Below are 144,179 nucleotides of genomic sequence, written 5' to 3'. Positions count from 1 at the left end.
CACCCATAACCAGGGCCAGTATACCCATCACAGGGTCTCCATACCTATCACCAGGGTCAGAGTACGTATCACCAGAGTCTGTGTGCCCATCACCAGAGTCTGTACAACCATAACCAGGGCCAGTATACCCATCACCAGGGTCTTCATACCTATCACCAGGGTCACAGTACGTATCACCAGAGTCTGTGTGCCCATCACCAGGGTCTGTATACCCATAACAGGGCCAGTATACCCATCACCAGGGTCTCCATACCTATCACCAGGGTCAGAGTACGTATCACCAGAGTCTGTGTGCCCATCACCAGAGTCTGTACACCCATAACCAGGGTCAGTATACCCATCACCAGGGTCTCCATACCTATCACCAGGGTCAGAGTACGTGTCACCAGAGTTTGTGTGCCCATCACCAGGGTCTGGATACCCATAACCAGGGTAAGTATACCCATCACCAGGGTCTCCATACCTATCACCAGGGTCAGATAACGTATCACCAGAGTCTGTGTGCCCATCACCAGAGTCTGTACACCAATAACCAGGGTCAGTATACCCATCACCAGGGTCTCCATACCTATCACCAGGGTCAGAGTATGTATCACCAGAGTCTGTGTGCCTATCACCAGGGTCTGTACACCCATGACCAGGGTCAGTATACCCATCACCAGGGTCTCCAGGGTCAGAGTACGTATCACCAGAGTCTGTGTGTCAGTCACCAGAGTCTGTACACCCATAACCAGGGTCAGTATACCCATCACCAGGGTCTCCATACGTATCACCAGGGTCAGAGTACGTGTCACCAGAGTCTGTGTGCCCATCACCAGAGTCTGTACACCCATAACCAGTGTCAGTATACCCATCACCAAGGTCATCATACCAATCACCAGGGTCAGAGTACGTATCACCAGAGTCTGTGTGCCCATCACCAGAGTCTGTACACCCATAACCAGGGCCAGTATGCCCATCACCAGGGTCTAAATACTTATCACCAGGAATAGTTTACGAATCAATAGGGTCTGTGTGCCCATCATTAGGGTCAGTATATCTATCACAACAGTCAGTGCACTTATCATCAGGGTTTGTACATCCATTACTTTGATCAGTAGACTTTCACCAGGATAACTGTACCTATTACCTATCACCAGAGTTAGTTTACCTAACGGCCGTGTCAGTGTACGCATCCGTGGTTCTGAGGGCCCATCTCCAAGGTCAGTATACCTATCACAAGAGTCAGTACATTTATCACCAGTATATCTATCACATTCTCTATCACCAGGGTCAGTATACCTATCGACAGAGTCAGTGTACGTATCACAAGGGTCTGTAGCAAATCACAGGGGTCAGTATGTATCCATCACCAGAGTCGGTATACACAAACGTGTAGATATTCTAAGGGTCAGCATACGTAACACCAGAATCTCAAAATCTATAACCAGGGTAAGTATAACCATCACCTGAGACAGTATACCTATCACATGGGTCATGAGTGTACGTATCACCAAGGTGTGTGTAATCTTCACCAGGATCAGTATACCTATCACCAGGGTCACTCTACTTATCAACATGGTCAGTATTACCTGACTCAGGTAATGGATATACAAACCCTAATGATAAGTGCACTGACTGTTGTGTTAGGTATACTGACCCTGGTGATGGGCACACAGACCCTATTGATGCGTACACTATCCTGGTGAAAAGTATTAAGACCCTGGTGATGGGTATACTGACCTTTGTTATGAATATACAGACCATGATGATGGGCACACAGAACCTAGTACTACGAACACTGACCCTACTAAAAGGAATAATGACCCAGGTGATATGTTTACAGTTCTGGTGATACGTACTCTGACTCTGGTGATAGGCATTATGACCCTGGTGATAGGTATTGAGACCCTGGTGATGGGTATACTGACTTTGGCTACGGATGTACAGACCCTGGTCATGAGCACACAGACTCTGGTGATACGTACTCTGACCCTGGTGATAGGTATTGAGACCCTGGTGATGGGTATGCTGACCCTGGTTATGGGTGTACATACCCTGGTGATGGGTATACTGACCCTGGTTATGGGTGTACATACCCTGGTGATGGGTATACTGACCCTGGTTATGGGTGTACAGACTCTGGTGATACGCACTCTGATCCTGGTGATAGATATGAAGACCCTGGTGATGGGTATACTGACCCTGGTTATGGGTATACTGACCCTGGTGATGGGTGTACAGACCCCGTTGTTGGGCACACAAACTCTAGTGATGGATATAATGACCCCGGGGATAGGTATGGAGACCCTGGTGATGGGTATACTGACCCTAGTAATTGGCGAACAGACCCTGGTGATGGGCACACAGACTCTGGTGATACGCACTCTGACCCTGGTGATAGGTATGGAGACCCCCGTGATGGGTATACTAACCCTGGTTATGGGTGTACAGACCCTGGTGATGGGCACACAGACTCTGGTGATACGTACTCTGACCCTGGTGATAGGTATGGAGACCCTGGTGATGGGTATACTGACCCTGGTTATTGGCGTACAGACCCTGGTGATGGGCACACAGACTCTGGTGATACGCACTCTGACCCTGGTGATAGGTATGGAGACCCTGGTGATGGGTATACTAACCCTGGTTATGGGTGTACAGACCCTGGTGATGGGCACACAGACTCTGGTGATACGCACGCTGACCCTGGTGATAGGTATGGAGACCCTGGTGATGGGTATACTGACCCTGGTTATGGGTGTACAGACTCTGGTGATGGGCACACAGATTCTGGTGATACGTACTCTGACCCTGGTGATAGGTATTGAGACCTTGGTGATGGGTATACTGACTTTGGCTACGGATGTACAGACCCTGGTGATGAGCACACAGACTCTGGTGATACGTACTCTGACCCTGGTGATAGGTATGGAGACCCTGGTGATGGGTATACTGACCCTGGTTATGGGTGTACATACCCTGGTGATGGGTATACTGACCCTGGTTATGGGACTCGGGTGATACGCACTCTGAACCTGGTGATAGATATGAAGACCTTGGTGATGGGTAAACTGACCCTGGTTATGGGTGTACAGACCCGGGTGATTGGTATACTGACCCTGGTGATGGGTGTACAGACCCCGTTGTTGGGCACACAAACACTAGTGATGGATATAATGACCCTGGTGATAGGTATGGAGACCCTGGTGATGGGTATACTGGCCCTGGTTATTGGTGTACAGACCCTGGTGATAGGCACAGAGACTCTGGTGATACGTACTCTGTCCCTGGTGATAGGTATGGAGACCCTGGTGATGGGTATACCGACCCTGGTTATGGGCGTACAGACCCTGGTGATGGGCACACAGACTCTGGTGATACGTACACTGACCCTGGTGATAGCTATGGAGACCCTGATGATGGGTATACTAACCATGGTCATGAGTGTACAGACTCTGGTGACTGACACACAGACTCTGGTGATACGTACATTGACCCTGGAGACCCTGGTGATGGGTATACTGACCCTGGTCATGGGTGTACAGACCCTGGTGATAGGCACACAGATTCTGGTGAGACGTACTCTGTCCCTGGTGATAGGTATGGAGACCCTGGTGATGGGTATACAGGCCCTGGTTATGGGTGTACAGACCCTGGTGATGGGCACAGAGACTCTGGTGATACGTACTCTGACCCTGGTGATAGGTATGAAGACCCTGGTGATGGGTATACTGGCCCTGGTTATGGGTGTACATACCCTGGTGATGGGCACGCTGATTCTGGTGATACGTTATCTGACCCTGGTGATAGGTATGGAGACCCTGGTGATGGGTATACTGGCCCTGATTACGGGTGTACAGACTCTGGTGATGGGCACACAGACTCTGGTGATACGTACTCTGCCCCTGGTGATAGGTATGGAGACCCTGGTGATGGGCATACTGGCCCTGATTATGACTATACAGACCCTGGTGATGGGCACACAAACTCTGGTGATACGTACTCTGACCCTGGTGATAGGTATGGACACCCTGGTGATGGGTATACTGACCCTGGTTATGGGTGTACAGACTCTGGTGATGGGCACACAGACTCTGGTGATACGTACTCTTACCCTGGTGATAGGTATGGAGACCCTGGTGATGGGTATACTGACCCTGGTTATTGGTGTACAGACTCTGGTGATGGGTACACAGATTCATGTGAGACGTACTCTGACCCTGGTGATAGGTATGGAGACCCTGGTGATGGGTATACTGGCCCTGGTTATGGGTGTACAGACTCTGGTGATGGGCACACAAACTCTGGTGATACGTACTCTGACCCTGGTGATAGGTATGGAGACCCTGGTGATGGGTATACTGGCCCTGGTTATGGGTAAACAGACAATGGTGATGGGCACACAAACTCTGGGGATACGTACTCTGACCCTGGTGATAGGTATGAAGACCCTGGTGATGGGTATACTGACCCTGGTTATGGGTGTACAGACTCTGGTGATGGGCACACAGACTCTGGTGATACGTACTCTGACCCTGGTGATAGGTATGGAGACCCTGGTGATGGGTATACTGACCCTGGTTATTGGTGTACAGACTCTGGTGATGGGTACACAGATTCTGGTGAGACGTACTCTGACCCTGGTGATAGGTATGGAGACCCTGGTGATGGGTATACTGGCCCTGGTTATGGGTGTACAGACTCTGGTGATGGGCACACAGATCCTGGTGATACGTTATCTGACCCTGGTGATAGGTATGGAGACCCTGGTGATGGGTATACTGGCCCTGGTTATAGGTAAACAGACAATGGTGATGGGCACACAAACTCTGGTGACACGTACTCTGACCCTGGTGATAGGTATGAAGACCCTGGTGATGGGTATACTGACCCTGGTTATGGGTGTACAGACTCTGGTGATGGGCACACAGACTCTGGTGATACGTACTCTGACCCTGGTGATAGGTATGGAGACTCTGGTGATGGGTATACTGACCCTGGTTATTGGTGTACAGACTCTGGTGATGGGTACACAGATTCTGGTGAGACGTACTCTGACCCTGGTGATAGGTATGGAGACCCTGGTGATGGGTATACTGGCCCTGGTTATGGGTGTACAGACTCTGGTGATGGGCACACAGATCCTGGTGATACGTTATCTGACCCTGGTGATAGGTATGGAGACCCTGGTGATGGGTATACTGGCCCTGGTTATAGGTAAACAGACAATGGTGATGGGCACACAAACTCTGGGGATACGTACTCTGACCCTGGTGATAGGTATGAAGACCCTGGTGATGGGTATACTGACCCTGGTTATGGGTGTACAGACTCTGGTGATGGGCACACAGACTCTGGTGATACGTACTCTGACCCTGGAGACCATGGTGATGGGTATACTGACCCTGGTTATGTGTATACAGACCCTGGTGATAGGTCATGGGTAGATCTACAAGGGGTCAGTGACCTGTTCATCCCAAATCCCCCCCCCCCCCAACAAAATAGGTCCTGAGGAAAAAAAAGGAAAATAGATTTCTCCTTTTTTCCCCTCCTAGTCTTGGATTTTTTTATTTATTTTGGACTCAGGTGTTTGTAGAACCTGGTGAAAGGAACAATGCACGAGATAATATTGGTTTACATAAAGTCTTTATACTAGCATACATGTATGTAATGAAACCATGATATTTTGTTCAGGCACCTAGCATCGTAGCAAAGTGGGTTGAGGGCAGACTCATCCAATCTTGCCTTGAAAAAAACCCCAACTCAAAAATACTTTTTAAATAATTGAAAATCCTAATCCGTGGGGGTAGGGGGCTAAGTGTACCTTTAACTTCAATTTCACAGTTTATTTCCTCTCTTTCATTTCAAATTTTACATGGTCCCAAGAACATTGGGGGGGGGGGGTGCAACTGTATGTTAATTTACTTTTTTATAAGTAAATTCAAGAAAAATATTTGCTGCGAGAAAACGTGTGCTGGAGGGGGCAGTCCCGTCCCCCTGTCCCTGCCCCCATTCCAACCCCCCCCCCCCCCCTCCGATGCTAAGTGCCTGTTGTTTTCCTGTAACATTGATTTTGATTGTTCTCTCAATTATTTATTTAATTTTTTTGGTGTAAAATCTAAGTACATAACATATTTATCACTTCTGATCATATTTTTCATATAAAAATCGCATTTTTAAATTGCACATATATCAGTTCGAAGTTCCTCCAAATAGCTTTCGAATTTCCTCCCAATCGTTTACCGATCCCGATGGAAAGTTGGTTCACGCATGCGCACATCCTGGTTATAGTGCCTGGTTATAGGATATAAAAAGTACCCTATTCTATACCTCCAGGGCTGGAAGAATTTTTTTTTGGCCTTAGTACCCCTGATTCAACTTTCATTTTTCACTGATTTTCTTATATATACGTGTTACCATTAATCCTCGCTTCGCGAGGCGGGCTTCGCCCGCCTCTCGCTGCGCTCGGTATTATGACATTCTGTCTCATTGTACACGGCTACATAGTTAAGATTGCAGGTAAACGTGTATTTAACACTTAAATTCGAATTTTCTCCGATTAACCACATCAGCATATTATTTATTGGATCGGCAATGAGTATGATGGAATTCGAAGACAGTGAAGGTTTCCACCATCTTATCTCAGAGGAGAACATGCTTATGACACCACCCAGGGAATCAGACTCGGGTAAGTGTTGATAATTACTGTAATCAATGGCGCTAATTTGGTAAATGACGAGCGATATATATTTCTATATTTCTACCCTCTATACTGTAAAATCAGCAATAATAGAGGGTAGACATAAATAAATAGATATTGTTCATCATTTACAACATTAGCTGGGAAGCACCTGTGATCGTAATGTAAATGTACACATGTAAGAAAGGAGGGCTGAACAGAGAATTGAAACCAGGACCCCGCATCTCTAGTCTGAAACTCTACCACAGAGCTACCCAGGCTGATATCCTCAGACCATTTTGCCCAAACAAATTACAGTCAACTTGTTACCAAAGTGACTCGTACCCAAACAGACTCCTAATCAAATAGTCCAGTCATACGTACCCAAAACTCTGTGGTCCACGCGTACCAAAACAATTAATTACGACATGACTAGTCGACTTGAACCCACAGAAATTTTATAAGTGTGACATTACATTTGTTAAATACACAATGCACAAGGATAGATGAAAACCAATTGCAATAGGTCACTCAAGTGACTCGATCAGATGACCTAAAAAAAACCAGGAGTTCTATTTTCTTATTATAATAATATCTTTTTATTGTTTGTGGGTACAAGTCGACTAGTAAAGTCATAATCAAATGTTTGGGTACGAGTGGACCATAGAGTTTTGGGTATGACCAGACTGTTTGATTACAAGTCTGTTTTGGTACGACTTCACTTGATTCCGATGCTACAATAAGATTGCGTGTACAGCTGGTGTGGACATTAACATATTTAGATACCACTTTGTACCACCAGGATTTCAGTACTTTCAGTCATGCGACATTCCTTATGGATATCATGTTCATTTTCAATCCAAGCAGTGGCATGTACTCCAAACATATATATACATCCCCCAACTCCCTGGTACACCATTACACATGCAGTTCCAGACAGCACCACTTAATTATTTATTTGGGCAGGGTGACTGGGTCCATAATGACTTGTATCAATGTCACTTTGTTCCACTTGAATTTCAGTTCTATGATCTATCAGCCACGTGCTCTGAATTACTCTCCACATCTCCAACTCCAAGGAATGTCCATAATGTACCATTACCCTCCATCCAAGAACCACTTCTATACATAGGCTGGGTCCATGATCATTAATCGAATTCTTTAAATACAGTACATTCATCCTTCGTGTCATAATCTTTTTTCTCAAAAGCACAGCACAGCTGTACATATATTCTGTTCAAGTTTATCCCTGACCTTTGGCTTTATTGTGCACTGCAGGCTATAAGTTTCTTGCAATATGCCATTAGCATTTGCACAGAGTTGGGTTTTAGGATTGATTCTTGAGGAATTGAGTGAAATGGCAGATTGGTGCATATCATATATAATATGATATACAATATATGTAAATATTGACCTGGGTAGGTAAATATACATGTATGTGACTGTCTGGACTTGCTGGAATCTGACATTTGACAGGAGTGTGTGGGTTCATGGTGATATTCTTTGTGCAGCCACATTGTTTTTCAAATAAGTTATAAACACCATGGAGTAAGTAAAATTTCAATCATCATTCAAGCTTTCCCCCACTCTATTCAAAGTACATTTATTGATATATATGTCAGAAGGTCCATATTCCCTATCTCAATTTACTCTCAACATCCCCCTTCCATGAATTAAACAGTCCAAAATTTTAAAGACCTTTGTTCTAAAAATTTTCATTTTTTTGGTTATATTTTATTTGCAATGAATTATATTAGCATTTTATATCAGAAATTATAAATCTGCCATAAATATTGAGAAAAGAAGCTTTTTGATCAGTAGTTGGTAGTCACATTTGTATATTTTTTTTCTTCAGATGTGCTTATGGACATTGAATTTTCAGAGCCTTATGAATGTTCTACTTGTAAAAATAACACGGCTGAAATGAGGAGGTGGGTTGTTTAGATCTTTCATATATGCATCATTAACAAAGTACACAGTATCGCATAGCCCCCTAAGTCCGTCACTACCCTAACTCCGTCACTTTCGGGAAACTCCTCGCTGTTTGAAATCAAGTACGATTATGAAGTCATTTTTTACATGTCAAAAATCTTTAATCAAATGTCAACAATTTGCAACGGTTAAATATAAGAATGTGTCAAAAAATAACAGAATTAAAGCTTGTTCATTTTATGCACCATTGATTGTGTGAAATCAGCTAAAACTTTTTCACGGGTGCACTAAAATATCGATATTTCTGACATACGGGCCCATTCGATCATTTGCGGTGGTCATCCGTTTTTAGAAATGTCAAGATGAAACATTTCACATGTAATACATTTTTGATTAAGGTAATTAACACATTTTTTTCAGTCCACAATAGCGTTTATGCACTACTCTTGATGACAAGGTCAAATCGCTCATGCCGTAACTTTTGCCTTATACAGGGTATAGATATATCCTGTATATCGCTATTTAGAATATGCTACATTTCTAAAAATGCAATAAATAAATAATATAATAAGTAATATATTAATTAATGATATAAAATATTTGAAATAAGTAAGGACATAAATCAGACGGCATCCATACATTCTGAAAAGGCCATTGTGATTGTTGTTACATGGACCCATTTTTAGCTCACCTGAGCCAAAGGCTCAAGTGAGCTTTTCTGATCACAATTTGTCCGTTGTCTGTCGTTGTCGTCGTCGTTGTCGTTAACTTTTCACATTTTCATCTCCTTCTCAAGAACCACTGGACAGATTTCAACCAAATTTGGCACAAAGCACCACTAGGTGAAGGGGATTCAAGTTTGTTCAAATGAAGGGCCACGCCCTCTTTAAAGGGGAGATAATTGAGAATTATTGAAAATTTGTTGGTATTTTCAAAAATCTTTTTCTCAAAAACTATTTGGCCTGAAAAGCTAAAACTTGTGTGGAGGCATCCTCAGGTAGTGTAGATTTAAGTTTGTTCAAATCATGGTCCCCGGGGGTAGGGTGGGGCCACAATAGGGGGATGAATTTTTACATAGGAATATATAGAGAAAACCTTTAAAAATCTTCTTCTCAAAAACTATTGGGCCAGGAAAGCTCAAATTAAAATGGAAGCATCCACAGGTAGTGTAGATTCAAGTTTGTTCAAATCATGGTCCCTGGGGGTAGGGTGGGGCCACAATTGGGGGATAAAGTTTTACATAGGAATATATAGAGAAAATCTTTAAAAATCTTCTTCTCAAAAACTATTGGGCCAGGAAAGCTCAAATTAAAATGGAAGCATCCACAGGTAGTGTAGATTCAAGTTTGTTCAAATCATGGTCCCTGGGGGTAGGGTGGGGCCACAATTGGGGGATAAAGTTTTACATAGGAATATATAGAGAAAATCTTTAAAAATCTTCTTTTCAAAAACTATTGGGCCACAAAAGCTCAAATTAAAATGGGAGCATCCACAGGTAGTGTAGATTCAAGTTCGTTCAAATCATGGTCCCTGGGGTTAGGGTGGGGCCACAATAGGGGGATGAATTTTTACATAGGAATATATAGAGAAAATCTTTAAAAATCTTCTTCTCAAAAACTATTAGGCCAGGAAAGCTCAAATTTGAGTGGAAGCATCCTCAGATAGTGTAGATTCAAGTTTGTTCAAATCATGGTCCCCGGGGGTAGGGTGGGGCCACAATAGGGGGATGAATTTTTACATAGGAATATATAGAGAAAATCTTTAAAAATCTTCTTCTTAAAAACAATTAGGCCAGAAAAGATCAAATTAAAATGGAAGCATCCTCAGGTAGTGTAGATTCAAGTTTGTTCAAATCATGATCCCTGGGGGTAGGGCGGGGCCACAATGGGGGGATCAATTTTTACATAGGAATATATATCAAAAATCTCTTAATCAAAAACTATTAGGCCAGAAAGCTCAAATTTAAATGTAAGCATCCTCAGGTAGTGTAGATTCAAGTTTGTTCAAATCATGATCCCTGGGGGTAGGGTGGGGCCACAATTGGGGGATAAAGTTTTACATAGGAATATAAAGAGAAAATCTTTAAAAATCTTCTTTTTAAAGACCTTTTGGCCAGAAAAGCTTTAACTTGTGTAGAGGCATCCTCGGGTAGTGTAAATTCAAAATCACAGTCCCTAGTGGTAGGGCGGGGCCGTGATGGCGGTTTGAATTTTTACATATACATGTATAGAGAAAATCTTTAAAAATATTCTGGGAAAGTTTTTCGGTCCAAAACTCAGTACTTAGTGTGAAAGCACAGGTTATGCAGATATAAGTTTGATGAAACCATGATACCCTAAAGAAAAGTGGGGCAACAAAATGGGGGGGGGGTATATAGGAAAAGAGAAAAATCATCTTACAGGTACAACAACAAAAGGGGCTTGGTATTTACCAAAAGAAAGAGGTGGATAAAAATTGGCAGATTTTCAATTTTTTTTAGCAAGATCTACTGTACTTAGTTGTCAAGATATTTTGATACTGTAATGCTAATTTGATCAGAATTAAGGCAAATCTTGCTCAGGTGAGCGATGTGGCCTCTGGGCCTCTTGTTTATTCTGGCGATCATTTCATTTCGATGAAATTCCATACAATTAAATTGTATGCACCATTTTTACTTATTATAACTTGGACTAGATACTAATGGAGTTTTAACTAAATTGTTAATGTGTCTTCATTCCCTGCCATATCATAGAGCATGTGGGTGACGGAGTTAGGTTCATAAACTATGATAGCACGCGTGATAAACGTCGTATTCAGAGGGCTTATTTGAATAAAAATAAAAATATTTTTGTTAATAATTTTATAAATTATATTGTTTCAGATTATATTTAGTGATTGCAAATGATAAAAACCACAAAAAATAATTTACAGAGAAACGCGGGAGGTTTTCTGCTTATGGTGACGGAGTTTGGGTACTCGGGGGTATATGTATAAAATACTGTACACATGGTTATTTTCGGCCTCATTTGCAAACAGTTTCGCCCAGTCTTGAATTCGCCCAGACACAGTTGTATTAAAAGAGATACAAGGGCGAAAAGGGCAAAAATAAAACGGGGTCAAATATTTCCCTGTAACATGAAAATTAATACTTGATTAATTGTTCGTGACTGATGTGACTTAATTTCGTTTACTAATTTTTTTCCATGTTTTTAATTCTTTAAACCTAAGAAAAAATACAAATTTCAGATACTTGAAGAGTGTAACCAGCGAGAGTTTTCCACAGATTCCACACACCGTCGAGTTGTTTGACCAGGTGTTCATTAAGGGTCACTTAAAGCAAATGAACAGGATAAATGCTTTTATGATGATGAGGTAAAAAGTTAACTTGTACCACATAATCTCCATTCTATTTAATGAATAGGCAGTAGTGATCTATCTTCAAGTATGACCGTTGGTTATTAAAATGGTGGGATTTGTGTTATTTAGTAAATAACAACAAGATAACATACACATGTTGTTTTCTTTCAGACAATGGATGAATGTCATTAGGAGTGCTGATAATACGAGTTGTACGTATTCTTTTGTATTTAATATGAACACAATTATTTTGTAACTACAGTTTCATTTAAAATTTTACTCTTATTCTTTATGATATCAAAGAAAAATTAACCATACTTTCATTATGTGGTGTTTTTTCACGATGATAAATTTTTTGCTATTTTCACAACCAATTTTATTGGTGACTACAATTAATATACAAAATTTGTAGATGTAAAAAAAATGCTTCCACAAAACCAGTATTTTTTTCAGTGATCACTCTGAGGTTTTAAATAGTTTAATTTTTTTTAGATGGAAAGAGCAAGCTTGAATTCCGTCAGGACATTGTGAAATTTTTGGAGATTATCAAATACATCATTGTAAGGTACATGTAACGCTGCATTTGTTTTATAACAGACAAGGAACTGTGATTTCATCAATATTCGTTGAATACCAATGTTTGTGGATTTTGTTGTTAAGTCTATCCACGAAATTAAATGTTCGTTGAAGTGCAGTTTCTACTACCATCTTGTATTGAATAGGGTCATTGGCCACGAATTTACGTATCCTTGAAACTGCGATTTTCATTTATACAGGAAAATTGATACCCTTGAATATTAATGAAACCACAGTATCATTCACTTTATAGATAAAATGAAATAGTTAGAAGATATTTTGTTTCTGTGGTTTCAGTGATGGTGCAGATGGAGAGACCTGTGAAGACCTAATGAACGAAGTGTATGGTGTCCTTCTCTACACCGATAGGTTATCAGACCTGGACCGAGACATAGTATGTCAAAGACATAAACCATCCTTCAATTTTTAAAGACAAGATACAGGGTTTTAAATGAGTAAATGCTAAGTACCCCTGCAAAGGTTAAAGTATATTTAAAGCTTGAATAATTTGAGATTGACAAAGAGTACTCTTTTGGGGGAAAAATTGTTAATGCATTCCTAACACCTTATTGACCTTAATATGGCTGGTCCATGATAGCTAGATGGCACATATAACCTTTTCATAGCTTAGTCTGCATTATTGATGATTTTATTTTCAGTCTGATCCTGAAGAATACGAGAGTTGTTGTTTTCATAGTCGACTAGATATTTATGTTGGCATTCTTAAAATTCTGCATGCTGTAGAGGTCAAATCAATAGGTAGGTAGAATACAGATAAACACTGAACATTGGTATCAAAATGTACAAGACTCACGTACAGTGAGACTAAAATAGTGTTGATTTTTATTGTTGCCTTATAGAAAATAAGCAAATCAGGGATTGTTCTTTATGATAGAGCATTTTTTCTTTTCTTATACATTTGTAATGCACTATATTTCATCAGTTTTCATTAATTAATGTATGTAACAGCATTCAGTGTTTTTGAATGATGAACCATTATATACTGGTGAAGTATGTATGAACAAATTTGAGAAATTCTTTTTGTGCACAGATTCCCCAGAGAGCAGCTTCCAGAGGAAATGTGTTCCACAGAACCAGTACAGGGACCCTGGATCAAGTTTCCTGTCCATGGTGCAATTGATGGTTTGGGAGCTGGTGACACTGGCCAAGAAGATGTATACTCTGGTAAACAGCTTCATCTCTGATACCATGATAGACACATTTATTCATGGCTCTACAAATACAAATTGTTTTGCGTTTAGAACTTTCGTGAACATTTAATTTCATAGATTTAATCTACAGTAAAATCTTCTAAAGTTGGTGCTCAATGAATATTTAATAACGAAATCACAGTTATATCTCCTAGAGATAAATTAAAAATCAATTCCATATCATTACAACCATAACCTTGGTTGTTTGGTGAAAAATGAAGATACTGATATTAGATAAACTGATATTTTTGATTTAGTGGATAGTTAAATTACTTTGTATAACATGCAAAACTTTCCACCATCCTCACCCTGAAAAAATTAAAAAGGAAAGAAAATGTACATTGAAAGTGATTGCATTGTCACAAACTATCCTAAGATTGTTGACTTCTTGATAGGCTTCTCTTCAAGATCTGCCGACCAAGTCTCCGTTCCCCTGTCCCTGTGTTTTAGAGGTGTGGAAACATGTCAAAATGTTGGTGGATCACGCCCATCAGAGGAACCGCGGGGAAGAGGTCAGTCTACACAGGCTGCACTCAAGACTGTAGCAGCTACGTACAGTAGCACTTCATAACTGCTATTCTTGAACAATTATGCTAGTTTTGTAGCAATAACAAGCATTTATTCATACAGTGTGTTAAATAAGAATAACATGGAGATATCTAACATTGCATCTAGGGTAGGTGCTAAACCTTTTAGTCTGCAGGTTGTAGTTTGACACTTGTTAAAGAAAAACTAAGAAATTTTTATGAAAAAATTCACAATTTGTAGTTTGAACACAAATTACTTGTTTGGTTTAAAATAATAAATGGCAATCTGTGTTTAATATGTACATGTATTTTATTACTATAGTTAAAGTATGTAATATATTGTTTCAGTTGTTCTACGTGCTTCTTTTTGACATTATCAAAAGGCTTCTTCAAGAACCAGACCCTAAAGATGGTAAGACATTAAAATAATATTTAAGAAAACAAGTAATGCATAATTACTGACTACATACTTTCCTCGTTTATTCAATACACACCGAACCCGAAAACGAACCCAAACATTAAAAAATTGGAATATAAAAAATTAATTTTCTCCAAAATATGTCAACCAGACGCTAAAAAAGTGAAAACTTGATCTGTAGTTTGACATTTTGAAGCTGTTTAGCAAATTTCATATTATTCCTCAAACGCATAAAGAAAAAAAGTGTGGAAAACTGAGGTGGGACAGACAGACGGACGGACGCAGAGGAAAGCGATAGTCCCCTCCGGTGAAACTGGTAGGGGACTAAAAATAGTTAAAGGGTGATAAATCGAATACATGTTTGATCAAATATAAGCTTGAACTCCTCAAAATATTTGAGAACAACCATAGAGGCTGATAGAGTACACATTTTCTATTTTTCCAGAGGAGATTGACTCTGATGTTTTTGAGTGCCCGCCTGGGGATCTCTTTGGAGAAGACAATGCAGAATTCTGTCTGTGGATTCTTGTTCACATCTCAAAAATGGCAACAGCTCACAACACACAGCAGGTTTTTTGTTTCGAAAAAATATTATATTGAAAATAAAAATAATGAAAAACAGATGTTTATTTGTTTTGCTTGTATTACTTTTAATCTATATGGTAAGTTTTTTAGGACTGGGTAACTGTGAAAAGTATTTGTGAAGAGGAGACTCTCGTGAACCTTGCATAAAATTTCTTGCATGCCAATAAAAAGTTGGTTTACAATATATGATTAAAGATGTTAAAACTTGTTTAGGATCTTTGTAATACATATGTGTATTAATTTTCTTTTTCAGAATTTTGGTCAAAAAGTTGTGGAGATAATATCATCTGTACTTAAATCATGTTTGTCAAAAGTAAGTTTCCTTCTTAAAAAAAAAACAAACTAGATAAATAAACAAAGATACAAGACCTGCTTTGGATTTTGGATTTATGTATGGCTTGTACAATGTATTATTAAATGGGTTTCATGGCTCTCTATTTCAGGAGAGTATTACAGAGGCCCAGCTTCGTTTTTTGGTCAGTATGTGTCATGATCTGCCCACAGATACAAGGGCAGGAATCCTGATTCTTCTGTGGGAGTTCTTCTACAAGAAGATGGTGGGTACATCATTGTTAAACATATAAACTTGTGTGATGAGAAATTAAAAAATTCACTATGTGTGAAATTATTGAAATGAAAAATGATTTGTAAATGTTGGTACATGTAAACCTTGCATTAAGAAAAACAATGTGTGACTATAAAGTAGAGGTTGTCTTTCTTATTAAGCTTTATGTTTTGTATTTTAGAACAGCAGTTTTTCTTTGAATACCAAGAGTATTGAATCAGTCCGAAGACTTTGGTATGTTTAAATTACATATCTACATGAGCATGAATGTTATGAATTTTTTAAGGCTCCATTATTTCATATGTTGCTCTATTTGACTTCATTTTTCAGATGAATGGATACTTATATTCTCTATGTGAAAAATAGATTTCAATCTTGCAACTACTTGTGCACTCTTATGCAAGATATTATAATTTATTATGATTTGTATTGTATAGATCTTTTGATTTGTCAAGATCCACTTAAATATTATTCAATAATTTTGATGGATCAGATGCTTAGCTGAACATATCTTCATTTAGAGCTAAATTCATCCTTGATGGTCGTTTTTAATTGTTTTGTGAAAATATGTTTTCTACTCCTGTTTTAATGAACTTGTTTACTGTATATCATATCTATAACTGGTAGGTACAGTTATATTTGGATTTTCTCTCTTTTCCCAACAGTAAAAGTGCAGGCCAACAGATAGAACTGTGTTGCAGAATCAGCAATGGTGAAAGGTGAGTATGATTACCCCATCTTATCACCTGATTTCTTTTACATCACACAGTAATTATCCCCTAGTTTTTCACAGTCATACTGAAAGCAGATTCTATATTCATTACTTGTTATCGTATTTGTCGTGAATTATGTGTCCTAGATGATCCTTTAATTTTCAAGGCTTTCATTTTGCAGATTCATTAATGAATGTGAAAAATTTTTAGTGAAGCAAGATTTTTTTTCATCAGACTTTTATAGCAAATGTGTCCATGTTTTTTTTTTCATTTTTTTTAACAGTTGAAATTGTAAAGACATCTCAATCAAAGAACATGAGTTTCTATTAAAGTTGTTGTAATTTCAGAGGATGTAGAGTTACTATTCTTTTCATACCAATATGAGCATTTCCATTCATACAGCCTTTGCATGTTTTTGAAATTTAGAATGTGATAAATACTTTGATAAGAGTTAGTGAAAAAAGATAGTGAGAAATAAAACCTAGAATATAAATAAATTCAAAGCAGACAAAAACATAGGAGAAAAGACCCAAAGCAAATATCCCTCCGTTATGTACTGTAGATTTCTTTTTTAATTACGTGAATTAATATCCACCTAAAATCATGAGGAGTAACCCAGCCAAATTTCAAAATCTTGCTTTTTTCAGACACCAGTATATGATTAATATACTAAAAAAATTGGTGCAATCTAATATTCTTGCCATTTAATACAAAACAGTTGAATTTTACTCACATAAAACAAAAATTTTACAATATATCATCAAAAATTCACAGGAGTTGTATACGTGTGGTTTCTTTTGTTTCGTTTCAGTAAGGTGGACGACAATAGTTACATCAGGTTTCTTTGTATTCTTTGTCAAACTCTGCAGGAGAAAGGGAGTCTGTCATCAGAATGGAAACAGATGAAGGGAAGGTACTGAATATAAGACGTTTATGCATAAATTTAGTTATACGTGTGTACTTGCTTTAGAGAATAATTAGATGGAAATGACCAGTTATGGTTACGAATTAAGCCTACCAGGTCCATGCACATGTACATTACCAATAAAGCTGCTTTGTAATTGGTTGAGTTTATAACAGAAAGGCAGCCTGTTGAACTTGTTTTGAGTTTTTTAATGTCAGCCACGTTAGATGGGGGGGGGGGGTATACTTACAATGTAGATTAATATGATGTGGGCTTAATTTATTTGTGAAATTGAAAAGAATTGAATTTTATTGATTAGTAGTTTTGAAGACTTTGGACACTTTACTATCAAGTAGTCAAGAACACAGTGCCTTTATGTTAAGACCTATGTACTGGTATTTGACTTTGTTTTTTTCTTTTTCTCAGGATATTTTCAAAATTCCATGTCCGTCGTATGCAAGAACTTACAGACACAGGTTTACACAACTTCTTCTGCCTTTTTTTGAGCTTGGCCATTACAGCAGACACAGAAGATATAGTGAGTAGCTTTGTTGACACCAAAAGTTCATGAAATCTGAAAATAAAATCTTAGAACCTCTATTTATAAACCAAAATTACCTCAGTGGTTTGGGTCTTTCTACTGTCACAGATTTTAAGGATGTGCAAGTTCAGTGACGCGGTCCTGGGTAGTGAAGTCTCCTCTGTCAGGGTCTGTCTCCTGAGGGGACTCTTTGCTGCTGTCTTGTTGTATATACAGAGAAACATCAGTGTGGAAAGTTTGTCAGAAAAGTTGGTCAGCATCTTCAATATGGCTTCCATGTGAGTCACTACCTCTATGTATGCTTTGTTTTAAAATACCATTAATAGTCTTATTTCTGTCATATTTTATCCAAAATAATTGGGGGTTTTTATATCAAAAGCTTTTATTTTTATAATCGCATTATGTGAAGATGTGTGTTATCATGATTTCTAATTTTAATTTCAAGTTAATCTGTAAATATGGCAATTTTTATCACTTCACACTCTCACGAGAATCAGCAAGACAATATAAAAACAATAACGATGTATACGACATAAAGTCAGTGCTACTTCTAAAGTTCACCTCAGTACACTCTCAATCAAAAACAATCGAGTGACGTCACAAAGGTTTACACATTAATCCGATAGATTTTTTCGGCGTCAGTAAATTTTGACCCACAATTCATAGTACCAATGGTTTCCAACCTCACGTTCTCACGTGAATCAAAGTAAAACTTTTGAGAAGCATATAAGATGTGTAATTTTAAGAACATCACGCTTTTTAAGTAAATAAAAAGGTATACTTCGCGTACTTTTATTTCTCAGGCGAGTTTTAAAGAGTTAGAAGGCACTTAACCAACGTCAGCTTTGACGTCACAATAAGCACTGATAAGGGGAAATTACTCTAATATATTATAAGTTATTGTAAATCTGCTGAAATGACCAACATCCTCTCAAAATCTTGCAATGGCTAAGCTAAAGAACAGCTGAAGAATAAGGACATTTCTTCAGATACAGGAAACAGTTGTAAATTGCACTCATTTGGTTGAATGCTCACATTTATTTTATTCACTATAATTACGGTAATTTACTGGAACGTACACGTAGCATCGCCTTTTTTAAAAAGGGGGTGGGTGGGTGATGGCAGCCTCATCCAAAAAATCTTTGCAAGCAAAAAGAAAAAAAAAAAATCATGAAAATTCTAATCCTTCAGCTCTTTAGCAGTTCAATGGTTTCTTTTAATATGATTAAGCAAATATTTTTAAGCGTAAACTAGAAAAAAAAAATAAACATTATTTTTTTTTTTAAAGTGGAGGGGGCAAATCCACGATAAGTCGATTTTTTATGTGTAAATTGAAAACAAATTAAATATTATTTTTTTAACATGGGGTGGGCTCCATGATGAGAAAAGTTTTATATGTATGTTTAAGAAAAAATGTATATACTGCAAAAAAAGGGGGATGAACTGACGTTACAATCACTTTAAAAGAGGAGATACAGGGCAATGAATATTTATCTATTAAAATCTTTATCATTCAACAACATTGTATCTGAGATTAAACTACTGTTCTTCCTATAAATAAATGAACTATAACAAATCTGATAAACTATGAATAATGAAAATTTACTGAAAAATAGGTATGCTTTATTTTTTTGCATTCAAATTTTACGTTGTTAATTTTATTTTTATTGATTTATTATAATTCATTGTTTGATCACATGCTGTGCTCGCCCCAACGGTCGCACCGTAAAACATATTACACTTTGATATATAGAGTTTGTCTACATTGTTTCAGAACGTGTTCTTTTGTAGAGACCTAGGTCAGGATGAATTGAGGCGTTACAATCATTGGACTGTGGTGTGTGCTTATGTAGAGCATGTTGCAGAAGTTTTTGAAAGAAGCATTGATGTGGAACTGTCTCAGCATTTATTTATTGGTAACAATATTCTTTAATTCATTTACTAGACTAAGTGAAAGAGTGTATACATGAACATGTACATGTAGATTGGGATCATGTTGATTTATTACTCAGATAATGGATAAGTTTTGCTGTAAATAGAGAACACTTTATGAAATATAAATAAAACTTCCCATTATATTTAGGGGAGGGATTTGGAAAACTGATGGACACCTGTAAAACTTCTGAAGTCAGTGGCTTGGTCATCACATTGCAGGAAATTCTCTCCAAGTTTAGGTAATTATTGTATTTCAATCAAATACTGCACTACATCTTACAACTTTGAGGCCTATCTCTAAGATCTATAGAGAATTTGCTTAAATTGTAGGCTATTTGCATAAGTTATGATTTTTAATTTTAGAGATATTATAAAAAGAGGCTTCGTCATGACAGCAGGAAATTCAGGTATGTTAAATTTTTCTATATGTCATTCTCTTTCTAAAAAAGTTGCAGTATAAAATCAGAGTACCTGTTGCTAATCATCATACCTGTACATGTACAGTGTATAGTCCCATATTTCTGGCTACAATCGTTTCCAGTCAAAGTGTTTGTATGCATTACTGTTCTCTGCTTATTTCAGCTTATTTGTGTGTGTGTTATTTTTATATGACCGAAAAGCTAGTTTTGGATTGCATTATTTTTCCCTGCCTATTTCAGCGATGTATTCCGCAGTGATGTCCAACATTGCCCCGCCCCTGAGGACACTCTGTTGCAGTCAGACAGCCCCAGAACCATGTGCTGACCTCCTGGCAGCTTTGTGCTTAGTGTCAATGGAATGGTAAGATTGCAAGAATGAGGGCAGAACGAGGCATTAATGTCTAAAACTACTGGTATCTCCAAATATACTGTACCAGTAACTCTCTGCTTAGTGTCAGGGGAATGGTAAGCGGGCTAGAGAAGAGACCAAAAAAAAAAGTACAATCAAACTGTCTTCAAATGTAGTTGGGGATCTTTTATTTCATTTTCCTGAGAATATTTAAAATGTGTAATATTTACAGAGATACAATAAATAAATATATATTTGCTTGTAACTTTATTCAATGGTTTATTTACCGTATTTGGCACAGTAAAACAGAAGACTTTGTCAGCATCTTTAACTTCTCCACCAGTGATTCAGTAAACAAGAGGTATGTAGTTGTACATGCAATTAAATTTCAAATATAGAATAATAAGATAAGTATGGCAGAAGCTCTTGATTATGTGTTAAAACTTTTATTAATGAAGTGAGTGATGTTATACTTCATGATTTTAGCATCGCCAGTCGCTTTCTGTCCCAAGTTCTCTCCGTGGATGGATTTGTACGGAGGTTGTCGGAGCACTGCTCGTCTTATGATGTAACCCTGATTCAGGCCTGGGTCGCGTCCTCCATACTGGTCCCCCAAACTCCCCTCAGACTCAGGTGATTGTTTACTTCTAATGTTCTTATACAGATTTTTAAACTGAAGTACATTTAAACAACAAAATGCCCTCTTTCAGATATTAGGGTAGTTTGAGAGAGAGAGAGAGAGAGAGAGAGAGAGAGAGAGAGAGAGAGAGAGAGAGAGGAGAGTACATGTATATTGATAACGTCTTGACATTTGCTAAGGCATTTTATGGAGTTGTAGGTTGATGACTTATTATCTGTACACATACGGTAATTGTATTCATTGCATAACAAACTGTACGATCTTTGTGACAGAGACTTTCTCCAAGTCCCCGCGGTGAGTGAGATGTTTACAACCAGTGGTCTGGATCCTCCAGAAGACGGACAGATCATTCACTTTATACAGGCAATCAAGAAAACTTATGATAAAACCACGGTAAGTATATCACAATGTGGGGGCTGTAACCATAGTTATTCACAAAACTAAGACTCCGAGGGTTGTTACCATTAAACTCCAAGCTATGACCAGTTATAGGGAAGGGGAGATTCTATCAGAGCTTCATTTTGCTGTATCACATTTACTGCCTTGGACTAATCACATTATCGGAATATTTTTGTACAAAGAAATATTATAGGTTGGGGGGGGGGGGGTTGGTTGGTTGCCTTTTGAAGCTTCATTTTGAAATTTTCCATACAGGGCTGGAAAGAGAGGATATGTCTGAGGGATAAAGTGATGCAGTATTTTGTGGACATTCACAAACAGATAGCTCCTGTGGTGCAGGCCCTTCAACCAGTCGATGTCCTGCAGAATGTATACGCTGTACTGGGGTACCTAGTGAAGCACTGTGCCCCTGTCTTATTTCTTCAGGTGATTCTCATCTCTTTCTCAGCCTCTCAATGATAAAAAAAAAACCAGAACAGATATTGAAATTTAAGTTTCTTTTTATATTACTATTACTTTAGTACATACATATGTTAGAAAAAATAGAACAGAATTTTAACTTTAGGTATTCAAATTATATGGCTACTTGAAGTCTTGCTGTTAATTTGCATTTCATGATGTGTATGTATAATTTTTTTTTTAAGAATGATCCATCTCTATTTTCTTTTAAAACTATTCATTGTGAATAAATGGTTACTTTTACTCTTCAACAAGTCTCAACAACTAGTCATTAGCAAGTACTCTAGCGCTGCCTCTCTGGTTGTATAATCTATGTCTGATTTTCATTGCAGTCAAAACCAGACTGCCCCCTCCCCAACATACTGACAGCTCTAGTTGTCCCACACTTCATGTTCAATGCAGACAAACCTCCTAAATCAGCCTTCCTCAACACTGTAGGTGCATACCTGCACCAGGTAAGAAGAATTGACTTTTAATTATGCGATTTAAATTATAAAGAAACTGCCAATCTTGCTCCATGACCTTTGTAAACATTTTTTTACCTCATTTATCCTGTTATCACAAATACTAGAAAACGTGAGCTTTTATTTACTGGGGTATGTGAGAAATAAATAATTACTTTCTTTTTCAAGGTCGCTGAAGGCTTTTTTGAGGTTAACAGTCTTGATATATGGTGAAGTAACTTTGTTCGATATATATCAGTGCCTTTCTCTCGGAGTGTGATAAGAGAGCATTGTTTTGATTTCAGTTTGTGATCGGCCTCTCCAAGCTTGAATACAGGCGGGCCACTTATGTCAACAGAAAGCTGGGAGATATTGTTTCCATTTATCTACCAAAGCTCTGGGTAGATTCTTTTGTTATTAACTTTGTCAATTCTTTAAAATAAACCCAAAACTAATGATTTAATCATTGTCTTTGTTGTAAAAATTGTTGAACAAACTTGCAGCTGAATTTTTTTTTCAACTGTGGCAAGAAAAGAATCTAAAGGTGCTCACTAACTATTTATACCTATTATGATGCTATTTTATTTTCATACTAGATTTTCTCATTTTCAGAGTTCCTCCATGGGTCCTTCAAGGCAACATCCACTTGTGGTAAAGAATGGTCATAAACTCCTTTTTCCCCAAAATCTGTTTTCTCACATATTTTTATGAAAATTCATAGCCTATTATAACCACTCTCCCTACCCAACACACACACATCTACAATAGGAAAACAAAATGAGTTTAATATATGCATGTACATACCAAAGACATATATATACCACCTCCCCCCAAACAAGGTGGGGGGGTTGTATGGGAATCATGTTGTCATTCTGTTGTTCTGTCTGTGCAATAATAATCTGGTCTTTATATTTCTTATGGAGGAACATTGAAAGTTCAGGGTTACTGGAGAGGAAAGTACATAATGTGTGTCCTGTCTATATCTTTCTTATGGAGTATAACATTGAAAGTTCCTACTTCGCATATAGATTGCTTATGACATGAAAGTGTGTCATGAACTTGACCCAAGGTATCAAGGTCATTGTCAAAAAATTGCATAATTTCTGTCTAGGCAAGATCTTGAGATGGAAAAAGAAAAGAGGCTAAAACTTAAAAAAAGATTGCATGTGGCCTTATAATACAATGTACATGTATGTCCTGACTGAGCTTTGGTCATTTTGTGCAAGTTTAAGGTCACTCTAAGAAAAATGGTGCATCCTAGAGAAAAACTTGAGTTTTTATATTTTTATGCAGGGGGTATCATTTTTGAGCTTGCTCACAGTACCTGTATGAGCTTATCTTTTTTTTCAGTTGTCCTTAAAATCCACGTTCGTAAAGAATCCTTCAGATACAGATGTTGCCTTCAGACATTTTGTGTTGGAACTTGTGTGTGAAAAATTCTTGCAGTTTGATTATCAGGCATACAACCCTCACCAGCAATATGTAAGTTGATGGGTTTTCATACAAAGGACTATGTGCGGTATGGTCAAATATCTGCCCCCGATTTCAACCAATTTTTAAATAGTATCGTATAAAAATGAAATCTTCACAAATCATTGTAAAGAGGATGCCTATAACTTTAATAATGATTTTAGTCATCATTGCTCACTCCCTGTTTATCTATGACGTCACCTAAATGACCTAATTCCCGCAAATTTGCAAACAAATGAAGATATTCTCATTTTTGCTCTATATTTTGCATTCGGAAATATAGAGCGCAGGTCTGCTCAAGTGCGATTTTAACATATGTTTTTCTTCAGATAGTTATACATATTATACTAAAAAATGGTACTTGAGCAAGCCTGCGCTCGATGTTTCCCAGTCGAATAACCATCGGAAAACACCCATATTTTGCTACAAAACATCAATTTATCAAAATAATGCAATATTCATGACGTCATTTCTACATTATGACGTCACTGTGGTGATAACCTTTTACACCTTTATTTCCAATATGATTTTAACTATCGTTCACCTTATTCTAAAGCTCTTTCTAAAACTTTGATTTTGGGGGGCAAAAATTGCATAAAACCGCACTTAGTCCTTTAGATGAAATATTTCTTTTCAATGTATATTTGATTTCGATCAATGTTTTCTAGATGTTACCTTCATATAAAAATAATTCTGTACTATTTGTTTGATTTAAAAATGAAATCAACATTGAACTACTAAAACCAGTATTTATTTGAAGTATTTTGAAAATGATTACTGTAGAAGCACATATATTCTTTGGGTTAAAATTTTGTTGTTTAGAAACCAAATACAATTTTGTTGGGATTTTTAATTTTGTCATACATGTATTGTAATCTCTAAAATGTATTATGTATCAATTCTGTTTTTATTAATACTAGGGTTAAAAATTTGTCATGGATTTAATTTCATTGATAAATACTGCCAACGAAAATAGCGAAATTAAATCATCAACAAATATTTCTGCTTGTATATGATCTAGATGTACAGTGACAGTGCTGTAGTTTATAATTGAAGGAGTTTGGTTAAAACTAAATCAGTGAATTGACAAGGGCATATGTTGAATAATTTAGACTGCATGTGCTAAAAATGGTATTTGCTTTTGGCACTTGAGTTGATAAGAACTGCAAACACGGTAAATTTAAGCAATGTTTTATTATTTTCTAGTGTCAGAAGTGGTCTCATTGGAATATATATTACCTGTATGAGGCAGCTTTTGTATGAAACATACTACTTTGCATAAATTTATGTTTGCTTTTTGTTTTAATCCTTTTAAGGCCATCAAAATTTAGGCAGTTTTAGCAATGTATTATCATTTTAGAAGTGGTCTTATTGGAGTATTTGCATTGTGAGGCAGTTCTTGTATTAAATATCTTACTTTGTGTAACATTATTTTTTTTTTGCTTTGATCCTTTTAAGGCCATCAAATATCTGGTGGAAGTGGTCAAGCACACAACAGACCCAAAAGTTATTGAGAGGTAAATTCAAAACTCACTGGTATCAGCAATTTTCATTCTTTTTAATTTAAACAGTTTCTAGTAGTTGAGCCCTTCTCTTCATTTTTGTTTTTTTTTTACAGTGACTGTAGAATTATTCTGTACCCTATCCTGAAAGTGGAGCTACTGATGTCTTCCCAGCAATCTGAGCTTCTACTCCTGAGTGTGATGGAGGCTGTGTGTCTAAGTCAGAGGGACTCAAACATGTATGTACAAATATACTGATTACATGTAATGGTTTGGAGGTTGTTGGTTTTCTTGAGCAATAGGAAAAGCATCTGTAATTGCAAAAAAAATATGAATTTAGATACTGCCTCTTTGAATCAATCTAGAATTTTGTAACACGTATATTACAAAATATACATGTATAAGCTTAAGTTACAGTATCTTCCTTGTGTATATTTTCAAAAAAACTCTTGCAACCAATGCTATAATCCAGTTCCATCTGAAGAATTGAAGAAATATTGTTTTACATTGAAATGCTCATGTACATGTATTTTTTGAACAACATTCAACATTTTCAAAGATAATTTTTTGTGCTTCTTGATTTCAATTCTCAAGTATTCTTGTGGTTCTCGAATAATGAATCGGACACTTGACATGCGAAGATGTCATGGAGTAGGCATTCAGAATTTGATTTTAAGTGTGTCTACTTGAGTTTTATAAATGCACTTCTGATTATACTGTTTTTATATCTAGATAAACTTATCTGTTGGGGCTGTTTTTTCATTGCGTAATATGTTTTACTTGACTTGTCAAAAAAGATAACATTTAATGATTTCTGGTGGACAATTTAAGATGACTTGAAAAAAGTGTATACTAGAAGGTGTAGTATCAAAGCCTGACTTCAGTTCGCATGTCATTACTGCAAACTTACTGCTACCATAATGACACTAGGAATGTCCCTTATGACTCTAATCAAAGAACGTTCTAGTACTTTAATCTAAAATCTAACATGCAATATCAACAGTGCAAATAAAAACAGAAATAAGATGCATTGTTGGTAAGTCTTTAACAAAAATAAGTGGTCACTTATTTAAAATGCTGTAATAAATTTTTTTTTCTGATCAAAGGAAATAAAATACAAATGAATTTTTTTTAAACTCTTTTCTTGTTTCTTGAATATATGAAGATGCATATAGGGACATTTTTGTAATGATTTTTCCTGTAATATGGCTCTGCTCTTTGAGAGAAACTGTTTACAGTTTTTAACAATTTTACAGATCAAACATTTGTACGATTTTGTCCAAATTCATTGCTGATCATAAGAAGGGTCATCTGGAGGCTTTATTCAACCTGCTACAGAAATTACCCCCTAGATGTGGCCCCTACATTTCACAGATTAGCTCTCAACTACAGCATTGTTTGATAGAAAACGAGTCATTTAGAGGGGTGGGGAGGGATAATACTGTCAGGTATGTATGAAATTAGAGAATTATTTTTTGCTTGAAATTTAAATTATAGATAACAAAGAGACTCCAGAAATTTTATAAAAGTGTGCAAATCATGAATATAGAATCGCCATATTTTAATTAATTGTAAGAAGGTTTGCTGCAATAACAATTAACTGTCTATAGTTTCATTATTGTTTGCCATTTCAGGTCCAAGTATTATAATTTGATGAAGCATTTCAATGTGGGATCCTAATTGTGAAAAAGAGCGAGTTACTCAAATTAAGACTGCTTGATGTGATGGAGAGCCTCAAGATCACATATATTTGGTCTGGCCATGTAATAGTGCAAACCAGATATTGAAAGCTTCCTGTGAAGACTTTTATTAGAATGTCATTGTGGCTCAATCCACACATTTGAATACCAAGTGAATGAACTAACCAAATCATTGGATAATTAGAGTCTACAGATGCACCTAGTTCTTTGTAAACTGTGACCAATGAATATACCTGGTAACCCGTTACATGGATAAAATCTTTGTCGTTGGTTTTACATGACGTCCTAGCTTGTTTGCCTTGTTATTAAAGATGCACTGAAAAATGCAACTTTTGTACTGTACTGTATGTGCGATATTGTTTTTATATATATTTATATTTTATTAAATCAAGCAAGACTGTGGTTTCTATCATCTTCTTTGTTTTTAAATTGATTATTTAAATTTAGTCAAGGGTTTTGATACTTTTTCTCAAGCCACGGTATGGAGTCCGCATAGCCAGATGGGAGAGTATCGTACATGTTAGGCCTGGTTTGCAATGCCTGTTTTCAAAATCCCAGGAAAGAATATCTTTGACCTTAGAACTGTTTAAATTTAATACATGTACATGTTTATCAAAATTAAGCCGAATGTGATAAAATCAAAAAAAGGAGAAGTTACTATACATTGCTTTTATGGTGCTATCGGCCATTTATTGTCTCTTTGATATTTTAAAAGACCTTATGAAATCGAGTGTGAACGATGCCTTTCAAACATACAGTTGATTGAATAAAAAAAAGTGCCCATAATTTCATCATATGAATACCAGGTGTTTCTCTGATGAATATTTATCGTCACAAAAATACATTTAACGAAAAGTTTTGTTTGATTTCAATAGACAGTTTTTATACGAAAAAAGTTGTATTTTATTAAAATGTGTTACGGAATATTAAGTTTAGTGGCAAGGTTCTGTTCCAATTCTCAAAAGTGGAAAATTTGTTTCACTGGTCTGGTTTCCAACCTTATTTTTGACATGTTCGCAATGGAAAGAAAACCAGGCCTTTGGGGCCACATTGCTTACCTCACATGTAATGCCGCTTTGAATTTTTCCATTTGTATCTAAAATATTCCAGTAAGTACGCGTTTACTTCTTTGTAAATTTTAATTAATATTAGCCTAATACTTTCAGAGAAAGCTTAAACATGCGTGAAAAAAACATCATAATGATAAATCATTCAGACGAACTTTATTTCACTATTTATGGAATTACTCTCCCCCATCCCCCTGTGGTTAACAGGCAGACGACAGGTGATCAGGAAAGCTCAGTTTTAATCATTGTGTAGATAAATTCAATCCCTGTGTCAATTAGTGACGAAGTGAGCTAAAAACCAAACTATTCCTAAAGAATTATAGCGACTACACTGCGCCCTTATTGTTTTATTCAACAATTTATTTTCCAATAATTCCAATTTGTTCATATTTTTACAAGGCAGTGATTTAAAACACTGATTAATGAGACCAGAGAAATAAACGTTTGTTGGTTGTCTCTATCGCAATTTGATGCAAAGAAGAGATGATCTATTTAGTGAAGCTTACAAAACATGTAATTTTGTTTCATGTGAATTTTTTACGTGACGCTGACTTGTAAACTGAATCCAGTTTTTCGAAAGACATATACACTTGTATAGATAACATTAATTCTTGTTTGTTTTGGTTGCACTGTTCTAATGAAACGAAAACCACACCCTGTATAAAACAACAGACTAGGCTGTAACTCGACCCACGGCACCATTGTCGGTAGGATTTCCAATAGTTACTTTTTGGTCGAATTTTTTGTTGTGCGGCCCTGAACATGATTGGCAGGTAAAGCAAGGAGCAAGTGTTAAATGGTCTCGCGGAGATACAAGTCTTTTCAAAAATTCTTTCTCACTGATCAAGCTTATCAGTAGAAGTACAAGTTCTTTGTTCGCAACTGACAAAAAAATTTCAGTTTTCACAACAAACAGGACAAAAACAATCAGACGAGGAGTCCTCAATGTTTGTCTTTCTTCATTCATTGCTGGTGACTGGAGAAAACATGACATATTTATGCCATTAGTTCAAGCATTCTTTTGTTTAACGGGTCTGTAATTATGATTCATACGATGTGTGGTAATTATTACATGCATGAAAAACCGGTATAATTTTTTGGGGTGTTTGAATGTAGACAATCCGTCGTTGTTAACCAATTCTTTTAAGCAATAACAATTATATTTAATAACCAAAGCAGATAAGACAAGTATGATAGGGTTAACTATCCTAAAACACGAAAAAATCTTAAGACACTGGTAATACCAAAGATCACACTTTAAAATGAGTTCCCTAATTTGAAATAACAGCAGCTAGTGTGGTACCAAAGATTGAAACTTTAGTGAAGCTTTAAGTATTAGCGATGCCATTTTAATAGTGAAACACTTGCTAAACTGCTATACTATCATATAGTACGCCTGGCTCAAAACATAAAATACTGAAACTAAAAGAACTAGTAATTGGCAAGCGTGTTTAGAGCTCTCAAAGCAACAGAAGTTCCAAAGTTGGAAACATGTGCTATTATTAATACGAAAGAAAGACACGCGAGCAATACCAAAGCTGGAATCAACTTAAACGTGTAATTAGGATTACCAATTATTGAACGGTATCAATAGTTGGAACTTCAGTAAAACATGCTCCAGATTGTTGAAACATGCGATAAGCGATACCAAAGGTTAAAAATATAAAGAGTAAACCAACGCCAGAGTAATGGTTTTGTTTTTAAAAAAACGTACTGTCCCAGAATACAAAATGTTAAAGATTGGAAAATAATTACAACATTACTGACACCATTATTTCCTAAGAATAATTAATTAATATTGAATGCTTATCACAATACCACAGGTTGATATCTTTATTACTACATTAAAGCTATACAGGTACAAGTATCAATATGACAAATCGAACAGAAAAGAATACCAGAACGAAAAGAGTTCGCGGCATAGTGTTGTAACAACAATATATATATAGAGGGATAAATACAACGAGAGGAATTTATTGCACCAGGCATACTAAATTGTAATAAAGTAGGGACCAATAATGTCAAATCTGGATATAGCAAACCAAATTGAATATACATTTACATTAAAAATTTTCCCCAAAAAATATTGTTATTTATAAAGATATGGTAAATCCACATCAATGAGAATGCATAAAAAAGGCAATAACTTTTTTGGTAAACAAGTTTTGTGGTCTCATTTTGATCACACATTGTAATTCAAAGACGAAAAATTGCTTTCCAAAATTTGTATATATGTGCGGATTGGTTGGACCCCCCCCCCCCAAAAAAAAAGTTACTCTATGAAAAATATACCATTCAGCAATTTTCAGACGTTATACTGGGCTAGAAAAAACGTCAAGTTTTGAAGTAAGTTGAAAAGAATTTCGATTTTTGACTTTTTTCTCCACTTCAAACGAACGTAATGAATTAAAATTGATTTTGTCGAACTTTTCTTCAGGTAAGTAATTGTCAATATTTTTAGCAACCGCGTGAAGAAAATTGCTAAAGTTTACATGTTAGGAATTAAGATATCGATTATTTTTGGTTGTAAGAAGGAAAACGTTTTTATTTATGTTAAAACAACTCTGATAATTGATAATAGTGGATGAAATTGGCAAAATCTGACTGTTGCATAGAGAATACTTTTAATACCGCCATAGAGAATACTCTTACGAATGCCACAATGGAGTCAAAATCGGTTTGTACTCAATCTGGTATTTTTACTTTTTAATTGTTGTCTTATTTTGAATGTGCTGTTACGTTTGCCACATACCATTGCAACTAATATGTCACGTAGAAACAATTAAATGTAATTTACTGTATTGTCGTCATTGCTGAACGCAGAGTACAAATAACAGGACAGTTTGCAAATTAGTAGTTATAGTGATCGAGTTATTTCTAGTCATTTTTGATGACGAGTAATTGGTAGCATGGTTGAAATGAAACGTTGGTAGGTGGTTAAATATGTTATTGGTTGGTTACATGTATAGATTATAGTTGCAGGTGATAAGAAATTAATCTCAAATTCGTGTTGTACAAGTTGTTCCACATGCGAAAAACTCTTGAGTGTGAGGACCAATTCTCCGATTTTCCCCCTGACTTTCAGCATTTGTATTTCAGCAAAAACACCATTGGGGCGTAAAATAATATTGTAACCAAGAAAAACTTTTTATCTTCCGATCTCTCCGAGCGATTTCTCTTGACTTATCGTTTGTTGGTTGCGGATGAACGGTTGTACAAGTGACCGGGTTGTTTTCTGGCTTAATTGATATTGTTGGTTTCCATTGAGTGGTCGTGGATTCTTTACAATTTTGGTGTTTTGTTGGTGATGGCAGTTTCTGTCGTTTTGGATAGTACGTCACTGGTGGTATCACAAGTTAGCGCTATTTTCAGTACTAACCAAGATGACCTATCGCCCATCGTTGTATATTTAAATCGTAAACTTTTGAACACGTTTAGATTTTAGTCGTAAATGAAACTACGGCACTATTTGTGACCAAATTTAGTGTGGAGCAGTACTAAAAAATGGGGGTTATATATAATGCGAATTGCTGATCCCCTTCTACTAAGGGACCATAAACACATAAACTGTGAAAATTGATGCAGTATGGGGGGAAAATAAGTTTATAACCATGTTTTTCATGTTAGGGCACGGTTATATTGATCCCATGCTGCATATGAAGTAAATCTTAAGAATCTTTTCTATATATTTCTGGAAATCTAGGTGGTAAACTGATATAATTTTTAAAAATTGAGCCAAGAAGACTATATCCAAATTATGAATTCAGTCACTGGGTGTCACGTCTGATGCCCGGGGGGGGGGGGGGGGGGGGGGGTATAGATTTTGTTTGTTATTCGATGTTAGTTGCTTGTTTGGACGATTGTAATTTGTTGTTCTATTTTTTCTTCGTTTGTTAGCATGCTTGATTTGATTGGATTAGTGTCTTCTGGTTTTTATTTATCAATTAGGTGGTTGTTTAACGTGCTTGATACGTTTAGTTGTATAATTGTTGTTTGTCGGTCAATTTGTTGATTTTTTGATAGTTGAACGTTTGTTTGGATATTAGCTAAAAGTCGATTTGTTTCGTCGTTTGTTATTCGTAGCGAGTTTCATCCCTCATTTTCTAAAAAAAATACCTGGTAGTTTCAAAAATCCAACTCATTTTTATTATTGACCACATGTATTACACAAATTTAGATCCGAGCAGTAAAAAAAAAAAATAGAAAAACCTAGACGATTATATTTTATTCACCTATTGATCGTTATGATAAACATAACACGTTGATTGGAACAATAAATTATCAAAAGTCACTCATTGTCTCGTTACTTAAAGCCCTATAATTGTGTATTAAATGGCTTATGACTTAACACAAAGAATTAATCGTTATCTCACAACGTTTTATAGAAAACATGGGTTGAAGGCTTTTTACCTTTCAATGGAAGATTAACTGCTAACAAAATAGAAACCATGCACCCCGGTGTTGCTGAACTTAAAAAAAATCTTTTAAAGTAGAAAGACATTTAATAAGAAGAAAGAGGTTTATGTTAATGATAGCTCGTGTAGTATACGTTTAAAAATGGGGTCTATCTTCCCAAAGAAGTGAATGATATATTCATGGTTTAAACTTATTGTTATTGTGATTGGAAAGTGATGATTGGAATGGGTTGTGGATCTTCCAAGATTACTGTAAGGGTATGGTTTTTGAAATCTCTCTCTCTCTCTCTCTCTCTCTCTCTCTCTCTCTCTCTCTGTAATGTTATCGTCATAGATTATCATGGAACCTTTTTTGAGTACTGCGTCTATGAGATAAAATAAACAACAATGAAAAAAACTTTCTAATTGCTTAGTAATCAAATTTTGACAACATTTTTAAATTAAAAAAAGAATCTTATGCATATATCTTAGCATGCATGCATATTTCAACTTTTATATACAAGTTTACATGTAAATCTTACACACTTATCTCTATACATTCATTAAGTATAAACATTCGTCGTATATTTTGATTTTTGCCCCATTTAAATTTCACGTCACATGAGTAATTTTTCCCCATATAATCGTAATGAAACTCAGAGCCCTGGGTCAAAGATCCAGACACTGTGTTTAATACGTTCTTCTATACAACCATAAATCCGATCAAGGCGTAATTCTACGAGAATTACACTGTATTTAAATTCACTGGTGAAAGAATCGGGTGGAATTTAAAGTTATTTATTATTATGGCATTTTATTACACACCGCGTTTTGAAGTTGGTTTTACGGACGAGGATTTTCTTTTTACATATTTTTTTCTCGCTCAACTCTGATTTACTAGTATATTGTTTGTCATCGTGCATAACAACGAAAAAAAAACGGTTTTCTTTTTAATTTAAAACTATGTGTCAAACTGGGGTGTTTGCTAGCCAAGTAAGTCAACAGGCAAACAGCAAAGTTTGGTTAAAAAAATTGATCCGACACGTTCCAATAAAAAAAGTACACTTAAAATAAATTGATGCTTCCGTTACTTACACACACGTAAAGAAATAATTGAACCAGGTTTTATATTTGTTCATCAAATAGTTTTAATTTTTGGGTCGGAAAATCATTGTATATGAAGATCTTTTAAGAAACACGGTTCCTATTATTCAAGATAAGCGAAGCCTGTGATATAAATGTGCATAGAAATGAAAACACGAAGATTTCCTTAGGTAATAAAATCGATGCATCAGATCTTATTGATAGCGGGACTGTCGTGATCCAGGGTGGTGAAAATAATCTTTTGAAGCATAAGCATGATCCCCTGCAGTTTGGTTAATAGCTGGGTGTTGACGTTCTGTGTTTGTGTATATTTTTTTTTCAAAAAAGCAGACCGTAGGATAGAAATTTTTCTTTAACCAATCTAAAGTCGCTCTCTGCTTCTTGGGACTTTTTTTGTCATTTGTCATTATGTAACCCAATGTAAAAGCGAAAGAAATAGGTCTGCCAGTTTTATTCTCTTTATGAGAAATGGGCAGGCATAGCCTACATTCACTTCTCAAACGGGAATAGTCTGCCAGCAAAGCGGAAGAAGCATGACTGCTGGCTTACCCAATCACTGTTCTTCTATACAGAAATATTTCAATCCCACTTTGTTTATAAATCTTTTGACATCTGTATTTAGAAAATTTACATTGTCCGAATGGAAGAGTACTTATTTACTTAATGAATGTAGGCCTTAGATCAAGGAACAAACTACTTTTATTTACGTTTATAAATAGGATTTTGAAATCACGTTTCTATTATTTTGGTTTTAGCCAAGGTTTTCTTTCACACAATCTTCACTTTTCTTACATTGTTACATCCAAACAAAGATATATAAATCTAATTACAAGGGGATTTAAAGGGTGGATTTTTATGATTGACAAAATAAGACTTAATTACCTTTTTGGACTTTCCAAGGGCCATTGGAAATATTTGCTAGATAAAAAAAACTTTGTTGTTCTTCTGTTCTTCATGTAGATACGTTCCATGTGTTATTTTCGCCCCTTTTCATTTGTAAAGGGTTTTGCCCCGTCTTTGAATTCGCCCAGACAAAGTTATGTTAAAAGAGAAATAATTTAAAACTTTGGATTTCGCCCAGTCTTATTAAATTCGCTCGCTGACAACGAGGGCGAGAGGGACGAAAATAAAACTTGGGCGAATATTTCCTTGTATACAGTAGCTGGTTTCGTGAATGTATTTTCTTTTATAAAATTCAATATTAGTACATGTTTACAAAATATTTGTCCAAACTATTTCAACAGAGAGACACTTTTCATTTTTTTTTGCAGGAGCATGATATAGAAGGCCAAAAACAGAATGGAGAGAAACCGAGAGAGAATAAGGTAAATTGTTTGGCAGTACTGTAAACCAAGTATCATAAACTTTCTTTTTATTTGCGAATATCTGATTAAAAAGCAATTCGTGACCATTAATTTTATGATTTAAATATTTCTTATTGAAATTCAAATGGATTGGGTAACAGACGTTAATTTCGGCGACCAAATACTAGAGGTCTGTCTATTCATCTTAATGCACTAGTTCGCGACGATATATTATATTATTTATATACATGTGTATACGCAAATATAGGTGCTTGCAAATATTGCGAATATTTATCGCACGCGTACATTTCTTGGTTAGCAATGTTTCAGTCTTTAGTTTACTAACCACTACTTTTCTCAGAGCTACAGGTCTTCTAGTCATTCTAACGAATCATTATGAAAAGGGACTATTTTTTCTTTATGTAACAATATGAGTTATGATTGGTAATACATGTATTTGTCATTTATGGTGATCTATAACTGATCTAATATACAGGTTTATAGGTCTCTCTCTCTCTCTCTCTCTCTCTCTCTCTCTCTCTCATTGATGGTCTTCTGTTGACTTGATTTTATGTTAAAACACAAATTTTTTTCCACGAGTTTCTTTGCATGTTTTTTTTACATACCGTACGCCTATTAAATTTCTTTATTATTACCAAAAAAAAAAAAAATTCAGAAAAAAAAACTACTGATTGAAAGTTGGCTATTTACATAAGTTTTATGGAATGGTATTTTTATTGATATTAAAAATAGACCTTGAAATGAATAGATATATAGATCAAAGATGTATGTAATGTTCGAAAAAAAATTAAATTGTTGAGATAACTTTTTTGAAATAAAAATCACATGTTCAAATAATAATCGAATCTTTGCATTCAAATATAGGTCAAGGCGACTTTAAACTGCTGCCTATTTAAACGTGGTTTGAAAAAAAAACTTTGTATTATCTGATATGTAATGGTACAAAGCAGTACCGGTAATATTTAATTAAGTCACAGGTTCTTGTTTTTGTGAAAATCTTAGTCTTATAGTACTACAATACTATGCAGTAGAAACAACAATGAAATTAAAATTAAATCCTTCACTCTCGCGTATTTGATATGTCACAGCGACACACCGTATCAAATACGAGATCTAATTTTAGTTCAATACATGCATGATGACATTGAAAGAAAATTATCTCAGAAAAATATCCCTCCAATGTCTTCTTGTGCCAAAAAATTGTTGAATTTAAAAAAAAGAATTAAGAAATAGGTTAAAGAGATTTGCCCCATAGATCATTTATATTGAAGAACAAACTTTTACTTATTGTCTTAAAAAATGTATATCATTAACATCGAATAAATGTATTTTCGATAAAAGGGTAATGAAGAGTCCATAAAGTTTAGAATTTATAACAGTGATTTTAATGAATAAACAAAAGGTAAAGGAAAGTGTTATGTTATCAATGACACTTGATCTAGATAATATATGGATCCCATTGGTTAAGCGATGTTTTGCAGGACGAGAAAATTGATTGGCTACCCTAAACTCCTCTAAATAGTCTCGAAAACTGTGTCTTTTAAATGCAGATTAAAGTAAATCTTTTTAGAGGTATTCTATAATTTAAATGCTTGACATATTTATGGAAATGTTGAAATTAATGTTTATTTTCGTTAAACAAATTTGCTGGTTGATGTTTGTGACTATTCTTGTGTAATTTTGAAGAGTTTTATTGTGTCGTAAAATGTAAAGGTATCGTTTAACAACACTTTGAAATTGGTTGTAAATTAGAATAGTGATATAGGGGAAGTTGACCGAAATCTCTCTCTCTCTCTCTCTCTCTCTCTCTCTCTCTCTCTCTCTCTCTCTCTGTGTGTTAGATGAAAAGGGATGAAGTGGATCTCTCCTGCAGTTTGGTTTATAACTGGGTATTGACTTTTTGATCACTTCATAATATTTAAAGAATGATTCTCTCTTACTTATATTTTTTTCAGCAATTGTACGATTGAATATTCAAATAGTCCTTGTTGAAATGTATTTGACTGTTTGCTACAAAATCTATTCCAGACAAAGACGCTGGAAAATGTAAATATCAAAAATGCAGCTTTCTCTTTGAATTGGTGTATCATCAAACATGACTATGATAGACTTTGTTGTGGTTCATCATTTCTAACTATAGGCCTATATTGCATCCTAATGATATGCATGGATTATCACATCGTTATAGGGTCTATTTGTGCGTGTAAGGGCGTTATCACTTCAAAAAAAAACTTTGTTTATTCAGACTGAAGTGTTTGAGATTGTTCTACATAAGCATAATGATACGCATATATCTTTGCTCATCCAGTCTGTTTGTATCTTATGTATATATATATATTAATATGACTTTTACCTCCTGTACCGTTTATATGGTTGTGAGAGAATAAATAAATTTAAGTGAATTATAAAGTTTATATTATGTGCTTGTTTTAGATGTTTATCTAGGTGATAAAGAAAAATAAATATTCATACAATATTAAAGTTTCCCCCATAAGATGCTACATCACAAGATAAAGTTTAAATGTACTAGAATAAACAATCTAGCATATTTTACACCTTTAAGTTTATAGTTCTCTTATAACGAAACAGCTTTTCAAATTGTCTTGGCAAGGGTGATGGAAAATCAACGGAAGACTTAAAATATGTTTAACTATTTGTGTAATAAACTTTCAATGTTATTTTAATGCAGTGCAAATTTAATCGCGTATTAAACTTTCACTGTCACCTTAAATTGTATGAAAACATGATGCTCAAGTTTATAGAATAAAAATTCAAATTAGAATCGGGAAATCTCTACCATGATATATTTATGTGTCTTAAAATTAGACATTGCATGTTTTATGAATCTCTTCAAAGTATCTTCGAGTGGTTGGGTTTACTTATGAGCACATAGTAGATTTTTTTCTGGGGGTAGTTAAAGTACAATAGAATAAATGATCCTAGCACAAGAATAAATACCCGTATAAATCAATAATTTATTATCCAACATGAAGAAAGTTTCTTTGTAATAAATTGCTTCACATGCCAAAGCGAAAAGGTAGCTAGATATGACTTCCGTATCGCCTTTGTAAATATGAACAGTCCAATGGTCTCTTAGTTTACTTATAGGAAGTTCTTTAAAAAGTTGGAGATAAGTTTTAACTTTATCAGATACTCTCAAAACTTCATCCATAAAACATGACCGTAGCTGGTTAAAACTTGTGCTCGGACTGAATTATGGGCAAGAAAACTAAGGTAATATGATGATTTTAATTTCTTGGTTTATAAGTGATTAAAAAAGATTATTTTTTTAAATATAAAATGTCAAACTCAAGTGCTTCTATGTAAAATAAGTTAAACTGTATTCATGACTTGAATGTAGATTTTATACAGGTGAATCTCTCGTCACTTTTTCTGGCACGGTAGTGACCGATTGCGTTTTATCTTTTTAATTTACTTGATTTATTTTTGGTCATATTTCTGAAACTATTATTACATCTTGGCTTCAAAAGTTTTCCAATACTAGTAAATTGATTGCAATTTAAACGGTCAGACACACACGTTTAATTTAGCTTTACTTAGCTCTAATAGTATTTTGTTTTAAGAAGTTATCATTGATTGGAATTTAGATGAATAAATTTAACCGAAATAAAAAAAAAACCAAGGGACTTCCCCTCTCAAGAATATCCCCTGGTTTTTTATTTAGCGTACCTTCATGAGTTCCCCCTACCCTTTTGATCACATACGACATTTAAAATATCGATTTAAAGGTCTCTGGATATATTGTTTACACGGAGTCACAATTTGTATTTTAACAAATGGCTTTGAAAAGTTTTGGAATGAGGTTGTAACACACACTGAGATGTGTTAGGAAGTAGTAGACCTGTGTGCTTTGTTCGCGTTGATGGGAAGTAAAAATAAAAAAATAATTGTTGACAATGGGAGTAATTTCATCCAAAAAAAATCCGGACCCCGAGGCCCCGTCCTCAACGGAGCCTTCGTTTGGAAAACCTAAGGTAAACTGTGGCCTATTTCGTGGGTTCATTTACTTATTATGTTTATGTTATATGATTAACAAGTATTTTGTAATTTTAATATCCACCAGTTAAAAATCTGCTTCTGATAAAACTTTTAAAAAACCTGGGCAATTGTAGTCGGTTTTGAGTCGAGTTAATTCGGGGTATTTTGAAAATGCTGTCGGTTGACTTGTTTTTTTTTTGTTTTGATTTTGTTTTGGTGTGGACATCAGTCGGCTTCCAGTTTGGGAACAAGCCCATGTGTATTTTGTTAAGTCAAAAAATTCCACTTACAAAGATAGTGGTGAACGATTGGAAAATGAAATCGAAACTGCAGTTCGTGAATCGTAGATTTCGACATTTTGTATTGCCCAGAGTTATCGTCCTTAGTTAAAATATGATTTGCGATAACAATTTTTAAAAAATGATTATAAAATGTTAATAAAAATTAAAATGTATTACATTTGAGACAAAAATATTTTCTAGACAGTATACATTTTCATTCGAAGCGTAAAAAAGAAAAAAATACCAACCAAGAATCCTTCTCAATTTATTAAATAATTAAAATTATAGAGCCCTTGTGCACTCATTTACAACGTTACATAAGAAATTGTCGTCTTGATCGTTTTATGATTAAATGTTTGAAGAAAAAAAACCACGCAACACTCTCACTTGATTAATGTGGATTTACAGCTTAACAGTTGAAAAGGTCACATAGCGATATATATCCAGTCCGAGAGATTTTCTAAAGGGCGTTAATCGCCTTTGACCTTTGCTAATACACTGAAGCCCAACAATGGAAATTCTATTTATCCATGTATAGCATTCATTTATTCCTAAGCGGCCTATGTTGTGAAATGTTAACTTTACCGTTTGTCAAACACGGTGTAGCGGGGCTTTATGAAAGCGTTTCAAGAAAAGTTTGTTCCTGTGTACTGTACTTTATACTATTTTGGTGGCGACCGTGTAATCATCCTTAATCTCCAAAGCGGTCAGTTAGCAATTGTTCATATTATATCCATGCATCATTTCCCCGTGTTAAAAGTAAGAACTTGATTTGGATAAGTAACATGTATAGCACTTAGCTTTTTTTGTACTTGAGGGATAAGGGAAATTTTTGGATGTTTCGTTATGATTTCTCTTCGAGTTTTGCGTGAAACGCAAGCGGCAGCTAGTAAAAAGGTTAGTGGGTTTGGTTGTTTGTGGTTGGCAGACCTTTTGTAAACGTAATTTTGAGGGATTATGTAAGTCTTTTTTTTTTTGCAACAGTACCGTTGTAATAGTCTTGTTCCATGACCAAAGCGACTATTTTCGTCTTCGTCTGAAACTAATTAAACTTGTGTCCATCAATTTGATTCATCGGAAGATCTTTACAGAATAGACAACTGTCTTTAATTTAACAATTTTGCAGAAAGATAAGAAGGTACATGTAGATTTGGAATATATGATGTATTAAAACCGATGATACAGCCTCATGTTTTTGAATCACCCATTGATTGTTATCTACATATACTGTCATTGTAAACAAGTTGCAGCCTTAGTGAACAGCATATTCTATGATGTGTTATTCAGAATCTTTGCAATGAAACAATTAACTGATCATAAAGTAAAACTCCGGTAAATAACTTTAATTGAATTTTTAATTTTTTTTTTACTATTGAAACAGTTATCTCCGCCCGTACTAAATTACTAATTACTGATGTAATTTCACTGGTGTCACTTTCAAACATTTTAGCAGTCATAAAATAGGACTCAATTTTACTCCCTTTAAACCAATGAAAAAAAAAATCAATTGCTATGCGAGAGAGAAGCCCTTTCATGTCATAATTTTACTATCCCGACCACTATTCGTTCCGTCCAAAGATATATAAACGAGAATTGAGTAAACTTTGGAATGTCTATTACTAGTGTCAGTCTATAATTGTCAAAGAACGAGCACGAATGTTCAATAACTAATCCTGGAAGATAAACATACACAATGCCACTGTTGTCACCCGACCGGGAAAGCAGACGGTTTTGAGATGACACTAGTAAAACATGCCTTCCAATTTCTGCCGGAATTATCAAAAAGACATTTTGAGATACAGTTGTTTGAATAATTTTTCTTGTCTGTTTTCTTCTGAAGGTTGCACCAGAACTGGGCCGTCTGCTTTCCACTTACCAGTTGATCCCGTCCTTCAAAGAATGCGCGGAGTTGCACTGTTTTGCAGACGATGTGGAGAAGGCCAAACTTCTCCCGCCGCCTATTCCACCCACAACAAAGAAGCATGAGATCTTTGACATCAACAAGTACAAGAAAGTGGACGAACGGGCCGTCAAGGTATGGAAAAACACTTTCTTTTCGTTCGATGATCTATTAGTCTAGAACGATATGGGTTTTTTTTTTGAGGGGGTATCTTCTGACATCATAACTTCCCACACCATCATATCACTAAAATTTTGTAACATTATTGCATTTCTTTTGATTTTCGTTTTACTTTTTTCTTCGCGTGGTTCAAATATGCCTGCTGATATTAAAACATCAATATAATGACTAGAAGCTTTATTATCTTGTATCATTTCTTCTGAGTTTTATGTCACCCTTTTTTTTGTTATGTGGAACTTTATAACTTCCGTGCAATATCATGAAAAATAAAGCTTTGATATCTTAAAACATTTCTTTTGAAGTTTCGTTCATTCACTTTTGCATTTACAGGCCCCGTCCAAGTTACTGAAGCAGCCTCTGAGTAACCTGGTGGAGTACCTGACCGAGGGCCTGGAGGATGATCTGTCCAAGGTTCGTGCCATTTACCGCTGGGTCACGTGTCAGCCCGTGGACAGCATGAAGATCCCCAACAAGGAACCTTCCCAGTCCCACACCATGTTCCAGCTGTGGCGGATCAAACATCGCAAAGGAAACTATGCCCAGCTGATCAGCCTTCTATGTCGGTATGTTGACATCTTTTATATGATTATTCTTCATCCTGGAGAAAACAATCAAAGTTTTAAAATATTTATAATTATACATGAACAAATAAGCTTATATTTTTTTCTTTTTACGCAATAAGGCATTGGATTGCAATTCATTGTTTTACTTGTTGTTTTTGTTTTTTTTTTAAAATGAACGATGCAAGAACTTTAGATTATAATAGCATTTTGCAAAGGTTACAGTAATCACATGCAACAATTGCTTTGCAGATTTGCTCAGCTGCCTTGCATAATAATCCATGGAAAATTAAAAGGATCTACATACGAAGTTGGCGAGAAGTTGGACGAGGAGCAACATTATGGCGAATGGAATGCTGTTCTGGTTGATGGAAACTGGCGTTTCATCAACGCATACTGGGGCACATGCGCAGAGGGTGGAACAGAAGAAGAGATGTGGGAGGTTGTGGACAAGGGGGATGGAGAATTAAAGGGTGACCAACAAAGCAGACAGTTGTTTTATTCTTGTGACGAGAACTATTTTCTGACTGACCCGGAGCAGATGGTCAGTACACACTTGCCGAGTCAGCCATCGTGGCAGCTTTTGGCAAATCCGGTTACGGAGGACGACTTCACGGAAAATGCATTTTTGAAAGACAGATTTTTCAACATGAATCTGAAATTAAAGAAACCAAAGAAATGTGTGGTTATGTGTCAAAGTGAAACAGAACTAGTTTTCGAAATACCGAAAGAACGATCATTGAACCTTGATTTTCAGCATTTGTTGTTCAGAATGAAATCAACACAAGGGAACCTTCCACGGTATGTAGAGAAATACTTGTACTTTTGAGTAAAAACGAAAAATAATTAATTGAATTCTTTTAAATTGTGAGACATAACATTTCACTTTATCTTTTCTATAGGTACGATCGATATGTATTTCTGCAAAGAACAAATGATGAGACGCTTCAAATTCGAGTTCGATCCCCGGTTGCCGACACGTTCCGTTTCGAACTTGTTGGGAAAGATGTAACGGTGAGAGATAAGACATACGACTATGACTGGATCGCCATATACAAACTAGTGTTCGGAAAAGACGATGATTCGATTGAGCCTTTCCCAGAATGTCCGATCATTGGCTGGGGGCCTGGTCGGGCGATGATGGAATTCGGCTTGGCACCGATGAGTCATTTCGGAGGAGAAATAAAAAACAAAGACGATGGAAAGATTGAGGTTAAATTCGGAACAACCAGTGACAAGGACTGGAATAAAGTAAAAATCCACGGAGAGTTAGTCAAGGGAGGTGGTGAAAGCGAGCCTCTACCTGACCACGTGATTCATCGCGTGGAAAACGGTGACGTCATATTCAATGTTAACACACCAAAAACCGGCGAGTACGCTCTGAAGCTGTACGCAAAAGGTGAACGGGACAAAGAGGCTAAGAACATTTGTAATTACATGATTACTTCGGAGCAGAAGGGAGAGAACTATGCGTTTCCTCGTGGATTCCAAGGTGGTCTTGGGCCTAAAGAAGCGTTCAATTCTCTTGGTCTTCGAGCGCTTTCGCACCAATCTGGCATGATAGAGACTGACGAGGAAGTGCTAGAAATTTCTTTCGAAAAAACTAATGAGAATATTGAACTGTCTTTAAGCCTTACGGGAAATACAATTCGACCAGAAATGGCCAAACGATTGATAGAGGAAACAGTGGAAGGCAATATAGTAACGTACAAAGTAAGACTGCCGCAGACTGGTAATTACGGAATCAAAGTAATGGGAAATCGCGGGAGAGGGAACGAGAACGTGTATGATTACGTGGTACAGTACAAGAAATCCCACAAAAAGAAATCCAAGCCTTCACAAAATGCGGCTCCAGAAATGCCTAAACCTCCGCCAGAACCACAAGTACAGAGAGATCGTAAGCATTTTTTATGCTATTTGATTGCTATATATGACTGTAACCATAGGCACTGTACATTGTAATGCGTTAAAGTGTATTTAAAGACAATACATAACATACGTTTCTGTTTTCTTTTCACGTTTACAGCAAGATTAACTGAATACATTCAAACGATGAAGAAAGCCATTCAGGAGCAAAACGAGACCGACCTGGAGCTAGCTCTTGACGACCTCAAGAATCTTGGTCTACCAACCGTGAAGGATGAAATCCAATATGGCGAGACCGAGCTTGATGTGATGCGGTGTCGGCGAGGTACGGTGATTCATTATTTTACTGTGGCTTCGTATGTAAATAGTTATGTCAAAATTATTTCCAACTAAAATGGAGACGGAGAAAGTAATTTTGAACGACTTTGAAATTAAGATCTTTTAATGGGCTTACTGTCTTTTGCCACGGTTAGTTTTGGGTCTTTCAACTAATATGTTCCATCATTTACTGTGAAAAGGCACCTACATATTAGTAGTCCATCCCATAGATGAAAAATGAAACATAGGGGGTTCTGCTCCCATGGGGATTGATGCTGTGAATTGCAACTCAATTTTGTTCTTTTACCAAGTCTTAAATGGTAATTTATTAAAGTTTTCTCTGAATAAAATATACTACTTTAAAATTATTAGAAGATATGCATGTAACTACTTTAAAAACAAGTAAACTGTTTGTTAGAACTGACGGTACCTAATTATTTTCAAATTTTCAACTGAGACTTTACTTCCCAATGATCATATTTTACTATAACGCTCAAAATGGCAAATCTCATTGAAAGAAAGACAACTTTTAAAAGTTACATACATGTATAGTTGAATTTTCTGTTAAATTTTTGTTAAGAATGTAGTTTTTAACACCTTGCACAGTCTATGTCTGTCGTTCAAATCTTGCACAAGTTACCTGAGTAGTAGGATTTCCCTTTTCTTCCAAACCTTATCAGTCCGTATAGCTATTGAAAAGTTGCCAATCTGCAATTGTACTTTGATTTTTAACAAATTGATTAACACACACGATAAACCATTACTTTTTTTTTTTTTAAATTTAATATAGAACTTAACGAAGCTACAGAACTGAAGGACATGGACGCATTAAAGAGCGCCCTGCAGCTGACCAAGACTAAGAATGTGGAAAACCGACTGACCGAAGAAGTCGTTCGCGCCAAGGCAATGCTTGATCGTCTGCGAAACATCGCCAAACTCATGCACGCCGTACTGGGTCTGGACCAGAAAACGATTGCAGAAATCAGAGGTATACTATATATTATGTCGTTATATTCGAAGCTGGTGATAAAAACCCAGAGTGCAACTGAGTGCATCAGAGTGCAGCTAGATTAAGTAATTTGTTTCACTTTGTTGAGGTTACGTAACAAACACACGTCCCCCAGTGTTTCACAAAAGAAAACAATAATAAATTTTGAAAATTGTTTTCATTATTTGATTCAATAAATCACGATTAATTGGTTTAATTTAGAAAGTTTTTTGTAGAAAAAGATTTATTTCTAACCTGATCCTCTGATATTTCAGGATATCAACATCCGCCTCCGGCTGTACATCACGTGATGATGGCGTCACTGCTGTTGCTAGGACACTGGGAGGAGGAAACTGAGGTAAGGACACTCCTTTTGAAACCAGTCTTTTTTTAGGTTGTGAGTTTGTGTAGCACAAATAGCAAATATCTTTTAGAAGTAGTATATAGTTACATGTAGTGTGTTTTTTTTGGAAGTGATATTTTTTGTATGTGTAATAAACATAAATAATTGGGTATACCAGTAGTAGTTTTGTTTTTAAACAATACATGTACATGCATGTAAATATACTAGTAGTGCTCCGAATACATTTACATGTTTATTTTGGTAAAAATAACAGCACTTAACAATATTTTTTAGAGCAATTTCATTGCACTTATCTGTTTCAAAAAATAACTTAAAATGTGAACAAATTACTGAAAAGAAATTGATTACTATAGTTAATATGATGACTTGTTATAATAAAACTTTTTTGCTAATGTTCAAAGAAAATTGTGAAGCGTTACAAGGACCCAGACTTCCATTGTACAAGTGTGAGGGTTTCAAGCATATTTCATCTTATACATAATCCTGCATGAACTCAGCTGTATTAGCATCCATTTGACCGAATTGTATGCTTTAACCATGTGCATAAGAAATAAAAACCCCTCCTTGCAATGTTATTGCGTGTCGAACGACAATTACACGTTTATTACTTTTATATCTACGTTATATGAAACATATTTATAGTCAAAAATTGCTAAGAACTGTGATGTATGCATGCACCTTATATAATTGCTTTCCATATTCAAGAATGTAGATTTAAACATGTGGTGAACTCAGAATTATAAATTCTGGTTTTAGAAATTTACAACTTCATACATTATTCGTGCACAATCATATTGAAAGGAACTCATTATATAAACAATGCTTACTTTATTCATGTATTTTCTAGGGGGTTTTTTCTGCTGTTGTTTTTGTTGCTGCTTTCGATCTGTTTTTGCAGTGGTTATTACATGTATAATGTTTAAATTTGAAAACTTGTGGGGGAAAAAAATTAATCACATTTTTAGCATAGATTTATTCAGATAGCTTTATCAATAATTTCGGAACAAAATAATTTTAAATCAAATAGTTTACATCGTACTTTTTCCTTATTTCTGTAGGACTGGAAGAACGTACAAATCGCTCTTGGAAAGCTGGGAAAAGACTCTATTAAGCGAAAAATTCAAGAATTGAAAGTAAATGACATACCACTAGATGTCGCTTTGGGAGCACGTGACTTGATTCGAGATTTCACTTTAGATCAAGTGCGCATGGTCAGTGCTGGTGGAGCAACGTTTTATATTTGGGTATGTTCACAACTGAAACTCTTCTAATTTACCTTTTCGATCTAGAATACCAATGTTTTGACTTAAATTTACGTGCAGTTGGTTAATTTCTCTTTCTGTGAATCCTTCATCATAGTTTTTTACAACCTGTGACGTAATACATTTTGACTATTTTTATTTGTTTAGGTCCGAGGCTTGACAGAGGAAATAGAGAAGAGAAATGCAGAAATAGTACATACAGTTCGTCCACGAACGAGTCAACGAAGAAAAGAGAAAACTTCAGTCGGATAAAGGGAAGCAATAAATCAAATAACCATGAATCGTCTCTGTTGCCAAATAGTTGCCTTTCATTTATATATGAAATCCATTGTATATAATTATTAAAAGTTATTATCATGTAATGCACTTTTAAAGATCCATTTTATTTATTTATTCAAATATTCAAAATATAATTAAATGTGAATGAGTTAACTTTACATGGAACAATGTACTTATTGCACAAGAATAATATCGTACTGTTTGGCCATATGATTTCAAGTGTGGTATTTTTCAGAGCATTTTGACTTTTTAAAAAAATTTTATAATCATGTATTTATATATGTACTGTAACTTAGGAGAGTTTGTGACTGTAGTGTGTGTTTGAGTGACTGAAATCGATCATTTATAAGCTATTCCACATAGAGTCATGTCTCGTTGCTTTTATTTGAATTCCAAGTATTTTCCTATCCGTCCGTCACAATTTTTCTCTCTGTAAACTATGATGTTTTCTGTGATGTGTAAATAAACTCCCGTCCAAATAGCGTTTATTGTGAGACTATTGCGTCACCCATCCTGCTTGTTTATTTACCATAAACCAATAGTATTATGTGCAGATTCAAAATAAAGTTATGTTTTGTTTAATTTTGAGTAATAAAATTATTCGGTATACTATTTTTGTCTTGTTTTTAAACTGGTTATAGAAAAAATAACCACCTGCGTTCTTCTCTCACTTTAAAATGATTGTTAAATATAGAGGTTTAGTTTATACATTCAAGTTGGAAAATTTTCAGCGATTCATTTTACGTTAAATTACAAAATTTAACAAATGTTGGTAGGTTTTGTCACCAGATCAAATTTGAGGACCATTCGTTTGTTTGCCAATTATCAACTTCGAACGTTGTTTCGTAAAAAAAAATGTTTTAATCCCATTACTTTAGACATTTTTTCTGCTACACCTAAGTCAGATGAGTAAAAATTACAATACTGTTTGTGAATTCACCCAATTGTAATCATTTTGATATATATTTTTCGTCGTATAAGCATAAGCACTTGTTTGTGCAATGAAAACTTCACCCGACATAATAAAACTAACAGACAGCATGTTATTGTGTTGTGTGTTGTTGTATTATTATACTTGGGGTCGAAAGGTTTCCAAGTTTCCTCTTTGCAAACACCGTATCAAAAAGTGTTGGAGTGTTGTAAACAACATACCGTATTAACTAACGGTTAAAGGCCCATGGTTTTGAATATTGTTTATGGTCAATGTTGTCTGCAATCATTAGATTTATAACTTATATACATTACATGTAATTTAACATTAATATCAGAACAAGCTGAGGAAATGGGGTGCGGACATACATACTTTTTAAACTGTGTTTTATCTTTATCCTCTATCCCTCAAAGAGGATGGGAATAGTTTCAAATCCAGTTTTACACTGGAATACAGTAAAATACGCTTATAACGAAGTCCCAGGGACAAGCAATTTTACTTCGTTATAAGTGTAATTTGTTTTATTATACTTTCATGTTAAATGCTAAAATCTGATTGGTTTAGACGCAGTTGATAATCCGTTCTATTACCCTCATCGTTAGCAACACACTTAGCAACGGGTAACACAACGATTTGTTACATGCGCGTAAATTATGCCGTAGAATTCACGTAATTTCTATATAAAAGCAATATAAAAATTCTCTAAAATTAAGACATTCGGTATAATAAAATCAATAGTGCCTGTTTGGGAGGATTACAGTTGAAATTGACACCCCTCGAAAACCATTGTCAACCGACGCGAAGCGGAGGTTGACAATGGTTTCCTCGGGGTGTCAATTTCAACTGTATCCCTCCCAAACAGGCACTATTTATATAAAGTCCGTCAAGTTTACAACATGTTATAAAAAATCACTTCGCTGTAAGCGTCAATTCATTATAAGCGTGTTCGCTATAACCATGTTTTACTGTATATGGGGCGAGAATTTTTTGAGCTTTTTCATTATGAAATTTGATATGATTTTTTTTTTACAATCGACAGATAATGAATTAGGTAGGTGCAATACGAAGATGCCGAAAAAATCACTTGAATGTACTGAGATATATAAAGGTAACGTTTGAATGAAACATATGTTGCTATTAAGTGGACTACTTTTTTGCTCAAGTGAGGTCAGTAGCCTATGGGCCTTTATTATTATTGAGGGGGGGGGGGGGGGGGGGTGAGTGGGTGACGGTTACATATGATATTTAATTCTGTTTGTATGTTGGTAAGTTATAACCAATTAAGATATTTTCACATAATGCCGCAGTAAATATCAATGCACATATTAGCTAATTGTCCTTGAGGATTCTATATCGTGCCAACGCCTACCGTTAAGCGACTCGGGATTCATCTTGTGCAAAAATCATGCATTCAGCAACTTTCATTAATCTGTATTTCTTTGAGTCTTGAAATTAAAGCTCATAATCAAGGCAAAGAAAATGGCTGTTTCCAAAAATGGAAGGGAGATAATCCCCTCGTTGCCACGTGCCTTTTATCATGTATATAGTTTCACCCACTGAGTTCTTTTTGTTGTTCATACAGCTTCTGACAACAATACCGTTCGAAGGAAGTGCTCTTTGAACTTTTTAAAACAAAACCAATCTTTAGGAAGTTTTCAGAGCATTTTGTAAAAAAAGTTTGAACCTGTAACATACGATTTTAACATAGGCTTTTAACAATCATATTTTGAATAATGTTTTTATTTGGGGGGATACTGTAGATTCCTTATTTTATGCGAGTACTTAATTCCGCGATTCAACGATTTACCATCAAAACGCGAATGCCGAAATTTTATCTTACTTTCATGTTGTTTACATGTGTCCCAAAATTAAAAGCGAGATTTTAAAATTTGCGAGACTGTCTTCTCGCTATTTTACGCGGATATTAATTCCTAGCGTTTAATTAGGAATTAACAGTAATTATTTCGTGAACGACCGAAATTTTTCTTTACATGTACAATGAAAACACCGCAGTTCCTGCACTAGCATACGTTCATTTCTCTTCAAAAAAATCGCACGACCCTACATTTCAAGAAGTCACGACCATCCCGAACTTGTTTGTAGGCACTTTTCTGCATGGTTTGAGATAAAACTGCATCTTGGCGAGGTCTTTGAGTGAGATTCTGTTACGATTGCACTAAGATCCTATTAGGATTAAAGGTTTTGTACGGCTTTATGTGCGGTCTTCTGTGACATTCATTTATGCATGACGATGCGAACACGATGAGATCACGATTACAATAGTGATTTACTACGACCTAAAACATCGTGCTACGATCTCCAAAGACTATATATTGTTTCATCGTTTATTTAAGTAAAGTTATCTCGACAGAATGACGACAGTCCGCTGACCAGACGTAAATTAAACAAGATTATCTATAATAAAAGTCGAGACATAAACTCACTTCATTCAGTCATGTAAAATAGAAAATTATGATTAAAAGTAGGTCAGGGTAACTCACGCTTTATTTAATAAAAAAAATATTACAATACAAAAGTTGTGATTAGTTCAGGGCTTTACGAAAGATGAATAGGGCTACTTAAAAAAATATTTTTATCTCGTAATAACGAGAAAAGATCTCATAAATACGAGTTAATGATCTCGTAATTACGAGTTAATGATCTCGTAATTACGAGTTAATTATCTCGTAATTACGAGTTAATTATCTCGTAATTACGATAAAAGATCTTGTTATTACGAGTGAATTATCTCGTTATAGCGAGAAACGATCTCGTTATAACGAGAAAATATCTCGTTATTACGGGATAAATTTCTCGTTATTACTCGTAATAACGACATACATGTAATCAACTCATAATAACGAGATCTTTTCTCGTAATAACGAGATAATTAACTCGTAATAAGGAGATCTTTTCTCGTAATTACGAGATAAAAATATTTTTTATGTGACCCGCGTAGGGCTTACTTAGGACTTTGAATAAATCAAACCTGTATACCGGGATCGTAATAGAAAGTGAACACGGGAAATATTGTACGATATATAATGTTACGTTTGCCGAGTAGCGCTTCACTAATGGGGAAAAAACAGAGAATCGGACCAACTTTATTTGATAAATACATGATTTATTAAGTACTGTTTGCACTTATTTTACAAGAATTGTGAAAAGTTCCCGAAATAAATCCTAAAAAATGGTTCATGTCAAGCCTGTAGTTAATAATCATTCAGAAAACTTCAAAATTATATGAATAATTCAAATTTGAACGACGATTTGGTAAACAATGAAAGACTGGGAGCTTCATTGTGATTCATCGTGCACATACCTGATTGGGGTTATCTAAAAAAAATATGATTGCTTTCATGATCTGAATTTATAAAAAAAAGAAGATGGTGATTATTAGGCTCCTTATAATAACCATATTCAGGTGTCTGAATATTAGTTTCCATACTAGTATATAGAAATTTGTGTGGCTTAAATTTTAAAGAATTTGTCAAAACCTTAAGCAGAGTGAATTCTTAAACCATCAATTTTATCAGACAAATAGGCATACTTATAAATGATAGAGATTTTTTTTTAAATATTCAACTTAGATCCCATCTTGTCCATCATGTTTGCAAATTTCTTTTGCAAATTTCTTCCTGGTACTTTCATTTAATTTTTATATTGTAAAATCCACGAAGCCTTAAATTTTCAGCCGTTCTCACCAACATGACTTCTGAACCAATTAATAATTCCAATTGAATGAAATTGTTAATAGAATAGTCATAAACATGTCAGGTACGCGAATTTCATTTCACTGTGAGTTTTTGTTACGTATGTTTTGAGTTTCTAGTGCGTGTGCAAAAAGTCGTAAATCACATTTTCAGCTGGAATTTTTCATTCGATTCAATAAATGATATTTTCAACAAGAGTTTAGATGGCAGTTTACATAGTCAATTTAACACAGAATTGGTCTTTTCTAAATAGAGTTTTTTCACCCTCTCCAAAAAATAATCACTATAAAGGGCAGTTTTTTTGTCACTTGAAATAATTCAATAAATTTGTGTGTGTGTGCTTACATGTAAGTTATTTAACTGTTACAGCTGCAAATGTATCTTGATAAAAGAAACCACCCCCTGGATTCTATATATAACCACCTACGCCATTAGACGTCCCCATCTCTGCATTACAGCTCGATCAGAATCGAGTCGCCAGCATAGATTCAATTAGATGTAACATTGAGGAGTTGACATTATCCGTGGCTCTAGATTTCACACTATGATATTGCACACAAGGTGCCTTGTTAATTAGATTTCAATTGTCTATTTTATTAATCATTTCTAATTGTTTTTCCCTTTATTCCTTTGAACTGAGTTTTGGCGACCACAATCAATATTCAAACAAGAAGGAAGAAGACAATATGTTTTATCCTGCTTCCGACGTGTTCCTTATTTCCTTGAGCACTTTATCGTCTGTCTCACCATCATGTAGATATCGCGAGAAAACACGCGATTTTCATGATCTTTATACACTATCTTAGTACCTCTGTTTGAGGGAAATTTTATTATAGGTCTACATTAACTTTGTTAGTTTCTCCCCATTGAATTGATAAAAATAAAAAAGAAATGGGTTATTCAATCACTTTAAACTATAAAATGTGGTTTTATTTCAAGTCGCCCAGACTTAATTTTTATTTCGTTATTTGGGGCATTCTTTATTCGGTTTAGTAAAAACTGTTGCCAGTCATGGAATCGTGTAAACGTACTTTCACATTAATAGGTTATGGCCAGGACATGCGTTTAAAAAATAGCAACGTTTTTAGAAAGAAGTTAATGTGTTGCAATAAACGCAATTTTTCCCCATCTCTCAGTACGATGTCCCATAATGATAAGTTATGAATGCATTTGACAGAAAAGGGGTTGTTAAAGAAAATCGAACCAAAATACACATGTCACAAGCTATTGCCCACAAAATAGACCCCTATTTGCCATTAGTTATCAATGTTAGATCCCCGATCACGAGATGTTACATGGGTGCTGGTTGGTTAACAAGTTATAGCCATGATCTATCTGAAAATCTTATTTTCAAGCTAGAACATTTTGTTTGGTAAAGAAAACTTTCACATATTTTAGCTTTTAAATTTATATATGAATATTTTATTATGCTCCAACCTAATTCTTGCAGTGGATAAATGAAATAGGACAATTGGAATGCGTGCGCATGTTTTATATACAAGAAGGGGAAGTAATTAGTCGCAGAAGGGGGGGGGTAATAAATTTGTTAGTAAGGAAAAGGGTGTTGCATTCCTTCGATAACAGTAACGTATTCCTTTATACACACGGCATGGATGCATAAATATTTTTATATAGCTATAAGCTTTTATTTGGTAAAGAAAAAAATCAATCCTTGTATTTTAGCTTTAAAAAATAAGATATTGTCTTTTATCATTTCAATGAGCTCTTCTTTTTAGGGAGATCAATAAGGTCTAAAATTGCCAAAACTATCCAGTGCTCTAAAGCTGATTTAAAATGTCAGGGATTGAATATATTCTGTTGGTTGTTGCTTCTTTTGTTGTTACATACTACGTTTGTTGACTGTAAATATTAATCATATACATGTACATAAGAACAGAGAAACATAGAGAGTAGGACTATTCGTTCAAGAAATGTTTATTTTATGATAAACAGTTTGCCGTGTCCTACCAGAGAATAAAGGATATCCTTAAGGTATAAAAAAAACGAGGTTTCAACACGAGCTAAATAAGTATTCATATACACGTAAATAACAACAACATATTTTTTTTTCGAGCATTCAAATTTCCACAGATGTTGCGAAAATAATACGATTTTTTTTCTTTGTTAACACAAAAACCAATATTTTATATGCCCCTTTTTGTTTTTGTTTGCCTTAGGCATCTTTTCAATGAATTATATTATTAGATGTGTGCCAATACAGAGGACGTAATGTTATCAAAATGGCAATACAACTGTACGTCAATGTAAAATGCTACCTCCTTAAATCTTTTATTTTTCTGTTTATTTGGACGGGAATCCTCAGGTGAATCTATAAAATAAAAAATAAAAACAACATAGGATAGTTGTTCATGACTTAATCTAATTCCACCAAGAATTTATATATTACTAGTATTGGGTTTTCTCGAAATAACATCGACTATTTGGTTAAATCAATCCGGTACACAAATTAATAAAGTGATAAAATAAATCTACTTTCCTATTACGTAAGTATGAAATTTGAATTTTCATTGTTATTAATATTTATTTGTTGTTTAACCTCTTTAATGTATAAGTTATTGATAAATGAAAAGTTGTAATAAAATTTTAAAAAATGGACAGGTACATGGAAAGACTGTGATGTTTTTTCTTTGTTTTTCACAAAACAAGAAGGAAATCAAATTCATTCATTCGCCTCTTTGAACGTCGTTGTTTAAATCTGAGTTTGGGTTTAAAGATATCTTTTTCCTATCAAAATTGGTTTAGGTTTTTGTTATTGTTTATACAGCAGACAATTTTGCGTTAGTTCAGTAAGTTTTACGAAAAAATAAAATGCCCGGAAGAAAAAGTTACCAAAGAATATCGTGAGAGTGTTTATTTCTGTGATATTTTAATTACATTGCAAGTTCGTATATAGATATATTTTCTCCCTCTATTTTATTTTCAATATGTTAATCTCATTCTCGGGGGAAATGTGATCAGATTGTATTTTAAACACATACAGTTGAACTTCGATATCTCGAGAACTGATATCTCGAATACAATGAATATGTCGAAGTGATTTGTGAGTCCCAACTACTTATTTTTTAAGTATATTACCCTTGATATCTCGGATATCTCGAAGTTTTTAAACAGTTACATCTAGTTCGAGATAACGAAGGTTGACTATATTTACATTTGCAAATGTGTTTCCTTATATGAACCTATAGAATAGCGAAAACGTTCAATTTTGTGTGAACTTTTTCCTGACGTCACAAAGATCATAGCACACTTGTCACTTGAATTATTGTAAAAACATAAAATCTCGGTAATTTTAATAAATCTGAACAATTTTCCTTTTTCAAATGTAAATATAAGTAATAAACAACAATGTTTAAAAATTTACTGAAATATGAACTTGGTTCGTACCTAATCAAATCTTAATATGAGAAGCCCTTCGGGGTTCAATAGAATTTGATCACGTGACCAACCAAATTCATATCCCGGTTAACTTTTTATATGCTGTTTTTAAATGTTTTTGTGTTAAACCCGTAAAATATTTTTCTTACTGAACATTTCATGGTTTTAATATTTGTTAGATCATTTGGATTTTTTTTTTTTGGATACAGTATATTTAACCAAAGGATTATATTTTTATTCTGATGGATAAAATAATATGGTAAAAGATATAATAGGTGAGAATTATGCCTAGATTGAGTTAACAATGGCAAGCAAACAAACAAATAAAAAAAAAAAGATATTCCGTCAAAACAGATGAGTGATATACTTTTATAATTGCATTCATTGACAATGTCGCAAAACAGAGGATATTTAGGGAAAGAGAAAAACGGTTCGATATAAGTGTTATGACGTAGGTTATCGGGTAAGTGTTCGGAGTAATTCGAGTCCTTGTTCTTAAAGAGGTGCCGACGTGAGGAAAATGACCATGATGAACTGACAATTGAACCAGTGATCACTGGGGAAAAAAAGCCAGCTGTTTGCAAACAGTCTAATGAGTATTTAATTATTTTACATGCATCTAGGACTGTTTTTCCTCAATGAAGGGTAACTCTTTATACCCTTAAAAGGGGGGTGACGGTGAAAAATGATAAAAGTTACCCACGTCAGATACTATAACCAGTTCAGATTACCAGGTGCATGTATATTTACACGGTGGGTTATTATTTATGAATAAAAAAATAAATGAGTGGGCGGTAATTTGTTGTTGGACAGGATGGGAGTGTTTTCCGCCATTTTGTTGGTATTTGCTGATTGTTGGAAATGAAATTACAAATATCATACATTTATAAGAAGGCCGTATTAGATTTGTCCAGTTTTATTTAGTTTGCGTTACGTAATAGACTTAAACAGCATATGCCATCTGTTTTTGGATTTTTGTCGGCCACTGAAAAATGGATATATTTTTTTTTGTGCGGGGGAGGGGGGTGTAGTTAAGGGCAACAAAAACAAGATATGTTTATCTAGAATATAAAACCTGACATTTATGAAATACTAGTTTAAACAATTGAATACTGTATTTGAAATATAACTAATATGGTGGAATTTTTAATCTCTTTCACTTTTGCCAGTATTAGAATTATTTATATAAGATTTAAAAAAGTAAATAAAAACCAAAGATGAAGCTAATGAATTGTTTTTAAAGTCTGAAAAAGAATACACACAAAAGATCAAAATTGGGAACTCTATATGGATTATTTAATATTGAAAGCTATTTCGTACCCAAAGTTTGATCAAAAAAAGTTTATGTAACACGTATTTGTTATTTCTTTATTTTCATTATTTTAGTTTTCTACCATCTGAGATTTTGCACAGAACTGCATGGAAAGTGAAATCAAAATAAAACAGATTTAGCAACACTCCTCTTGTCTGTATTTACAGATACTTTTTTAAATGGAAAATAGAAAGTTGAAAAACTTTGTGCATCGTTTTAATTTTTTTTAGCTCACCTGAGCTGAAAGCTCAAGTGAGCTATTCTGATCACATTTTGTCCGTCGTCCGTCTGTCCGTCCGTCTGTCCGTCTGTAAACTTTTTACATTTTGAACTTCTTCTCTAAAACCGCTTATCCAATTTCAACCAAATTTGGCACAAAGCATCCTTATGGGAGGGCGAATATAAATTGCAGAAATAAAAGTCCGATCTGTATTCAAAGCGGAGAAAACCTTGAAACTGTAGAAAAAGGGGGGGTGCATTTTTAAAAATCTTCTTCTCAAGAACTACCGAGTTCAATTTCAACGTAGTTTAGCATTAATTATCCTTATGGGAAGGAAAATATAAATGCAAAAATTAAGTGATAATTCTGTTTCAAATCTGAGTTATTACGAAAATAATAATAAAGGAAAGGCGTGTTTCAATCAGTTTAATAGCTTCGGGCTCGGCATACGGTAAAATGGGAAGGCAAGACTTGGCCTGAACAAAACAAAAGATTGGCAGGTATTAATCTGCCAATCTCATTAAAATTTCGGGATATTTGATGGACCAGTATATTTTTATTCACTGTAAATATTGCTGCAAAATAATGCGTATTTGGAATTGACGATTGCCGATCTGCCCCGGCTATTATTTTGCCACGGCCCGGGTTTGCATACCCATTTTACCAAGACTCGTATTCCATACTTCTAAAACGAGGTTATTTGTTTAAAGCAGCCATGACATTATTCGAAAAAGGGTCGATCTGACTATGATGAATTTGCTTGCTATGCAACCGTTCGCGTATGAAGGGAAATTTTTGAAACATGCAAAATATATTGGTGCCGATTTTGTGAAGTAAATTAAGGCTAAATATTTCAATGCGTTGACAGTTTTCACACATGCCGTTGGTGTTAGCTTGTTCTGATTTTCGTTCCGTTTTCATTATTTATGCTTTGTAACCTGGGAACTATCGTCTGTATTTCGTGATTTTTACGTATCAAACAGAGACTTCGGTAAATCAAACGGTTAACTGTTTACCTGCGCAAATTAAGCAAAATCTGATGTAGGGGTACTGAAATACAATTCATTCTATCGGTAATTCGGCATTATCTTTTGCGTAATGGTAGATTAATGCAATAGGTTTTGTTGAAATGCTCGGCATTTTCTCGAGTTTATTCAGTTTAAATAGAGTTTGATATCGCTGACGGAAATATGTAGGTATATACATGTATATATATGATTCATTTCGAAAAAATAAATTGTGTTCTTTATTTGTTATAGTGCATGTTTCTTGTGTTTAATTGTTTACAATTTCTATTTACTAACCATATTTGAGTGTTAAGCTTCGAATTATAAGCAAGATACAGAGATTTGCTCCCAATTCTATGTTTGTACACAGATCTTAAAAGCTAAAGATTAAAATAGTAAAAAATTTGTCAATATTTATTACGAAAATTTTGTATGTTCTTCCAGAAACCAACTTATTGAATTGTAAACTTAACCTTTTTAGCTCACCTGAGGGTGGGGCCACAATAGGGGGGTCGAAGTTTAACAAATGAATATATAGAGTAAATCTTTAAAAATCTTCTTCTCAGAAACTAATCGGCCAGGAAAGCTGAAACTTGTGTGGAAGCATCCTCAGGTAGTGTAGATTCAAAGTTGTGAAAATCATGACCCCCAGGGATAGGGTGGGGCCACAATGGGGGGTCGAAGTTTAACATATGAATATAAAAAGTAAATCTTTAAAAATCTTCTTCTCAGAAACTAATCGGCCAGGAAAGCTGAAACTTGTGTGGAAGAATCCTTAGGTAGTGTAGATTCAAAGTTGTAAAAATCTTGACCCCCGGGGGTAGGGTGGGGCCACAATGGGGGATCAAAGTTTTACATAGGAATATATGCACTAAATCTTTAAACATCTTCTTCTCATAAACTAATCAGCCAGGAAAGCTGACACTTGTTCGGATGCATCCTCAGGTAGTGTAAATTCAAAGTTGTGAAAATCATGACCCCCGCGGGTAGGGTGGCGCCACAATAGGGGATCGAAGTTTAACATAGGAATATATACAGTAAATCTTTAAAAATCTTCTTCTCAGAAACTAATCCGCCGGCAAAGCTGGAACTTGTGTGGAAGCATCCTCAGGTAGTGTAGATTCAAAGTTGTGAAAATAATAACACCTGGGGGTAGGTTGGGGCCACAATGGGGGGTCGAAGTTTAACATATGATTATATAGAGTAAATCTTTGAAAATCTTCTTCTCACAAACTAGCCAGGAAAACTGAAACTTGTGTGGAAGCATCCTCAGGTAGTGTAGATTCAAAGTTGTGAAAATCATGATCCCTGGGGATAGGTTTGGGCCACAATGGGAGGTCGATGTTTTACATAGGAATAAACAGAGTAAATCTTTAAAAATCTTCTTCTCAGAAACTAATCAGCCAGGAAAGCTGAAACTTGTGTGAAAGCATCCTCAGGTAGTGTAGATTCAAAGTTGTGAAAATCATGACCCCCGCGGGTAGGGTGGCCCCACAATAGGGGATCGAAGTTTAACATAGGAATATATACAGTAAATCTTTAAAAATCTTCTTCTCATAAACTAATCCGCCGGCAAAGCTGGAACTTGTGTGGAAGCATCCTCAGGTAGTGTAGATTCAAAGTTGTGAAAATAATAACACCTGGGGGTAGGTTGGGGCCACAATGGGGGGTCGAAGTTTAACATATGATTATATAGAGTAAATCTTTGAAAATCTTCTTCTCACAAACTAGCCAGGAAAACTGAAACTTGTGTGGAAGCATCCTCAGGTAGTGTAGATTCAAAGTTGTGAAAATCATGATCCCTGGGGATAGGTTTGGGCCACAATGGGAGGTCGATGTTTTACATAGGAATAAACAGAGTAAATCTTTAAAAATCTTCTTCTCAGAAACTAATCAGCCAGGAAAGCTGAAACTTGTGTGAAAGCATCCTCAGGTAGTGTAGATTCAAAGTTGTGAAAATAATGATCCCCAGGGGTAGGGTGGGGCCACAAGGGGGGGTCAAAGTTTTACAAAGGAATATATAGGGTAAATCTTTAAAAATCTTCTCAGAAACTAATCAGCCAGATGATTCTTTATAATTGTTAAGACTTTGGCCCCAGGACAATTCTTTGGCCTCACAAGAAAGTTCAGAGTTTGATGTACGTTTATATCCCATATATAAACTATTGTTAGGGATCTTTTTGAGAACTGCAATACTCAACATATGATATGACTATAAAATCATCCTGTTAGAAAAGGGACTAATGATTATAAACATAAGAATATCCAGGGGAAAATGGATTTTATTTATACAGGATCTACATGTATTATTGTACATTGTCCAGATAGTTTGTATTATGACTCCATTGAGCTGATTTTATCATACCTATTGTTCCTCAGGTGAGCGATGTGGCCCATGGGCCTCTTGTTTAATTAGGAATCATTGAAGTAAACAGTTTAGAATACAATCACAATTTTTTTCTTTCCGGTACGACATGGAACATGTTTTGCGAGCTCTGCCAGAAAGGTCCAAGAAGTTGCAATTGCTTTGAAAGTAATTTGAAAGTACTCTTTCACATGAAAGTACCCTGACCTTATACTCATACGCAAAGTCTTATGAAAAGCAAGAAAAGCTGTCTGTAAAACGGGCTATAAACGGAACAGGATATGACGTGATAAGTACATAATATTTCAGACAAGCAATAACGTGAAATAAAGCTATGTCAAACCCTCTTTTAATGTGCTATAACGGGGAATATAGCTATGTCGAATGCCCTTTTAATTGTGCTTAAATTCACGCAAAAAGATCTGGTTGTGCAAGTATCACTCATGCATTATCTAACTGATAAGTCCCCTGACCGGTATGTACCAGCATTTGATGGGAGTATTGATGAAGTAAAATGCCAATAGGTGTTCGATGTATTTTCTCGATATTGATATCGCCTGCTTGGATATCCTATAACAAAAAATCGCAGCCTAGATGTAGGTTTAATCAAATTATCTGCCAAGAAGGCGAGAGCAAAAATGATCATGCACTTTAAAAAATATTGAACCATTTCTGTCAATAATGGCATCTTGAGTGACAAAGCTAAAACGCAGCCATTTTCCATCTTTCCTCTAATGACATGAGGAAAAGTGAGTTGATTTAAAATTGTTTTTCTCTTAAAGTTAGCGTTATGTATGGAAATCAGATTTGAGACTTTATAACGAATATTATGTGGTCACAGAAGAAATTAAGAAGCATCTGGAGAAGAAAATCTGTTCAGTGATATGTCGATGGAATTACTCTTACATTTATTTATTTTTTAATTTCCAATGAAACTTAAATTTGATTAGCATTAATCCATGTATAAAGTTATTTAAGGCAATGCTGATTGGTAAACCGGAATGGTAAAGCACAAGAGCATAAAATGTATTTCGGAGGACCGCTTGTTACGTCATTTTATATTAGCAATAAAAGGTTTTCCGGCAAAAGCACAACAGTTAACAAATTCTGAAATAAATAAAGAAAATAATTGCTTTATGTTGCATACGAAACAGTAAAGACAGTAAAAACTAGGATTTTGTATTTTGCTGGTTTTTGTTTATTATTTCGAAAGTAATAATATCTAAAAAGTGTATGTCTTCATTTCATAATCCTGTTTACACTGTGTTAGAAAAATATAGTTCAGTGCAAAGGTGGCGTGGTATTCTTGCAAGTGTAAGTGCAAACTCCTTAAACATATATGTCATACGATAACCCATAAAATAGCGAGTTAGCCACTTCTGTACTTCGTTATATAATCTGACATGTGAGATGCACGTATTTCTCTCTGAAAAATATTAATATCAGGTAAAAAAAAATTATAGAGAGATACATGTATTTTCCTTCGGAAATTTAATGGGCCTCCTCATTTTTGTGAAAAGTTTTTAAATAAGCAGAAAACTGGACCAGGTACTTTTTGTTCAAATCTTATTTATCTCATTTTGGGAGGAAATTCTGAGTATTCTAACAGCATGCACTATATACATGTATGTATAGCATCGAAAAGGGATATTTACATTATGGTCATTCTCTTTGATTGTCCCGAAAAAGAAGAAATTTCAAACTATGAAATTTGGGATATTCGACAACGGTTCTAAATTTTCCTCAAACTTCTATCAATGGGACGAATTGCTGATAATTATAGAAGGTTTGTGCCATAGTTGTAAGTAAACATCATCATTTGTAACGCCTTTTTTTTCAAAGAGGCGACATATCTCATCCCCGGGAAATGAGTTCAGTATGTTCCTTGTGTCCTTCCACAAATTCATTTAAAAATTAAATTTGTTGTTATGACTATTAACAAATTTAATTTTTAAATGAATTTGTGGAAGGACACTTGTATAAGACCTAACACAACAGTAACCGCAAAAAGGAATCAATTATGGGTATGCGTGTAGATCCTTTGTGAAATCGGACTCCCTATCGAATTTTACAATTCCGGTTAGAAGTTAGAAATATCAGAGTACAGTAATCCTCAAAATATCAAAAAGCTATTAAAACCATCTACGCTGTAAGAAAATTAATGTTTTTTGAGTTGGTTGTTTTTTAAATGTTTTGAAAAACTAGTTTTAGTTATAAACTAAATTGCTACATCACGATCCCGTGGTTTCCATTTGTGTATATTATCTCATCAGCCTAATATAGATCGATACTATACTAGTATAGACATGTTCTCTGAATTTCAAAACTTTAATGTAACATCTGTTATATTAGATTCGAGAGTTTGTCAGCTATTATAACTTGTTTCTGGTCCTCATATACAAGTTCAAACAAATATATGCTTCTTGTGCTAGGTGATGAAGTATGTTCAAACATATGATCTGAGTAACCATACAACACTTGTGTCATGAATTTGTTAAATTTTTACGAATAAAGTTTCCACGATGAACAAACTATGATAAGACATTTCCAATAGAAAGACAAAAAAGAAAGCATTTCTCAAAAAGCAGAACATTACATTAAGCATTCTTTGTTCAGGCACGTAGCATCGTTTTTGAAAGTGGGGGGGGGGGGGGGGGGGGGGGGGCAGACCCATCCAAAAAATCTTTACAAGCAAAAAAAAAAAGAAGGGAAATTTAAAGTTTCCAAAATTCTTCCCTACCAAAATTTTTTCCCCCTCCAAATCATGAAATTCCTAATCCGTAAGGGGGGGGGGGAATTCAATTTGACTACTCATCTCCTTATTTTCATATCAATTTTTTACTAACTTCCAAAACGTGGGGGGGGGGGGGGCAACTCCATTATAATTCATTTTTTTATATGTAAATTTTAAAAAATTTGTTGCTGCGAGAAAAGGTGGGGGGGGGGGGGGGGGGGCAGGCCCCCCTGACCCCCCCCCCCCCCCCCCCTGATGCTACGTGCCTGTTGTTGCATCCACTTTTTTCTAACTGTAACCCGTTGTGGGGTTTGTGGACTTTTAAAATTTAACAACAGTCTTACTGGTACAAGGGATTATGAGATATTAACGGAACGCTATAAAAGAATATTCGTGTATTTCCTAATGGAATGGAAGCATCTGTGATTATCAACGTCAATGTTAACATCACTTGGATTAAGAATAACTTATGAAATGTAATCTATGTCTTTTAATGAGATTGCGTTAAGATTGTAAAAACGTATTCAAGATTAATTAAATCCTTTAATTTTTTATATTTATGCGAGATATTTATTCCAATGATCCCTCATATTTTATGCAAAAACGTACTAATTTGTAGGTTTTTTTAATACATAGACTTACCCTATCTTAGCCTACAAATTTGATTTTCTACTTTGTAGACCAAAAAAGAATGAAACTTTTTTATAATGGGCGTTGCAATTAATTTGAACCTTTTCTAAACTATTAAAAATTAGCACGTTTCTAATTTGCCAAACCAAAACCGATCACAAAACAGCATTACCGCCAAGCAAAAAAAAAATCAACTGCTTGAAACTGATGTGTTACATTTAATTCATTTCGGACAGCCTCGAATGCTATATGCCATACCAGGGGACTGAACGGACGTACTATATTTGAAAATTCATTCCAACGAACCAATTGGCCATTAATAAGGCTGGCTCCTCCCAGCGAGAATTCCCAATACCGTCTCTCGGGCCGGAACATGTCACAAGCGCCAATTGTCAACCGATTTTAACAATGTAATCCGGGAATATTAATTTCACTGATGAACTGGTAATGAGAAGAAATTTTCGTCATATCCGAGAAAACGTGGGTTTGAACTAAGTACGCGATAATTTGTATGTTCTTTATCATTTTGCAGTCAAATTCGGCTATATAAGACACGCACCGAGAGAGAAACTTCCTAGAACTCAACACAGACCTAAAGCACAAACTGTAGATAATATTTTTGAAGAAGAAGAAAAGAACAGTCAACAGAAAAGAGATGAATTCCTTAAGTCTTCTGTGTTTGGTTGTTTTATCTCTTGCCTTACTGGGAAATTACGTCTGTTCTTCAGAACCACAACAATTCTTTGCAGATGAAGATGAAATCAGCGAACCAACAGAAGAACAGGTAACAAAATCTCTCTCTCTCTCTCTCTCTCTCTCTCTCTCTCTCTCTCTCTCTCTTTCTCTCTCTCTCTCTCTCTCTCTCTCTCTCTCTCTCTCTCTCTCTCTCTCTCTCTCTCTCTCTCTCTTTTCTTTACTTAAACTTGATATCTTGAATATCTAAGTGAATTTTATGCGTTAACACTGAGGTTTTGCCAATCGGACGGTGTTACTAAGTAAATATTTTTTCATGCCATGGTATGTCACAGATATAATATCATATTTGCGGTATTCACATTATAGACGTTTTTGTATAATATTGATACACATCTTTAATTATTCGTATTTATTCAGAACTTTAAAAAAAGGGGGGGGGGGGTCCTTACTGCCATATCAAAAAAAATACGCATATTGAAATTCTTTGACAAATGAGGACCAGTGATATGAATGAAATGCCTGGGGAAAATTTTTTGTTTGCTTTGCAATCTTCCTCGACTTTCAGACTTAGTCTAAACATTTGCTACATTTGCCATTGTTGTTTTGACAATCCATGTGTTTGTCGTGGGGTTATTTACGTGCTGCTTTCAATTACGCATCGGTATCGCCAATAATTAAGTTGTTCAAGTTATTTGATTTCTCGTGTCTTTGATTTATAATTCATTATATTAAATTCGCAGAAAGTAACGTTACAAAACAAACAGTCGTGTAATAAAACTTCGTTTCTTAATAATGGCGACATAATTTGATGGGAAATTGCTTTGTGCATCTGAAATGCTCTGAAATATTAGAGTTAACAATGATGACTGTGGCGGTAATAAAGTACATGAAAAGTAAACTGCGGAAGAAAACGGTGGCAAAAATCTTGTAAAGAGCTAGTGGGTAAAGTGACAAATTGCGTCACACCACAAAACTGCATTGCAATGAAGATCATTTTGGTGAAATTAATTTTCCGTCATAATTGTACCGTAGAGTCCACAGTCTCCATCTGACATTTCTTAAATTCCTCCAGCGGTAATCTTTTTAGTAGAATGTTCTATTGACGTATTGCAATACGGCATCCATCATCAGTTTTTCACCCCCCTCGTTCCAATAATACCCTTCATCGGGGGGGCTAGTGGGCACTTAAGCGGCTCGAAAAAAGGTCATAGATTGATGGGCATCAGAGTTTTTTTAGTACAGCACGAAAAGAACCGTGACAAATGATGAGTGTTTCTGATATATCTCTGCAAATTAATCTTTATTGGAGGGAGGATGTGAGCTAATTTTTTTTACAAGTTAATTCATTAATTCGCCCATTACCACAAAAGGTCTCGCATAATTTTCAATTGTTGTCGTTGCAACGACCCCTAGATGATGTCTCTGCAGTGTGATTACTTTGATTTCTCGCGATCACAAACTAAAACAGTAGCTACGCATGCGCTGTGCACGGTAGCCACGATGTAAAAGTTTCCCAATTAGTGTTTGCATCCTGCCACTGTTTTGACTTCTGAATCGTAAACATGGCCTCCATTTCAAATATGCCAGGTGTACAGTGTCAATTATAAATGTTCACATTTTCATTTTAGTTCATTATTATGACCCAAATTTCGTGGAAGTATCTAACCTTCTCATTTCCCCCCTTGAATATTAGATGATCTGAAAAGGTCATCTTCCTAATATATGTCATCGTTGTCGTCTAGTATTTTTTATTACTTTTGATAATCTTGTCAATCCTTTAGAGTTCTTTGCCACCCTATCGCATGCTTCCCTCCATAATCGTTCGGATTTATGGTAAGATTAATTATGACTTGGAATGTAAAGTTAATTTGCGAACGCCCCGCAGTGGAAGAGCATGCGAAAAAGTCTTGAATTAATAATAAGCTAAATCCGCATTTATACGCTGTAGTTATCATAGTGATCACGAACAAAGCGATTTTTCAGTAGAGTTTACAGTAGGCTATAGAATTAAGTTTCCGTCTTGCTGCAACGAGAGAGAGAGAAAGAGAGAGAGAGAGAGAGAGAGAGAGAGAGATATTTAATTACTAGAAGATTTCAGAACTTTATAATTGCTTACTTTGTCTATATGAAATTTCAATAATCTGAGGTTTAGTTGAATACGTGTAGGCTACGATCATAGCGTGTAAACACGTTGGTCGTTACTGTAGAATAAGAATAAGATACAGTTATCTTAGAAATAATAAAAATCTTCCTATTTTAATTAAAATGTTTATAATTTATACATCTGTATAAGAAAGGTTCGTTGTTCGTGAAGAAATGGAAACGTGTTCGTCATAGTTCAAATTAATCCCCACGAGAACGTATTAATTATAAAAATAGAACATGCATGAGGATTATCTCTTGTAGAATACAAAAAATAGCAACCAGATTAGAATGTTTGGCACAACTTCCTAGCATTAATATGAACAAGAATAATTAGAAATAGGCGGATTTGAAATATTAAAAAATGTACAGTCAAAAGTCCCATTGTTAAAATGATTCTGAATATTTTTTTCAATTTCCTCTCTCTGAACAAATATAAATTATAATGATAGTGAGTGTATTTTTTATACGAAATGACAAAGTTCGAGAAAGCAATTCGAGCAACGCCGTGCCGCAGTTTATCGTATGCATTAAAATTGACTGTGATGTTTCCGTGGAATCTTGAGAAAATTGAAACATATCCATTTCACCAGTGATTAAAGGCATAGTAATTAATTCAGACTTTTGTACAAACGGAGGTAGCCATGAATATTCGTTAGACATTGAAGCCGATCTCCTAATGTCATGTAACGGCAAACGAGAGTCAAATCTCCAGGGGAATTATCCACCGCAGCCTCTTTCAATACCCCGCCAAGGAATTTCTCCCTAATTCTATCTTGAACCATAATTATCATTTTCTATATTATAACTCATTCTACAAATTTTACTCTGATTAACCTTATCAAAGACATCTACGTCGTAAATCACCGCAGTCACTCGAACTCCATTGTTCAAGATTATCTTTGAATGATTTCAGTAATCTTAACAGAATTCAAATGATGAGGAAATAGAATGATTTATGAATAGAAATATCATTCATTCAACAGTGAAATCATGAATATCAGTTATATATATTTTTTTAATTTTAAATTTCAAATATTTTTAGATATTAAAAATATCAATGATATATTTTTTTAAATTTTAAATTCTAAATATTTTTAGATATTTAGAATAACAATTATATTATTTTTTCTTCCAGAGAATGATGATAAACAATAAGTACCAAACTCATTTGATGAAGAATGCTTTTCGGGACAGCGGGAATTTGAAGAGATTGTTGGCCCAGAAAAGATTCTCATCGGACAGACAAACAAGGGGTGAGTTTATGTCCGATATCTTGCATATCATTATATAAGTGCAAAACCACAAATCCTTTAGATATCCGTGTCATTATCCTTAATTCAAAATCCGCAATATTAAGAACCTTAATCCACGCTGATCTTTTTTTAACTTAATCTAGACACTGTGTTTAATATAAATAATCAAAATATCAGCATAACATTCATAACATTTTTTCTCAAATCAAACTTTATATATTCATGATCATATGATCGGATATCTTTATTTATTCATACACGCTTATTTCCCCTTATATAACTCTTTTTTTAAATTTCCGTTACTAGGAGGCGTTGCTTTGTGCTTATGGAAGGTCTGCCCAGCAGGCCCATGGCTGGTACAGAAGTAAATGGCTAAAGTAACCAATCGAACAGGATCATCCGAACTTTTCTTTGAAAATCCCGTACACCAACTCGCCTCATTGTTATTTAATTGTTTTTTTTTTCATTTGCCATCTTTATAAGCAATAGACAACAGACATTTCAACAACAACAACAACATTCCGTATAACACCGAAGAAACATCGGACTGTTCATTAAATCGATTTTAAAAGGTTACGATGTCTTTTTTTCTGCAAGAAAAACAGACAGTGTAATTAGATACTGATAGTGACTTTTATTCTGTATATCCTGCCAGGGTTTGTTAATGGTGCTGAAAAATGCATTTGTTGGCATATTTTATGCTGTTTGGTTATAATAAATCAGAAACCAAAAAAAAAGCGTATATTTCACTGTCAATTTTGAATTGAGGATTTATTTACTAAGAGTCCATTGAAATATTCAAGCACCAAACAGTTTAAAGAATATATCGGTGTTGTAAACAATCTTCTTTATAGTAATAAATGTTCAGCAAGCATTGGATTTCAAAACTTTACTCAGGAAGTAGTGTAGCCAACAAAGGCCAAGAAAAAAAACGTTTCCACACAGCTACAATATACGTATATTTACACAACAACAATAAAGTATCAAAATATGGCACTTGGTTCTAACCATTCACGATAACCTTTGTGTCTTATCTACCCACCCACCCTACCCCCCCCCCAAAAAAAAAAAAACCCTGCAAAAACAAAAGGTAAAGCTAGATATAAATAGTTGTCGGGGTTTTCCTTGGCATGCTGTGCCCGAAGATGTCGATTCGAAATTTAATCGAAATAAAGAAATCCGGGGAAAAATGGATTAATTTTTTTAATATTGAAAATGGTCGCAAAAATATTACGAGAAGACCATGTATTTAAATGCTTAGTTAGTTAGTATATAACTTTTTACTTAGTTTGCTTGTTAAATATGATTTGAAATTGATAGAATTAAAACTTTAAATGTAACTTATTGTAGCCATTATTGATAGCAGAAGCAAAACGATTTTAGGACAAACAAGAAAAAGTGATAAATACTTAAAATTCCGACTATAATAAAATAGTTTATTTTAAATGAAAATATATGACTAGGATTAAAGAGATTTGCAAATCACTAAGAAGTCTATCGGTGCACTAATTCCAAATAATTAGAAGTGTACTTCAACTTTAATAATTTTAGATATTGAAAGGGTAATCAATAACCACTTTTCCCATGACACAATGAAAAATCGCGATAAAAAGACCCTCCCAAGTGCACATGGAAACATTCCATTTATTACGGATTATTATGATTCAAATAAACGTTGAATTAAAGAGATAAAAAAAAACTGTCAACATCCAGTCGCAATATAGGTATAAATCACGGTCGCCTCGTGGACCGGATGAAGTTTTGAAGAGCAAAGGTTCACTTCCGGTTTGGAGAAGCGGAAGTAATTTGGACTTTCATCGAGTTACTTTTTGGAATGTAGACGGTCTCAGAAGGGAGTATGTAGACTTTCACAGCATGGAACCAAAAACCAATTGCAAAATGCACGCTTCTGTCAAGACGTTGCATGACAATAGGCACGTAAAACTGTCTTAAATTCAGTTCATTTCCTTTAATTTAGTCAAGAAGCTTAACAGAAAAGTGGGACTGAGATACAGAAAGTTATTAAACTAGAAAGACAATACAGATCTTATGAGTACACGAAAAAAATTTAGTAGTATATTAAATTTCCCGTGAGTCCGTTTCACTTTCGCATTCAAACAATTGACATTTTCACTCAACGAATCGTCCACCGGCGGGATATCGCGAGATGTTGGGATTTCGACTCTGAATCAGTTAATTTGGGAGCTTCGGTGTAAAGAAATTGAACATTCGAATGAATTACTGGTCATAAATGAACAATTAAGGATGAATGCTAAAAAAATCAACCTTTCTTTGACTGTTAGCAAAATTAAATCCAATTTTAGAAGAAGGCAACAAAGGTTTTACAGTTTTAATGTTTTATAGCTGTGATTGCATTATTACCAGGAGAGAGAGAGAAAGAGAGAGAGAGAGAGAGAATGCCATGCAATCGCAGACTGTCCTATTTTTGGGCATACAAATGTATAATTTATCTAGTATTACACATATGATAAAAGATAACGTAAATCGTGATTATCTATGTAATAGATCATTTCAGTCCATCGAGTCGAGGAAGCCATGAAGTTTATTTTGTGTCTTGTATTTTTGGTTACAGCAGCGCGTGAGTAGATGGGTTTTAATTATTCAAAATTATTTGAAATGTCTAATTCTAGCTGTGATCAATTTGACTTTAATTTTAATCTTGCTCAAAACGTTAAACATACGTTTTCTTAAACAATACATTAATGATATTTCTCACATGTTTGCACCATCATACACTAGATATCACTCATGTTATAAAAAGAATATTACATATAATGTGATGGAGCGCAATGGTTTTAATCTAACTCATAGCGTGTTAACAGCCCCCCCTCGCCATGGCTCGGGGACAGAAGATTCATTGAAAAAAATATATCATACACCATCACAAATGTTAATCCCAGAATCGCCGAGATTTGTATTACTGTAGTAATATCTTTTGTTATACTTTCATGTTAAATACTGAAATCTGATTGGTTAAGACGCAGTTAATAATATTTACTATTACCCTCAGCGTTAGCAACGCACTTGGCAACGGGTAACATTAAAAAATATTACATGCGCGAAAATTATGCGCGTACGGTTCGCTGTAGAATTCACGTTATTCCTATATAAAAGCAGTAAAATTTTCTTAAAAATTTTAAAAAAGACATTCAGTATAACAAAATAAATAGTGCCTGTTTGGGAGGATAACAGTTGAAATTGACACCCCTCGAAAACCATTGTCAACCTCCGCTTCGCGTCGGTTGACAATGGTTTTCTCGGGGTGTCAATTTCAACTGTTACCCTCCCAAACAGGCACTATTTATATACTGGTTGAAAGTAATATTTTGTTTTAGGAGGACAATTTGTTTGGGGTTAGATCTGTTACCAATTATATAAGACCTGTATATTAAGGCATTTTTATAGGCAACTTTAAGTCCTCTTGAGCATGTCTTCGCGAGCATGAAAAACCTGTACAAGGCTTTTTACACGTCGGACACAAACATTTCGGAGTACAGTAGTGTACAGTGGAAAGTGGGAGAATAGCGCAGGGGATACGCGGGAATTTTTAAAAATGGTTTAATATTTGACAGAGACACCCGATGACCTCATAAAATTAGTTGTCCAGTAAAAAAGAAATTGTTATATAACTTAGTCAACAATAATCTGAGTTGAAAGATTAATGGATCTAATATTTCTAAAGATGCAACGCTTTAAAGTAGTGCAAGATATGATACACCTGTGAATCCAACAGCTTGCTCGGTCGCCGCATTTGCACGTTACAAAGCTATATGTCCGATCAATATACCACGCAAAAAAAAAGGGAGGGGGGGGGGGGGTTTACAAATAATGATTTTATCCACAAACCTTAAATGTATCGCAAACATAATCAATAATAATAAGAACAGCTTTCTTACATAACTTTTTACGTGGTTTCAATAGTCGCGACTCACAAATGTTAACAGATATACGATATTTTCATACCCTCAGTTGAATAAAAATCGAACACCAACTTTCATGGAACAAGTAATACGATGATCACTCGCACTCTCACGTGGTTAATTTCTCTTAATTTGCCCTATTTGCAACGTAACCGTAATAAATGGGGCGCCATGTCGTCACGTGGTTATCGAGATAAGTGATCTTGCCCTTATTATATTGCCCACGTAATCTACGAATGAATTGAATTTCTCAGTAGTAAGACCACTCAGCTTTTTGATCTGATAAAAGTTTTATAACAACACAAACAATAAAGATGCTGAACCGTTTGTCGCTTACGATCTTTTAGTCTTTCTTGTATTTCCGTATGTATTCTCGTTTTTTTTTTGGGGGGGGGGGGCATGAAAAGAATTTGACAAACTATCTAAAAGATGAAAAACTATGGTGATTAGAGAGAGAGAGAGAGAGAGAGAGAGAGAGAGAGAGAGAGAGAGAGAGAGAGAGAGAGAGAGAGAGAGAGAGAGAGAGAGAGGGGGGGGGGGGGAGAGAGAGTCGAATTTCACATCGATGTATATACATTATTATATGAAATTTCTCTGTTACAGATGTAAATATAAACTATGTTAACGTTTCCATGATCTTTTAAAACTATTTATGGTGGTAGAAAGGGCGAAGGTTTAAATTATATAGAACGGGGTTTTTTGTTGGCTGATCAAACGTCATCACCAATCAGACGATTTTCTCGGTTGCTTTCGTTTTTCAAAAGTTGTCGATAGCAAATTGACTTCACTGTAAACACAGAAAACGCGTTAAAAAATTGAATCGAAAATACTAATTGATAAATATAGCCAATGGGTCCCCCGTTTTATCGGATAATTATATGACATAAAAAAAATTTAACATTTTTAACAGAGTGTGCGCCCTTGGAAACCCATTGTAGCCTCATCTGTCCATTCATTTACTTGCCAATATGCGGATCCAATGGAAGGACTTACTCTAACGAGTGTGAACTAAATGTTGAAAACTGCCTGTAAGTTCATATGAGAGAGAGAGAGAGAGAGAGAGAGAGAGAGAGAGAGAGAGAGAGAGAGAGAGAGAGAGAGAGAGAGATGTTAAGAATAGTGATCGTGAAAAGGAGAGAGAAGGGAGGATGCTTTTTTAAGAAATAAAGATGAATAGTTTATAACTTTTTTTCAGCAACAAAACTCACATCACCCGTCTAAGCCAAGGCTCGTGCCCTGACGCTACCACTGATGCGGGACAACTGGGTTAACTGTGCGTGTTCGCATGTTCAAACTCGAAATTACGTTGCTGTACTTTAGTATTTGCCATCTGAATAATAAAAAAGTGTTACATATTGTACCTTGCACTTGATCCTTTGCAAATGTTTTAGCCTCTAGTGAAAAACTCGGGTTGACTGGCCGTAAAGCCACAGTTCCTTGCATTACAAAACACTTACAAAAATTGTGCTACTTTTGGACTAATTTACATTATTTCCTATTTCATTTTCTGTAAAATCATTTAATATCATAAAATTTGTTAAACAATTAACTACTGATACCCTCACTTTACTTGCCTTAGACAATCGATTAAACATGCGAAAAGACCCTTAAAGGTGAAGTATAGTTTGTTCAAGTGCAGATCGAGAGTCGACATTTTACATGTGGGAAGGTGTTTAAAAGAAGTTTAGAGGCAAATAAAGTGACGACATCTGTAGTAAAATGTCTGGGAAATTTTTTGGTATTGATTATTTGTACTGCATGTCATAGAACATTAGGTAAATCAGTCCAAAACTGTGTCCGAGCTCCGCTTGGAGAAAAAATGTGAAAAAACCCCCAAACAGAAATCTTGAAATAAATACTAGTATTTTAACAAGTACAACTCTTGTGCTTCAACTCTTTGTTTTGTCACACTAAAATCATTTCACGTTTGATAAAGTGTAAGTAATGAAACGCATTCATGTTTTTGAATTTCAACTCTTGTGTAGGAAAACGTTAAACGTCCACCACTGAGCTGAGCTCATCTGCATAAAAGCGATTACAGCGCGGGTATCACTGTAGTTTCATGTACATGCACATACGTCAAATTTAATTATAGCGACATTTTTATCAGTCAATTAAAATGTTTTTAGTTATGAAGAAACATACATGATATGTTTTATACAGTTTATTGATGGCAACAATAATGTATCCTTAGTATATGAAATGTGTCAGAAGATTTTCCTTGAACCTATATTCTTGTGCGGATTGATATCAATTAACAAAAACAAAATCATGATTTTCTGTTGATTAAAATACGTTGAAAAGAAATTTTACCTCCGATAAAAGAAGTCATTCTTTCATGATTCATATCATTGCATTTTGATAATTAATGTATTAGTTTGACCATCAATACGAAAATGTGATTTAACCCATTCATGGGAAACCCCTTTGCAGTGACTATACTGAGTTGATATACATCAACTCGTAAAAAGCACCCCTAAAAAACTCCAACTGACAACAAAGATGAAAAGCATGCATGAGAAACAGCGTTTTTATACAGAATACTGATTTCTATACTAATGGTTACAGTATATGAAATAATTAAATCACACCATCATATTGATGAAACAAGATATGTTGATATGGTCCTTTTTCTTTTTTTCAATTGTTGCCAAGAGTATTTCAAAGAAAGGGAACGATCCCTTTTAAAATCTAGATTTGATATAAAATAACATTTTATCAATTCATTTGTATCCCTACAAAAGATGACGTCATTGCTGATCTAATTTCTTGCAAACAGTGACGCCGTTTCAGGCAGACTGCAGACTAAAACCAAAAATAACTATATAAGGAACATATCTACAGCTTCATTGTGGCAATCATTTATCAGCAGTTTGAACTTTACTTTAACCGCATCATTCAAAAAGTTCAGCGTACATCTTGGTCATCTACATGTATTTCAAATTGTAGGAGTCAATTTTAATTTGCACAGTTGTCTGTTACTCTTTGAAAAGAAGTCCATTTCCAAGAAAATATTTGAAATTGTACTCAAATCCAGCAATCAAAACCAAGTGGGGTAACAACGTTTTCGACAGCAATCTCTATCGCATTTAGAACCATTTTAACAAGAGCTTGGACTTTTGGTAGTTGTGTCAAACAGCAATGTGATGCGGCCTGTCTATTTCATTGCTGGCCAGTCAGCCATGGCTCTTTGAAATCAACAAGATTTGTCTGGCTTTTGAACTAAGACTATGCAATCGGTGCATATTTCACATGAAACCGCATCATTTTTAACTTGTTTTGACGCAAGAAATAGATAGCTATGTCTAACCGAAAGTCCAAGGTCTTGTTAAAATGGTTCTAAGGTCCTCTTGCAGCAGAAAAACTGGCAGAGTTTGTCTACAGACAAGGTCTGTACAATGGCATTCAGGTTGATTCGAGACACTATTATAGATAGACTATTATAGATAAACATTATGTCTAGCGTCCTTTTACAACAATTAAGATTATCGGAAATCAAATGTACATGCATGACAACTACATGACAAAGTTTGATTTCCGATAATCTATATTTTTGTAAAGGACACTAGTAACAAAACTATCTATGACAGATCAGTGCGAAAATTGTTTTGTTCTCTTCTGCAGTTCAGTGATCATATCTGATATTAAATCATCGGTTAGTATGGAATTTAAATGTTTATGACCACATTACCAATTGCAAATTTTAAAGCAAAGTTAAAATTTTAGATTTTTGGTCATCATTTTGGTCATCACACGAAATACGTTCATCTTGGTGTGACAAACTTTGCATTGATCACCGAACTGTTTGTTAAGGAAATGTGATTATTTTCAAGACTCTTGATCTCAAAGATTTATCATTAATTGATACTGGTCGTTCAACACATACATGCATGTTTGATTTTAGTTTCTTTAAAAGTGATTCAATAATTTTTGTTTTTTCGTCTTAAAAACCTTAATGAGAGGATTTATATAGACAATGCCTGCTAACCCATCCGTTAATGTGATGCATAATGAAATATTGTTTGAATTATGTGCTTGCGATGTATAACTACTAAAAAGTGACCTTTGCTTTGTTTATGTTATGCAATTAACGTCATTTATCGAAAATATTCCCAATTTCCGACTTACATCGATTTAAGCCACCAACTCAATGTCAATTTCAACATCAGAATTTGTCCTAAACAATTTGTAACAATAAATGGAACGAAATTATTTTTTGGGAGTGTCCAATGACGTAATTTATTGTAGATACAATGATTTCTTTCGCAATTCAAAATCTTTGTATGAAGTTTAATAAAAATATACTCTTCTTTTTCCCCCTCCTGTGAGAACACGGTATCCATAAACATAGCCAACAAAATGGCCTACTGATAATAACATTGCAGAAATAATTGACTAGTATTGATAAACCTAAGAAAATCACATCGCCAAACTATCTTTAATGATAAATGTCATACAAATGATGATGATGAAATGATCGTGACCAAATGGTCCAAGCTTAACTATTGCGCCAAGAATGAGCATTTGTTTTTTCAGTTAAAAAAAATCATCAATTAGGGATAAAAGTTGAAGATAGAGACACATACAAGTTTGCAGGAGGAATGAAAATCAATAAATTGCAACACACACACACACACATTTTTTATACTATATATTTATTATCATAATAATTTGTAGTTTAGTATTTCACATTGTAATTATTGTTATTGTAATAACATCCTGTGATAATCTGAAACAAATAAAACAATATTGCCTTTTTTTGTTGAATTGTCCAGTCAGCTCGTAGCACAAGCCCTGTTTACTTCTGACTGTAAGCTGGCCTTTTTCTACAAGTCTGGAAGTCCATACCCTGGGCCCAAGAGGGGCCCTGGGCAACACAACAACCTGCATAAGCACTGCTCTCCTATCACCGGTCTTTGCACACGCGCCCCACAGATACTGTGTGACGACCGTATGCTATGCACCAATTTTCGAATTAATTATTTTTTTTTGTCCCCGAACAAGTTTGATGTTATGGCATTTCACGGCTCACACAAACAGCCATTTCACATGAGGTAAAGCAAAACTCTTCGTTTCCAAGCCATGGGCTGGAAAAATTTGGTTTTTCCCCCGTTTCTTTTAAAATCTCAGTAAAATCACATGGTATGGGAATCACATGTAGATATATTTTGTTTGTTTAATAAGTATACAGTCAATGGAAGGGTGAACAAATATGTGACTTTTTTTCCAAAAAAAAAAAAAAAATTAAATCTCGTCCAATCTCTTCTTTCAATTAAAAAGAAAAAATAATGATGCTTTGATTGCCGCGGTGATGTAACATTGGTATTGTAGACAGTATTTTTTTTGTTTTTACAGATACAGTGAGTTCTACACATACGTTATCTGTTTATTACGTATTATAGGCCTGGGTTGAAAAAGAACTGCTACTACTGCTCTGGGTCAGGCTGATCATGCTGCCCCGAAGGCTGACCTCGTCGTCGAATGAACCGTCACACGAGGCCTCGGCCACTTTACTCGAATTCAGTCCCAACTGTTCTGTCTCTTTATCAAACATTTCTATCTCTTGTTCTTGTCTCTCTTGTAAAGCACGGATCATTTTTGTTCGCTCAGCACTAAATCTGTTTCTCTCATCTTCCATCTAGAAGAAAAAAGAACGAAATTTTGAAATACAGCCAATATGTACTGAAAGAAAACTTTGAAATTTCAAAAAATCAAACATCAAACTGTGGTCATAAGAAAACTAGGTATATTTCAAACATAGTCAGTACAAAAAAATTTATGTTCGCTTTAATACACTTAAATACTGATAATACCATGGGTGTAGATAAGGGTTGATCGCAAAAATTATTCCCCACAAAACAGCTTATATCTTCGTCAATTCATAAAATAAGGTTGCCGCTAATAAAAGTTTTTTTTAACAGTACTTCATTGAAAATTCATGTCTGGACCAGGAACACCCGTTAATCAGCGTGACCCTGACCTTTTGCTCGAGGAGAGCCCTCCGTAATGACACCCTCTCCTCCAGCTCCTTGCGTTCCCTCTGGTGCTGTGCCTCCATCTGCATCTTGAGTTTGCTCTGATATGCCATCAACAGCTCCAGTTCCTGTTGCAGTCGTTGTTTCAGTTCGTGCTCCTCTTTGATTTGGGAGTCGTCCAATCTCATCTGTGATTCGCAGAGTTATAAAAAAATGAAAATCAATCCTATCCAATTTCTATCAATAACTGCAGATACAACTCGCATGATGTGTAAGCATCCTTTTTATGTAATAAGGTCTTTTATTTAATACATAGAAAGTAATTGTACAAGCAGTGAAGAAGTCTCTTACTGAACATTCATAATCAAACATATTTATTCCTTTTTTAAAATGAACATTATGCAATCCAGTTTCAAAAAGGGACTTAATTGATATTTTTACTATGCATTGGCAAGGACAAGTACTCTGGGCTTTACAGAATTTAAGAGTAACAAGAGTAAAAACCTCAATGTTGTTTGCCATCTTTCTGCCAATAAATACTTACATTCTGTTGTTGCAGCATTTCTGATATACTGGCCTCGTACTGCTCTCCCAGAAGATTGAGTTTCCGAACCTGTTCCTCTTTGAGTTTTTTGGCAACTGCTTTCTGCTCATTTTTGGGCGTATTGGCCAACACATGGTCTTTGAGAGCCTTATATTGCTTCCTTTGTGTTTCCACTGCTTCATGGAACTGTTTTCTTATTTGAAGTTCTTTTTGCTGAAAAATATACATCATAATTTAAGTTGACTGCACAAAAGATTAACATTTATAAAACAGATTTCTTTTAAAAAAATTAGGAATAGTTTTAAAGACAAATGTACATTGTAGTGCATGTAAGTAATTCAGGGTCCAGTGCATTGAATTAAAATGAAGAAGCAGGAATTCAAATTTTTCATATTACATGTATCTCTCTTTTAATGCACTGTGTCTGGGCAAATTCAGAACAGGGCCAAACCAAGTGTAGAAAGTGTAAAAGGGTTAAAGATAACATAGGATGAAAATAACCCTGTATAAAATACTTCATGTTATGACTCTGAATGCCCACCTTGAGACTCCTAGGCTGTTGTTTATGTTCTAAGGCGTGTTTCTTCCGTAACTGTTGCTCCTCCTTTGCATTATACTCTTTCTGATTTTCTTTCTCAGTTTGATGCTGTTTCTTCAAGTGTTCATCCTTCATTTTTTGTACAGCAGTTATTTGCTTATATTCTAAATCCTGAGTTGATTCATGGTGTCCTATTAACATAGTATGTTCATATTCTAACTGAGTCTGTTGTTTATTTAATTCCTGCAAAAGAAATGAAGTAATATTAAACATTAATGAAAATACCCATCTAATAACAAAAATTTGGACAATTTACCTTTATTATACTCACAATAAATCAATTTTTAAGAAATTTTTTTTCCTTATGTTTTAACTTAAATATCTATAAGTTGCCATGAACAAGCAAAAAAGATTTAAACCACTTACATCCCTGAGTTGATCCTGCATTAACTTATGCATTGACATTAGTTTCCGTCGCTTGAATTTGCGCAGTTCAAATTCCATGGCATCCTTGTGCGTCTTGGCTTGTCTCTCCTCAGCCTCTTTCTGGCGCTGCTGAAGTCTGTCTTTATGCGCTCTAAGCGTGTCGTCTCGTTCCTTCTTTGGTGTATTATTATCTATCTCCTACGACACAACATGTATACAAATTAAATAACACAACTCCTAGGCAGCCAAGGAATGAATAGATGTACATGTATAAAACAATTCAGTAAAATCAATTAACAAGCTTGTGTTTTTTAAGATATGCGTGTACTGCAATTTTGTTTGTTCGTTTGTTATTTTTTTGTTTTGTTCTTGTTTTGTTTTTTTGTTTCATTTTTTTTTCAACACTTTATTCAATAACACACAAAAATATGACACACAAATTTATTAAAAGTTTCCTATTGCCAAATCTCTCCTCCAAATAATGTACATGTACGATTTTAAAGAATTCTTATCACATTTTGTAACTTAAAGTCATATTGGGCTAGCACATTTGGAAATCTTACCCTCTTCATTTGTTCTTTTGTGAGTTTATATTCCCTCTTCTGTAAATTAAGGAAGCTCTTCCTCTCTGTCTCCTGTTGCTGTTTTATCTGCTTGCTTAACTTGGCCTCCATGGCCTGATGCGTCTTATTCTGAAAGAGAAAAAAATCACTTACATGCTCTTGAAAATATTTCAATCCTCTGTCTTAACTGTCAGAGCAGACCTATTTACATTCAAAATGTTGAAATCTGAGTAAGTAGTGATTTATCAAAAATATTCAATAATATATTTTTCATTTGAGTATTTATCTAAGTGTACATGAACATGCACAATAGCATATCATTTTTGCCTTTAAAAAAAGATATTTTCCAGACTACCCATAAATAATCCTACCACTTTCAGCATAAAAAATATCAAGAGTTTTACTCTTCTTTATGAATACTTATGTAAATACAATAAGGGTTGAGAGTACAAATTTAAATGAAACAACCTACTTTCTTATCGATTTCAGCGGCCTGTTTCCTGCGTAATTTTTCGAGCTCTGTGACAAAGTTCTGTTTTACAGCATCATATTCCTTGTCCAGTCTGACTTTATGTTCCTCCATCTCCGTTGCAAATTTGGCCTCCATCTAAAAATGTTGTATCAACTTAATTACAAATTGTATCCACTATCTAATGAAATAGAAATACATGTGTATACAGACATCTACGTGTAAATAAGAAATCTGTTATTACATTCATGCAACATATTTACAACATGGTTTAATAAACATGATACACATTTGTTGGAATTTTGAAAATTATCTGATCTTTTTTGAGGGGGTTGGGTGTTAATATACATGGATTTATACAGTGTCCCTTTCTCACAAAAAAAAAAATATTTTAAGGAATACCAACCCACAAATTTATAGCTCATATTAAGTGATAAGTTGTTAAGAAAAATTGTTTATCTAAAAGCATATTTTTCTACATCCATATAATTTGGACAATAGAGGAAATTTGACCATCAGAATTTAATCCAAATCCCCTAGTCTGCCGATTACACACCTGTAGTAGCTGCTTCTGGTGCTGTTTCCTCATCCTCTTGTACCCAGTGAATTGTTCCTTCAGTTCATTGGTGTGTTCGTGCTCCTTAAACTGTTTTGTGACGATAGATGTTGGACGTATTGTGGCAAAGTTGTTGGTGTCTGGCTCACTCCGTCCACTGGCCTGGGACAACTGCAAGTCCAAAAAGTGAAAATTTAAAACTTATTGTATTTTCAGTTATATTTTTATTCATGTAAATTAAATTTAAGCACTTTTCTCTCTCTCTCTCTCTGTGTCTTTCTCTTGAACCCCTGTATGTCTTAACAGATTCGATACGTACCGTTGAATGTCGGAAGTTAGAGAATCCCGGTTCGTCGCTGGGTGGGATCTGGAGACTGTTCTGCGAGCTGGATTTACTGTTGTTGCTGACCCCGCTCTGATGACTGGCAATACTGCTGGACTTACTGCTGTCAATGTTCTCATCATCCTGTCAACACACAGAGTATCAGCTATAAGTCTATCTTTCACTCTTTCCCAACCCCATTCCATCCCCCCAATATTAATCCCCTCCCTAATTTTGGGTTTTAGAGGATAGGGGGGAGAGAAAATTTTTGTAGTTGTTGTTATTGTTCTCATTATTCTGTCATTACAATGCAAATTAGCCATCTTTTATATTTACCCTACCCCCTCCCTCTCTACTTAATATCCTGCCACCCCCTTGTTCCATTTAGTTGGGGGTTTCATTGTGATGGGAGGGAATAGAAATTTTTTACCTTGGTATTTGAATACAAGATCAACAAGTTTTTCATTTGGTGTTATCAGACAAAACACAACAATTTTGAGAAAAGTCCAATAACAACATAAGAGTACATTGTTTTCTACCTGTGAGTTTTCGTCTGTGGAGATGTTGTCGTCAGGACCATTGCTGTCTATATCGCCCTCAATGTCCTCCACCATCAGCAGCTTCTGCATCCGCCGATATTGCAGGTGGTCAAGCTTACGAACCGCGTCCTTTGTTCTTTGGATCAGGTCAAGAATCACATTGCCGGCCCTTGGCCTCGTTAAAAATATATGCTAAAGAGTAAAGATAAAAACAAATTGAAATTACATCCAAATAAAATATTTCCTATTGTCTTGTATTCAAAACGTTTGGACAAATCACACTCTTTAAGATCTATTAACATAATCATGTAACACAAAAAAATGCATCAACATGCCCTGCACTGTTTGATTAGTATACTAAGAAAAAATAAATACAAATATATTTATCATATATAATGGAATGGAATCAAAGACACTAACTTGCAACAGTTTTTCTGCAGAGGGTCTATCACAGGAAGATTTGGCAAGGCAGGAATCCACAAAGCTCCGGAAGTCGTCAGTCCACTCTCCACCTGCTAGGGTGGGAGGGTCATTCTGAGCTATGTGGTATAGGGCACTCATCGCATTCATGTTGAATAGAGGTGGCTTACGCTCAGCTGAAATAATATAAAACAACGATGATTTTTACCCATACCACTGATGAACCACAAATAACTCCAACCATAGTTAATCCATTTGACCATGACCTATATGAATGACCTTCAAACTCAACAGTAACTAAGGTAACCAAGTAATCAAGGGTACTTACTCTACCTTGTAACTTTTATGAGTTATGATAGGAGGAAAGTTTAACATTTTTGGCATGTTGTAATTTCGCAGATTTCTCTTACAAATTTTTATTGTTTTTAACAAATCTGGTCATGTACAAATTATGTATGATGAAATGCATGCACCTGTACTTACCCAGTTCTATACATGTGATGCCTAAGGACCAGATGTCTGCTTTTCCATCATACTGTCCCTCATCCATGGCCAGTATGACTTCAGGGGCCATCCAATAAGGGGTACCCACAAAGGAGTTAGCAGGGCATATCATAGAGGCTGAACCAAAATCAGCTGTAAAAGTACATGTCATACATGTAAATCTAATTCAAACTTGACCATGTGTATTCATAGATGTAGATATCAAGGATACTGAATAGGGTAATTTACTCAGCCATATTTGAGGGAAACAGAAACTTCTAATGTTTTTTGTAAAGTACTAAGATTCCAATCATTTCAAAAACTTCAGCCAAGACAGAAATGCATTTTTTCAAAAATGACCTTAAGTTAAGATCAAAAGATACCCTTAGGTTATAAGCAAATTTACTCAAAATAAGAACTTCAAATCAATCACTGTTAAACAATTGGAATGGACAAGAAATATGAATCAATTATGAACTTTTCCTTTCAGTGAATTTGACCTTGCTAAAATGACCCTGGTTAAATGTCATAACTCACTCTTAGGTCATAAGCAATCTTTCTATGAACTGTCAATGATTCTCCCATCATAATTTATGGACAAAACAAGACTACACAGGTGATTCCTATATGCATCTAAACTTCATTAATTAGGAGTATAGACAGTCTACTCATTCACAAAATACCCCCCCCCCCCCCAAAAAAAGGGAAAGTAAGTCGAAAGTCCAAGTACCGTAATCCGGTGTATATTATACACACTTTTTTCCCAGCATTTTTTACCATTAGAAAGGGGTGCGTATTATACATCCCTATAGGATTTGGACATATTTTTCCCTAGCTGAAGCACGGGGTATCATACTGCCGTATTACCGATGCTGTTCACAGACAGAACCGATACCCCGCTATACATCGTAACATTCCTTCATTATCACATATATATTATTATTTAACCCTTAGGAAATCATTGTTATAGCATGTAATTAAAGAAAATGTATACTTGAAGTCTGTTAATAAATAAACTGTTTCAAAATGGCCTTTAAAAATTAATTTGAACTGCCTATTCTTTATCTCCGTGTACGCCGCCATTACAGATGTTATTAATAGAATGCGGACTTGGATGGCCACGTGCTATTTGTAACCGATCTTTGAAAACAGCTTACACATCATTTGGCTCATTTTTAACCATTTTCATTTAATGCTAACTGATTTATTGCAAATAATTATGAATATAAATAATTCTATAACCTATTCCGTTAATTGAAGCCATTGAAAAAGTTGTGCTCCCCCACCGCTAACGCTTGCCACCTTGGGTATCTCAGACACCCCCCTTAGGCTATAAGTGTACTATACACAACACAACTATTTGTGCACATATTTTATTATGTTCCAGACCCATAATTGATCACTTTGATCACCATCGGAATCATTTAAGAATTTAATTAGGTCCGTTATCTCCATACCTGTATATCGTCTGTTTTTCACTTCACATGGATTGTAATGAATAAACAATTATATAACGCTTGTTAAAAGTCGTTGATTTTATTTACGGAAGAATATTTAATACTAGGTCTTCTTAAAACATTGATTATGAATTAAAGATATTACCGCGATGTATTAGTTACAATAAATCCGTATCTAAGAAAATATTGTTTTTCTTATACCCGGTAGCGTATTCCCGCGATGAAGTTGAGCGTGCATACAACTGTACAAAGTAAAACTGCTTTGTTCATACTCAAGATTACCGTTTGGTCATTTTTTTTATGCGTATTATACATCCCAACAAGCTTTTTTTCACCACTTTCAGACCCAAAGTTGGGGGTGCGTATTGTACACTACTGCGTATTATATTCACCGGATTACGGTATTTACCTAGCTTGACAATGCCACTTTCTGTGAGTAAAATATTGCCAGCCTTGACGTCTCGGTGGATCTTCCCTTGACTGTGTAGGTAGGATAATCCTAGCAAACCATCATGACAAATGGCAGAAATCTCCACCTCCTTTAAAGGTTTTTTGTGGACTGAAAAAAAAAAAATTAAAAGTACTTTAATAAAACGATTTAGTATCCAGACTACAGTTCTTTAAATTGTATATTTTTTTTTGAACTGGTGCTTCTGTACTTCACTTTGATTAACTCAGTCATTCAGTTTGCAGATTAAAATTTTTTTTTCTAAAAGAGGGAAACTGTATGAAAAAAGCACATACCTTCTACAATATCTGATGCAGAACCCAAACAGTACTCCATCACCAGCTAAGAACATAAAAAAGTGTTCTCATTAAAGAAAATAAATCACCAACACTTTTTCAATTTGATCAAATCGTATCTGTAGAATGCATGGTCCCGACAGTGCCTAAATAAGATGCAATTTTGCAATGGATTGAGATCAGAGTGGTAAAACATTACACCAAATAAATTACTAAATATCTGGTCCCCATAAATAAAAAAAAACAATTAACCACTCTCCCCATGAATCTACTTCTTGAAAAATTGAATTCAGCCCCCATCTTTCCACAGAATGTTACGTAATTATCTTTCAAGATGTAGGAGTCATTGAACCCATACAACTTTCTCACCACACTGAACCAGTACAGATTCTATCAATTCATAGACTGATCAATAGACACCAATGTGTAAACACAGAGTTACTCATCATTACAGAAATGGATGCTTTGTAGTATTTTTCTCCCACCCTAAGATATATTTTCATCATCACTACTGCTGGTATGTCTTTCAATATATTTAAATCTCAACCTCCCACCCTCCCTCCTCCAACTCTCACACTCTCTCCCCCCTCTCCCATTCCCCAACCCTTTCTACTTCTGACACTGGAGAGTAAAAATCATAGCTTATATTACAAATTTACTGCTAGTATGTCTATCAATATATTTAAATCTCAACTCCCCCCCCCCCCCTCCAAAAAAAATTTCTTCTGACATTTGGAGAGTATCAAATATTACAAATTTCCAACCACTGTCAATAATAAATATAAAGTAATAAATTTATATATAGCTACATTTCTGTTGTTATCAGTCTTGATCTTAATGGGATGTAGTCTCATAAAACCGATGGCTTCCACCAAAGTAAACAAACAAACAGTGCGGGCTTACCCAGGCTGTGTGCTCCCTCAGGTAGCATCCTTTGTAGCTGATGGTGTGATTGTGTTTGGTTGAACACAGAAACTTCACCTCCTTGATGATATCTTGCCATTTCTGTTTGGGGAATCAATACCAAAGAAACAAGCACGTTAGTGGCAGTAACATAGGATATATATATATATAGTACATTGTATGCATCAATTAATTATATATTCATCAAAATCAATCATGTTACTAATTACAGGTGAGGTAAGTTTCGAGTTGCTGTTCTACCACACCTATTAAAATACAGGTGTAACAAATTACTTCACAAAAAATCTATTCTAACCCCCCCCCCCCCCTTCCAAACCTTTGATTTCTTTTGTAATCATAAGGCAGTTTGGAGATAATTGTACCAATGACCTATGATATAATATTCATTATAATTTTACTTCGCAGACAGGGCAAATATCTTAGATTTATCCTTGTATCTTGACAACTGACACAAGGTGCATTGCTTTGCTTCATGACCTCTGAACTCTGAAAAATTACATAATTTTTTATTTGACTACAACACATGCTGGCAAGCTCACTCGCTTTCTTGGATGACTCAGAGGGGCTGTGCAGATATATTCAAATTGTGGATGCTTGCAGATGTTTGAAAAATTAGTTCAAAGTTTTCATATGAAATTCTGATTTATGGAAAAACTTGTTAAAACAATATTTTGACATCTGGTGAATAACTAAATGTATCATTAATATATTTTTCCCTATTTTTCTTTGTCTTTTATGTTTGGGGTAAAAAACCACAGAACATTCATATTTTCTATGAAAATATAGACTATAGAGTTTATAAATACATATACAAGAAGTTTCAATGGGTGTTTTTCTTTCTTGATAAAACATTTTTTAATTTTTGGTGGGGATTGGGTGGGGTAGGGTTGGGAGATCAATAATTATTAACACTGTTACAGTAGTTCTTTATTGAATATTTCATAAAAATCAATCAATATACAAGTCTGTTTTTTTGTACTTCATTTTCTTATGATTGATAAGCAAATACTTGTGCATACATTTAACTTTCTAGGTTTTTAACTGAAACTCAATCCATCATCGCCTTATTGTTGACTATTTATTTAAATGCCTCCTATTAAGTACGTGGCGAACCTTCCATGTATGCACTAAGTATAGGATCAACAAGGCACTGTTGGTATTAACACACACAAGTTAATATAAACCACCTTGAACAAATACCCGATAGGTGATTTTTGTTGAATAAAACAATCAGATATGATAATATTCATAAAACACGGTATTATCTAATCTTATGACATGTATGTTTTATCTGAGAGGGGGGCATGATGAGCGACATGTATTGTGACCTATTTTGAAGTACTAAGGATATGCAATAGGAAGTAAACTTACTGTCAATACTTACAATAACAAATAACTGAAATTTCTATCTTTAATTATGTTGATTTAAATTGTTTCACAATTAATTAACCGCACACATTTCAACTACCAATATGTAAAAGTTTATAAAACACAGACAGCTGCTGCATAAATTCATTACACATACAGAAATAAAAATTACTGTAAAAATTGTGGTAATTTACACTGGTGGTTAATTACATGTTTTCTGGAGTCAAACAACATATGTGGGCATTAAATAAACAGATGCCTGATTTACCACACACATTTTGATTTTTTTTACCATACCTGTGGGGGTATTTTATGCTGCCTTAAGCTCACCAAGGAACTAGTGTAAATTTCCCCAATTTGCAAATAAAAACTTTCACAAAACTACAACTGTCGACTCTAAATTTCTTCACGTTCAATCTAATTTTTGTTCGAAACAGGCCAAGTGATTGGTTGAATGATCAAATACAAGTATACTATTGACATCATTTGCCTTGTGGAAAAAAAAAATGCATCAACCTGCATCATCTTTTGTTCATTTTTTTTAAAAGCACAATTCTTCTATATTTACTGATGGAAGTTCAAAAACTTATTGCTTATGAACCCTGAACTGTCCCAGTAATCAAATCTATATTTGTATAAACCCCATTGTTAATAAATCAATGGATTGTTGTTTTAGCTGGCTTACCTCAGCAGCCTGTTTGCCACTGTAGGACATCTTCTTGATGGCCACGATTTCCTTCGTGATCTTGTTCTTGGCCTGAAATTCAAGAAATACATATCACATTAAAAAATTTACCCAAATAAATGGACCCTTAAATATATTTGATTTAGAAACAAATTCATCTTCATGATCTCTTATTTTGAGCTTTCATTCCATTTGACCAAAACCAGTGATCAGTTACATGCAGTGGGCCTGCATGTAAAAACTGCATGTATATACTATTTCTACTCACTTAGAGCTAAGCATTTGATTCTATGTTTAGATATTCTACTCTCCAATATGACTTCAAACATTTCAACCCATACTACCTACAAACATACTGTGTAATTTCTAATGTATATGAAAAACATCACACATCCCAAGAAAATATTTGCTAAATATGTCTTGCACACTTTTTAAAGTGTTAGCTAGTAGCTAGACAATAATATACAAATTTGTAGGTATATGTAGTGTATACTTACATAGTATACTGCTCCAAAGCTGCCATGGCCTATTTCTCTCAAGTCATAAAATATATTTTCAGGGTCTTCCTGGGAGAACAGTGCAGCAACCTCTGGGTCTTTAGTTTGACCAGGGCGTGGTAAAGCCGGCATAATTATTGAATACTTATTCTACATGTCTTCTACATATTGTCTTGCTTCCGTATGAATTGTTAAGTGGTTTCAGCAAGAGGTTGACAGGCGTTTTACACTGGAATAGAAATTATAAAAGTGATATGAATAAAAACTTAACTTGGATTGCAACTTGTATCACCTTACAAAAAAAAAAACCTAAGAAAATGTGTACTTTTCATTATGCTCATCTGTAACATACAATGTATTATCATCAAGATTTATCAATATAAACATGAATGACAGCAACAGGGCCAATGGCATTGCATAACTGTCAAAATATTATGCCAATTAAATATCTTTCACACAAGTTTTTTTTTTAACTTTTTACTTAAAGATAGAAATAATTTCCCAGGGATGATCATTAATTGATTAAGGATCACATGTGTCAATACCTATGTAAAATCATAGCATTCAATCAGAGTCTGTAAATAATTTAATGACTTTGTTGCAGAATTTCTGTCAAATTTCTTTCATTATAATTCTGTAGCATTGTACACTAAAAAAATTAATGCAGCATTAAAATGATAAACCATTCAACATTTTCTAGCAAGTGGACACAAAAAATGCAACATAGAAAGAGTCTAATTCAAATATGCAAACTGCCAACTTTTTGTATTTTCACAGAACACTTCACGAAAAAGCTGTCTTATGATATTCAATTCAAAGTTCTATATCAAAAGTAAGTATTGACAATCATTGAACAAATAGTGATTGCTGATATTTGACAAGCAATCAATGATGCTTCTGGCACATAACTGACAGTGATACTCCAAATGTGAATTTATGTGATGAATAAAAATCCTACAACTAATTACACACAGTAATCAAGAAATTTATACTATAACCAATTGAATGCATCTATGACTTTCAAAACATGGTTAAAAAATTCAAACATTTTAGGCCAATAAAAGATAAAATACTGTCACTGAACATGCTGAAATATACTTGTCTTGATACATAAATTCCAGACAACCCCAGTGCTGGGCACACAAAATAGTGAGATAAGAACAATTTAGAAGGTAATGTCACCCAACCTGCATTATAAATCATGCTGATGGGGGTAAAACTGAAATGACATGAGCCGATGTGACAGCACCAGGCTCAACAGTACACAAAGTGGGCTAAGGTTACACTTCCTTGGGGCAACCTTCCCTCTGGCTCAGGAGAGGTTAACATGTGTATTTATAGTAACAATTATCATTTCCATATTGACTGTTTTCAATTCCATTCATTCTTTCCAAAGTTACCAGCACTAGCAGCACCCTTCAAAGTGTCCACACCTTTGCCTAAGCAAATAAACACCTAAAATACACACAGGAGTGGACATCATCCAATTCTTAACGGGCTCCTTGTTTAGTTTCAAGCTTCTATCTAGCATGTACAATTCCCATGATAATATATATAATCACAATATTCAAAGAACTATAAATCATTATTACTTTTCAAGATGTTGTTCCTACTCCCTTATTCACCGTGTTTTTGTCAACTCTCAAAATTCTTTCGGTTTTCTTTTTTCCCTTCTAATATGGCCACATTTACGCATGCGCTGAGCTGACCGGGGTTTTTTCGCTAAATGTATTTCTATGTGAATTTAAGTTATAAAAATAAATAAGGCTCATCTTATAATTATCTAAGGACCATGTAATACAATAGCTTCTCCTGTATGCTTGACGAGATTTATCCGGCGAGATTTTTAAAAATTTGTAGGTCCGCACTGAAATACCAAAACATAAGGTGGGCGGATCTACATCTAAACATAGGCGTGTCGATCAGCCGAACGACGTTATACAATAACCAGACCAGATTTGATACAGTACAAACCACGCGTTATGACCTCGAGTTATTCATTTTTAAAAAGTGATTTATTCTGGACAGTGCGAATATAAGACTGCATTTTTTCTCCATCAAAAGATCTTTATATTTAAAATTATTAATTCAAAACAATCTGATGTTTAAGTTAGTCTGCCAATAAGTAAAATTAAGGAAATGATATTTCCCATCATATATCAGTTCATCAATTTAGAAATTATGTGTCCTTGTCCTTTTCATGTTTGTTGCCCTTATTTTTTTGGTTGGGGGGGGGGGGGGGGGGGCGCGTGTTGTGTTTTAGATTGAGCAATTGTGATATACATATATATATAATAAAGAAATTAAAACGTACAGGCAATAGTTAACATTTTTCAGTTTTTAAAAGCAAAACACTTCTTTCATATTGCTTGATTGTGAATTTAGTTTCTGTCTGTTTTTTTTTCTAGTTACATATAGAAAGCAATGAATTGATTAACTTTTGAAATAAACAACAAACACTGTGTTCCCTTTAAATGTTTTATGACAAATTGCTTCATGCAGAACATACATTATACATCGCAATAGGAAAGGCTCCTCAGCAAAACCAAGCACCAGAAACTGTCAGAAAAATTAACCATTTAAAATAAAGTAGAAGAAATGCACTTGGCATAAAACTTTGATAAATAAGTTTGCAAAACATCCTTATTTCTGTTGTACAAAATTTACAATGTTTTCCCCATGACAATTCACAAATGTACTTCCACTGGTAGTTTTTTCTTGCCTCTCTCTCTCTCAAAATTTTGGCAACCTTTGCACTTGGATAAAACATTTTGAATTGAGAACATTTATTGCTTTTCTTATGTTACCACTGTGACAAAATACATTCAGTATATGCTCACTCTCTCACTGGTAGGGCACTATATAAATACAGCCCTCGGTTAAGACAATGTCATTTACAAAAATTACAGAATACATTTTATTTTTCAATTAACATTTTTTTTCTTCTCCAAAATCCAAAAGATACTTGTAAATAATATGTTACACATTGTTATCTTATATGTTATTTGGGCATAGAATTTGCATTAATAAGTGTTATTCAAATATATTTCATGAATGTACAACACATGTACTGATGTCTTCACTGTATAAGTGTACATATATATAAGTATACATTTTGAAAGGGATTTTTAAGCAAGTTTTTTTTCTTAAACCTTACTGAAAAAAATGTAAATGAACAAAAAACATGAAATTATGTTAACAATAACAGTGCATAATCATAATAACAATGAAATGTAGAAAAAATATATTAATCTTTTAATAATATTGAATTTATTACTTAATTAATATACACAATACACTGTACTAAGATGAATATTTTTCAATTAATTCCAACTAAAAGAATGAATAAATTTTACAGATTTATTTTTTAGACGTTTTAATTTATTCATTGTGAACCTGCATTTATTTTCAAACATTGGAGTAAATTAATGTTATTTTTCACTAACATTATTACTTCCCTTTCATATAATTTTCTTTAACCCCCAAATTTAGAATTATCAAAAAATTGGTACCAATATGTTACACATTATTTGTGCAAACTGATAGTAATGCAAATAAATATTTGTAGATCTTTGGGATTGTAATATGGTCATACATGTAGATGCAACTGTACAAAATTAAGAATTAGATTCCTGTCAAAGATTCCTATCAAAATTTAAAAAAAAATAAACGATGTGTGGCCAATCCAATTTCAATGATGTCATGACATATAGATCCATAGCACTATTGACCAGAAAAAAAAACGAAGAATGAAATAAACCATCAACATATGTACAAAAATGTACAAACAGAAATACACCATTCAACATCTTCTAAATTGAAAAAAAATATCTTTCCCTGGTTTGAAATCTAATTGACAAATGCTGGCTATAATGTACATGTATAATATTTCCATTACATGTACTTGTAACAATTTGGAAATGTTTTACAGTTAACCTAGGCTGATCTGGTTTTGGATAACTATTTTAAAGATGGATTTGCTGATAACTACCATGCCCAAGCACCCACTAAACTTCCCTTTCCTCTACTTCAATATTTCTTGATAAGCATTAACAAACATAAGCTTTCCAGTGCTAATATTAATTTAGAACAAAAATGATAACTTGAACCCAAACTAAAATAATACATGGAAAAGATCAAGATATTTTCTTCTATCAAATCAAAATGTATTGTATCCTTAGTAAAATTATTACACATATTTTGAAACAAAAAAAAAACCAATATGGTATTTTATTTTTCCACCATTGAAATATCACCTAAGAATAAACAGCACATGTCAACAATGTTGTTTTCTTCTGAGTATTAAGAATAAGAAATTAACAAAAATCAACAGTATTTGAGATCATTCCAATTTTAAAACAATTCCTTTAAAACATCCACTATAATACCGGTACATATTACCCCAACGTATTCAATACGTTTCGTCATCTGTAGGGGAAAAGATCATAAAAATCTCTCTGTTTCAGGAGAATTGGATTCTGATCTGGAGAATTTTAGGAGATTTGTTTAACTTCCAGTATTAACAAATCCAAGAACATGGAAAAATGTTCTTTGAGCCAAAAATCATTTTAGGTTTGAATTTCTCAAAATAGCTGTTAATATAGGTATATAACTGTACACTAAATTTCTTACATTTCCTAACCATAATTGAGAGTTCATCACTGATATTTTTATTTTTTTAACAATGATGATTAACTGTAATCTGTAACCACTGTATATGTTTTATTCCACCATACTACTTTGCTGTAAACTGCAAATGAAATTTGAACATAGAGCGAAAGAAGACAAAACACAAGAGCAAACAACATGTAACAATGACAATGAACAGATGATCAGTCTTGTACATAATTGGCATTAAATAACACACGTAAGTCATTCAGCATGAGAAAATATATGTTTGACATATCAATTTTCATCATATCATTTACGCACACATTTAACAATAAACCAAAATTGTTTAGAAGCCCTAGTTTGAAGCTGCATAGGCAAGCGGTCGTTCGTCGACCACCCCGTTAGATGCTCGCACGTGTTTGGAAATCCTCTGCAGGTTGTTGAAGCAGCGATTACAGACTCTCTCTGGAGTCATTAAGTTCTGGTGAGGAATCATGCTGAAGTTCTCTGAGCAATTCCCGCAAAAAATGTTTCCACAGTTCCTTTAAAGTAAAAAGATATACTCTTATTAAATCTATGATGAATTTCTACCTAAATCAGTTTATAAATCAATCATTTGCAGAAAACATGGAGAAAAATTATTATAAATATAATTTTTTCAAAAATCAAATGCAATATATTCAAGGTTGTCAATCTTTCTTAAGAGACCATACATTCATTTAGTGCATCAAAAAATCCAATTACACACAGTAATTACAAAAGATACATTATACGCAAAAACCGCTGACTTGGTTGATTGATCGAAGCAATAAATGAGTCAATGAAATCATTTTAATCGAAGCACATTTAACAAGAAGTCTTGAACTGAACATACCGAGTATATCAAAGAATCAAGGTTTTGGCCGATTAAAATTTAGTGCTATATATGATATTATTTAGGTACCGTAAGTTGTAAAAAATACAAAGCATACAAAGACCTTGATGTACAAGAAAGCATTGAAACATAAATTCTCCTCATTACATTTTTTCCACATGAAATGATTGATTATTTCATGTAACCAAGCAAGAATTTTTTTTTAAATATTGTCAGCTGATATTGCCTGATTAATTACAAATGTGATCAATTAATCAAGTCTTGAATGAAGAACTATAGCAAAACAGGTTTCAAATCGACACATTCCTTTTTTAATACACAACTACAAGGTTATTCAAGATAATCTTACTTCATGAGATTCATATCAACTGCAATATAAACAAATAAATATACTGCCATGGGCGCTGACATGAAATAATCAAACAATCTATTGTACCATACAAATACATCATAAAATATATTTCAACGCATGTAAGAATGCCTTTTGTTTTAATGAAGAGCAGTACATTTTTAAATGTTTTGTTCCCCCCCCCCCCCCCCACCCAATTGCAACATTTTCCTGTCATTTTCTAGCCATACTCTTGCTAGAATATCATATCCCTAAAGAATACATAGTTTGTGGCTGGTGCAAGAAACTTTCCCCCTGTTGTGTGGAGGACCCTTAATATTCACAGTAAAGACAATAAAGAATATATACAAACCTGCAGTGATGTTTTCTGACTAGAAACCCAAAGCCTGACTCGCACTCAGCACAGTGAGTGACAGCGTGGTCTGGAACCCAGCGAATCATCTTGGACTCATTTTCGTCAATGTTCTCCCAGCTGACATCCGATGCAGCATTACTTCCAAGAGAGTTGAAATCGCCATTGACATCCGGGGATAAAAGCTTCAGGGAAAAAAAGAAGAAAATGTAAGAGAGAAAAAAAGATTTTAAAAGGACTATATATGATATAGGCCTAAAATGGCCCCCTAAAATGAACATCATTTTACTTTAATTCTTTGTTTTCGTTGTACAGATATATATGAGGTGTTTTTACATAATGTTCATTTTGATTCAATTGCCCACAATTAAGAAATATGACATCGAAAAGACAACCTTTTCCTGCCATTTTGGCATCTTTAGCATAAAACAGCTTGTTTTCAAGCAGTTTTTCTTCAGAAAACATAGAGCGCATGCTTGAACAAACAATGTATTTTAATCAGAGATGTATCTAACCAGGGCTAATAAGTGACCAAAAAATTGTCCTTGTTCAAGCATGCGCTCTATATTTCCCATTCATAAAACGATAAGAAAAATGTCAATTTTTGACTGATTTTGATTGAATTATATAAATAGCTTCACTTCTGACATCATACACTGCCAGTGAGTGCAAATAAATCAAATAATTAGGTGAAAAATATATCTAACATCAACTCTTCTAAAATATAACATAACATTTTATTGTACCAAAGACAGTTAAAAAATTGCTAATTATGGGGGCCAAATTTAATTCATATCATATATGATCATATATGATAATTTAAAATTTTAAATACTTTGTTAACAAAGTATCACTTACAATTTCATGTCAAAACATGACAACATGACAGAATATGCCTAACTTTTTTACAAAACTGGGGGGGGGGGGGGGCAACAGCTCTAAAATTAAATACCATATCATCTTTATCCAAAATACACCTAGTTCCACCACTGCAGGCTGAAGCATGCTGAAGGAGAGCTGCATTGGCTGCAGCCAGGTGATTTCTGATCACCTTAATTTCTCTTTCATAATCCTCTTTAATCTTCTGTATGCCTTGTTGAACGGGATCATTAAAGGTTGTGAGTCCGTCAGAATCAAGATGTCTGCTGAGGCGCCCCACCTTGTGACAAAACTGGGATTCAGAAGACTGTAAAGAAACAAAATTAATTTACTCAACATGAGATAGAAACATGTTATCCTAGGTAACTTGTTATGTAAAGAATAAGACAAGTTACCTCCCTTAGCTTGTATGCAATACAGGGATGGGGTAATGGTTATTTGTAATGGTAATTGAGTGTAATTAATTACTAATTTTGATGTAATTGTAAGTAATGTGTAATTGGCTAAATTTTCAATTACATGTATTTAATTGATTACTTTCAAAAAAGGCATGTATTTCCAATTACTTTTCAATTACTTTCAATTACACACTGATGTACATGTACCTATAAATATGAAACTGTTCACTACCCATTGTTTCCCACACATTGACTATCAATGGTACAAGGTCAAGCTTGGAAGAGTAGTGAAAATCATTGAACTATAAAATTATTATATTCATTATACTAAATATTTTTCAAAATGAATTTTTTCAGTGATTCAAAATTTAATCATGAGTTTCCCAAATTTCATCAAGCACACGTATTTGATGATTTGCTTGATCTATTTTCTTTAAAAAAAAAAAAACTTATTTTCATTCTTATTGGAATAATTAGTGTGTCAATTATCACTGAATTAGTTACAAAAATAACTGCTTAATTAAGAAACAAAATCAGTGTTATCTAAATTATATAAACTATCAAGTCACGCTTTGTAATTGATAGCATAAAATACATAGAGCTAAAATGTATGGCTTCAAATGGGTTTTAAGTTTTAGACGCCAAACATGTCCACAGGGTGTGTTCCCTTATTGCAAACATTTGATAATTAGGTATAAAACAACAGGTGTGAATTGTGATTTGATAACAATTATAGTCTCTCCTCTACCTGATATTAACCTGTATTTTTGGCATTGTATTTATAAAGAAAAATAGTTGATATAAATGCAAAGGAGAAAATTTTCAGATAAAAGTTTTACATGCAGGAAACACTTTTGTTAACATGATAGGTGTAGGTTAGGGGATATGACTTTTAAATGTTTTGACTATCAAGGTAGTACATGTACGGGGCACCTCCACATTGTGACTACCTGCGTTTTGAAATAAACATTAAAATTAGATTTATGTTTCTTTCTTTCCTAAAATTTTTACCTATCAGAGAAGTTAGCAAATTCTAAAAGAGTGAACGTATATTGATTATGACGAAGTTTTATTCACATTATAGACATACCTCCTTCAGTGTTTATACATGTATGTTGTACATGTAGCTACCGGTACAACATGGTTTTAGTAAATTTTGATGAAAATGTAATTTGTAATTTAATTAATTACATCTGCAAAGTAATTGTAATTTAATTAATTACATTTGAAAACTCTTGTAAGGGTAATGGTAATTTAATTGAAGGATTTACGCAAGTAATTGTAATTTAATTAATTACTTTCTATTGTAATTGACCCCATCCCTGATGCAATATGATACATATTAAAGCTTTTAGTAAAAACTCTATAAGACACAAACTTGAAGACATTCTTTGAAGATGCACACAATTTTTAAAAACATATAGGAAAAAGTATCAAAGTTCTACAAAAAAATATTTAACTGTATATGAAATTTGAGGCTACATATTAATTCTAACATAGAGGGGTACATCTTGAAGCCATTGGAGTTAATTTCTACCTTGTCAGTTGCTGGTGTTGGTGGACAAGTGGAACTCTGGGAATTGACTGGAGTGGTTGGCAAACTTTTGAGCGGACTCTTTGACTGACTGAATCCATTGGAACTGCAGGTCAGCCGTAAAGGCGTGGACCGACTCAGATACTGATGAATACTGTACATACTGTCCACAGGGAGTCTCAAGTCCACATTGGAATTAGAGATATCACTAGTGCTGGTGCTAATGCTGGCACTTTTCTCAAGAGTCACTAATTTTTCTAGACTTAATTTATGTGCAGGCCTGGTGCCATTAACTTGATGATCTATCTTCTCCTCGGGTTTGCTCTCCCCATCCGTGATGGTATCCGTAGAACATTCAATGGCCGGACTTGATGTATCAGTATCCCCATTGTGATGAGAATTTCCATTACATTGTCCATTAACTAGATTATTTTCATCATTACTCTCTGGCTCAGTATCATCTTTGCTATCTTGATCTCCATTTGTTAAATTCTCCTCTTCTAAATCACTACAATGGCCATTTGAAACAACTCCATTACTAGCAGAAACATCTCCATTTTGCTCTTTTTCTGGAGACGTTCCATTCTTTAATTCACTGTCTCTATGGCCATCTTCAGAATGTACAGTGCCATTGGAAACACAAACATTGCTAGAAGTCTTATCACAGTCTTTTGTCAAGAGAGAAGGGTCAAAGTTATCTAATATAATGCTAGGGTCGCTTTTCCTACGACTGGGACTACTAATGGGCTCCTGACTGGGCCCTGCCAGATTCTCACAGGATCGAGTTTTCTGTAGATTACAGGTATTGGTTTCTTGTTGCATTTCCTGTTGATCACATCCTAAGTCTTTCAGGTCCGTTGAACAGGTGTAATTGGAAAAGTAAACTGATGTCCAAAGAGTTAAATTTCTGACATCAAATTTTGGTCTTAATACCTGAGGGGAAAAGTATAAGAAATTTCAATAATTTTAAAATTACAGTATCCTTTTCATTTCATACACTGTTCATTTACTACAATTACGTCAATGACCAAAAACTAAATAGCATCAACCATCCAGGAATTTTTTAAAAAACATTTAATGTTTTGAGAGGAATTGGCATAACTAGAGAATGTTCTTTGTTTACCTGTTGCTCCTTGCTGGGTGAATACAAATGATTGTAGAACTGAGAATTACTAGGATGAAGCAGACTCCACAGAGACGAGGTTTGTACCGATAACTCTCCCTGTAACCTCTCCCGAGCCGTGTTACACAAAAAAGTTCCAAACAAGTGGGAATACGTATGTTGAACCATTTTAATCTGCAAAGCAAAATTCTCACTTATTAATAGACATAACATGTATTGAACTTTCAACATGTACACTTTATAGTACACTTTATAGTAAAAAAATATGTTGTCAGCTGAATTCATAGTAAGTGTATATTTGTTTCAATGAAATTGACATTCAATTACCAGATATGCTTCATTAAACTGGAATGCACATGGGAACTGTTTGAAAAGCTGATATACACAGTCCAGCCACTGGAGAAACACTGGAGACCGTTCATTGGGGTCTTCGGAGTTCACTCCATTGCCACACCTATCTGCAAACTTATGACCGAATTCTAACCACTCCCTCTCCACCAGCACTTGAAAGCCCTGGAAAAATGAATATACATGTAATTTTTCAATTAAAAAAAAAATCTCTACAAGTCTATTTGATATTAAAATCACAAAAAGTAGAACTTTTACATTATTCAAACTAAACTCTCTTTACAATCATACAAAAAATTAAAATTTTGCCATTCTGTTATCTTACCATGAAAGATATATAAAATTCCGAAAAACAACAAATTTTTGTTATAAATTACATGAATAGGTTTTAAAATCTAAACAAAGTTTAACCCCTCACTTTTACAGATGATGATTATTTGATTATTTGCTTTTAATAAGAGTTTACAGTACAGTGGATAAACTGACACCAAAATCTGCTCTACTTTTCAACTAAATGACATTAAAAGTTTGCCATCCAACCTCTACAGTTCTGTAGTAGGGGTCCATCATCAACTCCGCCAAGGACACAATCTGAGAGGTCCTATCCCACCCATCCGAGCAATGCACCACCACCGAGCGCCGCTCCTTACTCATTACATTCACCACCAGACACGCCGTCCGCAGCAGGTTGGCTAAGTAGGTCATCCATTTAGTCCCCTCCAGACTCGAGAGCCAGCTGAAAAAAGAAGCAAAATGATAATAATGACCTAGTCCTTTATGTGTAAATAAACTGTAGGTTTTAGGCTAAAAAAGCAGAAAATATTTAAAATGATGAGCTGAAGAAGCATAATTATACAGACCAGGTCATCTTAATTACCTGTTTGATGTTTTATGAATTTTGTTTGATAAACACAAGCTTACTTGAGTTGGTCGGATGCAGTACTACAGTGCTGCCTTAACTGAGTGAATGCTTTCCTAATGGCATGGATGTTGTCCAAATTCATGAACTGAATATCACATGTAGGATAATATTCTACAAAAATAAAACAAAAACTTTAAATATAAGTATTATCCATACATCCCTTTCTTATCAATCCAAAAAAGTCTACAGGTATAAGCCATTCTTCAAACCTATAAATGCATCAACAGATCCAACATATAAGAAAATAAAGTGTTCCTCTACACAGTTTAATCTGGTTGCTACTGACCTACACACTCCACTCCCCCTCCTTTCAGTCGGTTTGCCATGGACGCTCGGTAGGACCTACAGTCCACTATCATGACCCTTTTGTCTGAGCCATCAAGGTCTTCTACAACATCAATCCAAAAATGCATGTTTTAAATTAAAATTCTTTTCCTTCTTTTTTAAGGAAATGAAGGTTTCTATTTTGTGTTTTCTTATTTTCATCATAGATGCAAAAAGCTCTCCAAAAAGACACATTACTAATATTTATCAGAAATTAAAAGTAAAATAATTTGGAACATTGTCCATTTTTTTCCAACAACACATAAATAATCATCTTATAACAAAATTAGTCATGCAAGCATCGAACCTTCACTTTGTGAGCCGGATTCTGAGCCGCTGGTGTCCTCACTGACGTTGGGATTTTTCTGACTCTTCCCAGGGTTCTGTTCACAAGCCTCGGAGAAAGCCTTCATCAGGTTCTCATCCTCCGTGTTCCGCCAATTAAAGAACCCGATCTCCGGCTGACTGCACCTTACAAGCACTGCACCATTTCTTTGGTTTCTGAAAATTTAAAAATACACATTGTGTCATCATCACCTAAATACAAATTGACTAGTATGCTTCGGAGCAAGTATTGCAGTATCACTCAAATTTATGGTGGATAAATTTCATGGAACTTGGTAGGTATCCTTTAGGCTTTACACTCAAATCTACATCATTAACAAGTTATGAATCAAGGTCTTGAATCCAAGAAAATTCAACAAAAAGTACTTTCATGTGAATTTTAAACTACCCATAGCCTGATCTTATACTGTACATTTAAGCTGGTTCAGTATTGGAAAACTCACTTTCAACATCCATGGCCAAAAATTAAGAACATTCAGTGGAAAGGAGCTGTTTACAGAGAATTCTGCTATCAAAGCTATTTTGCACACATATTTGAACAATACAAGCAAGTACAGGGCTTAAGCCAAATGTGCTTTCCCATTGACAAAAATACTATGTCATTAAAATGTTTCACGTATTTAAAAGAGGAGTGTCTGTAAAATTATTCTTTTATAAACTTTTGTTGAAAAATTTTACTACTCCTCATAATATAGTGACCAATATTACTTTTCTTTCCATTCCAACAAATTTTGCTCTAATATACATGTTCAGCTGTGCATGTAATTATACTTGATTAGTTTTCAAGTATCACAGGAAATAAATTCAATCGCTCAACATGCAAATTCATAAGTATTTTTTCGATGACTCTTTGCAATTTTGTGCATTTTTAAGCACTTCCTAAGGACTTGGGACAAGATTCAAGTCCTTCTCGTGGTCTCTATGCACTCTATTCCCAAACTTTATATAAATCACACAGAACCTCTCTGCTGTTCATTACCTCCACACCACGGAGGGGAACCTCTTGAGAGACCGGAAGCCAGCCGAACTCTTGATCTCGTCATCAGTGATGCTGGCCGGTACGATGTGATTCCGAGGGTACGTGGGACACAGACTGTAAAACAGACGGACAAAAGTATTTACAACATGTCTTACTAAAAAAATATACAATATAGAAAAACAAACTTGGGATAAACATGTATACAGTAAAACATGCTTATAACGAAGTGCCACCATTGGGTGATTTTGCTTTGCTATAAGTGTAATTCGTTATATCTGTCAAGTTTACAACATGTAATAAAGTCACAGGGAATGGAAATCACTTCGCTTTAAGTGTTACTTCATAGTAAACATGTTCTTCATAACCATGTTTTACTGTACTCTTAAGTAATAAATACTTAGTGATTTTTTTTTCTAGGAATACATAAAATTTTTAATCGTTTTAAAATCAATTGGTAATATGCCCCCTTCAAACCTGAAGTACAATTCAAAACATTATAGTGTTATCATTAGAGCCTTTAAGAAATGTGTTAATACAAAAAAAAAACACCCTAAAATAGAATCTTTCACAGCTATGAACTGAACACTATCACAAGGTTGTAATTAATTGTTGTGTCACTCATTATCGTCCATGATGACAGTTCATTCAACATTCCTGACATGCTGTTCCAGGTCTTACCTGAAGTCTTCGTTGACATAGGTGATGCGCCACGCCTTCCCACTCTTCAGATCAAATTTCTGTCTCTCAATCTCTTTCCCGAAACTGTATGCGTAGGTCTCATCTGAAAAGTGTCATCATTACAACGAAATTCAGTTATCTTTCATCATACATCCATGTTTTCTTAGCAGTCAGATCGTTTTTTATACATATCTCAATTTTTTTACTGGCCAGAATTCAACAATGATTAATTAAAAGAAAACATTGCATCATAACTATGACTCAGAAAAAAACGTCCCATAAACCATTCATTCAAAAGATTATCAACAGGTGATATTTTCTGACAGTCTGCCCCAAGGTTTCCCATACACACACTCGGACTGGCCTGCACTAAGGTGATGCAAGAATTCTACACTGCACTTTAATGAGGTGTGCATTAGTAGAACACTATACACCAGGTGAAAAAAAAAAATGTATGCCTGTATTGTATATTGCGTCAGTACAATAAGATGAAACAGATCTCATTATGTATGGATGAGTTCACCAGCAGCTTTTATCACTTGATGAGAATTTTTAGACAGCTAATATATATCGAATGAATGAATTATACCCTTTGGCAATGTAAAAATGATAAATGTTTGAGTGGGGATTTTTAAAAATTTTCCAGGAAAACAATGAGTAGATCAGGACTTTGATTATTAAACCAAACCATTTATTTGCTTAACCATATCATGTAAATTGACTTAAAATGCAAATAAGGAAATTTATAAACTAGGATAAATCTAAACAAATATCCTTTTGATCTTAATTTTCACACTAGCAGATACATGTACAATTAAGTACCGTTCCCAATATGTACAAAACCGCACTTTACCTTTTTGGCACAACTGATGGCAGTTTTCTGGATCCTGAGAACCAGAGTTATGGTCTTGGCACCAGGCGTGAAAAGTGAAGGCAAAGAACTCATTGAGCTGTTTGGGAGCGGTCAGCTTGCTCATGATACGGAGGAACCAGGACTGACAGGCATCATTGTCATTAAAGCCACACCTAGGAAGATATAATGAACATGTTACTGATTTTCAAATCATTGATACATGTACATGTACTGAATCAGATACAAACACACATGTACATAAAACAGTGTAGACATTTTTTAAAGGAGGAGGGGCGGTAGAAATGAAATGGGGGGTGGGGGTTACAAATTGTAGCCAGTGCATTAATAGGATATTTTTTGACATTTTTTTTTAAATTGGAAAAGGACATAGGGGTATTGGTAGGAGAAATGTAGCTCATTGCAGCACGTGCATTAAATGGGTATTTGTATCATTCATGCATAGTCATTGAAATCAAATCAAATTTATTACACCTCTTTTGGTTACCTTCCAAGTTCATACAAAACACCAATCTTTGTCTCAGTCAATATTTTCCAACACAGTGCAATTTTAACACATTAAATGGCTTACACACTTTTAAATATAAACAAGAAACAGAAATAAATTGAAGGTGTTTTCTGGCAATTATCGTCCAAGTAATCTTTTCAGCTTTAGTAGCATTAAAACTTGCTGACAGTTACCCATCAAGATTTTTTTCATACTAAGCTACCTTCTTATTTTGTCAACATCTAAACATCTAAAATTACATAATGGATAAATCTAGAAAACCAAAGATGAGTATGTGTTAAAGTATTGATCATGTGTGTATCTTATGATTGCTGAGTCAGCCAATATTTGTTTACATGTATGTAGACTAGCTAATACATCCTTATTTCTATATAAGCTTGTGAGTGAACTTCATGTGACCTCAAGAATGATAATAAGTAGATAGGCTTTTTATTCAGGAAGTTATAATAAAATAATCGATATCAGTAAAATACAAAAAATATAGTTAGTTCATACATAACTGAAATGCACAACAAATTCTTTGTACGCATAGTTTCAATGCATACTATATACATTTTTATTGGCTAGTTTATTAAGTTGTTTACTTCAATTATTAACAAGATCCAGACTTCCAAATTCATATGAACTTGTATGAACCCTCAATACACATTAAGAGCATCTGAACCAAAAATGTCTCTAACACAACTCCTGCTGGTCTCCCATTCAGAGATGGCTAGCGAGAGCTGTGATCAATCCAAATTACAGCCAGCAGACAGTTCTAACACTACGATCCCACAAGCTTTCCATTGCAGACATATCGATCTCTCCTTTAAATGTAACCTTACAGCACCTATACCTATCTCAAAATCTAATTTAAATTGTTTTTACAGGTTACATGTAACCTTTTTTAAAAAGACACAATTCACAACAAAAATAAGTATTTTTCAGTGTCTGAACAGCAGGTATGAAAAAAGAATTTCCATTCTCAACACTTCAGTATGCATGAGTTGAAAAGATATTACCAGTTCAACAATGCTCTTATTTTTCTAAAGAATGCCTTCAGGTATGTTTGTGAACAACACCTCATTTGAACCTCAGGTAAAGAATAAATGAAGAACAAATGGCTAGAGTTAAAAATACAACAGATTTGATCAAGTTTTTTCAGGTAACAAACAAGACCATTTATTTCATTGACATGTGCACTTTTTCTATGTATTTATAAACACGTGCATATCAATCACATTAATCTACCATGCATATATAAATGAATAACATCTTGGCAGATCTTTCACATTTTCTCTAATTCTTCTTTCATTGCTAAAGTACTGAATATATTAGGACTCCATGTTAATCATATACATATATCAAAATTTTAATGAAGGGGGATATGGGGGGGGGGGGGGGGGGTGGTGGCACAGGATCACTCATCAAAATGTAAACAAAAAATAATAAGTGTATTTGTACATGCTCGGATAATTGCATGACAATTTAAAAAAAAATAAAAAAAACTTGTCTTTTATCTGTCGGGCCATCTGTTGCCCTCAGCACAATATACCAGTACCTACGGAGATGACAGTCTAGGCAAACAGTGTGACAGGACATTACATCAGACTATTGATCACTTTTACAAGTCTCCACCGCTGTACAACTCCATACACAATGACTCACCAATCCCCCCCCTTTACTATTGAAATCTACCTTCAAGATTACATAACACACCTGCTTATTGTTAATGCCTTGTAAATTTCAATCTGTCCTGAATAAACAAGATTTAATCAAAAAACCAAACTAGACAGATGGACATTGATGCATAATCAGCAATCTTAAGCCCATTGAGATTTTTTACTCTCATTTTTTTTTTGCCCCTCTTGATGATAAGCAAGACAATGTTAAGTGTTTCCTGAGTACCCTAATACATGTTTACAAGTATGTATTGTCCTGAATGTTTGCTTACTTTAGTTTAGTGTATTCAGGGCAGTTTTATTTATAGTCAATATATATATGGCCAACTACAGAACAGAAACTAGCCAGATAACCCACTTATTTGTTTGCAGTGTTCTCATATTTTTATCAATTCTGTTATGAAAATTTAGATGTGCCTTTAACTAAAATCAATAGATTACACCTTTACTTAGATACACCATATAATGTTTTGGAATATTCCTCCTTCCGTACATTTGTACTATTACACCACACCGGACCCAGATTTGGAATCAATTGTATCTTATCTTAAAATGTGTATATAGCATGTAGTTGAATGAAACCTCTCATATAAAGCTCAATATTGCACTGTAAATCTCAGCGCGAAATTGCCTAATACACTTAATCAATGAATTATTCTCTTTCATGAGAGTAAGTACAGTTCCTTTCCCCTAACCTTGCTACTGTAGCATCCTTGCAGTAGATGTTCAGGAAGAAGATATCTGTCCGTTCGACGGAATCGATCATTCCAATGGGCACATTTACAAAGGCCTTCTTGAACGTGACCAGGAGTCTGTAATTGGACAGAGCAATGACCCCATCAGTGGTCCTTCCCAGGAACTCCCCGGCTTCCCCGGGAAGAAGGGGAATGGGGATCTGGAGGGATTCATCCTCCCGAACCAGTTTCTTTTTTGGGAACAGGTCTGATCTGTTGATGCATTCTATACTAGTTGGCTCATCAGCATATGCCTACATGAATAAAAAATAAAATGAATAAAAATCCAATGCACAAATTCAAGCACACTGCATTATGTCTAGGTTGAAATGAGAGTAATTTTATCATAGAATAATTTGGGGTTTTTTTTTTTGTCGAACTGCTCTACAGATGTAATAATATGTCAGCAAAACTGAAATGAAATTAAAAATTCATAAATGATTCTTTCTCAAATTCAACACAGCATATTGAAATAATCAAAACCAATTTTTGTTAGACTGTTCGTGTATGCAGACAGACGTTACTTTTGGAAGAGCTACCAGGGAATTGACAGCCATTAATAATGTATTTTATTAACACCAATAAGTGTGTATTGATGTTTAATGACTGTCCTTGCCATGCAGTCCAATCTTGGACATATATGTTGTCTAGTGATGATCTAGTTCACTCAGCATGAAGTGTGAAGTGTAAAAAAAAATGCATTATATTTCCAGAAATCATCTTAGCCCCCCCCCCCCCCACCCCCTTTGAAAAAAAAAAAACTAATGCAAAACTCTTACCATTTTCAGATGCATTTGGCATATATATTGCTGATGGCACTTTTTCTATGAAAATTCAGCGCAGCGGATCTTCACTGATGCTCACACGGTTGTTCCTATTATAAAATACAAGGCAATAAAAATGTCATTAACAAGTTATTTCAAACATTAAAGTCCAACTTTATTGAAACATTTATTTTAGGATTAATAACTGCACCAGTCTTCAGAAAATTTTGCCTTATGTTATTTCTGTCAAAGAAATTTTCTATTGAGATTCAAAACGTTTAAAATCCAACTTTGTTGAAACAGCACTTTTTTTACGTTGCCGACTGGCATTTAAATTCACAGTATTCATTCATGATTCTCAAAAACAAAATCAATGCAGGTATCTAAATATATCTTCTCCCAGACTACAAGGCCAGCCACAAGTCTTTTTTAATGGTTTATCTATATCCAAAATCATATCAATCCTTACTTCAAATATTTTGCGTGCTTTTTAAATGTATGACCGAATGCGAAATTTGATAATTTGCTGTGAAATGAAAGTAGACATCTCAATGACTATTCATCAGGGATTTCCAAATAGAAAAAAAATAATTAGCAACTGATAATGATGCATGCATGTACTTTCATTTCTGTTAAGAAATACATTAAGTGTTTTCCCTATTTGCATTTTTCAAAGAAAACTAGTGATATGAAACTAACATTAGTCAGGTGAAACTACTTCTCTCTAAAACCTTCTAGACTTGATAAAGAGTAAGAAAAAAAAAGAATATTTTACCTACTTTTTCCAATTTGGTATTAACAATATAAAGGACTACTGTACATTGTAAATAAAACTACTGGTGTAGTAAAATTACCACAACAGGGAAGTGTTATTCATAAATACAACTTGTACCTATCAGATAGTAGTACTTGTCAATTGTTCAATAAAGGTGCTGAGTAGGCATTTCTTATATTTCTCTATTTTTTTTTTAAATTAATCAGTATATTTTATAACAATAAAAGCTGATACTACAGTTGGAAATTATTAATCTGAAATGAACAGGCTGTAAAAAGTTCAAAGTTTTAAATTTTAATTCACTCAACTTTATCATGATTCAGATTTCTATATCTTTTGACCTTTTTAGGATGATCTATATATATGGCTTATATTGGTTAATTGCTTTGATCAATTTAATTCTTTGCGTAATTCACTAATTACTACATGACCAACAATAATTATGACAGAAAATAACGCATTATAACTTAATTTATATGTCTATTCTTGAAAACACTAGTGATATCTTAAACAAACAAGTGTTATCAGGAGATAACTAATTGACTCAATATCCTTTTGAACCATTTATGCAGTGGTCACTTTCTACAACAGATTACATAGAAAGAAATCAAACACACGCTGCACAAAATGCTTATTTGAGACCCGTATTTCAGAAGTATATTTATTCAATGCATAGTTGAACTCACTGGTTGTCAACTTCAACACCTGGTATCGCAGTATTATAGCATGAAGGTAAAAGTTTAAAACTAAGGTCCATGAAATACCCTGCCACTATTGCAAGCAACTGCTCTTTTGATATAATTGCATTTTGTACTGTTATCATTTTCGAACAATCAGTTAACCAGGGGGTAACTTGATGTCTTATACAAGATAAAAAAAGTGATGACTTAATCTACACCTGAATAGATATCTGCGTTTTAGTCACAATAATTGTGATATTTATTCAGCTAACGCTAAAGTCATCGACTAACGTACTTCTCATGTACATAATTTAACTAAGTAAAAAAATAAGACTGCTCAAGGATAGTACATTTCCTGTCAATAATATATTCTGTTGGTATATAATGTCCTTTACAATTCTGTGTATTAAATAAGATCTATATATATATAGGCCTTAAGAAGACAGATTACATAGATGCGATTATACCATTCCACTTGTCATTGAACCTACACCTCACGACTTAAGTAATGATTCTTTCACACTGTCTTATCTCAGTCAGTGCATGAGAACGTATGATTCTGACATGCACTTGACTTCATCATTATCTTGACATTTAGTTTTTTTTAGTGCACACAACATACGCGACTTTCGTTTGTAACCAAATGTTTACTGTGACGAAATATGCTGATGTGCATTTTGAGTTAATACTTATGCACTTATCTAACAACAGAGTTATGTCTTTGCAGCCATGTTAAACTTGGTAAGATAATAATGAAATATACTACGTCTATGTTTGTCATCCGTTGCCAAAATCAAAACTAGGCCATAACATGTTTCAGCGGAAACGCCTCCTTTTAAAGCTTCTTACCTAAAAGGAATTTAGGTCCTGTTTTCTGTGGAAATCCACAGAACTTTATCTGGGAAATCCTTGGGAAAAATTCACTTCAGTAAATCATGCAGACGGGTATACTTATTTGCCCGGTAATCATAATAAAAATGGCGGAGCAAAATGTCAACAACGGTGACGTCATTTTATTGGTCATATGATAAAGGTCGAATGCCTTTGAACGTGCGCACTATTTACCGAAAAGTATCCTTAACGTCAGGGGCGCCGTTTGCTTTTCATTTACAACATATTTTTGAACGTTGTAGTGGATTATGTGTGATCAACAAAGAATTTCTTGCCCATATTTTTTTACTTCGAGTAACCAGGCACCATGGGCACATGGCATCGTTTAAACAAAAGAAAAAAGGGCAGACCTATCCGAAATCTTGACAAGCCGAAAAATCAACTGGGCCATAACATATTTCAGCGTAAACGCGTCCTTTTTAGTTTCCTTATCTATCAAAAACCAACAAAAAAACAAACAAAAACCCCACCAATTCGACAATCTTTAAAATCCTAATAGTTATGGGGGGATGGATGTGTAGTAATATATGCGTGCGGCGAAAAAAAGGGGTTGGGCGGAGAAGGGGGAGGGGACAGATGACTTCCCGTTTATCAATAATAGACAATTTAATTTCAATGAATTAATACTAACTCCATATCCGTCTCTTTTAGTTTTTATCCCTTCTATTGGTATTTTATGATACTTTGATTTAAAAAAAAATAAAAAACAAGAAATTTAAAAAAAAAATTACACATAGAAGGATCGAAGAATATATCAAAGTTTACAATTAATATCTTTCAAGTCTCAAGAGTCAATAAAATTCATACAACATACTGATAAGTAAAGGTCACCAGTAATTGTTTCGTTAAAGGGGCATGGTCACGATTTTGGTCAAATTCAGTTTTACTGTTTTTCATGATAATTCAGAATGCTTTAGGAATGTGTCTCAAATGATCATGTGAAATTTGAGAGTCAGGCATAGAGTTATGAGCAAGATACAAGACTTACAATTCTTTGTCATGTAAACAAGGCTCGTGTCCTGTTTTTATTTACTATACCAGTAAAAAATCTAATTCAAGCTGATTTGTCCATCATCCTATTCATTTCAGTTATGCATACAAAAACAGTTCCTAACGTTAAACACTTTTATTTTAGGCCTAAAACCGGAATTTTCACTTCAAAATTCAAAATGTAAATAAAAGATACTGGACAAATAATTTTTGACCCAAAAATCGTGACCATATGCCCCTTTAATGTATAACTTCTCCAGAACGTATTTCTACAAAAATATATGCATGTACATATTATGTAAAACGGTTTTCAAAAACGAATCATCTACAAAATAAATTCAAACAGATGTAAGGGGCAAGCTAACCTAAGAAGTTATGTCTATACGAAATCCTTCAAACTTAATTAGCATGAATACCTTTAAAGTAATTCATTGCAAGACACATGCATATTCTTGATATAACATGCAGATGTTATTACAGAAGGAAAACAATTTCTTTAAATTTGCAATTGCAAATTTTCAGATTCAAGTCATTGATTTTTCAGTTTTTAGCTGAAAAAGTTTTCCGGTGACACGTTTGTCATATTATCAAAACTGAGAATAGAATCACAGGGGCATCGTATCCGCTCGTATACATAAATAATACATTATTATTGTATTATTTATATATATGTCATAGAGTGTAGAGCGGATACGATGCCCCTGTGATAGAATTAAATAAAATTCTGAATTCCTCTAATCGTTGGAATACGTTTTGTACAATTAGTCAAAGGAAATTTTCTGTCATCGGTTTGTATGGCTAAATTTTATGTTGCCAAAATTATATTTTATGATTTGAAATGTGTAAAAATAAAAAAAAAATATCTCTCTCTCTTTCTCTCATATCATTCAATGATTATACAGAGGATTTAGAGACATCAATATATATCAACAGGGACGTATATACTAAAGTAATCATCTTATTGACAAAACGCACATTGATAAGATATAAAAAGAAAATATTTAAACTAGTTCTAACAGGAGTGACAGATTATCAGAAAGTCAATACGACTTTCCCGCCATCAATTGTTGATAATTTTTACGCTTCGTTGAATATATTATCATCCAATCAGAAGGACGAAAAGCAGTGTATCCTGGACGTGTGAAATGGCGGATTCGCTTGAAACTGAGAAAACGAGCGAATTTACGTGCAAACAATGCCTCACTTATCGTAATGAGTGCTTGTAAAGAAATATTTCGGATAACTTTTGTAAAAGGCAGGTTGATATGAAGAGTCTTTGATAATTTGTTAGGGAAATAATTAGATTAAACTGGCTTTAATCACCAAAGTTGTTTGTTTACAACATCCAAATATTTTCGAAGCACGGTTTGAAAATGTTGGATTAATGTTTTAAGTATTAATTAAAGTGTAATAGAAGCACGCCGGTTTAAAATCAAGTTTAATTGACTTAAGAAGCGATGCAAATTTTTTTGAATAATTTTGATAATTTTAATTATTAAAGATGTCAAAATCGTCCAATTTTAAAATGCTAATTTATAACACTGTTTTTAAGAGAATGATATATATTTTAAAAAAAGAAGAAGAAGCTTTATCAACGTTTGACAGTATTAATGTCATCTTCTAGATGTCTGGAATAGACTCAAGGGAATCTCTAGATTTTAAAGAAGACTCAACAATTGCTCATGATGGATTAAGAGAAAGTATTGAAAATGCATCATTCTTCCAAAGCAGAGGACCCCTGGCTGCTTCAACGGTCTCAAGGTAGAGATGTCAAGAAATCATTTCCACTGACACCTTTTGGTCTGTAATGATAGCCAGTTCAAATGTTGATGCATCGCTTTAGAAAAGTGGACAGGCATAACCATTATCCACTGATCTTTGCAAACCCAACTTTGATTCTGGTAAACATGTAAATGTTGAAACTGGAGACAGGCTGTGCGTTGACCCATGCTTTTAAATTGTGTATGGCTTTTTGATTGGACTTTCATAATAGACTAATTGTTCTACAGCTTCATCGTTTCTACATGCATCTGTTACAAAGAAATCAACACAGTCACTTGCCAGCTGTTAATCCATTTTCACATCTTCTACATCCTAAATTTAAATTATGAGAATTGTGTTGGTGTACTAAATTAGAGGATTATCCATTTAATTGGCAAACAAAATTACAAGCACTATGACTATTCAGTGTTCAGTTCTTTATTGTTGAGTAAGAAATCTAGAGGAAACTTGAAGTTAAAGGGAACTTGCTAGGGCTGTGTGATGTACCAACATTTTCAGTGCTATGATTATTAACCCTGACAAAATGAACATAAGTGTCTTCTGGGTTCCATGGCAAAAATTGTGAAAAGAAGGAAGTTTGGTTATATATATTGACTGTGGATAATGGATCAGTAATGGAAAACCTGATAAGAAATCCAGGGCTTCAAAGTTTAATTCACAGTCCAATCTTTTTGTTTTACATTTCCTTATTCTTTGTTTGATGCTCCACTGTGTTTAGAAATGCATGCATTATGATTTGGAAAAAAACCGATTAAGATATTATTCTTTAAAAATATTCATTAATTTGTAGTGTAAATTCTAAAAATAGTTTTATATGGGAGAAAGTGTGCATATAATTTCATTTTTTGTAGACCACAAAGACCAAATACCCGTGGGCAAGACAGAGAAAAATGGAAAAAAAACGGGTCATTCTTAGATTTTAATACTCCAAAGAGGGGCCAGATAAACGATAATGAATATGATAGGTATGTTTGTCACAATTCAATAGGTACAGCAAATTTTTTAATGTATATTTAGAGAACATGTTCTATCAATACATGGTTCTAAATGTTGTTGTAGATTTGGAGATGAGTTTTCCATGGGAATCAAAGGATCAAGCAGGGACTCCTCACTGGGTCTTATTCCAGTGGAAGAAATGAGTGGTATTATATATACACAGATTTAATTTTGATTTAATGTCCATTCAATAATTAGTATCTTATTGCAAAAATGGCAACATTATGCTAAATAAAGAAAATCACTTGCAAATGAAATGGAATGGATTGAGATAAATAATTTCTATTTTAGCTATATGAGGTATGTTTCAGATACCAGCATTTCTTTTTCTGGTATCAAGATACAAATTTCCGTATTTGTAGTATATACGGAAGCATGTTCAATTCATGCTATACAAATGTTTGACTTTATTCTGTATTCTTTAAGTTTTAACATAATTTCCTCTTCAGATTTATCTGCCAGTGTTCTGCAAGTGCCAGAAGAGAAGTTTTTTGATTCAGAGGCTGCCACAGTGAAAAAGAGACCATCCTCTCCAAAAACAAGAGAACCCCCTGTAAGATTTGTAATAGTTTACTACATCAAATATGAGAAAAAAGAATACTTTAAATTCTTGTGGATCATGGGAGTAAAATATCTACAAAGAATACAAAACTCACAACACTCCTCCCATACAATAAAATTAAACTTTAATCAAGTTTAAAATCTGTTTTGCCTACTGTATGTTGTAATATCAACAACTCGGAACATCACAAGACAAGAATATATGAAATTTTTTCATTTCATTAAGCTAGAGAGAAATTGATACAGGAAATACACTTATTAAAGACCATTTGCATGGTTTATTCTTACAATGCAATTAAAATGTTGTGAATATTATTGGTCAACATTTTCAGGGGGACTTCAAGCAAGCTTTGTTTTCCAACATGACATCGGGACATGTTCCAGGAATCCTTACAGAGGAGGAGGGAGACGTCACAGTTCCAGATATCCAGTTCCAGGAGGGAGAATTGGACCAACTGGATGAGGACTTTGATCTGGAGATGACAGCTAATGAGAGTGCTCTGGAGTATGCAGGGATACCTAATCCAGACTTGTCCGAAATGAAGCTCCATACAACCAGTGATAATACTGCAGGTTTGTTGTTTTAATGTCTGATTCTAAATTCTGTGGCATGCACTGATGATTTAAAAAAATCATCTGGTTTTTTTTTTTTTTGGTTAGAAAAGATTAAAATGTGTGGAAAAAAAAAAGATAGGTAAATGCATATACTTAAGTTCTTTCTGAGAATTTGATTATTTGGAAACAAAATAATATCGCTATCAATTTTACTGTATTAGCGTGATACGAGGATGTACACTGATCTTATACTTACCTTTTCAAATATTTGATTTGCTCTATCTTGCAGGTGATGACATTTGGAATTCGGTTTATTTGAAGTCAGGCTCCACCTTCTCTCAGTTCATTACAGCAGAAGAAGGAGAGACTTCTGGTGAACAGGAGACCTCAATCGTACAGGAAATGACTAGAAATTCCCAGCGCAGATTTCCCAGTCTCAGCAAAGTCACACTCTTTGATGGTAAGCAGGATCATCAAATTAAAGGTGAACTTATTTTACTCTAGAGTAAAGCTTTTTTACTTCATATTATCTTTTTATGTTTGATTGAATCTGAAATTTAAATTGCATATGATAGTGTATTGTAAACCAGCTTAAGTGTATTGAGAACCTATAACTGAATGTCTAAAGTTAGACAACTTTATTTCATGATGTATTTGTACCTCATTTTATTGAACTGATAAAAAAAGACCAATTTTTATTGATAAATGTAAATAAATGTAAAAGACATAACCAGACTGGTTTGCAGTCAAAAAAATTCATTTGAAGAAGGTTATTTCAACCACAATAACATTTGTGTCTCAGGCAAATTAAAATTGGTTAACAGAATGTCAATTACCATTTTATAGTTGAATTCAGTGAAATGGGAATATGGAGATTATTCTCTAATGCTTCATGTTAAATGTTATTTTTAGAGATGGGGAGTTCAGAAGATGTAAGTCAGCCTCTGTCAGCAAGAACCAGGGCCCAATTTCCCACCCTAGCAGCTGTTAGAATGGACAGTGAGGTCAAGTATATTGTCTGATCATATTTTATTAAACTGCTGTGAGGGTTTTTTTCTTTTGTCATAAACCAACTTTTATTCACTCTGACTTTATGTCATGATTAAACATACTAGATAAACTAGTTCGCGATGACCATTTTTCGTGATCAAGCCTTATTACACTTGAGTTGTAATTATTTTCATATAGCTGAGACTGATTAAAAAATTGATTAACAGTATTTAGTATTACCTCTTCACTGTATAAAAGAACAGAAAGTGATTTTACACTTATTTTTAATTCCTTTTGAAATAGGTATTTGACCAGTCTGTAGATGTGGACAAAAGTATTTCAAAGAGAGGCTCTGGGGCAGGTCAAAGTGCAGACCTTGAAGTCAACACACCAAAGAATGTCTCACAAATGAGTGCTCAAAGGTATAAGATGAATGATGAAGGGACAATGAACGGAAGTACTGATAATGTGTCCATGTCCATGAGGTACTCTGCTGAAGGGGACGTAGTTAGCTCCCCTGACAGAACGGGGGTCAAAAGTTCACCAAGGAAGGATGATGACTCTGAAGATGAGTAAGCACTACTTATATATTTGTATTTGTATCCTACGTTTTGTTATACCTTTTCTTTGTACTTTTAGTCATTATTTTCATCAGTAGTGCAGTATCTCTAGAAAATAAATCTTTTGAATTGCAGGGAGAAGATCCTTCCTTCACAATCAAAGAACTCACCAGCAAAGGAATTCCTGACTACCTTTAAAGAGAGTTTTAAATCGCCAACCCACAAAACCAGGAATTCAGAAGTGAATTCAGAGGTACCTATGCATTTGATAGGCTATAAAATGCATTGTGGTTCAACTGTTGAATGATGTTTCAAAAATGTTCATGTACATGCATACAAGTACAATTTTTTTGAATCGTGTAGACTGTCTTTAACACAAGTTTTTGGATTTCAGGAGCAAAGAGTAAAGCCCATGGGGGATGATTTACTGACAGAGAAGGGTCCTAACCGATATCATGACCCCCAGGTAACTCAACAATGGTCCTCACCCCTTCATATGTACATGTGTACATATTTAATTGTACAGCTCTATCTTTATGTTGTATTTGGTATCATCAGGTACAGCAAATTTTCTTTTCTGTATTGTATCTCGGCAATATCTATTATATATCACATTAATGTTTGAGAATGGATACAGTACATGAAATTTGCAATTTTTGAATGTGATATTAATTGGAATTGCAGCAATATGAAAAACAGAATGATGCAATTTTTACTTGCTTTATTTATACAGTGGTTTTATTAATATTCGTTGAATACTGATTTTGGTGGATTTCGTTGTTAAGTTTATCCATGAAAATAAATGTTCATTGAAGTGCAATTTCTACTAACATTTTGGATTCATAGGATCATGGGCCACGAATTTACGTATCCTTGAAACTGTGATTTTCATTAAATCCACAAAAATTGATGCACACGAATATTAATGAAAGCACAGTATTATATAATGTAAATGCCATTATGTTTTGAAGGAGGAAAATGGAGAAGACTACCAAGATGACATGCCCTCCCAGTTGAACTCAATGTATTTCAAGCCCTCCTATCCGGAAGCTTCCATGCTTCCCCCGGGACAGAGGATGGACACTTCAGATGACATGTTTGGGGAGGTGGCCTACCCAGAGACCATAGAGGTGTTTGATTCCCCAGGGGACAGGCTTGAAGCTTCTGGCTGCAACATCAATGACATGCAGGTAAAGACACTATTGCAAGCCCAATATATATTTTTGTATTTGAAAAAGAAGCCAATACTTCATACAAATGTTGCTCATGTTTATTTTGTAATGCAAGCACACATCACTGGCTTCAGGCTTTATTTGAGGAGTATTGAGAATTTTGTTTTATATGTTAACTATTTAATCATTAATCAATCATCATCATCATCATTATTTTCACCATATCTTACAAACGCACATTGTTTCAAAAGGCAGGGGACAATCCGTTTGATGGACTAGAGTCATCTTTCGGATCTTTTGGGTTGAACAAAGAATCTGATATCCCAGAATTGCCTGGACAGGCCAACCAGTGGTTACAGCTCAACTCGAGCCCAATGAGTGCCAGAACCCGCAACAGTGGCCAGTCTCAGGCAAGCCAGAGACTCAGCTCTCAGTCAGGAGTAAGCCCAAGGGTCAGCCACGAGTCCAGTAAATCTACACAACAGAAAAAACAGTCTTACAGAGACATGGAAGGGGTAGGTCTACATCTGGGTTTAAAATTGAAAAAGAAGGAAAAAGATTTGTACACTCTCCCAGCTGTTTCTTTTGAAATGATGAGATTGATATGTTTTTAAATTGTGTATATTACACATACAAAGTACAACAAACAACCAACTAAATATTCAATGGAATTGCATTTTTTAAGCCTTTTGTAATTTTCACCTGCTAGTTTCTGCCATAGGAAACCTTACACTGGTAAACACAATAATGTTTCAAATTACATGTACACTGGATGTTGGTTTCCTTTGATTTACTTTTTACTGTAAGTCTTATCAAAACCCAAAACATGTAAATCCTTATTCTGAGAGCTTGTGCAAGTGTTTAATGCACATCTTTTTGTTACAGAGTGAGTATCCCAGTCGGTCGAGGAGATCTGCAGACTCTGTGTTTGCTGAGCCACGACTGAGTCAGTACTATGGGGGAGACCCCCAAGCTGTCAGAAGGAGTTTCCCAGAACTCTCAATATCACAGCCAATGAAAGCTGATGTCTCACCCAGACTGTCCAAAAGTCAAGGTAACTTAAAAGGGGTTGAGACTTCTGACTTTTATGCCTGTTGATTAAGCTATCAAATCACGAAAATGGCTTTGAATTTAGTTGCTGTGATGACCATTACATTAGAAAACCATTGAATTAGAAAATTGATTTTACATGTATATGTATTGCTGTATTTTATAACAGTATGATCATATTGAAAGGGTTTTTGCATGTAATTGATTTTGTTATCACAACAGATCGTCCTGTTGTGTACAAGGATGACTCAGGCGAGATGGTGACAGACCTAGCCTACCAGACAGATTTCACCGACATGGCTCCTACCCAGCATGCCAAGCTGCAGGAACAGTTCGTTAAGGGAAGTCTGGACTTTGATGTTACCATGGCTGATGATTTTAAACCTGCTGGTACTATTGACTCTCATATAATATTGTGCATTTATTTGAATCATTTTTTAACCATTTTTTTACCAAATAATAAACTTCCTTAGAGGGACCAAGATTCATGTTCATGTTTGATGGAAAGAAGAATATCATCATATATCATTCAATTATGTGTAGGGAAAAATTGATTTTTAAAAAACCCTTAATTGCTATTAATGCTGCAAAAGTAATGATAAGAGAGATTAATTGTAGATGAGGCCAAAGCAATGCTTGATGAAGATGAAGAACAGTTTGAGAAAGATAATGTATTCAGAGAGGTATATTTATACTGTGCAAGTATATCAACATTAAATAATGAAAATTTTCCTTGGTCATTTTCCATATTTTGATTAAGCATGTGTGATGTAAATTCTTTTAATCATCATTCACATATCTGCTTACAATGATTGATTTTTATTCAGGATGTCAAGATAGTCACCCCTGTGGGTTCCCCCGACTCTTGGGGCTACTCCAGTAAAATGTCCATCTCCTGTCCCTCCTTCCTCAAACCAGACGTTGAGGACCTGAGGATTTCTATTGGAACCTTTATGAAGAGTGGGTCAGGTGCCCTCGGATCATTGGGAGGTGATGGATCTCAGGAGAGAGTGAGTTTTTTAAAGAAACATTTAATACATTTAATTACTTTCAAAACATTATACTGTAATTCAGTTATACATGAAGATGCATGTGCCAGAGTTTTATTTCAAAAGTCAAGTTTGTAATGTAGTATCAGAAATTTTTATCAGTGCCTGACAACAATAGTTGAAAATTGAATCAGTATAAGAAGAAAATAAATACCCTATAAAAATTCATATTTGCAGCCTGAGTTTGGTATGCACATCAAAACCCCTCCCCAGAATAGGAAGCCGATGGCCCTCATTGAAACATCCGTCAGGGAGTTTGAGCCTGACAGGAGTCTCCAAGCCTCCAAGTGCAGGACCGAGGGAGTGGGCAATGAGGATGGTGGGTGTTTTGAAAAGATATTTGATTTTAACTGTTGTGTGTTGTTTTTGATATACAATGGGGTTCAATGGAGAGGGAAATCCCTGATAGCTCATTGACCTGACATCAAACCAAGATAACAGGTTGAAATTGATACTGGTCTTAATTAAAATCTACACATATCATGGAGGCTTGGCATAGAGTCTTACAAATGTTGATTTTTAAAAGCCAAATGTTTGAATGTCTGACAATGAAACATGCAGACCTTCATCAAAATGTTGTCTAAACAAAAGACAGCACAGTGTCCATGGTCATGTCAAAATCACTCTACTTGTTTTCCTGGAAATCAATGTTTTTTCTATATCTACAGAAGACAGACTGGAGGACAGGACCCTACAGGATGAGGCAGTGACCCTGGCTGATCTGGAAGAGTCCCCTGCATACCAGGAGAGTCAGGGGTCCCATCTTCAGTCCATGGGGTATAGGGACAGTCCAGAGTCACAGCCCCAGCCCAAGAGAAGCAAGACCCCTGTAATGGAGCTATCAGCAGAGCTGTCTAAGCTCCAAGAATCTCTGAGGGAGTCTGATGGTAAATCATTATAGTGATGGTGTATCACAGTGTTTTCATGCAAGAATGGGAGTGCATGGAGTATAAATTGTCTATAATTTTGTTTCCAATTATGTCTTATCTTGTAATATTTTTAAAGGCAGTATAATATAGTTTTACTAACCTATTTCAGATTGGGCAAACACAAAAAAAAGAACTATTACTGAGTATTGTCACTAAGCATTTGTTAACTCTTTGCAGATTCCCTAAGCATCACTCTGCTGCATTCACTGCTTCAGTCAGTGCCCAAAGACACCAAACCCGCTGAGCTGTCTAAAATGGTCATGGCTCTGTCACAGAAGTCTTCCAGATCTCTCCGTCATCCGGTGGCAAAATCAACCAAACTTCCCATCAGAAGAGGGTCTGATGTGATGAATAAGGTCAAAGGACCGTCTCCAAGGAAATCACAGGATGTACCAGAACAAGACAGAAGCCAGAATTCGGCCTCCTTCAGCTCCAAAGGATCAAAGGAAGACAAGGAGCTGAAGAACATTCTCCACAAAACGCGGCCAGATGGGGAAGAATCGGACGTTTCACTGTCCCCTATTAACAGAAGTGATAATGTGACTCCTTCAGACGTAATGTTAAAAACATCCTGCCAAAGTGACAATGCGGATGGCAGTGAAAGAGAGTCCATTCATTCTAATGATCCTTCAGGTAGAAGAGGTCAAGCTGGAAATTCTTCACAGATGTATGTCCATAGTGGCCAGGTATCTAGAGGCAGCATGGCTTCACCTCGTAGTCGCGGTGGAAGCCAGAGAAGTTCACAGGAAAATGTACGCTATGCATCCAGTGCAGCTGTCAATGCTTCTGATAGTCCGGAGAGGTCCAGACACAGTAGTACTGGAAGTAATAAAGAATCCAGAGAGAGCCGGATCCGGTCTCCACATGGCAATGACCATGGAGACTTGACTGGACACCACATTCCGGATGGTACAGACTACAGTCTGAAAGCAGACTATCCACATCAGATCAACATGGGGATGTCCAGAGAGGATCTGGTCGGAACGGAGGATATCCAGCTGGCAGATTCCAGAGGATTTAATCTCATTGATAGGGATCTGGACAGTATGGGAAATGGTCAGAGAATTAGTAGGGGTTCTAATGAACAAAGGAGCAGGGAACGAAGTGTGAGTGATTACCATTCAAAGCATGACTATGACATTGATTACAGTGAACAAGGCTTTAATCGGAATGGAAATTACAACAGCGGTAGGAATTCTCAGGCCAGTAAAAAGTATGAAGTTCAAGACAACGAATATTCTCAAGATGCACACAATAAAGAGAACATAGCCCATGATAAAAAGGCCAAAGAAGATAGGGACTTGATGCCTCCTCCACCTGTGCCAAGTTTTCATCACAATCTGGTCCCACACCACAAAACATCAGATCCACCCATGCTGCTGACGAAACAATCTCTGATGAAGAGCAGCTTTGCCCAGCAGTACTTACCACCACCAGCCACCAGACAGATCTTGTCATCCAAGCAGTTTTCTCAGTCTCAGGGTGATGTGTTCACACTGAAGCAGGATCATCATCAACTTCCCACTCATGACTCGACAATGAGTAAGAAACTGTCCCACTCGCAAACCAACATCCAAGACCACAGCATGGCGGACCTCAGCCAACATAGTCTAATTACACCCGACCAGTCTCGTCATCGTCGGATCCTGTCGGAACCAATGACTGATGGGAAGAGGCTAGCAGACGACATCAGCATGTTCAGACAGCCACCTGCATACCACAGTACTCCATTTCAGAGGGACGCTAATCTGTCCGAGACACAGTTTTATGAGTTGGATCATTCTGTGATGTCTGTCATGGATGCAGAAAAATCCACCTTGGATGGAAATTTCAAACCAGGTAAAAAAAATCTAGGGTGAGATTTGAAGGTAGCATTTAAATCTAAATGCATTATTAAATTACAGTTTATGTATGAATCAGTGTGTAGACTATTTAGGTAGAAATGTTCAGTGCACTGATTTTATATGGGGGGGGTTTTTTTCAGCTAAAATTCCCACACCAGAATATACAGGCTTAGCAGCCATTAAAGCCCCAGAAATTCTGACCTTCCCTGAAGTGTGTTGCATTGGAATCTCGGTGAAGACCACCCTCCCCCTGACCAATCCGACCAATCGCTGGCTGGAGTGCATTCTTCAGGTGCGGCAGCTTTTACTCGACGGACAGCCGGCTGGAACCAGTGTGGCAGTACCATTTGAAATGAAGCAGAAGGTCATAGTAGAACCAAACACTATGGAGAAAATTGAGGTGTGTAACAGCATTCATTGGACCAGAATGATGGTTCTAAATAACTATAAAATCTCAGTCCAATTTTCAACATAAAATGATAGTATAAAATGCTTTGGCAGCTAATAATAAAAGTATTTTGCTTGTACATTGTGCATTAGTGCCATATGATGATACATGTATTCTGCTGTATTGTACAATAGAGACCCAGGATAGTATTCTGTATTCTGTAATGTTTAAATTTTCTGTAAATGTGCCAATTGCAGGTGATCTTCATTCCTAAGTTGGCTGGAGCGTATGTGGCCGAGTTGTTGATCCACTCCCACAGGTTTACCCAGGACCGGGCCTCAGGCTCCATGTCCTACCCTACCATAATCACGGTGCAAGCCATAGCCGAAAAGCCCAAAATTGAGGTCAGGGGCTACGATATCAGTACTGAACCAAATGTTTAAAAAACAAAAACACTATGAGAGAAATTAGTACAATCATAACTGATTATCAGCTGTGTCAATTTTATGGCAAACAATAAAAATGTTTGTAATTTTTGCATTAAGTGGTGACTGCTAAGTAAATTTTTTGATATGAAAATGGGGGTAATATGAGACTGATTTAAGTTCACAGCTTTACATTTTCATACATGTAGGTTCATGGCTTTGGTCTGGAGAACCGGGTGCTGAACTTTGGACAGGTGACGTGGGGGAGCTGTAAGTCCCTGACCCTGGGGATTGTCAACTATGGACAGGCCTCCCTCCCCCTCAGGCTCTCCATATCTTGTGTAAGTGTTGCAGAAACTTTTTGCTTATGGGCATTACAAAGGTAGTTAGGAATTGTTATAGGAATTGTCCTATGTATAGGACATGTTAATTTTGTATGATGTCAAACGATGATGTATTATCTATGTATATTTGTTTGCATGATATCACAAACTGCAGAATTTCTGTCAACTTTTTATACCCCCGCAAACGAAGTTTAGGGGGGTATATTGGTTTCACCCTGTCCGTCTGTCTGTCTGTCCATCTGTCTGTAGACGCAACTTTGTCCCCCCTATAGAATTTTTTATTACTGCATGTAACAGTTTGAAAATTTGTACATATGTTGAACACCATCTGAAGATGTGCACCTGCAATTTTTTTTAAGATCAGACAAGATTTAATGATTTTATGACAGTATTCATTTTCCTTATTCTATATATTGTACACTAATGTTGAAAAGTAAGGGAGGTAATCCTTACAGATTTTATTAATTAATTAATAGAAAACACTCTAAAATATATTTATATAAATACATCCAGATGGAGTTTTTTGTCTTTATGTCTTAATTAATAAAAAAAAAATTATTTTTTATAAGTATTCTATCAACAGACAATGCAAAGTTTTTGTTTGTCAATGATAAATTCTTAGGAGCTAATGAGAACATCAAAGACAAGTGTGGCTGAATTCATTTGTCCCAAGGGAGCCATTATCTGAGCCATGGCTCAGATGGAGCATGTGTTTAAGGGAAATTGATAATCTGTAAAATGGGTGATGGTTTTGGGGCTATTTTAAAACTGTTTCATGTAAACCAAAAGGTCTATCATTATAAGGAAATAAATAACATAATTATTAATAAAGAAGTTAAACTATTTTTAGAGGTTGTTTAAATTTATTTGTCAAGTAATTTGATGAAGTGACCCTATTGGGCATTAATTTAAATGAAATTCAAAATTACTGATATGATTGTAGTGTTTTGGCAATTTTAAAATTGTTTGTAATATTAAATTTTCTTTTTTACATATTTTTACATAGTATGGTAATTATGGTAATGTTTTGGGAGTTTATTAAATTTAACAAGCTCATCAAAGAAAATCATAGTCCTATGGGATCAATTTTCTGATATGGAGTTCAAATGTGCCATAGGAGAAAGTGAGGAAAATTTGAAACAACTAATTGCATCTGTCAAGACTCTTATTAGAAAGATATTGAAAGTTTTATCAACAGAAGAGCATTGCTTGGCTACCGGTATTTCTATTCACTGCAAAGGGAGGGGTTATTGTCAATTTGTTGGTTTTTCTTTAAATCAATTAAATTAAAAAAATATATCATCAAATACATACATTTGTAAATGTATTACTGTTATAGATATGTATTTACAGTGAATTTCTGACAATTTTGATTTTAATTTTTCTTTGTTAACTATTTTTTTTTTTTTTTACAATTCTAGAATTTTTTTTTTGTATGTGTTCCAAACCTTAATTATTATTCAATTCAATTATTTGTCCCATTTGAAATTAGCCTAGCGGGGGTATTAGTCCCATTAGGACAGTTCTAGTTTACAACATAATCAAATATGATTTATTGCTACATGCATGTAAATTTATTAATTCAAACTACACTTCCATGTATGAAATCTTACATTTGCTTTGAAATTATACTTTTAGTTCAGGTGAAAAATTACAAATAAAAATCCATTTACATAGTACTTTAGTAAATTTTAAGCCATATGAATTTACTTGTTTTATTCTTATTTTTAACAAATTAAAATTTATTTTCCATAGTCTTTAAATAATAATAAAGATAACAAGACTAATTATAATTTTTTTTTAAACACGTAAATGTACAGCTTTGTGTACAGTCAGCTGAACAGAAATATATTGGATTCTTATTTTATTACTTAACTGTAAATGTACATCGCATCTTCTAAAATACTTTAATCTAAAACTGTATTGTAACTTGTTGTTCTGCATGCTGTTCTTTTCCAAAAAGTCTTTTAACTTTGACTATAATACCTGGTTCAGCATATTATTACCTGTATGTAATTCTTTGTTTACATGTAAACATTGCTGCTGATTTCAGACTAAGAACCTGGGCGTTGTAGGTATCTGTATTGGGTGCTGCACCTCTCATTACTGTGCACTCATCGTATCTATATACTGCCTTACATACCTCCCTCTCCTTGTCATATAATTGTGTGATATTTCAATGATACTTGTATATCGGAATATCTAATATGTATTTGATTTCAAGATTTTTCATAATTGCTTTTACAAGCTTTGCAATTTTTAAAAAAAATGTTTGTTATTTAAGATTCTTTGATGAATTTTAAGTAAATGCTCTATTTTTATGTAACACAGTTTTCTAGATGTTCTGTCAAACATATTCCTGCTGTCGTCATAGAGTAATGAATTACTTATAAACTTTTGAAATTTTTCCATCATGATACTGTATATCAGCAATTCTGTGTGTGAAATCCTGTTTTTAGCCTTGCTTTTTATTAATGAACACAACCCACCCTTTCAACAAAAACAGCAACTTGTATGATAAAATTCAAAAAGATAATTGCCAAAAAAAAAGAAAAATATGCAACATATTCCTATATTTAAAAATCAAGATTTAATTAAAATAATTGTGTGTAATCATGATAATATCGGGGGCATACATGTATATTATTCTAAACTCTGCAGATATTGCCCACAATGTTCATTGTAATGTTGCAAATATGGATGATATTCGATTTTTGTTTTGCCCAGATTGATTTCTTTCAAATCTTTTTGCTGTCATTCACATTCAACAAGATGTGGTCTGAAGAGATTTAACAGTCACTATATTCTTTAAAAGAGACAATTTTCTGAATATTTCGTGAACGCTTTAAAAAAAAAAAAAAAGATTAAAAACATTTTCAGGACAATTGTGAAAATTTAAAACTTTAAAATGACAGTACCCTGATATACAGTATGTTTGTAGATCTCCTTAATTTTTTTTTTACAATCTAAACAAATCACAACTTAACAAACCTTGATTCATCAAATATTTTGACTAATAACACCCTGTCTAACATTATTTTAGTAGATAAAATAAAGTCTACATTACTACTCTGTGTTGCATCTTGAATTGCCTCTTTGGTTGTCTTAATGAAAATTACTGATCTTCCGTCCTTTTTTTCTTGCAGAACAACATACCCTGGCACTGCTTTTCCTTTGATCGTAATGGACAGAACTCGGCCCTGGGGGACATCTCCATTATATCACGCAGCAGTCGCCCCCAATCCCCAGCCCTGGGGAAGACGGTAGTCACACTCTGTATCCCAGGACGATCAGCAAAGGATTCTGGGATTAGTGAAATGGAGGTTAGGGTGTGGTGTCGACCCCCAGACAAGAGGATTGACAGAGGTAAATCTGAATTGTCTCATTTTATTTTAATGCCCCCTTCCAACATTAAGAAAATAATCTCCTATTTAACTCAAAGGGTGTCTGTAACTTGGATGTTTTTAATTATAGTAAGTGTATTTAATGTATATGTATTATCGTGGAATATCTTGCAGGTTTTATTGTTTCTTTTTGGACAGCTCTATATATTGCATGTATGGACCCTAAAAAAATCATTGATTGTCTCACATGTATTCACATGTAAATGATTAATACTAAATCTGTATGTTTACCAGGTACACATGAATATACAAGTAAATTATACCATGCTGTAGCATTGATTTTTTTCCTCCACATAAACAGCTTTGGCTCAGAATCCACCTGATGAAATGACAGCAAGGATCGACATTGACGTAGACACGCCCACTGCCAACATCCCACCCCTCAGAACGATCGACCTGCAAGCTATCGTGGGCGTGGCTCGACTACACATCCCCAAGTACCTGGAAATGGTCAAGTTGGAGTCTACAGTCCGACAGGCAGCCAGGGACTCCATTGCCCTGAAGAACTTTGGGAACATAGACCTCAAAATTTCTCTCAGTATTCCTGACCATGAAGATGTCTTCCAAGTCCGTCCAAAACAGATCACAATTCCACCGGGACAGGAGAATGAGATCATGGTGGAGTTCTTTCCCATGGAATCAGGGAAGAAGTCTCTAGAGAGGTAGGGTATTTGAAAAAAAAATTTCATTGAAATTACATGTATGAAGGATGATTAAAAAATTTCAATTGTGTTTAAATGCTTTGAAATATACGTCAGAAGTTTTGAAAAAAATTATGTTTTGGGTACCTGGTAAGGTTTTGATCAACAGTAGAAAATTAAGTAAATAGATATTAACAAAACAATAAAAAATCATATAGTACTGTACTTTTATCATGTTTGATATACTAGAGTTGTACATGTATATAATTTTGTGGTACTTCCAGTGTGCTGTTGATGAATGTAGAGCCAGATGGTCCGTTATACGAGCTGCCAGTACTGGGCAGTGTGGTGTCAGAGAAAGCCAAGAGACAGTCCACCCCCATAGTCCTCAGTGACAGGTGCTTCATCTATTTTGGAGGTGTGGGGACAGGGAAAACATTGTGAGTAGTAAAAGTAGTTCATTGTCATACATTTAAAGTGTTATGAGACAAAATGAATTTATTGATGTTATTGTTTTATGATTTATTGTGTCACCATTATAGGGAGAAGAAGTTCAGGTTAAAAAATCAAACGCAGTACCCTTTGAAGTTGAAGCTGGAGGTCCGTGACGATTCACATGTCTTTAAGGTAAGAGATTTCTCAGTTCTCTAAAATTGTTTTGTTTATCAAACTTTGGTGCTTTTATTGAAGTTCAATGCTCTTGTGTGTAACTATACGTCTTTCTACATTTCCAGATGAGAACGTCGGCCCTTCAGTCTAACAATCTAACAGAGATACGAGACGTGATCATTCAGCCATTGGAGACCTACCCTGTTTATGTGACATACTCCCCGATCTCACCCACACTGAATTCTGGGAAAGTTGTCATCAAACCTTATGACACTGCATACAAGTTCTCAGTAAGTGCATTGTACATATTTGTATACATGTACATTTCATACATGTAGTCCCATAGAGGAAAATAAACCCTATGACACTGCATACAAGTTCTCAGTAAGTGCATTTTACATATTTATATACATGTACATTTCATACATGTTGTCCCTTAGAGGAAAATAAAAAAATATACATGTAAACATTTACCGGTACTTGTCAAGTTTTATGAAATTGTATGTGTACTCATGTACATGAAGTATGGATGAAAGATACACACAGCTGTATTTGTCATAATTGAAATTCTTCATTGGGTTTTGATTAAGAGGGCTGGATGGTTGTGGTCATTTTAGGACTATATTCATCTCCAAGAAAAAAGAGCTCTGTATTAATATAGATATAGGAATATACTCAAATTTCAAACTTAAAATTTTGGGCCTTTTTTTTGACAAATAATATAATAGTTAATGGCTAAAAATCATAATTAAAATTTTAGGTTAGATCTAATGGGTAATTTTTTTTGCATTCAACCTCTTTTATCCACAGGATAAATGAATGCATGTACTTGTATATTTTGATATTTACATGTAAGAAACTGACCGATGTGTTTTTACAACAGATTCCTGTGTCTGGTTATGGTGGAGTTGGTAAGCTGGTGGTAGAGGGAGCTAGTATAGCAGACATGAACCGCTACTGTCTCGACATGGGGGATATTTCCCTTGGACAGGAAACGGGAGAGAAAGTCATTGTCCGAAATGTTGGATCTCGACCTGTGTTTGTCAAACTCATGGCTTATGCAGGTGAGTAAAGTGGAGTTGATATGATTAAACTTGATGATCTATTGTTAAAATAAGTGTTTGTATAGGTGAGATCAAAGTATGACCACTTTTCTCATTTCATGAGAATTGCAATTGAAAACTATAAAAAAGCATACATTCATTTCTGTGTGTAGGTTCCCACTGTAGGAAGGATAATATATCTGGGAGAGTCTTGGTGGAACCCAGTGAATTTGTACTTGAACCAGAGGGTACTAAGGTAAATACATACATGTACTGGCATAAGTCAGTTATAAAGTTTTGATTCATATGTAAGAAAATGTAAATGACAAGGTACATGTACATCTATGAGATTTTTGACACAGTTTTAATACCATTTGGTTTTTCCCCAGTCTGTGATAATTGTTTTGAACCCGTCTGACCGAGAAACTTCACTGTGTGCCACCAGCAAACAGATTGTGTCTACAGTTGTAGCCTTTTATGGAGATGAAATTTCCAGACAAAGATACAGAAGGTGGGACTTGGTTATTTTTATGTTCTATTAGTAACTCTGTAACTTTACATTACTGGTACATTCTAGATTAAATACACTGTATGGTGTATTAATATACACCTGATTTTCTGGAATGTTAAGTCAGAGTTTTGATTGATGCTGTTGTAATTTCCTGAAATTTTCCCCTCAGGGCCATGAGTTCCTCCACGAAGCCATACAAACCCAGCTCCTCTATAGATCCATTGTCTCTGTCTCTGAATCTTAACCGCAACTTACCTGATGAAGACTTGGTGCCAGAATCTACAGGTAAATTCCCAAGATCCTCACCAACTTTGTTATCTTTGACTAAATTCAGATATATAACACATGCATCTCATTTGTGAAATTTTTAATTATCATCAAATAAATGGTGATTACAAATTTCCTTTTGTGTTTCAGTTCCATCTGAAGTGAATGGGAACTCTTTGATTGACACCTTTTTCACCACCATGTCCAGACTTTATATAGCCCTGGTGGGGTCCCCCTCAGAGTTTTCCCTGACCAAGACCCCCCAGATACACCACTCTGGGAAGTCCCCTCTCACTAAGGAGAGGGGGTGGAGGACCAGCGCTAGTCTCACAGGAATACCGTCCAAAGATTCAAACAGGTGATGTTACAAACAATTGGGTCCCTATTTGTATAAAACAGTATGCAAAGGCATGTATAAACAGTAAAACAAGGTTACAGCAAATAGGTACATGTTTAAATAATGAATTCAGGCTTAAAGCAAAATCGGTGAGAAAACTGAAAATAATTCCTGACTTCTGGAAGGTGTTAACTGATTTTGAGTTCAATAATCTTTTTCTTATCAAGAGAAACTGAATGAATTTGTGTTTAAATAGGTGTATATCCCCCAGAAGTAACACCACCCCCCTCCACGACTCCCCCTTGTTTGTACCAGAGGAGGAAGATAAGGACTGGTCAGTGAAACCCACCCAGCTCATCTTCAGGGTCTCCAGTCAACGTAGGTCTTCAGAATGTTTGTTACATGCTAGTGATATGCATGTAGGATGCATGTAGGATACTTTGTTGAAATTTGAAGAATTTCTGGTGAGATAACATCTTGAATGTCAATTTATTGTAGAAGATGAGAAGTTACCAATACTTAAGTTTCAAATCAGCAATTTTCAGAGCAGAACCATGTCGTAAGTACTTGCACTTTTATCAGATAAACTGTAACTAAGACATTGCAAGAGATGATGAAAAATGTTCATTGTTGGTGCTTTGAAATAAATGTTTTAAAATGTTATGTTATTCTATAGATATGAGTTGACGTGGCCCGGTCAGAAATTGAAGTTGACCCCAGAGGGTGGAGTAGTAGGACCCAAGTAAGTATAAGTACATGTATATAATCATTATTCATTAATTATATCGTAAATGTGTACCTATGGAAGCTAATGAACCAGCTGATTTATTTCCGTCACAGAGACACAGTGACAGTATGTATTAGCCCAAGTCCCACTGTGTACAAGATCATCCAGGACCTGCCGTGGAGTGGATGTGTCCACATTACAAATGGACCAAAAACCAAGGTCAGTTCTGTTACTAATTCAACTATTAGTAAATTTGGCATATTGATTGATATTAAATCTGTCAGTATTTCACAGAATGAAATATTTGGTGTGACTTGGATTTTTCAGAAAGTGCAAGTCCAGATCCGGACAGAATTGGGTGACAGCCAGCCCGTCCTGACCCAGAGTCTTGTCCCTGTGTTTAAACACCCCACTGGTCCCACCATCAGTCTGCCCTACGAGTCCAGTGTGGGGAGCATGATGCAGGCATCCGCCCACAAGATAGAGTTCCCGGTCACCAAAGTAGGGGAACAATCAGGTAAAGAAGTGTTTCTTTGTCTGATGCTGGAGAATGATAAAAATTAAAGATTTAGTGAAACGCACATCTGAGGTTAGGTCTGTTTGTGTGTGTGTGTGTAAAAGAAAATATTTCATGAAATATGGCAATTAATTGATATTGAAGTATAAGTTTTGTATAATTTAGCATATCTTAGGGAAGTACTAGATTTATGCATGTACATGTAGCATGATATATGTAGGTCATCTGTTAACTATTAAGAAACAAAAGCAATAGAAACAAGATTTAATAGATCCAGTATAAATGACATGTAGAAGAAATATGATGCTTCATGCACATAGCATTGAGAGAACTACTATTGATCTATTGTTCTTTGTTTGAACATTGCAGAGACTTCGTTTGAGCTGACCAACACTTCAGACAAATCTATGCAGTGGATTGTCTCCTCCTTTGCTCCACCATATGTCAAGGTATAAACAGACATTTTTTTCTACCTCATTAATCAAAGTTTTAATCAAGTTTTCAACTCATAGCTTAATAATTTACAGATTTCACTTTCACACAACTTTTTTTCTTTTCACAGTATTCACAAATATATCGTTTATAATATTATGTTAAATTGATATACAGTAGATGTAAATGACCATTTTTTTTTTGCCTTTTGCTTTAAAAATCTAGGCATAAATCACTACAAATTTATTGATTTTTCATAATACACAAGTACATTTTGTACTTCGCTTTTTTCTTCAGATATACAATACATTATAGACACATAACACCTGATTTTGCCGTTTAAAGTACACTTCTCACTTTTATTAAACCATCACAAGAGTTCACTTGCTTATTGAGGCCAGTCTGTAATCTGTGTACTACATGTATGTACTGTCACTAACTTTGAGCAGGGTGCAGACAGTACTAAGGATGTATTCCGAGTCATGTATAAAGTTTTTGACTTCACCATCAAGTCGGGGAGTTTGCCGCCAGGGAAGAGTACTCAGGTAGTCGCATGTCAAAGGTCAAAGGTTATGTCGTCAAATGACGCATTCAGTTTAAATATAATGTAGAACTTTAATAACAACCAACATTGACAGTTTTTTCATATCGCAAAATTGCAGTTTTTGAGAGACTGAAGAAAAAGTTTTTGTTTTAGGTTAATGTTGAGTTCATGCCAAGGTCTAAAGGAACGTTCACACAGCACTGGGATATACAAGGCACAAAAGATAAACCTGTCCGACTTCAGCTGGCAGGGGAGGTAACTCGCTTTATTTTCTTTTGATAAGGCCTAATTCAATTAATGCCTGATGAATGGGTACTTGAGCAATTTATCGATAATAAGTGCATACAGGTATGTGTTTTGAAAAATTTGACATTAGTATAAGAAATACATTTGCCTGTTATTATGTTTGTAGAGCATTGCAAATGATGACTTGGTGGGAAGTCAAATGTCCAGTTACAGAGATAACACTGCAGCAAACTTACAAGATACAGGAGCCAAAACACTTAAAAAGTAATCACTTTTGTATTTCTTGTCATGCTATTATTCAGTATGTATATTTGATTTTTTTTTTTTAGCTCAAATAGTGGCCATGCCCATTTAACTAACTTTTGTAAGAATTTTAGATTATAAAGGACAAAGATAAATAAAAGAGACCAAGACATTGATTGCTCTATGATCCATTGTCTAAGATTGACTTTTATCAGAAAATATGTTTTATCTGTAGGAGTAAAGATGAACGGCAAGTCCTACTGAAAAATGAGGAGCTGAGATTTCTACCTTGTTCAGTGGGACAGTCACAGATGGTGAAGCTTCAGATCGCCAACAACTGCTCATCTCCTCAACCGGTAAGGCCACAGTTGTCGCATTCGGTGTCTCTTTGTATTGCACATTGATATATAATTCATTACTGATAGAATACATAGGAAGTACAATTATCATTTTTATCTGCTTTTATAGTAACCACTGAAATAGAATTCTGGGCTACTACTAGACATTTACCTCAGATGAGATTTTACTTGGTCACTTGTGTTTGTATTTTGTCATGTAGATTGAAGTGATTCCACCCCAGCCTCCGTTTTATGTGAAGCACATGAGATTTGAAGTGAAGTAAGTTTCGAAGATTATATTTGATTGGTTTTTTTTTCTTCAGTTTTATGTGTCTCTTGAACTATATATAAATGACATACAAGTATTTTGTTGATTTAACATGCTGTTATATGTACATTGTGCATGTATCTTTAAATTTTATTCGTAATTAAAGTTAAGAAGACACTTGACATTATATGATTCTTATAAACCAACTAGATTTAATAAGCTCTTGATTGATTCACAGAGCCAAGAAGTACCTGATGCTGCCAGTGGAATTCCGACCCTCAGAACCCAACAACTACGAAGGACTGATTGTGCTAAAGACAGGGGTGGGATATAGTTTGAGTGCCAAACTGTATGGGCAGTGTACATCATAATGCAGAAATTCGATAAGGAACCTGTGATGGTGTGGGGGGATTGGAAGAAGGAAACAGCTGTCGGAGTGTTAGTTAAATATTAAACAGTACTAGTATACGTGAAAGTCAGGGAATTGATGTTTTGTTTTAGAACAATTTTATCGGGACTCGTGTCTCAGATTTCTATGGTGTATAAGAAACCGTATTTATTACCATGTGCATCAGATGCTTTAAGATCTGTTTTGTTAACACAATCAGGATTTACATGTAATCATGGACAGAGTTGATCATAAGTTTTGTGGGTTGTTTCAATTGTTTTAATAGTTCCATGTGATATACAGCTGGGTTGCTTTGTTTTGATTTGTACTCAGTTGAAATAACCCTTAATTACATGTACTTCCAGTACAGATGTACTTCATAAAGGATTGATTGTAACCTTTTTTCTCTCTTCATATTAGTTTAGGTGCTTAATATAGTTCAAATGTTTGGGTTGTTATTATTTTCTTCCTATCTAGCATTTACATGTATGTACACTGTGTATATTTATTTGAAATTAATTTGATAATTTTTTTGTAAATGAAAAGGAGAAAATAGTGTGAGTGTGAAAATGGAAAGCTTCTATATTCCTTATTTATTCTGTGGAGTGATTAAAATGTAATCATTTTATAATTTAAAAAAGTAGATGTAGAAATGTTTGCCCATAATATAAAATATAAACATGTTTTCATTGTAGTTTATGGTAATATGAAAACACTGCAGTGATAGGCTCTGTGATAAATTTGGTGCTTCACATGTGAAGGCATTTCTGATTTCCTGAGAGAGAGAAAAAAAAAATTAAGAGAGAGAGTTGTGATTTTTATAATTTTTGTTTTGTTTGGCTAAATTCATTTGTCATTCAATACCAGTTTATTCTTTAACTAGTTTTGCCAGAAAATCTTAAACATGTATTCAGATCATTTTGCATTTATTACTAGTTTACTATTCGTTTAAAAGCTTTTCCAGAATATCTCAACTTCCTAGAGATCTGTATCAAAATACCCAAGTAATTAAAAATACCTGTTTGTGTTCACTGCATAGAGATACCTCACTCAATGATATTCAGTATTTTATGAAAAGAATTACCCAGGTATCTTAAATTCAATAGATGGAACAGAAAAATAATCAACCAGTTAAAATACATGTAAATGTAAACAAAATCTGGGAATTCCTTTTCTTTCCTGTCCAATCACTTCTTATTTGAGTAAGATTTTTTACATGGACTGGAAATATAGATTATTTATGGGAAAGGCAGTTCATTGCATTTTGTAAAAAAAAATATTATCTAGAACATGCTTGTATATTAAATTTGAAGAAATAAAAATTAAAAATCGAGGTTTTCATGTTTTTTTCAATAATCAAGTACATGTATTATAAAATGCATTTTCTGCTCAGTCACTGGTTTGAAATGTTATTGCCACAAATTGTCCTTAAAAATTGAGGCATGTTGTAATGTATTAAATATTTCCTTGCCAGTATATTTTGGTGTTATTAAAAGCTTCTAGAACTGGATAGAGAATGCATGTAGCTTATGAATGCTTTAAAACAATATACAGTTGAACTTCGATATTTCAAACACTGAAATCTCATTTACAATGGATATGTCAAAGTGATTTGTAAGTCCCAACCTTTTATTTTTAAGTATCTTACCCTCAATACCTCGAAATTTTTAAATAGTCCCATCGACTTCGAGATAATGAAGTTCAACTGTATAGCGATTAGCATTTTATGCAGTAGTTAACTATTTAAGCAATGTTAAAATATTTGAAAGTATCCAAAAATGTAGTTCAAGCACCTTTAAAAAATTAATTAAATCACACAAAACTTAAATGGTATCTATTGTACATCTAACCACACAGTAATGCATCAAAGGCATAAAATAAAAGAAATAATTGTATCAATTTTCATACCTTTATTCTCCTAAAATTTCATTTTCACAATAACTAACAAAACACAAAAACTAAAATGAAAAAAAAAAGTACACTATCATAACAAATTACAAAATCAATCTCATTTTTAAGTATCGTAGACTTTTGTCATATACTCGAGTACAGCACAGGTACCGGTACATGTACATATTTTAATGCATTGACAATGCTAAGTAATCAACCTCTGAACAAAAACAATAAAAACATTTTTTTTAATGTCCAATTTCCAACATCTTGGAACAGCTTTGAATGTTGGTTTGTTTTTTTGTTTTTACAAGAAATATCATTACGGGTATTACAAGAAATATAATTATGGGTATAACTTTTTGAACATGTACAATGAAGAAAATTTTAAAAATAAACAGGAGAATTTGAACCCAAAGAAGAGAAATAGTCAATCAGAAATGGTACATGTACAATTGATTTTCAGAAAAACTTACTTCAAATACTTGTATGTGCTTTATATACATGTATACTACTTGTTAGCTGCAGGTCTGTAGTTCCCGAAATAATTAAACAGGCCAGCTAATTTCTTTTGGTATAAGAATACCAATATGGTTTTCCTCATCATTTTCTTTACTTCAAGTTTTACTCAACAAATATTACAAATTTAATATTTCCTAGTTAAGGTAAAAATTACAGATGTTAACAAATAAAAAGGGGAGATTACAAATTCATTCTGAGATTACTACTTCATTTGGCAATAATGGGGCTATATATATTACAGTCTACATAAATACATGTATACTGGGATGTCTGTTATAAGTACACCTGACATAAAAAGGCATCAGGGGAGGAGCATTCTATCAGCTTGGTGGAGGGACGGGAAAAGCCTTGGGGGGGTGGGGGGGGGGGGGGGGGGGGAGTTTATATTATGTTATTGTACAAGCCAACATCAATTATTTATATAAGTACCAGGGTATGTATTCTTGATGTGTAAAATTGATTTTAAGAACAGTATCTTCCACATAAATAAGATCTAAAGAATATAGTTCTGATCAAAACTACTTGTTCGTAAATGATACAAACCTGGCATCAAGACAAAAAGAAAATAGTACTGTAATTAAAATAACTAAACTATGAATACATGTTCATTATGTTTTTGTATTCATAATGAGATTGTGGGAAAAGGGGGGGGGTCACAGATCTACAGACTATTTACTATAAATACACAAAATTTAGGACATTTTTAATAATAAACAACAAAACCAAATTAAATTCACGAAAGACACTAATTGGACAAAATAAAATCGGTTAAGTAAAATAATTCATTTTTCCATGTACAAGCCATCAAATTGAGTAGTTTTGTTAATATGGAAATAACTCCCATATTTCTAGATACACATACTTCAAGTAACAAAAAATTTAAGTATTGCACAGAGTAACTGCCTATCATAATCGGAAAAAAAATCAAAGCATGACCTTTCTCTTTTTTCTTTCATCAGTGATGAAAAAACACATGAACTGTAATCATATTTTAAAATTTCCTAACTGTAAGATCATACTGAAAGAAAGTGAAAACACGGTTATAGTGAAAACGCCTATAACGAATTGACGCTTACAGCGAAGTGATTTTCATTCCCTGTGAGTTTATTGCATGTTGTTATTTCGATGGATGTAACAAATTATGCTTAGAATGAAGTAAAAATGCCCATCCTTGACACTTTGTTATTAGCATGTTTTACTGCACATTTACATTGAGTGTTCACTATAAAATATATGTAATAACTAAGTGCATTTAACAATATTCAAATGGACTAAATAATCAAACATGGTACATGCACATAGTGGAATGTATATAAAAGCACATGAATCTTAAATTGATGCTCTTTCAATTGCCAAGGGAAACAGGTATTTTGAGCATCTAGCAGGGAAAAAAAACAGCTTTTGACAGAAATCCAACATATAACCCATCAAAGAAAACCTTTCTTTTGTACAGCATTAAAAGCATTATTGTTCACTGATAATTTTACTGATAAACCATTTCCAGTTGAAAATAAATCTATAAAAATACTCTGATCATACATTAGGCAAACGTAACATTTTTTTCACACATGTAAATATAGTATATTGAAAAATTTTTAAAAACCACCATGAAAAATGGGGATAAGCACTACTGAACTGTTATATTTTGTAAAGTATAAATATAATGTAAAATAATAGCAATATTCTAGACATGTTTCATCACTAAAGGAGACAATTCATTTCTTTGGAGTAAAGTAATGGATTGTCACCCTTGGCAAATGAAGCAGTCTTCTCCTTGAATGAACTTTCTGAGATTTTCCTCACTGGCAAATAACAAAACCAAAAAAACCAAAAAAAAAAACCAAATTATCACCTGGTACATTTTATGTAGAATTGTTAGTAAATATTTCCCTAGTAGCACAAATTCTTACAATCTAATATCAGGATTTTAAAAATTTGATTAAATATGGCAATATAGCTAGTTCCTCACAACAAATATTTCACAATAGATGCGTAAATGGGATATATATGGAACACATTTGGAAAAAGGGGATGGGTTAAGGGTGGGGAAGGGGGGGTGTATAAATACAAGGTTTACCGACAAAAAAAAAATGCCATACAAATCTGTATACAATATGTTCACAAAAATAAATGACTTTCACTATAACTAAACTTTATTCTCAGATGGGAGCTAGTTTGTATCAGGTGTGTCTGAGTGTTCCCCAGTGGGCGGGGTCTCTGGTGGAAAGGGCGGGGCCTTCTCACTCTCAGCCACAAGATTGATGTCTGCTATGATATCCTTCTTGCTGACCTCTGGGGGCTGAGATTGGGACTCATGCAGGTCGATTCCGTGTTTGAGAAGCAGGCCTTTCATTAGCTCGATTTCTTGTTCCTGCGTAGCGCAGTATTCTCTGTATTTCGACAGTTCTTTCTCACAGGCCATGCGCAATCGTTTTTCTCTTTGGATCTTTTTTTCTGCTTGTTTCTTCACAGATACCACAATACCTGGAACAGAAACAGATGCCGTGAAAATAACAACATAAAAAATCTTTCTCTTTATGACACAGTAGTATGTACGTACACATATGTAATTAGAAAACAATTATAGGACATGTAGATAATACAAAGCAATACCATTACATGACTTGGTGATGAAAACTTTTTATACTATATTGCATTTTTACAACAACAAAATTTATTTAAAGATACTATTACATTTTACCTAAAAATATGAACCACATGAGCTTACCATTGAGAATTCTAGTAACTCGCCACAATCTCAGAATGACCAACAACCCAGCACCGCTTTCAGGGCCTTCCTTGTTGCGGAAAATAATGTCGAGAATAAAGGACACGATCACGATAACTGCATCAAACACCTCCATCTTGTGTCGGAAGAAGCTCAGTCGATAAGCGTACAACTTGACGAAAATCTCCACAATGAACACACTGAGTATGGCAAGACTAGAGTAATGCAGGATTTTTGGGGCAAGCTCGGCACCTCCTCTATGGTCAGAAACCTCAATGATGTTCATATCTAAGAGAAGCTCTGCAATCACAAGGAGTGAATCCAGAATTACCAGGGCAACAACAATGATGTTGAACTTGTTCGTGTGAAGGATGTACATCAACCGTTCTCGCAAATTTCGGAACTCATGTTTTTCATCCGAGTCTGTAGTAATTGATGAATTGGAGTCCTCCTTTTCTATTACTTTTTCTAAATCATCTTGAAGCTTTTGGAAACCCTCCATCTGGATCTACAAGATACCATCATATGCGTCACTACAATGCTGATGTACATTTCATAAGTCTGGATCAAAAATAGCATATAATATTGATATTGATTTTGTTTTTTCTGGACGAATGTACATTAAAGAATGATACATGACACATATTTAGAACACAGGTGACATATTTGAAGTGTTTATAAAATTATAATTTTACAGGAAGACAATGTGCACTAATAAAAGAATTAGAGTAAAGAGTTTTCCCTGATGAGATATCACAGGTTAGATGTAAACATGTCTTTGTCTGTTACCTCTCAATCATGCATTTCTTTTCCTCTGGTTTGTGTAGATCTATTTGTTCGAGTAAATGAAAATACAATAACAACCATCTATTCCCCCCTTGAGGGTTCTTAATCATGTTAAATTTTGGTAAATAAAGGAATGGAAAGCTGATATGCATTTCTAATATGGTATGTATTATGTGTAACCAGTATCCAAAATTGTGTGCACTATTGCCTCATAAATAGGTCAAAGGAATCCATTTACTTCACGTGAGGTTCCACCCCCTCGATAATGACAAACCTATTATGCAATGGTTCAACCTACCTTCATTTCTACTATAGATGCTTCACACTAAAAGATAAATATGATTCACATATACTTATTTAGTCCTCCAAAGAGGATATCTCACAAAAAACGATTTCTATGTTTGTTTACAACAAAGACTGGATAACAATATTGTGGTTTTTCAATTCTCGTTCGTTGCGAGAATAAAGCTGAAGGTTCGGGAAAAATGTAAATAATAAACCAAACCCATAATTGTGATTCCGGATTGATACGATTCGGGGGGGGGGGGGGTGGGGGTTGGGGGGGTTGTTATTCTGTTTTAATTTAATAAGAAGTATCTGGGACGTATATATACTAGCATATACGTCCCTATTGAGTCTATACACTCAGCATGTTAAAAATGGGGGGGGGGGGGGGGCAAAGAAAGTTTATACGCAATTGATCTATCTGTAGCTACTATATATATCTAAAAAAATTATGAATTTGATATTTAAAAAATGAATAATAGTGGTATATAGACAAAAACAGGACACGAACCTTGTTTACATGACGAAGAATTGTGAGCCCTGTATCTTGCTTAAAGCTCATCGACTGGCACCCAAATTTCATTCGATCATTAAAAATACATTCCTAAAGCATTGTAAATAATAAAAACAGAAAAATAAAATTTGACCAAAATTGTGACCATGCCCCTTTAAAATTGTCTGATAACAATTGTGAAGATCCTGCTATTTAACAGTGTAAATACAACAAAGGGAGAGGCCATTTGATTCTGAATTAGAAATAACTTTCAAACAATTATTCTTCGTTACATCGTCGCCGGATCAGTCTTCCGTTTTCGAATTGTGAGTTAACGTGACGTCACAATCATAGTCACATGGTATAACGTCACAATCAAAACGACGCAATCACTATCACTACAGCATACACAGAGTGAAAAATCTCACGGTTGTCGGTAGTTTGGACAATTAGATATTGTATGTATGCATAAAAACTTCATATCTCATATGTGGTTATAGAAGACATCTGTCGTTTCAAATCACAGTAAAATGGAGTCACAGTCAGATTCTAGAAATGGTCCAGTTTCCAATATGGTAAGTAAAATTAATTTTGTATGCGTTATCGATAAATCATGAAGTTGCGACAAAATTTTACAATCTCTTTTGTCTTCTTTAAAAATAGGAAAACGGTCCAATAACAGAGGGACTGGAGATTCAACGTTCAGATGTAAAGAGAGCAAATGGAATCGGAAATGGAGAAATGCACCGTCGGATTAAGAATATTCCCGTATTGGAGGAAAGAAGACTCCTTGCGCTAGAAAGGCACATCAAGCGTAAACGGAGGAAACGGCCGTACGTTAAAAAGATGAAGAGTTCGGAGAAAACAGAGCATCTTGACAAAACCATGGGGGCTCCCAATAGAAAAATGTTAGACGACCCTGGGGCGTTTGATATAAAGGATGAGGTAGTACAAACATTAGAAGGAGACGGGGAAAAAGATTGGAGTCAGAATGAAATTGAGGGTACTGGGATGGCAGTTACAGAGAAAGATGAGGGGAAGCCAAATGGTGAGATTGAGAATTTTGTGGTTCAATCACCAAAAACAGATGTCGAAGAAGACGAGCAACAGGGTGTACAGTTTGATAAGTTGGTTGAATACTTACTTGACGAAGTAAAATCAGAAATGATAAAGGGAGTTGAAGATGGATTAAAGAGGAAGGGCGAAGTAAACCAGTCGATGTTTGGAGAGGAAAGTCATATAAAAAAAGATGAAGGGGCTGGTATGGAGGTAAAGCAAGAAAACGAAGAAAATTTTACTCATGTGAAAGAAATAAATACTTCGCCGCCTGAAGATGCTAGGCACGTAGACGATGAAGGCTTGAAGAAAGAGAGAGAAAACTTTCAAGATGAAGGACATAAAGATTTGGAAAGAGCGAAGGACAGTGAAGACAAAATTGTTGATTTCGGGTAAAATATCTTCTTTTTTTTTTTTACTACATGCGTACATGTATTTGTAATTCTATATTAATAATTTATTGTACTTCATAGTTCTATTTTCTTATTTCTTTCTATTTTAATTATGTACATACTCGGCGGGCGTGAGATGTATAAAATGTTAACTATAAATATCAATTCAGTAATTTAATATAAATGTATATTATATGTATAGACAACACTCATATAACTATCATATTTAATAACTATTTAAAATGTCTTCGCAGAGATGAAAAAGCCGAACAAAGTTTCAACGCATCAAGGACCGGATCAAAGGAGCCTGCGCCAAAAGATCCTGAATTGGAAGCTGTCAAAACCAATCAGCCGATAAAGCACGAAGTAGATGAAGGAAAGGCCGGTTTCAATGTTAGAAATCAGGTAATTATACATTTTGTTATTATTTTGCATTTTATCAAGAAATCAAGGATATACGTCCCTGAAGAAATATATAAAACACTCATAAAACTTGATGAGCTAAAGTTTTGTATAATCTGAGAGAGGAGAATGCGGCGTTGTCAATTTTTTTTTTCAAAAGTTTTCATGACCCCCTTCACTGAAATACGAACTATAACTTATGATTAAATAATGATTCCGGTAAAAAAAAATGTTTCTCTTTTCTATTGTTTTTAGATTGTCCTCGATGACGATGGGGATGATGATGATGATGATGATGATGATGGCTTCATGCCGAGAAAATTGTTTTTCTTCAGCTTTTCTGATTTCAAGGTAATTCTTTACCTCTAGATATTATACTTGTTAATATTTATTTCACCGCAAATTTATATACAATAACAAACTTCATGAATTTTGACTGATTTTACAACATTTCTATTGTTCACACTGATAGATTGCCTTTAACAACTGCATGTATCCTTTAGTCGTTTAAAAACTTCGATATAAGCGTACATGTACGTACCTTGAACACGTATATCCATACTATATATAGATATATAAGATATTTTTTTATTTCCCTTTGTTTAGAAAGAAGAAGCCTCTGCATAATGGAAGAATACGAATTATCAGCATAAACAACATTCCACTTTTTAGGATTAATTTGTTAAATTATGATACAAGTTCAAAAAATAAAATATGATATTATTTTTTATACAATGTAGTTGTTGACTATTTTATTTTTTAAGAGCTATGAAAACCTCATTAGATTGCAAAATTAAAAAAATAACAAGCTTTCTTTGGTGGTTCATTTGGGTATAAAGGCAACGAGCATAACATTTAAAATAAAAATAAGAATAACCCGCATCAGCAATGCTCCCTATTATCATACCCACATGAACTACCAATTAAAGAACTGTTATTTTTCATATTTTCATCTCAAATCTCTTCAGTTCAGTCATTGCCAATATAAATTTTAAGGAAAAAAGTTTATTCGAACGGACAAAACAGTACCCCCCCCCTTTATTTTTTTTTTTTGGGGGGGGGGTGTTCTTCCCAATAGAACTTCAACATTGTGATATTTTCATAATTTAATTCGTTACTCCTTTTGTGTGTCGTCATTCATGTTGTTGTAACATCTGAAATCAAGTACTTTGCAACATACAGAGATAAACCAATGACGACTTCTCTACCAAAGGCAACACAGTACAGTCGTCTGCTGAACAAGGCAAAACACATCTTCGCTAGCCAAGGGTTTTCGGTCCCCTTGGGTTTATGGGGAGCAAAGTGGACCGAAAACCCTTGGCTAGCGAAGATGGGCAAAACAACACGCTCCCTTTTTTTTACTTCGTCATCTTAGATACCTTATACCTTCTATCGTTGAAATGTTCTTTTAACTCGAGCTCCCAGCGAGTTCTTTTTCTAATTGGAAATAAACTTAACACAGATCATGATATGCTAAAAGCTTCCTTATTTAGGCCGCAAACAAAAAATAGCAAAATGTTCTTCCTACTATTTCAGGTAGGACCTTCACTGAATACATTTTGAATTTTTAATGCTGAAAATATATAAAAAAAAAATTAAAAATAAATCTAAATATTTTAAATAATCTTTATCAGTACTAGTTATGTATATGAGCCTAATGAGGTATATTTTTTTCTTAAAAAATTGTATAGTTAGTTCAATCACAGCGTATAAATGAAAATGAATTAAGTTTGAATTCTTGTAGTTCTATCAAATACTAGCTCTTGTTATCGTGAATGTTGCAGAATAACCTCATCGGTCTCGAAATGTTGTTTGAAATTTAAAAGCCTCGGCTAACGCCTTTACTTTTATATAAAACCATTTTAACAAGGCCTTGGACTTTCAGTAGGACGTAGCTATCTACTTCTTGCGTCAAAACAAGTCAAATCTGACTCCGGTTTCAATTGAAATCTGCACCGATTGCGTAGTCTTGGCTCAAAAGCCAGACAAATCGTGTTGATTTCAAAGAGCCATGGCTGTGTGGCCAGCAATGAAAAAGACAGGCCTACGTCACATTGCTGTTTGACACAACTACCCAAAGTCCAAGCTCTTGTTAAAATGATTCTATCAAATCAACATTTTTCAACCTATGAGTTTATTCTGCAACATTCACGAAAACTCGTATACTTAGAACCAGTTTAACAAGACCTTGGACTTTCAGTAGGATATAACGATCTATATCTTGCGTCAAAACAAGTTAAAATGACGCTGATTTCAAGCGAAATAAACACCGATTGCGTAGTCTTCGCTCAAAAGCCAGACAAATCCCGTTGATTTCAAAGAGCCATCATGATGGCTGAGTGGCCTGCAATGAAATATACAGGCCTACGTCACACAGCCGTTTGACTCAACTACCAAGCTCTTGTTGAAATGGTTCTTATTTCTTAAGCATTCGATGACATACCGTGTCAAAATATCAAGATCGCGTTTAGTATGCAAAACTGAGCAAACAAGTGGTCTAATACAGAACAATGTTCTTTTTAATCACTTAGAACTGCGCAGCTGCAGACTTTAACGGAAGATTTGAACATCTTAAACTGAAATAAGAGGAAATCACTGGTGTCTAGTCTACAAACATTTGTTGAGAAAATTGTCGAACCTTACAGCTTTCGTGGATATGAGTATGATGAATTCAATATTTCTGAAGCACCGACCGATTTTCTGCATATTCATGCATAATTTTAAAAAATTAAAAGAGATCAGCTGTGTATTAGTAACTTAGAGCGTACACTATTTTATTTACTCCATATCTTAAACTCTGAAAATCCCTACAAAGATAGTCAGCCCCCCCCCCCCCCCCCCCCCGACACA

General features: G+C 34.7%; 8 protein-coding genes and 1 long non-coding RNA gene across 19 annotated transcripts; 6 read left to right on the top strand and 3 right to left on the bottom strand.

Annotated features, from left to right (window-relative positions):
- Positions 1–6,457: 6,457 nt before the first annotated feature.
- Positions 6,458–27,687, top strand: LOC128189689 (protein MMS22-like). Its single transcript, XM_052861399.1, has 34 exons — positions 6,458–6,670; positions 8,517–8,592; positions 11,819–11,944; positions 12,101–12,141; positions 12,422–12,494; positions 12,803–12,899; positions 13,165–13,264; positions 13,557–13,690; positions 14,112–14,228; positions 14,592–14,655; positions 15,107–15,231; positions 15,500–15,559; positions 15,690–15,803; positions 15,993–16,045; positions 16,477–16,530; positions 17,336–17,437; positions 17,855–17,966; positions 18,078–18,247; positions 19,761–19,885; positions 20,053–20,143; positions 20,268–20,311; positions 20,564–20,684; positions 20,974–21,033; positions 21,159–21,305; positions 21,585–21,705; positions 21,967–22,137; positions 22,503–22,625; positions 22,919–23,014; positions 23,226–23,264; positions 23,964–24,095; positions 25,542–25,600; positions 25,702–25,824; positions 26,842–27,033; positions 27,220–27,687. The coding sequence occupies exons 1-34, from the start codon at positions 6,577–6,579 to the stop codon at positions 27,263–27,265; spliced, it is 3,402 nt and encodes a 1,133-aa protein (XP_052717359.1). The 5' UTR covers positions 6,458–6,576; the 3' UTR covers positions 27,266–27,687.
- A 3,312-nt stretch (positions 27,688–30,999) lies between these two features.
- Positions 31,000–47,784, top strand: LOC128189071 (uncharacterized). 9 transcript variants are annotated; one of them, XM_052860501.1, is made up of 12 exons: positions 31,000–31,029; positions 35,122–35,175; positions 41,296–41,490; positions 41,866–42,098; positions 42,348–42,896; positions 42,998–43,992; positions 44,122–44,286; positions 45,070–45,267; positions 45,543–45,625; positions 46,033–46,077; positions 46,690–46,875; positions 47,041–47,784. In XM_052860501.1, the coding sequence occupies exons 1-12, from the start codon at positions 31,015–31,017 to the stop codon at positions 47,143–47,145; spliced, it is 2,823 nt and encodes a 940-aa protein (XP_052716461.1). In that variant the 5' UTR covers positions 31,000–31,014; the 3' UTR covers positions 47,146–47,784. The 9 variants fall into 9 exon arrangements, with proteins under 9 accessions (XP_052716461.1, XP_052716462.1, XP_052716464.1 ...); XM_052860504.1 differs by lacking the exon at positions 31,000–31,029 and adding an exon at positions 32,862–33,019; XM_052860503.1 differs by lacking the exon at positions 31,000–31,029 and adding an exon at positions 32,864–33,025.
- Positions 47,785–63,881: 16,097 nt separating this feature from the next.
- Positions 63,882–68,448, top strand: LOC128190879 (uncharacterized). Its single transcript, XM_052863091.1, has 3 exons — positions 63,882–64,264; positions 67,457–67,574; positions 67,881–68,448. The coding sequence occupies exons 1-3, from the start codon at positions 64,136–64,138 to the stop codon at positions 67,940–67,942; spliced, it is 309 nt and encodes a 102-aa protein (XP_052719051.1). The 5' UTR covers positions 63,882–64,135; the 3' UTR covers positions 67,943–68,448.
- Positions 68,449–70,062: 1,614 nt separating this feature from the next.
- On the top strand, positions 70,063–72,875 carry LOC128190485 (uncharacterized). The gene is made up of 3 exons (XR_008244358.1): positions 70,063–70,173; positions 72,426–72,543; positions 72,711–72,875. It is a non-coding gene; the product is annotated as an uncharacterized LOC128190485 (long non-coding RNA).
- Positions 72,876–76,151: 3,276 nt separating this feature from the next.
- Positions 76,152–89,748, bottom strand: LOC128188880 (serine/threonine-protein kinase TAO1-like). The gene is made up of 18 exons (XM_052860188.1): positions 89,618–89,748; positions 88,026–88,254; positions 87,529–87,600; positions 85,455–85,556; positions 84,552–84,597; positions 84,217–84,366; positions 82,351–82,503; positions 81,868–82,043; positions 81,448–81,639; positions 80,906–81,052; positions 80,587–80,757; positions 80,034–80,168; positions 79,562–79,690; positions 78,999–79,196; positions 78,576–78,815; positions 78,035–78,247; positions 77,496–77,678; positions 76,152–77,153 (listed from the first exon to the last, which is right to left on the bottom strand). Exons 2-18 carry the CDS (start codon positions 88,155–88,157, stop codon positions 76,905–76,907), a joined length of 2,688 nt encoding a protein of 895 aa, XP_052716148.1. The 5' UTR covers positions 88,158–88,254; positions 89,618–89,748; the 3' UTR covers positions 76,152–76,904.
- A 1,600-nt stretch (positions 89,749–91,348) lies between these two features.
- Positions 91,349–108,745, bottom strand: LOC128188319 (myotubularin-related protein 3-like). Of its 2 annotated transcripts, XM_052859298.1 has the most exons (17): positions 108,584–108,745; positions 106,295–106,389; positions 105,477–105,769; positions 102,595–102,767; positions 101,742–101,844; positions 101,064–101,177; positions 100,047–100,240; positions 99,702–99,803; positions 99,415–99,526; positions 99,034–99,229; positions 98,473–98,658; positions 98,146–98,319; positions 97,026–97,955; positions 95,164–95,397; positions 94,212–94,396; positions 93,860–93,878; positions 93,043–93,178 (listed from the first exon to the last, which is right to left on the bottom strand). In XM_052859298.1, the coding sequence occupies exons 2-16, from the start codon at positions 106,307–106,309 to the stop codon at positions 93,875–93,877; spliced, it is 3,015 nt and encodes a 1,004-aa protein (XP_052715258.1). In that variant the 5' UTR covers positions 106,310–106,389; positions 108,584–108,745; the 3' UTR covers positions 93,043–93,178; positions 93,860–93,874. The 2 variants fall into 2 exon arrangements, with proteins under 2 accessions (XP_052715257.1, XP_052715258.1); XM_052859297.1 differs by lacking the exon at positions 93,860–93,878 and having other exon boundaries at positions 91,349–93,178; positions 108,584–108,744.
- A 1,989-nt stretch (positions 108,746–110,734) lies between these two features.
- LOC128187889 (centrosomal protein of 192 kDa-like) lies at positions 110,735–134,106 on the top strand. The gene is made up of 46 exons (XM_052858542.1): positions 110,735–110,870; positions 111,240–111,376; positions 112,249–112,362; positions 112,457–112,539; positions 112,843–112,946; positions 113,287–113,527; positions 113,799–113,993; positions 114,422–114,513; positions 114,803–115,071; positions 115,195–115,312; positions 115,454–115,525; positions 116,031–116,249; positions 116,483–116,746; positions 117,117–117,285; positions 117,504–117,671; positions 117,900–117,964; positions 118,109–118,291; positions 118,508–118,649; positions 118,999–119,217; positions 119,437–121,098; positions 121,244–121,503; positions 121,749–121,895; positions 122,126–122,257; positions 124,314–124,331; positions 125,407–125,626; positions 125,966–126,326; positions 126,590–126,745; positions 126,848–126,932; positions 127,040–127,204; positions 127,798–127,978; positions 128,131–128,213; positions 128,347–128,468; positions 128,638–128,753; positions 128,886–129,093; positions 129,329–129,450; positions 129,571–129,631; positions 129,749–129,814; positions 129,913–130,018; positions 130,127–130,316; positions 130,686–130,765; positions 131,198–131,293; positions 131,446–131,547; positions 131,705–131,802; positions 132,017–132,137; positions 132,341–132,399; positions 132,626–134,106. Exons 2-46 carry the CDS (start codon positions 111,240–111,242, stop codon positions 132,756–132,758), a joined length of 8,004 nt encoding a protein of 2,667 aa, XP_052714502.1. The 5' UTR covers positions 110,735–110,870; the 3' UTR covers positions 132,759–134,106.
- Positions 134,107–135,654: 1,548 nt separating this feature from the next.
- LOC128187888 (voltage-gated hydrogen channel 1-like) lies at positions 135,655–139,181 on the bottom strand. Of its 2 annotated transcripts, none has more exons than XM_052858540.1 (3): positions 139,000–139,181; positions 137,916–138,423; positions 135,655–137,671 (listed from the first exon to the last, which is right to left on the bottom strand). In XM_052858540.1, the coding sequence occupies exons 1-3, from the start codon at positions 139,003–139,005 to the stop codon at positions 137,358–137,360; spliced, it is 828 nt and encodes a 275-aa protein (XP_052714500.1). In that variant the 5' UTR covers positions 139,006–139,181; the 3' UTR covers positions 135,655–137,357. The 2 variants fall into 2 exon arrangements, with proteins under 2 accessions (XP_052714500.1, XP_052714501.1); XM_052858541.1 differs by lacking the exon at positions 139,000–139,181 and adding an exon at positions 138,705–138,947.
- Positions 139,182–139,950: 769 nt separating this feature from the next.
- On the top strand, positions 139,951–141,956 carry LOC128187457 (cilia- and flagella-associated protein 251-like). The gene is made up of 5 exons (XM_052857895.1): positions 139,951–140,054; positions 140,143–140,927; positions 141,182–141,332; positions 141,585–141,680; positions 141,936–141,956. The coding sequence occupies exons 1-5, from the start codon at positions 140,010–140,012 to the stop codon at positions 141,954–141,956; spliced, it is 1,098 nt and encodes a 365-aa protein (XP_052713855.1). The 5' UTR covers positions 139,951–140,009.
- The last annotated feature ends 2,223 nt before the right edge of the window (positions 141,957–144,179 follow it).

Source organism: Crassostrea angulata, chromosome 6 (genome assembly GCF_025612915.1).
Source record: "Crassostrea angulata isolate pt1a10 chromosome 6, ASM2561291v2, whole genome shotgun sequence".
NCBI classification, from domain to species: Eukaryota; Metazoa; Mollusca; class Bivalvia; order Ostreida; family Ostreidae; genus Magallana; species Magallana angulata.
Note: the sequence above shows the minus strand (reverse complement) of the source record. Positions and strands in the feature narration are given on the sequence as shown.

Excerpts from the sequence above, each read along its gene's own strand:
- LOC128189689 (XM_052861399.1), top strand. The coding sequence starts at position 6,577 with ATGAGTATGATGGAATTCGAAGACAGTGAAGGTTTCCACCATCTTATC. Across the intron at positions 8,593-11,818 it reads AACACGGCTGAAATGAGGAG|ATACTTGAAGAGTGTAACCA; the intron begins GTGGGTTGTTTA and ends TACAAATTTCAG. Across the intron at positions 16,531-17,335 it reads AGAATCAGCAATGGTGAAAG|TAAGGTGGACGACAATAGTT; the intron begins GTGAGTATGATT and ends GTTTCGTTTCAG.
- LOC128189071 (XM_052860503.1), top strand. The coding sequence starts at position 32,984 with ATGATTGGAATGGGTTGTGGATCTTCCAAGATTACTGTAAGG. Across the intron at positions 33,026-35,121 it reads CTTCCAAGATTACTGTAAGG|GAGCATGATATAGAAGGCCA; the intron begins GTATGGTTTTTG and ends TTTTTTTTGCAG. Across the intron at positions 44,287-45,069 it reads TGTGATGCGGTGTCGGCGAG|AACTTAACGAAGCTACAGAA; the intron begins GTACGGTGATTC and ends AATTTAATATAG.
- LOC128190879 (XM_052863091.1), top strand. The coding sequence starts at position 64,136 with ATGAATTCCTTAAGTCTTCTGTGTTTGGTTGTTTTATCTCTTGCCTTA. Across the intron at positions 64,265-67,456 it reads GCGAACCAACAGAAGAACAG|AGAATGATGATAAACAATAA; the intron begins GTAACAAAATCT and ends TTTTTCTTCCAG. Across the intron at positions 67,575-67,880 it reads ATCGGACAGACAAACAAGGG|GAGGCGTTGCTTTGTGCTTA; the intron begins GTGAGTTTATGT and ends TTCCGTTACTAG.
- LOC128188880 (XM_052860188.1), bottom strand. The coding sequence starts at position 88,157 with ATGCCGGCTTTACCACGCCCTGGTCAAACTAAAGACCCAGAGGTTGCT. Across the intron at positions 85,557-87,528 it reads GTGGCAAACAGGCTGCTGAG|AAATGGCAAGATATCATCAA; the intron begins GTAAGCCAGCTA and ends TTCCCCAAACAG. Across the intron at positions 79,691-80,033 it reads CCGCTGAAATCGATAAGAAA|AATAAGACGCATCAGGCCAT; the intron begins GTAGGTTGTTTC and ends TTTCTCTTTCAG.
- LOC128188319 (XM_052859297.1), bottom strand. Across the intron at positions 99,804-100,046 it reads ATCCGGCTCACAAAGTGAAG|AAGACCTTGATGGCTCAGAC; the intron begins GTTCGATGCTTG and ends TTGATGTTGTAG. Across the intron at positions 99,527-99,701 it reads AGGGGGAGTGGAGTGTGTAG|AATATTATCCTACATGTGAT; the intron begins GTCAGTAGCAAC and ends TTATTTTTGTAG.
- LOC128187889 (XM_052858542.1), top strand. The coding sequence starts at position 111,240 with ATGTCTGGAATAGACTCAAGGGAATCTCTAGATTTTAAAGAAGACTCA. Across the intron at positions 114,514-114,802 it reads CTGTTAGAATGGACAGTGAG|GTATTTGACCAGTCTGTAGA; the intron begins GTCAAGTATATT and ends CTTTTGAAATAG. Across the intron at positions 121,896-122,125 it reads CCGAAAAGCCCAAAATTGAG|GTTCATGGCTTTGGTCTGGA; the intron begins GTCAGGGGCTAC and ends TCATACATGTAG.
- LOC128187888 (XM_052858540.1), bottom strand. Across the intron at positions 137,672-137,915 it reads AGTTACTAGAATTCTCAATG|GTATTGTGGTATCTGTGAAG; the intron begins GTAAGCTCATGT and ends TTTCTGTTCCAG.
- LOC128187457 (XM_052857895.1), top strand. The coding sequence starts at position 140,010 with ATGGAGTCACAGTCAGATTCTAGAAATGGTCCAGTTTCCAATATG. Across the intron at positions 141,333-141,584 it reads GTTTCAATGTTAGAAATCAG|ATTGTCCTCGATGACGATGG; the intron begins GTAATTATACAT and ends TATTGTTTTTAG. Across the intron at positions 141,681-141,935 it reads TCAGCTTTTCTGATTTCAAG|AAAGAAGAAGCCTCTGCATA; the intron begins GTAATTCTTTAC and ends CCCTTTGTTTAG.